General features: G+C 38.0%; 1 protein-coding gene across 1 annotated transcript; it reads left to right on the forward strand.

Annotated features, from left to right (window-relative positions):
- Positions 1-38,550: 38,550 nt before the first annotated feature.
- MANEA (mannosidase endo-alpha) lies at positions 38,551-100,989 on the forward strand. Its single transcript, XM_043439364.1, has 5 exons — positions 38,551-38,725; positions 46,753-47,334; positions 70,510-70,619; positions 94,668-94,744; positions 95,599-100,989. Exons 2-5 carry the CDS (start codon positions 46,791-46,793, stop codon positions 96,266-96,268), a joined length of 1,401 nt encoding a protein of 466 aa, XP_043295299.1. The 5' UTR covers positions 38,551-38,725; positions 46,753-46,790; the 3' UTR covers positions 96,269-100,989.
- Positions 100,990-144,179: the final 43,190 nt, after the last annotated feature.

Below are 144,179 nucleotides of genomic sequence, written 5' to 3' on the forward strand. Positions count from 1 at the left end.
ACTGCCTCAGTCACAGGGTACATTTAGCAGCCTGCGTCAACAACTTTTGTTATTGTTCCCTAACAGCATCACTGGATATAAATTCATCCAGGATGGGTTAAAGGGAGCATATCTAACGGGATTTACTAAGGAAAGCAGCTGCCCAGATATGGAGCAGATTTTCCTCTTTCCACTATTGTTAGTGAGCTAGTAAATCTTTTGAAAGAATACCTTAAATTTCTTCTTTTTTTATCCCCTGTCCTAACTGCCACCTAATAATGCTGCTAAGTCACTTCAGTCGTGTCCAACTCTGTGCAACCCCATAGATGGCAACCCACCAGGCTCCCCCGTCCCTGGGATTCTCCAGGCAAGAACACTGGAGTGGGTTGCCATTTCCTTCTCCAATGCATGAAAGTGAAAAGTGAAACCACCTAATAATAAATGTATCTAATTTACCCTTTCTTTAATTCTTTGGCTGCCTCTCTCCCAACCTGTCCCACTTTGCCTCTCTTTGTTTTTGTTTACCAGTAATCCAAGAGAGAAATCTATGTAATGCAGCTACCCTGGCATCCATTCTCAGCAGAATCCCTTCTCTTTCTTGCATCACTATATTGTGACTCAAGGATTTGAAAGCCAAACCTATTTCTAACACCATTCTCTAGCACCACAGTTGCGATTGTGGATATGAGTTGCTAAGCAGACTTAAGAGGCACAGAGAGGATTTAACATAGTACTGTATGCTTCAGTTCAGTTCGTTCAGTCGCTCAGTCGTGTCTGACTCTTTGAGACCCCATGAACCGCAGCACGCCAGGCCTCCCTGTCTATCACCAACTCCCGGAGTTTACTCAAACTCATGTCCGTCGAGTTGGTGATGCCATCCAGCCATCTCATCCTCTGTCATCCCCTTCTCCTCCTGCCCCCCATCCCTCCAAGCATCAGGGTCTTTTCCAATGAGTCAACTCTTCACATAAGTGAAAGTGTTGGAGTTTGGCCTTCACATAAGGCCAAAGTGTTGGAGTTTCAGCTTAAGCATCAGTCCTTCCAATGAACACCCAGGACTGATCTCCTTTAGGTTGGACTGGTTGAATTTCCTTGTAGTACAAGGGACTCTCAAGAGTCTTCTCCAGCACCACAGTTCAAAAGCATCAATTCCTCAGCACTCAGCTTTCTTCACAGCCCAGCTCTCACATCCATACATGATTATTGGAAAAACCATAGCCTTGACTAGATGAAACTTTGCTGGCAAAGTAATGTCCCTGCTTTTTAATATGCTGTCTAGGTTGGTCATAACTTTCCTTCCAAGGAGTAAGCGTCTTTTAATTTCATGGTTGTAATCACCATCTGCAGTGATTTTGGAGCCCCCCCCCCAAATAAGTCTGACACTGTTTCCACTGTTTCCCCATCTATTTCCCATGAAGTATGGGACCAGATGCCATGATTTTAGTTTTCTGAATGTTGAGCTTTAGGCCAACTTTTTCACTCTCCTCTTTCACTTTCATCAAGAGGCTTTTTAGTTCCTCTTCACTTTCAGCCATAAGGGTGGTGTCATCTGCATATCTGAGGTTATTGATATTTCTCCCGGCAATCTTGATTCCAGCTTGTGCTTTATCCAGTCCAGCATTTCTCATGATGTATTCTGCATATAAGTTAAATAAGCAGGGTGACAATATACAGCCTTGACCTACTCCTTTTCCTATTTGGAACCAGTCTGTTGTTCCATGTCCAGTTCTAACTGCTGCTTCCTGACCTACATACAGGTTTCTCAAGAGACAGGTCAGGTGGTCTGGTATTCCCATCTCTTTCAGAATTTTCCACAGTTTATTGTGATCCACACAGTCGAAGGTTTTGGCATAGTCAATAAAGCAGAAATAAATGTTTTTCTGAAACTCTCTTGCTTTTTCAATGATCCAGTGGATGTTGGCAATTTGATCTCTGGTTCTTCTGCCTTTTCTAAAACCAGCTTGAACATCTGGAACTTCTCAGTTCACGTATTGTTGAAGCCTGGCTTGGAGAATTTTGAGCATTACTTTACTAGCATGTGAGATGAGTGCAATTGTGCAGTAGTTTGAATATTCTTTGGCATTGCCCTTCCTTGGGATTGGAATTAAAATGGACCTTTTCCAGTCCTGTGGCCACTGCTGAGTTTTCTAAATTTGCTGGCATATTGAGTGCAGCACTTTCACAGCATCATCTTTCAGGATTTGAAATAGCTCAACTGGAATTCCATCACCTCCACTAGCTTTGTTTGTAGTGATGCTTTCTAAGGCCCACTTGACTCCACATTCCAGGATGTCTGGCTCTAGGTGAGTGATCACACCATTGTGATTATCTGGATCATGAAAATCTTTTTTGTATAGTTCTTCTGTGTATTCTTGCCACCTCTTCTTAACATCTTCTGCTTCTGTTAGGTCCAGACAATTTCTGTCCTTTACCAAACCCATCTTTGCATGAAATGTTCCCTTGGTATCTCTAATTTTCTGGAAGAGATCTCTAGTCTTTCCCATTCTGTTGTTTTCCTCTATTTCTTTGCACTGATCACTGAGGAAGGCTTTCTTCTCTCTCCTTGCTATTCTTTGGAACTCTGCATTCACATGAAAATATCTTTCCTTTCCTCCTTTGCTTTTTGCTTCTCTTCTTTTCACAGCTATTTGTAAGGCCTCCTCAGACAGCCATTTTGCTTTTTTGCATTTCTTTTCCTTGGGAATGGTCTTGATCCCTGTCTCCTGTATAATGTCACGAACCTCCATCCGTAGCTCACCAGGTACTCTGTCTATCAGATCTAGTCCCTTAAATCTATTTCTCACTTCCACTGTATAGTCATAAGGGATTTGCCTTAGGTCATACATGAATGGTCTAGTGGTTTTCCCTACTTTCTTCACTTGGCATTTTACATGGGCATAATGCCAAACATTCAGTAAGTGCAGCATCTCTATCTCATTTAAGCAGCTGCTCAGGTATACAAAAGAAGAGGTTTCATTCGCAGCCTTAGCCACATGGACAGGATGGCTGCCACAGATGAGAGCCAAGGTACGGTGGAGGGTGTACATGGATCCCTGACACACAGAGGTTTCTCAGCCTCTATTCCCACCAAGTGTTAGATCACAGTTATCACATAGGCTTTTTGTTAACTCACAGCTCTCCACCCCCCCGCCCCCCGCAACCCGAGGCAGATGTGTATAACCCAGACAATAAATGAGGCAGACAAAATATTCCTCATTTATCTCAACTCTACTGTTTCCAAGGAAACAGTACTATGAGAATTGAAGATTTTTCTGAAAAAGGCCTGATATTCAGAACTGATAGTAACCCTTTATTCACAACAGCGCTCGCTCTACATATATACAAAGTTGTTTAGGCAAGAAATCTGGGCTAGAAACATGAATCTGAAAGCTGTCTGTATATACATGCCCACAAATGCTTGGAAATGGATGAATTAATCCCTGAGGAATGAGTAGCTTGACCAGAGTTGTGGGCTTTCTATGAAACTCATGGAGTTTCTATGAAACTCATGTTAGAGCCATTAGGATGAGTGGGTGAGCCTTTATAGTCTTAGGGCAGTTGTTCTTAGCCAGAAAAAAAAAAATTTATCCTCTCCTGGCCCCCCACCTCTGGACATTGAGCAGTGTCTGGACATTTTTTGATCACTGTGACTGAAGAGGAGTACCCCTAGTGACTAGTGGGTAAAGAACAGGTATGCTGCTAAACATCCTGCAATGCATAGAACAGAACTCCACCATAAAGAATTGTCCTGTCCAAAATGTCAATAATACACATGTATTTGTTGCTCAGTCATGTCCCACTCTTTGCGACCCCATGGACTATAAGCCCACCAGGCTCCACTGTCCATGGAATTCTCCAAGCAAGAGTACTGAAGTGGGTAGCCATTTCCCTCTCGAGGGGCTCTTCCCAATCTATGGATTGAACCCAGGTCTCCTACATTGCAGGTGGATTCTTTACCATCTGAGCCATCAGGGAAGCCCAAGGTTAGAAAACCCTGTGCTACAGCACAGACTAGTCATTAGATGTAGGTCAGCCTCAAGAAAGAGTGATGCAGGTGAGGACACTCTTCAGCTGCAAGATGTCTCCTGGCAGCACTTCCAGCAGCTGGGTAAGTCATTTGTTTCTGAGTAGGAATGCAGTAGTGTATCACGGCATCTGCCATGGCTGTGGAAGCCTGCTTTTGACCACCTGTTGGGATCAGCAGTGTATTGATCATGCCTCTTTATTTTCTGTGAGTTCCAATGCTTTGGTATCTTGGAGTCTCGCTGACTCTGGAGAGATTGCCCTTTGCATATGCAAGCCAGTTCTTACGGATGGTAAAAGATCAGCTCAGGAGCACACTTTTGTATGCAAACCAACCAATCTCCAATCTCGGAGCTCTCACACTTCACCCCCTCCTCTCTCTCTCTCAGGGCCATTACCTCCCTTCCCTAATCATCCCAGACTGAGATACTGTCTCCTTTCCCTAATCACCCCAGAGCTAGAGACAGTTTGAGACAGCCCCAAAGCCTCTGACATTATTCAAACTAGCCAATCCTAAACCTGCTTACTCTGCCATGCCTATCCCTTCACACAGACATGGAAATAAAGGCTCTTGCCCAGGTTTCTTTCCTGTAACCTCTGCTTTCAGACCATCCTTGTGCTTCCTGACATGGCCCTGTATATCATGCTATGTGGCTCCTCTTGGGAAATGAGAGTAGTAAGCTATCTTTTTCATAGTAATCATCTCCTTTTCTTTTTGCCTAACCATAACTAAATAATGAAATCTACATTTTAAAACAAGTAGGTGACTTATTTAATATAGTAAATGATTAAATAATATATTAAATAATTAAAATATATTAGGAATGATTGATATATTTTTCTTCAGTTTTCTGGCTTATTTTCTTCCTTTTCTTATTTTTTTGTATTTAAAGCATTTTACAAATAACAGTTTGGCAGCAAAATGAGTATTAATTTTTTCTACTATGAAGTGAAAGTGTGTGACCCCAAAGACTGTAGCCGGCCAGGTTCCTCTATCCATGGGGATTCTTCAGGCAAGAATACTGGAGTAAGTTGCCATTCTCTTCTCCAGGGGATCTTCCTGACCCAGGGATTGAACCTGGGTCTCTTGCATTACAAACAGATTCTTTACTGTCTGAGTCTCCAGGGAGTTGTAACTGAGTATTAATTTTCTACTATACCCATGCATATTTTTCTCTCTTAAAATCTGTTTATTCTTCATGATAAAAGTATATTCACACCTGGTATTTGGCCATAAATATTGTAAGTGAGTTGCTCTGGAGTTATTGACTGTTTACATAGTTATTAGTACATCCCATCTTATGATTTTGAGCCAAAGAGTTTATGGACATAGGGCTTCCCTGGTGTCTCAGAGGTTAAAATGTCTGCCTCCAATGCGGGATACCTGGGATCGATCCCTCGGTTGGGAAGATCCCCTGGAGAAGGAAATGGCAACCCACTCCAGTATTCTTGCCTGGAGAAACCCATGGTAGGAGGAGCCTGGTAGGCTATAGTCCATGGGGTCACAAAAAGTCGGACACGACTGAGCAACTTCACATGGACATAGAGCTTCTATCAAATATTTAGTAACATATTCTCATTGATATTGCCTTGTAAACAATCAATAATCCCCCTTGATCCACGTAAATGAGCCATGCACTGTTTATTTCCACATAATTAATTTTCAGCATTTGGTATTAATGACTATTCTTGTTTTATGATCTAATATCATAACATGCACAATTTCAGCTTTTCTGTAATTTAACTGTTTTGTGGCCTGTTATTTGTCCAGTAAATGATCCATTAGCTTTTACTTGTTGGATGTTTTTAATCAGAGTTGCAGTTTCAGTATCTGTGATTGGTCTGTTCATATTTTCTATGACTTCTTAGTTCAGTCTTAGAAGGTTGAACCTTTCTAAGAATTTGTCCTTTTCTTCTGTGCTGTCCATTTTTATTGGCATATAATTGTTTGTAGTAGCCTCTTATCATCCTTCCTATTTCTGTGGTGTAAGTTGTAACTTCTCTGATTCATTAGCCTTTGGAAGACAATATACATACCACCTATTTAGAACATACTTGGTCTGTCATTTAAATAAATTATAAATGAAAGTATTATGTAACCTTTATATTTTTACCATGTTTGCTACATGGTTCTTTAAAACCTGAAAGATGTATCTCCAAAGCTGCATTATTATTTTCCAATTTTTCCTTGTAAAGTTTTATTGCACAGCTTTTACTTCAAATATTTTATATTTGTCATATGAAAGTTTATGCCTCTAATATCTTCGTGGTGAATGTATCATTTTCCAATATAAAATGACAGTCAATTTCTTCTATTCTGTGATGATTTATTTGCCTCAAATTCTAATATAGCTGATTTTAATATTATCCACTTTCTTTTGTTTGCCTTTATACAATATATATTTGGCAGGTTTTTCCCTTATCTTTTTATTACTATTTGGATGGGTCTTGGTGGAGACTTCTGACTAAATGTGGTCCACTGGAGAAGGGAATGGCAAACTACTTCAGTATTCTTGCCTTGAGAACCCCATGAACAGTATGAAAAGGCAAAAAGATAGGACACTGAAAGATGAATTCCCCAGGTAGGTAGGTGCCCAGTATGCTACTAGAGATCAGTGGAGAAATAACTCCAGAAAGAATGAAGAGACGGAGACAAAGCAAAAACAACACCCAGTTGTGAATGTGACTGGTGATGGAATCAAGGTCCAATGCTGTAAAGAACAATATTACATATGAACCTGGAATGTTAGGTCCATGAATCAAGTCAAATTGGAAGTGGTCAAACAGGAGATGGCAAGAGTAAATGTCGACATTTTAGGAATCAGCGAACTAAAATGGACTGGAATGGGTGGATTTAATTCAGATGACCATTATATCTACTATTGTGGGCAGAAATCCCTTAGAAGAAACGGAGTAGCCATTATAGTCCAAAAAAGAGTCCGAAATGCAGTACTTGGATGCAGTCTCAAAAATGAGATAATGATCTCTGTTCATTTCCAAGGCAAACCATTCAATATCATGGTAATCCGAGTCTATGCCCTGACCAGTAATGCTGAAGAAGATGAAGTTGAATGGTTCTATGAAAACCTACAAGACCTTCTAGAACTAACACCCAAAAAAGATGTCCTTTTCATTATTGGGGACTGGAATGCAAACTCCTCATTGCCAAATTCAGATTTAAATTGAAGAAACTAGGGAAAACCACTAGACCATTCAGGTATGACCTAAATCAAATCCCTAACGATTATACAGTGGAAGTGAGAAGTATATTTAAGGGACTAGATCTGATAGACAGAGTGCCTGATGAACTATGGACAGAGGTTCGTGACATTGTAGAGGAGACAGGGAGCAAGACCATCCCCAAGAAAAAGAAATTCAAAAAAGCAAAAAGGCTATCTGTCGATGTCTTACAACTACTTGTGAAAAGAAGATAAAAGCAAAGGAGAAAAGGAAAGATATACCCATTCGAATGAAGAGTTCCAAAGAATAGCAAGGCAAGATAAGAAAGCCTTCCTCAAAGATCTGTGAAAAGAAATAGAGGAAAACAATAGAATAGGAAAGACTAGAGATCTCTTCATGAAAATTAGAGATACCAAGGGAAAATTTCATGCAAAGATGGGCTCAATAAAGGAAAGAAATGGTATGAACCTAAGAGAAGCAGAAGATATTAAGAAAAAGTGGCGAGAATACACAGAAGAACTCTACAAAAAAGTTCTTCATGACCCAGATAATCACGATGGTGTGATCACTCACCTAGAGCCAGACATCCCGGAATGTGAAGTCAAGTGGGCCTTAGGAAGCATCACTACAAACAAAGCTAGTGGAGGTGATGGAATTCCAGTTGAGCTATTTCAAATCCTGAAAGATGATGCTGTGAAAGTGCTGCACTCAATATGCCAGCAAATTTAGAAAACTCAGCAGTGGCCACAGGACTGGAAAAGGTCAGTTTTCATTCCAATCCCAAGGAAGGGCAATGCCAAAGAATGCTCAAACTACTGCACAATTGCACTCATCTCACATGCTAGTAAAGTAATGCTAAAATTCCAAAATTCTCCAAGCCAGGCTTCAACAATACGTGAACTGTGAACTTCCAGATGTTCAAGCTGGATTTAGAAAAGGCAGAGGAACAAGAGATCAAATTGCCGACATCTGCTGGATCATCGAAAAAGCAAGAGAGTTCCAGAAAAACATCTATTTCTGCTTTATTGACTATGCCAAAGCCTTTGACTGTGTGATCTCAATAAACTGTGGAAAATTCTGAAAGAGATGGGATTACCTGACTGTCTGCCCAGCCTCCTGAGAAATCTGTATGCAGGTCAGGAAGCAACAGTTAGAACTGGACATGGAACAACAGACTGGTTCCAAATAGGAAAAGGAGTAGGTCAAGGTTGTGTATTGTCACCCTGCTTATTTAACTTATATGCAGAGTGCATCATGAGTAACGCTGGGCTGGAAGAAGCACAAGCTGGAATCAAGATTGCCGGGAGAAATATCAATAACCTCAGATATGCGGATGACACCACCCTTATGGCAGGAAGTGAAGAATTAAAGAGCCTCTTGATCAAAGTGAAAGAGGTGATTGGATGTTGGCTTAAAGCTCAACATTCAGAAAACTAAGATCATGGCATCTGATCCCATCACTTCATGGGAAATAGATGGGGAAACAGTGGAAACAGTGTCAGACTTTATTTTGGGGAGCTCCAAAATCACTGCCGATGGTGATTGCAGCCATGAAATTAAAAGACGCTTACTCCTTGGAAGGAAAGTTATGACCAACCTAGACAGCATATTAAAAAGCAGAGTCATTACTTTGTCCACAAAGGTCCATCTAGTCAAGGCTATGGTTTTTCCAGTGGTCATGTATGGATGTGCGAGTTGGACTGTGAAGAAAGCTGAGTGCAGAAGACTTGATGCTTTGAACTGTGGTGTTGGAGAAGACTCTTGAGAGTCCCTTGGACTGCAAGGAGATCCAGCCAGTCCATCCTAAAGGAGATCAGTCATGGGTGTTCACTGGAAGGACTGATGCTGAAGCTGAAACTCCAATACTTTGGCCACCTCATGCAAAGAGTTGAGTCATTGGAAAAGACCCTGATGCTGGTAGGGTTTGGGGCAGAAGGAGAAGGGGATGACAGAGGATGAGACGGTTGGATGGCATCACCAACTCGATAGACATGAGTTTGAGTAGACTCCAGGGGTTGTTGATGGACAGGGAGGCCTGGCATGCTGCGATTCATGGGGTCACAAAGAGTCGGACACGACTCAGCGACTGAACTGACTGACTGACCCAGTATTCTTTAGTCTTTCATTTGAATTCATCTCTTAGATGGATTCATGCATATCTTTGAGTAATTTTTTTTCGTGGAGAGTTTTTGTTACTGCATTTTTAAAACTTAATTTCTACCTTCCTCTCAATGTGTCCTTCCCCTTTCTCTTTTCCCAATAGAAAATTCAATCTGTTGAATTTTCACCTCACTTTTTTTGCACCAGATTCAATATTTTCTTAAATTGTACTAAGGATGCCAAGTGTATGCTTTAAAAAAAAAAAGTGCTTTAAGTTTCTGACAATAAATTTTTCCAAAAATATGTCTTTGCAGCTTAAATACTGTTTTGCTTTGTTTTGTTTTGTTTTTTTTTTTTTTGGTAACATTTGTCACAATATCTACATATCTTTTATATCTTCTTATCCTGATAAGAAAAATGAATCCAAACATGGTTGGGCTTCCCAGGGGGCACAATGGTAAAGAATCTGCCGGCCACTGCAGGAGATGCAAGAGACATGGTTCAATCCTTGGATCAGGAAGACCCCCTGAAATAGGAAATGGCAGCCCACTCTAATATTCTTGCCTGGATAATTCCATGGACAGAGGAGCCTGGCAGGCTACAGTCAATGGGGTCACAAAGTGTCGGACACGACTGAGCAACTGAGACTGCAGGCGTCCAAACATGGTATGTGTCCGTAAACACCGTGAGCCATTTGATTCTACTGCATTCTCCCCTCAGGTGGATTTGAGCCAGAAGGTTTATGGATGTGCAGAGCCTCTATGAAAATTTCTGCATCCAAAAGACATTTCTCTTTTGTGGCTATCTGGTTGTTTTTCAAAAAGGATCATTTGTGTGTTGATAATTGAAAATGTTCCTTCAATGTTCCCTGGCCAGATACAATGCAAGCAGCAGGAACATCACATAGTGTAAAACGCTCCACAGCATCTGATCGCCATCCCCCTACTGGTCCTTCGGCACCCCTGAAGGCCACCAGTGCCTTCCAGGTCTGCCACTGACAGAGAATAATGATAACGCTATTTCCAGAATGGACAGAGAGGAAGAAAAATGGGAAAAATTAGAGGATTGAGTGGTTTTGTATGTTCTAGAAAGCAGCTCTTTCCTTCATGTTACAGGAAAAGTAGTTTAGTGTTGTGGCTGGTGCAGACATTGGGCATTGAGACCTAGAAGCTAAGGCTAATGACATTTAGGTTTGCACATTAGTTATCTGTTGTGATAGTTGGTTATATGTGTCAATCTGCCTGGATCAGGAGATGCCAATTTATTTCTGGGTGTGTTTGGGAGGTTGCTTCCAGATGTGATTAGCATCTGAATCTGTGAACTCAGTAGAGTAGATGAACTTCCCCATAGTTGGCATCATCTGATACACAGAAGACCCGAATAGGACATAAAAGAGTGTCCTCACCAGGATTTTGCCCTTTCTTTTCTACCTTAGTGCTTGTGCGGGACATCTCATTTCATCTTCTCTTACTCTTGGAGTGGGACTTACATCGCCAACTTCCCTTGAGTCTCGGGTCTTCACATTTAGACTGAATTACACCACTTATTTTTCTGGATCTCTGCCTTGTAAGATGGCTGATTATGAGTTTTCTCAACCTTTATAATCTGATGAGACATTTCCCTACAATCAATCTATGTATCTATGTCTATCTAAGCTACTGGTTCTGTTTCTCTGGAGACTCCTTCCTTCCAAAGGCAAAGTATCACTCATTACTTATGCTTCCTTTTTAAGTTCAAAGAAAATTGCAATTTGTAAAGATAATACTGGTTGTCTTGATTTGGGGGTTATGAATATATTAATTTTTTATGGATATCATACTTGGAATTTGGGAAGACTTCATCAAGCATTGCTAACAGAATTGATTCTGAGGCTTATGCTCATTACTTTAAATTCACAGCACAAATCCTTACATTTTAGGTTTCTGTAGCATTTACTCCAATAATTTGTATGACACTATCATCACCCAGTGATTTAAAATGGAACTTTTTTTTTTAATCTATAGGTCCCTATCAGCTTGTTTCCCATTTTCCTACAACTGGTGTCTCCTAACCCCACCCACACACTGCAGTTTCCAGAACAAGCCTATTCTAATGACTTCTAGCCAAGCTTCTGACAGTAACCTTTGTCACCTGTGCCACCTGGCATGCTGTAGTTTTGAAAAATTTGCTTTGTTTCATTCTCACATATGAGTTACAACAACTAGGCACTGTGTTTTCCCCTGAGGCTTCAAATCCCTCTCTTGGTTACTTACCCAGCATTTCAAATCCTCTGGGTTTACTCATCTCCTGAAACTATGGGAGGGGCTGTAATCTTGCCCTCTTCAAGGTCTGCTGCCTGGTCTGAGGACATTCAGCTGCTGCCTGTCTGCCTCTCTGCCTTCTGGCTGGAATTTCTAAATCTGGTCCTCTCAGTAGGCTTCCTCTGACACCACAGCCTCTAAAGTTGCCATCTATTGTGATTTCTTTTTTTAACATTATAATCTACTTCCCCAAATGCACTCTTCCTGACTCCTGGAAACAAATTCTGTTTCAAAATTATCATTATACCTGGGTCAAGGTCAGGATTTCTCTAGGATTATCCAAACTCTATTTCCTGGGCCATACTTGGTCATATTAAAAAATGAGAATGTGCCACATAAACAACATATTCTTATCTCCAGGATATGCTTGATGTTTCCTTCCCGCTCCTTTCAGCCAAATCCATAGCTAGTCCATCCTGAAATATATTTCCAATTCCATTAGAAGACCCAGGATGAAGTCACCATTATCTTTTACCTAGAATAAAATAGCCTCTAAGGTGCTCCCCAAGTTCACTATTATCTCTTCTCCCATCTCTTCTGCATGGAGAGCAAAGAGGATACAATCGCCCCCTGTTTCAAAGCCTTCAGGGTCTTCCCCATTGTTTTCACTTAGGCCTTCTGAGCCTTTTCTTTGACTCACACCCTCAGCTTCAACTTCTTTTCCAGTTACTCTTTCTCTCTCATTCATTAAGTTCCAGCCACACTGGACAGCCTTCTGGATTGTGAAAGTGTGATTTACACCTCTGTGTGTTTGGAACCCTTTCACCTTCACTCTTGTGGACAAATCGTAGTAAATTTATCCTTTAGGCACCAGTATCTCTTCATATAGGACTGAACTTTCTGTTGGATTACTGTTACATTCTCTGAGAACACCCTGTATTTTTTGTTAGTAGCATTTCTAGCTTTTAGAAAAGTTCTTAGTTTCAACACTTGTCTGATATTTGGTTCTGCCATTATCCTGTAAACTTCATGATGTTATTTGGTTCGTCAGTTCCAGACTAGCCCTAGCAGTATCTTGTACGAGTACAGACTCAAAATATTTGGTCGATGAATGTGAAATGTAAATGAAATGTTAGCAATTTACCAATAACATTAACTATCTCTTATTAAAAAATTTTATACTTAGTGACGGGGCTTCCCTGGTGACTCAGATGGTGAAGAACCTGTCTGTAATGCAGGAGACCCGCATTTGATCCCTGAGTCGGGAAGACCCCCTCGAGAAGGGAGTGGCAACCCCCTCCGTATTCTTGCCTGGAGAATCTCAAGAGGAGCCTGGCAGGCTACAGTCCATGGAGTCAGAAAGAGTCAGACAGGACTGAATGACTAAGCATGAGCATGATGCTTGGTGACAATGCTAGGTATTGTGTTAAAAGGTTAGTCCACAGGAAGTCTATCAATATTTTCTTTGTATATAGGGGAGAAAAAAAAAGAGAAAGAGGGGCAAGTATTAGGGGTGGGATATAGTTTAGTGAAAGGAAAACAGTTGATTTAATAAGTAGTGGGCCTAGTTAAGTCAGCTCTGTAAACATAACCAAAGCTTCTTAAAATACTTAATTTTCATAAAAAATTTTCTCTGTAGTTGGAAGAATGTAAACATTTTTATTCTTTATGCATGATATTGAAATAGATATAAAAACATATCTTACCAAAATTCATATAGTGAATAAGATGAGTACATTTCTTAATTTTCATTCCTAAATATTGTCTGCAAACCTGCTGATAAAGCAGGTTCCTTCACCCTCCTCTCTCAACTTATTCTGAGACATCTAAATAAGTCTGAATCACTCTCTTGATATCTGTCTTTCTACTGCAATTTCCAAAGAATCTGCGGAGTCATGCATCACAGGTATGAGACGTGTGACGTCAGCTGCTCTCAGAGAAGCAGCTAGTGACCCGTGTTTAGCTCCCTCTGCTTTTCCCTTCCCCTACTATAGATTCTTGTCTCTCATCCTCTAAGTACTGGTTTTGAGATTTCTTGAAGGTGTTGGAAAGGTTTTGGCAAAGACGCAGATTCCTGGGTTTTACCTCAGAAATTTGAATTCGGTCATCCTGAACCAGGGCCTAAATATCTGAATGAACACTTCCACTTTCACTAGAAGGTCACAGCTGGTCCTCCTTATGCAGATGGTCCATGCCGACTAAAAAACCATCAGCTACTTCTGTTGTTTTTCATCTGATCATCTATTATTTGAAGTTAGCACAAGCATTCTTTGGCTTAAGGTCACCAAATTTTGTCACTGAAGCTAGTTGCTGCTGTACAGGGTCAGCCTTATTTAAAAGAAATACTGGTTTCTACAAATTAGCATTCATTAAATTAGTATTACTTTTGAGAACTCATAATATATGAATTTTTCAATTAACTTTTTAAAAAGCTTAAATTCTTTTATTCAATTATCAACTTAATGAATATAGACACTATGGATTCAATTTTTCAATTTGTATATAAATTTTTTATTCTACCACTTTGACAGTACAGGTTCAAATATTTTCAAAGAATGAAAGCATGATTGAATAAACTGTAAATGAATTTGGCAAGAAAAGTAAATGTCCATTAATTTTCTTTAACATTGTTTTAACAGCTCAAAACACATATACAGTTTTATATAGATAAAAGTGGCATTATGCTACAGTTTCATGGACATGTTGTGCTGGATAACCTGCAAGAATCCCCTTTCCAATCAAAAATGGTGATAGAAATACGACTTGAAGTCAAACACTTGACTAAAATATCTTTACTCATCAGGCTTCTAAGAGTCAACTGCAGGTGGTCCATAATTTACTTTAGATGTCTCTATTTTTCTCCATTTTAAACTTCTTTCAAGCAAAACAACTTAAAGGGCTATCAGGAAGCAATTTGTTGGAGATTTTATGTCTTTACTTTAATCAACATAGAGAATTAATTCAATGACTGTAATACATCATCTGGATCAGTTACACTCTATGTTTTCTTTCTAGATGAAATACCTAATATTCCTGCAGTTCATTAAGTATGATATAATTTCTTCTCTTTTAAATTAAATTTGAATCTAAGTCGATTATTATTTTTCACATTAAATACTATTCTTTACTCCAGGTCAAGACATATAACCTTATATTCTATCTCAAAATCATGTCAGTACATGATATCAGTACAATTTTTCATACTTCTAAAAATCCTTATAAATTCTACCTTTATGACTTGCAAAAACAAAATTTAATCTATATTTCTTTAATTATCTATGTCAAAACTAAGGCAGTGTGTATTTATTTCAAGATGAGGAAATCAGTATACGCTGGGCTTACCCTTCTAATTTTTAATTGTATAATCTACATGATTGAAAAAACTTACTATAATGTTTAAAACTTACTATAATTTTTAATTTTAAGTATTTTTTCTTTTAAAATGTTCTGTCATTTTCCTTTTTTATACCAAATTAGAATTATTTTTGCAATTATATATTTAAATATTTAGTGATGCCAGGCACAATTAAATGAGCTAAATCATATTAATTTAAAATAAAATGTTTTTTCTTGATTTTAATAGAACTATGAGCTCATTCGTCCCTGGTGGCTCAGACGGTAAAGCTTCTGCCTGCAATGCGGGAGACCCAGTTTCGATCCCTGAACTGGGAAGATTCTCTGGAGAAGGAATGGCAACCCACTCCAGCACTCTTACCTGGAAAAGCCCATGGACGGAGGAGACGTGGTACGCTACAGTCCATGGGGTCGCAAAGAGTCAGACGCGACTGAGTGATGAGCTCATTGTTAAAAAAATAAAATATGTAGCAACAAAATTAAAATTTTCTGTAATCCAGAGAAAAATATCTTTTTGGTTTCCCTTTATGACTCCATAACATATATGTAAAAAATATTCTATAAGTACTCATAGCATTTCACTCTGTTATTGAATAGCCTGTTTTTCACTTAGCAAAGACTCATGGTTATCTTTCCATATCATTTTGTATCTTTATATATGATATGGATATGTTTATATGTATACACAATATATCTAATATTTCAATTAAAATATAACATGCAATTATGTAAATATATCTTTCTATATATAAATAATAGTTTTATGGACATAAAGATTTACTGATGGTTTTTGCTATTATAAAGAGTACTATGATAATTATCCTTATTTTTACATATTGGTCCAGTTAACTTCTATAGATTTAATTCTGGAGGAAAAATTGGACCAAGGTAGTATTTTAAATTGTGGCATATACTTTAGAATGTTCACAAATGTATGAAAAAAATGTAGGAGAGTGCTGCTTTATCTATACTATGGATATTATAGTCTATAAAGTTATTTTATCTTTTTCAATCTGAAAACAATTTTTGAACTCTGGCATTTGAACTGTATTTTGTTGACTATATGTGAAGATTAATTGAAACGGTACATAATGTGCAGAACCTGATGCAAAATGAAAGTGCAAGGACTTTGTTGAAAAAAATGTTAAGAATTTCAAGCCCGTGACAGAAAAATATTATACCAAGCATGAGGCCTTTATAAGCTTGGACTCACTGAGACTCTGAAAGTTTCAGACTCAGGAATCTGGTTCTAGCCTGGGCTTTTTAATGCATGTTAGCCCTTTTAATTAGATTTCTGTTTCTGACTGCTATTTGACAATGGTTTTTCCAAGTTTTTAAAATTCTAGTGTATCTTTTTCAGTTCAGTTCAGTCACTCAGTGGTGTCCAACTCTTTGCAACCCCATGGACTGCAGCATGCCAGGCTTCCCTGTCCATCACCAACTCCTGGAGCTGGCTGAGACTCATGTCCATGGAGTCGGTGATGCCATCCAACCACTTCATCCTCTGTTGTCACCTTCTCCTCATGCTTTCAATTGTTGCCCAAATCAGGGTATTTTCTAACGAGTCAGTTCTTCATATCAGGTGGCCAAAGTGTTAAGAGTTTCAGCATCAGTCCTTCCAATGAATATTCAGGACATATTTCCTTTAGGAATGACTAGTTTGATCTCCTTGCAGTCCAAGGGACTCTCAAGAGTCTTCTCCAACACCATAGTTCAAAAGCATCAATTCTTTAGTGCTTAGCTTTCTTTATGGTCCAACTCTCACATCTATACATGACTACTGGAAAAACCATAGTTTGACTAGACGGGCCTTTGTTGGCAAAGTAATGTCTCTGCTTTTTAATATGCTGCCTATGTTGGTCATAGATTTTCTTTGAGGAGCAAGGGTCTTTTAATTTCATGGCTGCAGTCACTATCTGCAGTGATTTTGGAGCCCAAAAAGATAAAGTCTGTCACTGTTTCCATTTTTCCCCCACCTATTTGCTATGCAGTGATGGGACCGGATGCTATGATCTTAGTTTTTTTGAATGTTCAGTTTTAAGCCAACTTTTTCACTCTCCTATTTCACTTTCTTCAAGAGGCTCTTCAGTTCTTCACTTTCTGCCATAAGGGTGGTGTCATCTGCATATCTGAGGTTATTGATATTTCTCCCAGCAATCTCGATTCCAGCTTGTGCTTCATAAGCCTGTCATTTCTCATGATGTACTCTGCATATGTTAAATAAGCAGGGTGACAATATACAGCCTTGTCGAACTCTATTACCAATTTGGAACCAGGCTGTTATTCCATGTCTGCTTTTAACTGTTGTTTCTTGACCTGCATAGAGATTTCTCAGGAGGCAGATAAGGTGGTCTTGTATTTCCATGTCTTGAACAATTTTCCACAGTTTGTTGTGATCCACACAGTTGAAGGCTTTGACGTAGTCAATAAAGCAGAAGTAGATGTTTTTCTGGAACTCTCTTGCTTTTTCAATGATCCAAAGGATGTTAGCAATTTGATCTCTGGTTCCTCTACCTTTTCTAAATCCAGCTTGAACATCTGGAAGTTCATGGTTCAGGTACTGTTTAAGCCTGGCTTGGAGAATTTTGAGCATTACTTTACTAGCATGTGAGATGAGTGCAATTGTGCAGTAGTTTGAACATTGCTTGGTATTGCCTTTCTTTGGGATTGGAATGAAAACTGACCTTTTCCAGTCCTGTGGCCACTGCTGAGTTTTCCAAATTTGCTGGCATATGGAGTGCAGCACTTTCACAGCATCATCTTTCAGGATTTGAAATAGCTCAACTGGAATTCCATCACCTCCTCTAGCTTTGTTCGTAGGGATGCTTTCTAAGGCCCACTTGACTTCACATTCCAGGCTGTCTGGCTCTAGGTGAGTGATCACACCATTGTGGTTATCTGGGTCATGAAGATCTTTTTTGTATAGTTCTTCTGTGTATTCTTGCCACCTCTTTTTAATATCTTCTGCTTCTGTTAGGTCCCTACCATTTCTGTCATTTATTGTGCCCATCTTTGCATGAAATGTCCCCTGGGTATCTCAAATTTTCTTAAGAGGTCTGTAATCTTTCCCATTCTATTGTTTTCCTCTATTTCTTTGTATTGATCACTGAGGAAGGCTTTCTTATTTCTCCTTGCTATTCTTTGGAACTCTGCATTCACTTGGGTATATCTTTCCTTTTCTCCTTTGCCTTTTGCTTCTCTTCTTTTCTCAACTGTTTGCAAGGCCTCATCAGACAACCATTTTGCCTTTTGTATTTTTTTTTCCTTGGGGATGGTCTTGATCACTGCCTCCTGGACAATGTCACGACCCTCTGCCCATAGTTCTTCAGGCACTCTGTGTATCAGATCTAATCCCCTGAATCTATTTGTCACTTCCACTGTATAATCCTAAGGGATTTGATTTAGGTCATACCTGAATGGTCTAGTGGTTTTCCCTTCTTTCTTCAATTTAAGTTTGAATTTGGCAGTAAGAAGTTCATTATCTGAGCCACAGTCAGCTCCTGGTATGTTTTTGCTGACTTTATAGAGCTTCTCCATAGTTGGCTGCAAAGAATATATTCAACCTAATTTTGGTGTTGACCATCTGGTCATATCCATGTGTAGAGTCTTCTCTTGTGTTGTTGGAAGAGGGTGTTTTCTATGACCAGTGTATCTTTTCAGTGATTTGTAAAAAATTTAGAGTCATGCCTAAATTATGGAAACATTATCTAATTTTTCTTATATGTATATGATTTTTTCTTTATACTTAAATTGCATGTAAATATTTAATCTCGTTATATGTTTTTTTTTTTTTAACTTCAGGTCAGATTTTAGCTGTATTTTCTTTTCACCAAACTAGTTATTCAGTAGACCTGATATCATTTATCTTGTAATCTATATTTCCCCAATGATTAGACATGCTACATTTTTTTCACATGCCAATAAAAATATAAGAACATATTTCTAGATTTTCTATTCAGTTCCATTGATCTAACTTGCTTTACCCCTAAGCCATGCTATTTTAATTACTGTAGCTCTATGATTCCTTTTATTAATCTACTTTCAATAATTTTTGTTTATTTTCTCATTAATTTTCCAACCTGTATTTTTTGTTTCATCAAGTTGGTAATGGAACCCTTCAGATTTTGATTGCAAAAGCAGTGAATATGTTGATCCAATTGCATAAATCCATGCTTTTTTATTGTTTATTTTTAATTGGAGTATAATTACTTTACAATGTTGTATTACTTTCTTCTGTACAGCATTGTGAATCAGCTATATGTGTACATATATTCCCAGCCTCATGAACCTCCCTCCCACCCCGCATCCCAACCTTAGGTCATCAGGTTGGGCTGATGCTGATCTCCCTGGGCTTCCACTAGCTGTCTTCTTTACACATCAGTGTCTTCAAACAGTAACATTGCACATATGAAAACAAGATGTAAACCTCCATATTAGTGTTTATTCATGAACACATGTGTATATGTGTATTTCATTAACATATATTTTTTATTATGGGCCCCACATATTTTTAAGTCTATTCTTTTAGATTTGATCTTTTTGAAGGAAAAAAAAAACCCCATGCAGGCTGTTTTGCATGTTAATCATGTTAGTGGTCATCATGTCCTTTCTTCTAGAGGTCTGTTTTTCACCTTTTTGCATGCTGTTCCAAAAGGAAAGTCCACCATGGACTGTATCAGGTTCTTGTATTCTGGCTGCCAGTTGTATTAATAAGAAAAGGATAGCTTCAAGTACTTTGTCAGAATGTCATTTACAATTTGAAGATGAGTGACTTTTCTGCTAGAATAATTTGGTTGAATTCTCAAGTTTTCTATTCAGTGGGCCCCATTTGATCATTCACTTAGAACTTCAGTTTAACAAATTGGCAGGGTGTAAGATCTTATTACCTATTCACCTACTCATTTGTTTAGCTGCCTAAAGAGAGAGAATCGAGAACTATACTCTCAGACCACCAAAGTCTAGGGAATTTTATTTTTTAAATTACTTCATCCAGTACAGTATCAACTACCTATTACAAAAGGGTTTAATATAGATTACTCTTTCATTTTGTCGTGAACTTGCCACATTGGTTAAAATTTTAAAGAGATTGAAAAGAAAGAAACAAACAAAAACCTCCTTACCGGCTTTCTCTTTGCTGCATGCATGTATATTTTACCTGCACTTGAAGCTTTTTATCTGTAGGCCTTCATTTATGCACTCTGGTCTAAGCAATTTGGATGTACCTTTGTATTCAGACTTTACACATCCCTTTTCTATTGAAACTTGATAGCCTTGCTATCAGTCAACCGCCAGATTAGAGGCGTATGACAGAGAGTGTCCCTTAGGGTACTTTCCTGTCTCCTCTTAACTGTGTTGAGTCAGTAGTCTCTGGTTATTGACCTGTGGTAGGAGTAAGGCATCAATTATAGCACACATCTTCAGCCAAAATCCTTGAAACCTAGAGTACAGAGACTTTTATAGGATTTGAAATTAGTATTTTGATTATCATCTTGTCTTACTTTTTTTTTTGACATCTAAATTTTTGACAGTGTAAGACAGACACTTTTATATTTATCTCATTTGACTAATTAATAGGGCATACTATTTTAATTAATTCCCTAATGTCAAACTATTATTCCACTGTGAAGATGAATCTAAATGTGTTGTGGTGTGTTATTTTTTTAATGTACTAGTGGGTTCTGTTTTATTTTTAGCTCTCATCTTTTTTTCTATATTTCCTGTATATAATTTCACCCAGTTTCCCATCTCTACCTTATGGATAAATCCCAGATCTTGGCTTCCCAGGTAGCTCAGTGGTAAAGACTCTGCCTGTCAATGAAGGAGATTCAAGAGACTCTAGTTCAATCCCTGTGTTGGGAAGATCCCCTGGAGTAGGAAATGGCAACCCATTCCAGCATTCTTGCTTGGGAAATCACATGGACAGAGGAGCCTGGTGAGCTACAGTCCATGGGGTCACAAAGAACCCAACATGACTGAACACACGTGCACACATGTGTGAACACATGCGCCCACCCCTCCACCCACATACATCCAGTTCTCACTACCTACTTTTGCTTTTCCCGTAGACTCTGGTTCCGCCATTCAGACAAGTGTCGACTCCTGCTTTGGATATTATGATGATGCTTTTAAGTCAAAGCAACGTGTTCAAAACTCTTTCCATATCTTTCCATATCCATTGCCTTTCCATGTCTGTCTCCCTGTATGCTCACTCATCTGTTCATTTATACCTTTATTCATTGTTCTATTTATTGAATACTTCCTTTATATCAAGTCTTGTTGCTGCATGTATATTAGTGAAAAAAGCTGGCAAGTTCAGTCCTCGGAGGAGATTTTCAGAGAACAAGAGACATGCATGCAGCATACAAGTCAGCAGTATGGGATGGCATGAAAAGTGCCAAGTCATGATGATATTGGGATAGAATTAAAGAACAAAGGGAGCACCTAATTCTGACTTGGGTGTCAGGAAAAGCTTCTTAAAGGAAGTAACATCTAAGTTAAGTGCTAAAGCTCGAGTAATATTTTATCCATGTAAAAGAGAGAAAAGGTAAGGAAGACAGTGAGTATAAAAGTTAAAAAAAAGAAAAAGAAAAAGATCATGGCACACAAGCAAGCCTAGAAATAGAAAGAAAGTGAACTCACTGGGTCATGTCTGACTCTTTGCGACCCCACGGACTGTAGCCCACCAGGCTCCTCCGTCCATGGAATTTTCCAGGCAAGAGTACTGGAGTGGATTGCCATTTCCTTCTCCAGGGGATCTTCATTATATCTGGATGCTTCTTACGGGGTAGAAATAGTGAGTTTTCACACCAGAAAAGGAATCAGGAGCCAAATCCATAAGGGCTCTTTAATTCATGTTAAAGAATTTGTACTTTATTTAAAAGGACAGAGAAAACATTGGAGGATTAAAAGGAAGGATAATTTGATCAAATTTGAAGTTACAAATATCATTTTGACTGCACTGTGAAGGTTACATTCACAGTGAAAGGCCAAAGACAGAGGAAAGAACAATTAGAATGAAATGAGAGATGATGAAATCTTTGATTGAAGCAGTGACATTAGCAATGGAGAAAAACTAAGGTTATTAAAATATATTTTGAAGGTCATGGTGATTTCATTAATTGGGGCTTTAGAGCGAGAAAACAATGATTTCTATCTTGAGTAATGGGATGTATAAGGATATCTGTGTGTGTGTTTTCTTCTGACCAACTGGGTGTCCTACAATTCAATTAAATTCTGATACTAACTACCCTGGAGGTAGCAGCAGACTCCACAGACCTAAAGGCTCAGCCCTCAGGTTTGCCCTCACTGCAGATGCCAGTTGCAAGTGTTGAGTTACCATGTTATCTGCCCTCTGTCTCACTAAGCTAGAGAGTCAGGGTTTCCACAGTATGCATATCTGCCATTTTCTAGTCTCAATAATTTCCTAGAATAACTCATGAGGATCAGGAACACACTGTACTCACTACTACTGCTTTATCACAAAGGATAAAACTCAGGATTAGCCAATGAAAGAAATGCATAAGGCAAGGTGTATGGGAAGGGACACATAGCTTCTGTGCCCCCTCCAGGCGCACCAGCCTCTTAACACCTTGGCATGTTCACCAGCCCAGTAACTCTCTGAGCTCTGCTGTTGAGGGGGTTATATGGAGGTTTCATCAGAGTTACCTCATTAGAATAAAAGATGCTTCCATAACCCTTATCAGTCAGGAAATTTCAAGGATTTTAGGAGCTGGGTATCAGGAATGGGGAACAAAGACCAAATACTTATTTTTGTTATACTACAGCCTTCTACTGAGAAGTGGAACCGAAGAGCAGCAGGTTTAGAAAGGGAAAATTTGAGTTCAATTTTAAGCATGTTGCACTTGAGTTTCCTTAAGTATAAGCAAAAATAATCAGTAGAAAGTGAATGGTTCTGGAGCTTAAGAGAAAAATTTAAACTGGAAACTTTGCCTTAGTGAGCCTTAGGGCATGAATGGTTATTAAAAGCGTGAAACTTAATGAAGATTTCCAACAGTGACTACACCACACGAAAAGAGAGAGGCTCCAGATTCTTCAAGGGCTCAACCAAGAAACGGAAGCCTGCAAAGAAGATGGGGAAGGTGAGTCATCAAAAAATAACAGGAAGAATCAGGACTAAGCTAATATATTTTGATTGTGTATGTTCACTGAGCATAGAGTGCAAAATAAGCACTTTGCATGGATTGGTTTATGTAAAACCACAGAGTTAGAGTCAAGGAAGTCAAAGGAAGAAATTGTTCAATATAGATGAAACCAGCTATAGAGCTGAATACAACCAAGACATTAATTATGGTAGAGACTGATGTGTGTTTATTGTATTTAGTGCAAGGAAGCCTCTGGAAAACCTGAGAAAAGCAATTTCTGAAACGTATTAGAAGCCATAACCATCCGACGTTAGGTCTAAGGAAGTAATGAAGGGCAAGGAAATGTTTCTTATGACTACTGCTAGTTCAGTTCAGTTCAGTCGCTCAGTTTTGTCCAACTCTTTGCGACCCCATGAACTGCAGCACGCCAGGCTTCCCTGTCCGTAACCAACTCCCGGAGCTTGCTCAAACTCATGTCCATCTAGTCGGTGATGCCATCTGACCATCTCATCCTCTGTTGTCCCCTTCTCCTCCTGCCTTCAATCTTTCCCAGCATCAAGGTCTTTTCTAATGACTACTGCTAAAAGTGGAAAGTGAAAGTGAAGTCACTTAGTCGTGTCTGACTCTTTGTGACCCCATGGACTGTAGCCTATCAGACTTCTCCATCCATGGGATTTTCCAGGCAACAGTACTAGAGTGGGTTGCTTTTTCCTTCTCCAGGGGATCTTCCCAACTCAGGGATCAAACCCAGATGTCCCACATTGCAGGCAGACACTTTACCCTCTGAGCCACCAGGGAAGCCCACTATTCTACGTATCCAGAATTGAAAACTTGTCTTCATTTTTATCTATTTCTTTCATTTGTTTTCTGCTGTTAATTCTAATTGCACATGACTGTTGCTTCCCTCAGGCTTCTCCTTGCCGTTGACGCTAAGAGGGCCACTGTTGTTCAATCCTGGTCTCATACTCCCGCACCTCAAATTCAGCTCCTGTTTAGGTAAAATCATGCCATAGTTATTATTGAAAGCCTAGTTCAAATGCTGCTTATCTGACCAATAATTTCATACTCAAGCAATCTATTTTTCTCTAAACTCTTATAAGTCTTCATAGGTACCCTCTTTGTGATTTTCACAGCTTTCACCTTGAGTATGACCACCCACATACATGTCTTCTCTCCGTTTCTATGTGTTAACTAACTTTCATTAGAGCAGAAGTCATACTTATTTTTATACATAGTTCCTTAAACAGAACATTTAAGTACTTATTTTGTTTCTGTATAATTTTGGGCTTTTGGACCTTGGGCAACTCCTAAGTCTTCTGAATATTATTTCTTCCAAAAAGGGAGATAATACTATCTGCTCTGCCTATTAATATTTTAGAATGGTCGTGAGAATTTTAAAAAATGAACATTTTATAAAATGCTTTAAAAATGGTAGCATATAACCATTAAGGTATAAACAGTTTATTATTTATCCTGTTACTATCACTGTGGTGTAATAGTGTTATTAGAATTATTATTATAGTGATACTAATATGATTGTTCTATGCTAAAAATGGCTATTTAGTTATGCAGCAATCCAGCCAATTAGTAGTTTAAAGGTTAATTTCTTCAATTCATAGCATATAATACCTGTGGTAAAGTATCTGCCAATTGATTTTCATGAATAATTCAAGAAACATACATTTTATTCAGAGACCATTTCTTTCCCTGGATGTTTACATTAGGAGATAACTCCGGTGATTTTGATTAAGTGTCTTGAGCCTCATTCATCACTTTGCTATTCTTTTACTTTTTAAGTGCAAAATTAATGTGTGCTTATTGCAAAAATGCAAACCATTCTTAAGAGTAGACATAAAAACTAAAACTCCAATTCCCAGAAATGATTACTGTTAAAAAGTGCTTGGTATGTGTATTTCCAGAAAATTGTTCTATATGCACACATATTTATTTTTTATTATTATCAATATTGTTCTCTATTTTTCTCTTTCCTCACCCCTGTGGTTGTGTGTATATATATACACATATATATACATGTGTGACATGACTTAGTGACTAAACAACAAAAATGTACATACGCAGAAAGGTATTTATATGTATACATATATATATGTATGTGTTAGTCATTCAGTCATGCCCAATTCTTTGCCACCTCATGGACTACAGCCTGCTAGGTTCCTCTGTCTGTGGGATTTTCCAGGCAAGGATACTGGAGTTTGCAATTTCCTTCTCCAGGGGATCTTCCTGACCCAGGGATTGAACCCAGGTCTCCTGCACCGCAGGCAGATTCTTTACCAACTGAGCTACACACACACACACACACACACACACACACACACACATGTATATTAAGTGTAATATAGATATTGTGGTTGGAGAAGACTCTTGAGAGTCCCTAGGACTGCAAGGAGATCCAACCAGTCCATCCTAAAGGAGAGCAGTCCTGAGTGTTCATTGGAAGGACTGATGTTGAAAGTGAAACTCCAATACTTTGGCCACCTCATGCGAAGAACTGACTTATTGCAAAAGACCCTGATGCTGGGAAAGAGTGAAGGTGGGAGGAGAAGGGGATTAAAGAGGATGAGATGGCTGGATGGCATCACCGACTCAATGGACATGGGTTTGGGTGGACTCTGGGAGTTGGTGTTGGACAGGGAGGCCGGGCGTGCTGCAGTCCCTGGGGTCACAAAGAGTCAGACACGACTGAGCAACTGAACTGAACTGAACTAGTAAAGGGCCCCCAATGATGTCCACACTCTATTTATCAGAACCTGTGACTATGTTACCTTATATGACAAAAGGGACTTTGCACATGCAATTAAGTTTAAAGATCCTGAGATGTAGAGATTATCCTGAACTATTTATTGAGCCCAATGCAATCTCATGAGTCTTTAAAAGTCAAAGAGGAAAGCAGAAGAGTGGGTTATGTGGAATCTAAAAAATAACGCAAATTATTTTATATACAGAACAGAAAAAGACTTATAGAAAACAAACTTACGGTTATCAAAGGAGAAAGGAAGGAGGGATAAATTATAAGTGTATATTGACGGAACTATATTTGATATGTTGTAATAACCTATAATGGAAGAGAATATGGAATATATATATATGTATATATTATATAAAACTGAGTCATTTTGCTGTACATCTGAAATTAACACAGTATCTGAAATTAACACAGTATTATAACTATACTTAATTTTTTTTTTTAAGTGAGTTAAATGAATGTGACATGAGAGGGACTTGACCTGCCATTGTTGGTTTCAACAATAGAGGAATGGGTCACAAACCAAATAATTCCTTGACTTCTGGAAATTGGAAACTGCCCTCAGTTTATAACCATCAGGAGAATATAGATCTCGGTCATGCAACTGTGAGGCACTGAATTCTGCCAACAAGTTGAAGAATCAGAAAAGGAAATCTTCCCTAGTTTTTGTTGTACTGTCACTAAGTCATGTCCAACTTTTTGTGACCCCAGGGACTGTAGCCTGCCAGGCTGCTGTTGACCAATTCCCAGAGTTTGCTCAAAGTCACGTCCACTGAGTTGGTAATGCTCTCTAACAATCTCAGCCTCTGCTGCCCCCTGCTCCTTTTGTCTTCAATCTTACTCAGCATCAAGGTCTTTTCCAGTGAATTGGCTCTTCTCATTAGATAGCCAAAGTATTGGAGTTTCAGCCTCTGCATCAGTCCTTCCCATGACTATTCAGGGTTGATTACCTTTAGGATGGACTAGTTAGCCTCCAGTGAGAAAGGCAACCATACTGATACTCTGATGCTAGACTAAGAAGACTTAAGTATGACCTCTATTGATCTGTCAGATAATAGATTTGTGTTGCTCTAAATTCATGATAATTTGATAGGAAAGTGAGAGAAGACATAGATATAAATGTATCTCTATAACCATCTACATACTTTGGCCACTTAATTTTTCCTAAGAAAATATACATGGATACCTTTTCATGTCATTTACAAAGAGGACACACTTATGTGCACACTTCAGTTCAGTTGCTCAAAGGTGTCCGACTCTTTTTGACCCCATGGATTGCAGCACGTCAGGCCTCCCTGTCCATTGCCAACACCCGAGTTTACTCAAACTCATGTCCATTGAGTTGGTGATGCCATCCAGCCATCTCATCCTCTGTCATCCCCTTCTCCGTCCGCCTTCACTCTTTCCCAGCATCAGGGTCTCTTCAGATGAGTTGGTTCTTCGAATCAGGAGGCCAATGTATTGGAGTTTCAGCTTCAACATCAGTCCTTCCAATGAATATTCAGGACTGATTTCCTTTAGGATTGACTGGTTGGATCTCCTTACAGTCCAAAGGATTCTCAAGAGGCTTCTCCAACACCACAGCTCAAAAGCATCAAATTTTCAACGCTAAGCTTTCTTTGTGGTCCAACACTCACATCCATACATGAGCACTGGAAAAACCATATCCTTGACTAGATGGACAATTGTTGGCAAAGTAATGTCTCTGCTTTTTAATATGCTGTCTAGGTTGGTCATAACTTTTCTTCCAAGGAGCAAGAGTCTTTTAATTTCATGGCTGCAGTCACCATCTGCAGTGATTTTGGAGCCCAGAAAAATAAAGTCTCTCACTTTTTCTATTTTTCGCCCATCTATTTGCAATTAAGTGATGGGACCAGATGCCATGATCTTTGTTTACTGAATGTTGAGATTTAGACCACGTTTTCACTCTCCTCTTTCACTTTCATCACGAGGCTCTTTAGTTCTTCTTCACTTTCTGCCATAAGGGTGGTGTAATCTCCATATCTGAGGTTATTGATATTTCTCTCAGCAATATTAATTCCAGCTTGTGCTTCATCCAGCCCAGCATTTTTTATGATATAATCTGCATATAAGGTCAATAAGCAGGGTGACAATATACAAACTTGACGTACTCCTTTTCCTATTTAGAACCAGTCTGTTGCTCCATGTCCAGTTCTAATTATTGCTTCCTGACCTGCATACAGAATTCTCAAGAGGCAGGTCAGGTGGTCTGATATTGCCATCTCTTTCAGAATTTTCCAGAGTTTGTTGTGGTCTACACAGTCAAAGGGTTTGGCATAGTCAATAAAGCAGAAGTAGATGTTTTTCTGGAACTCTATCACTTTATCAATGATACAGCAGATGTTGGCAATTTGATCTCTGGTGTCTCTGCCTTTCTAAATCCAGCTTGAACATCTGGGAGCTCACAGTTCACATACTATTGAAGCCTGGCTTGGAGAATTTTGAGTATTACTTTGCTAGTATGTAGATGAGCGCAATTGTTCTACAGTTTGAGCATTCTTTGGCATTGCCTTTCTTAGGGATTGGAATGAAAACTGACATTTTCCAGTCCTGTGGCCACTGCTGAGTTTTGCACATTTGCTGGCATATTGAGTGCAGCACTTTCACAGCATCATCTTTTAGGATTTGAAATAACTCAACTCGAATTCCATCATCTCCACTAGCTTTGTTTGTAGTGATGCTTCCTAAGGCCCACTTGACTTCGCATTCCAGGATGTCTGGCTCTAGGTTGGTGATCACACCATCGTGATTATCTGGGTCATGAAGATCTTTTTTGTATAGTTGTTCTGTGTATTCTTGCCACCTCTTCTTAATATCTTCTGCTTCTGTTAGGTCCCTACCCTTTCTGTCCTTTATTTTGCCCGTATTTGCATGAAATGTTCCCTTGCTATCTCTAATTTGCTAAAGTAGATCTATATACTTCCCCATTCTATTGTTTTCCTCTATTTCTCTGCATTGATCACTGAGGAAGGCTTTCTTCTCTCTCCTTGATTTTCTTTGAAACTCTGCATTCACTTGGGCATTCACATCTTTCATTTTCTTCTTTGCCTTTTGCTTCCGTTTTTTTCTCAGCTATTTGTAAGGCCTCCTCAGACAACCATTTTGCCTTTTTGTATTTCTTTTTCTTGGGGATGGTCTTGATCACTGCCTCCTGTACAATGTCACGAACCTCCATCCATAGTTCACCAGGCACTCTGTCTATCAGATCTAATCCCTTGAAAATATTTGTCACTTCCACTAAGGGATTTGATTTAGGTCATATCTGAAAGGTCTAGTGGTTTTCCCTACTTTATTCAATATAAGTCTGAATTTGGCAATAAGGAGTTCATGATCCGAGCCACAGTCAGCTCCCGGTCTTCTTTCTGCTGATTGTACAGAGCTTCTCCATCATTGGCTGCAAAGAATATAATCAATCTGATTTTTTTTTATTGACCATTTGGTGATGTCCATGTGTAAAGTCTTCTCTGGTGTTGTTGAAATTGTGTGTTTGATATGACCAGTGTGTACTCTTGGCAAAATTCTGTTAACCTTTGTCCTGCTTCATTCTGTACTCCAAGGTGAAATTTGCCTGTTACTCCAGGTATTTCTTAACTCCATACTTTTGCATTCCAGTCCCCTATAATGAAAAGGATATCTATTTTGGGTGTTAGTTCTAGAAGGTCTTTTAGATCTTCATGAAACCATTCAATTTCAGCTTCTTCAGCGTTACTGGTTGGGGCATAGACTTGGATTACTGTGATATTGAATGGTTTGCCTTGGAAACGAACAGAGATCATTCTGTAGCTTTTGAGATTGCATCCAAGTACTGCATTTTGGACTGTTTTGTTGATTATGTTGGCTACTCCACTTCTTCTAAGGGATTCCTGCCCACAGTAGTAGGTATAATGGTCATCTGAGTTAAATTCACCCATTCCAGTCCATTTCAGTTCGCTGATTCCTAAAATGTTGACCTTCACTCTTGCCATTTTCTGTTTGACCACTTCCAATTTGACTTGATTCATGGACCTAACATTCCAGGTTCCTATGCATAATTGCTCTGTACAGCATGGGACCTTGATTCCATCACCAGTAACATTCACAACTGGTGTTGTTTTTGCTTTGGCTCCATCTCTTCATTCTTTCTGGAGTTACTTCTCCACTGATCTCCAGTCGCATATTGGGCATGTACCAGCCTGGGGAGTTCATCTTTAAATGTCTTATGTTTTTGCCTTTTCATACTGTTCATGGGGTTCTCATGGCAAGAATACTGAAGTGGTTTGCCATTCTGTTCTCCAGTGGACCATGTTTTGTCAGAACTCTCCACCATGACATGTCCTTCTTGAGTGGCCCTACACGGCATGGCTCATAGTTTCATTGAGTTAGACAAGGCTGTGGTCCATATGATCAGACAGGTTAGTTTCCTGTGACTGTGGTTTTCAGTCTGTCTGCCCTCTGATGGAGAAAGATAAGAGGCTTATGGAAGCTTCCTGATGGGAGAGGCTGAGGGGAAATTGTTCTAATTGTTCTTGTTCTAATGGGTGGGGCCATGTTCAGTAAATCTTTAATCCAATTTTCTGTTGATGGGAGGGGCTGTGTTCCATCCCTGTTTTTAACCTGGGGTCAAACTATGGTGGAGGTGATGAAGACAATGGAGACCTCCTTCAAAGGTCCCATGCATCAATGCTACACTCAGTGCCCCCAGCCCTGCAGCAGGCCACTGCCTACCTACACCTCCACCGGAGACTCCTGGACATGCACGGGCAAGTCTGGGTCAGTCTCTTGTGGGGATCACTGCTCCTTTCATCTGGGTCCTGGTGTGCCCGCCAAGAGTTTGTTTCCCAGTCCTGTGTAAGTTTTGGTGGCTCTATAGTGAGGTTAGTCGCGACCTCGTCCAAGAGGGCTTATGCCATACCCAGGTCTGTTGCACCCAGAGCCCCTGCCCCTGTCACAATCCACTGCTGACCCCACGTCAAAGAACAAATAAGAAGCCCCAGCAAGGTGGTAGGATGGGCGAAATCGTGTTTAGAATCATACCCTATACCTGCCAGAAATGCTCAGAGGGCTCAATCAAACCTTGTGTGCATCAGGACCCAGAGACCCCACAGAGACTAAGACAGAGCTGTGTGTGAGCATCTCCTGTGGAGGTCCTGGTCAGCAGTGGGCCTATGCGCACAGTTTTGCACATTATGGGTGTAACTGTGGAGAAGAAATTGCTAACAATAGAATAGCTCATACAAAGAATAGATATAACACTATATCAGAGGCAGCCAATCTGCCCTTCAAAAAGAGTCTTTTAACTAATATTTCCACCGATGATAGAATGTCTATATTCCACATCTCAGCCCAAAGGGACATTATGAGTTCTTTTAATGCCATGACTTTTAACTTTTTCCCGGAATCAAAGTTGATTTTATGACAATTGAGTGGGCTGGAGGAAGCACAAGCTGGAATCAAGATTGCTGGGAGAAATATCAATAACCTCAGATATGCAGATGGCACCACCCTTATGGCAGAAAGTGAAGAAGAACTAAAGAGCCTCTTGATGAAAGTGAAAGAGGAGAGTGAAAAAGTTGGCTTAAAGCTCAACATTCAGAAAACTGAGATCATGGCATCCGCTCCCATCACTTCATGGCAAATAGATGGGGAAACAGTGGAAACAGTGGCAGACTTTATTTTTCTGGGCTCCAAAATCACTGCAGATGGTGATTGCAGCCATGAAATTAAAAGATGCTTACTCCTTGGAAGGAAAGTTATGACCAACCTAGATAGCATATTAAAAAGCAGAGGCATTACTTTGCCAACAAAGGTCTGTCTAGTCAAGGCTATGGTTTTTCCAGTCGTCATGTATGGATGTGAGTTGGAGTATAAAGAAAGCTGAGTGCTGAAGAATTGATGCTTTTGAACCGTGGTGTTGGAAAAGACTCTTGAGAGTCCCATGAACTGCAAGGGGATCCAATCAGTCTATCCTAAAGGAGATCAGTCCTGGGTGTTCATTGGAAGGACTGATGTTCTAGCTGAAGTTTCAATACTTTGGCCACCTGATGTGGAGAGCTGACTCATTTGAAAAGACCCTGATGCTGGGAAAGATTGAGGGCAGGAGGAGAAGGGGATGACAGAGGATGAGATGGTTGGATGGCATCACTGACTCAATGGACATGGGTTTGGGTGGACTCCTGGAGTTGGTGATAGACAGGGAGGCCTGGCGTGCTGTGGTTCATGGGGTCGCAAAGAGTCAGACACAACTGAGTGATTGAACTTAACTGAACTGATGCATTCCTTGATTCTCCCATGTATTCTAATGTGATACATTAGAGGGCCACACTTGATGTAGTAGATTTTCTTGAGCTACCCTGGTGGCTCAATAGTAAAGAATCTGCCTACAATGCAAGAGACTTGCAGGAAATGTGGATTGGATTCCTGGGTTGGGAAGATCCCTGCTGGAGAAGGAAATGGTAACCCATTCCAGTATTCCTGTTGGGATAATCACATGGACAGAGGAACCTGGCAGGCTATAGTCCATGGGTTGCAAAGAGCTGGAGACAACTGAGCGACTAACCAACCAACCAACCATCAATTCATCTTCCAAAAAGCGCTTACTATATGTTGGATGTAGGAGTCTCTGCTGTGAGTCAGACATCTCTGCACCTGCAGAGATGGAGCTTGATACAGTGGGAGGTAGACAAGATGTATTATACAAGGCACAGACCTTCTTTTTAATTGAGCTCTCTAACAGAAAAATGTTTTATCAGAGAGTAAATGCAAGTTGTTTCTTTTTCTCTTTTAACAAGAGAAATTGCCAGGTACTTCCTAGAATAAGCAGGCAGAGAAAAATCACCTTGCAGCAGATACTATTGAGAAGAATTACTTGCAGACTCTCATCTATAAATAGAGAATGAGTGGGCTCATCTGTCTTAGGAAATGGCAAGCCTTCCCCCCTCCACCCTGCCCCTTTCAGTGACTTTATAAACCGCTCCTGCTTTATGTCAGGAGAGGGTAGTGTTATGGAAGAAGACAAGTTGGGTCAATTTGGTTAAGGAACCTAAGGCATCCTAAAAAGGAAGAAGCCCAAACACTAATGCCTTAGGAAATGACTCTGTAAAATCTAGATTTCAGTGGTGTAACATTGGGAGTTTGGCTGATTAGGATATGAAGCTAATATACTATCACAATACGTGAAACTTCCTCCCCTCAAAACACCAAAAGGTTCTGGATCAACCTATAGAGTATTTTCATTCAGGAAGTGCTGTATCTCCAGGCTGGCCCAACTTTCAACTAAAGGCATGTATCTGTCTCAACTGCCACCATTTCTGTGTAAGGGACAGGGTCTCCCTCAGGAGCGCTGGTCCATACCCAGGCATTGGTGCATTCACATCTAGCATCACCAGGTAACCAGAGGTGAGCAGTCTGCCCCCTCTATGTGGGAAGTTACGACACTGGAACTCTCTCCCATCTCTATCAGTCAGGACTACCAGGACCCAGGAAAGTGCTTGAATCAGAGGATGAAAAATGCTTTTGTCACGGGATTTAACCTGTTTAGTTAGTCTTAATTTGCTCAGGGATGCTATAACCAAATACTGTAGACAAGATGGCATATAAATATCATTTATTTCTCATAGTTCTGGAGGCAGCTGGAAATCCAAGATTAGGGTGCCAGTGTGGTCAGGTGGTGATTCTCTTCTGGGTTGTAAAATTCTCATTTTATCCTCCTACGGCAGAAAGGGGCAAGGGATCTCTCTGAAGCCTCTTTTATAAGGGCACTAATCCCATTCATGAGGGCACTGCTCTCCTGACCTCATAACTTCCCAAAGGCCCCACCTTCTAATACCATCACATAGGGAAGCTAAGGAGATACACATATATAACCTAGGCTTAGCTAAGCAGATTATTCCAGTCCCAAATTTAAATCTTGAAGAAATGAGAGAAATAATACAGGCAGATTTAAGAAATTATTCACAGCAGTATCAACGACTTTGAGGGTTCAGTACATGCTGAAATTATCAGTGCCTTCATCTGTACTGTGGTATGAGGCTGTGCTCCCAACGCCCAGCCCCTCCGGGTTCCTGTCTATTGCCATTGCCTAAGTACTGATACTAGCTAGCCTTTACCTTCATGCAGTACTATAGAGCTTTTCATATAAAGTCTATTTGTGTTTTAGCTGACAGATTCAGTTTCTTTTCTCTGCAAAAAGTAACTATGCCTAATGGGAGTGGCATGCATGCATGCTCAGTTGTATCTGACTCTTTGTAACCCCATGGACTATAGACCACCAGGCCCCTCTGTCCATGGAATTTCCCAGGTAATAATACTGGAATGGGTTGCCATTTCCTACTGCAGAGGATCTTCCTGTCCCAGGGGTTGAACGTGGGTCTCTTGTATCTCCTGCATTGACTGGAGGATTCTTTAACACTGATCCAACAGGAAAGTCCAGTGGGAATGGAGAGGATGTGAAAAGGAACCAAAAAGACATCTCAGGTGAATGGCAATAAAATGGCATGATTTAATCTAGGAGATTCTAATAAAACTTCCAAGACTGGAGGGGGAAAACAGACTTGAAGTATAACTGGTCTTCTCTACCCACAGGTTCCACATTTAAAAAAAATTAAAATTACTGACAGTTCCAAAAGACAAAACTTGAATATGCCACACTCTGGCAACTATTTACAGAGCACTTAAATTGCATTTACAACTATTTACATAGCGTTTACATTGAATTAGGTATTATAAACAAACTAGGTGTGATTTAAAGAATAAGGGAGGATGTTCCTGGGTTATATGCAAATACTACACCATTTTATATGAAGTTCTTGAGCATACGGGTGGTTCTGGAACTAATCAATCCCGTGCAGATACTGAAGAACAACAACTGTATTCAGGAGACAGGTAATAAGGACAGTGTGGGGACTAGAACAAATAGTACATATCAGGAAGTAGGGTTAAATAATAATGACGTGTGTGTGTGTGTGTGTGTGTGTGTGTGTGTAGGTGTGTGCGCATGTGCACACACATGCACACGCACTTCATCTTGTCTGACTCTTTGTTGGCTATGGACTGTAGCCCACCAGGCTCCTCTGTCCATGGGATTTCCCAGGCAAGAATACTGGAGTGGGTTGCCATTTCCTACTCCAGGGGATCTTCCCAATCCCATGTCTTGAACCCATGTCTCCTGCTTGGTAGGTGGATTATTTACAACTAGCACCACCTGGGGAGCCCAATAATGACTAAGTGACCTCCTAATTGTTCACTCTTTCATCATTCCCAAAAGTTGTTTCTTGAATTCTTGTTATATGGCAACAATTTTGTTGGCTCTGGACACTTAAAGATAAAATGGCAAAATCTATGTAGTCAAGGAGACACTAGTCTTTTTCTAGTGCAGTAGTGAATTTCAAGGCACAAATTTCTTTCATTTAAAAAAAGTTTTATTTATTTTTGTGTTTGGCTGTGCTAGGCCTTCATTGCTGTGTGCAGTCTTCCTCTGGTTGCAGCAAGTGGGGACTAGTCTCTAGGTGCAGTGCGCAGGCTTCTCACTGCGGCGGCTCCTCTTGCAGAGCATGGGCTACAAGAGTGTAGGGCACACGGGCTTCAGTCGTTGTGGCATGTGGGATCTTCCCAGACCAGGGATTGAACCTGCATCCTCTACATTAACTATTGAACCACCAGGGACGTCTTCCTTTCAGTTTTTAATTTGACCATTTAGATAACTCTCTCTCTCTCTCTCAGGCAAATTATTGTCATCCATTTATTACTTTTAGAAATTGACAGAAATAGAAATTAAGTAATATTTCCTGTATCAAATAATACTAGAAGAATGAAAGTAAAAAAAAAAAAAAAAGAAAAAAAACCATCCTAAGGGACTACATTCTCTCTTTTATGAATACATACCTATTTGCTAGTTATGGTTAATCATAAATTTAAAAGTTTATGTAAAATAATACAGTACAGAAAATAAGGAAGTGAGATTCCACATATGACAGTAGAAAGGCTGGTGCCATCAACTCTGCCCAGCTAGTTACCACCTGACCCAGCTGCCCCGAGGCATGTATCAACTTGGCCTCTCAGAAAGTCCTTCTTCCTGAGATACCCAGGCTTGGATTAAAATTCAATTGCTACAATTCAAATAGTCCTCTTGAAACTGTAATTGAACAGAATAGGGAGTTTAAAGCATGAAATGGTATAAACTCACTAGCCAATCAGAAAAGGAAGAAGACAAAATGTATCTCTCATGACCAAAATGATACTGATGTCTCACCACTTTCCAAGTGCCCCATTACTTCAGGAGAAAATAAAGGCCTGCACTAAATTATAAAACAAAATTACATGATGCAGAGCTGGGGAATAACACTAGTGCATGGAAGACTCACAGGGGTTTGCTTACATAGCAACTGATAAGGAGACTGTGCAGACCTAGTCCTCCCTCATAGATGGGTGTTACTGATGGGTGGTTTCCCAGTCCATCCACAAGCCACAGGGGCATACACCGTGTTCTTCTGCCAGCATAACCACTGGAGTCCCAGTTTCCTGAGACTCTTTATCTAGTGGTGTCTTTTGGTGAAGTGAAATTAATTAGTTATGGAAGAGCTTCTCGTCTAGGGTGCCATAAATGTGTATGCCAAAATATCAGTCTCCTCAACTCTAGGATTTACCCTGAGTCTGGGATATTCAGAGCCACAGATCCAACATGTTCACTGCAAGCAGGCCGTTTGCCTCAAAGTTTTATGAAAATATTCTTTTTATCTGTTTGGCAAAATGTGAAGAAGGATGGGAAACACCAGGCAGAACCAATACTCACTAGTCTCTCTAGGAACTCTGGGAGTCTGGTGGCAAAATCCAGTCATTATCTACATAGACCTCAGTAGGCCTCTGCCAATTCCATTCCAATTAAATTCAAGCAGAATTTTTGGGTCTTGGCTGATTCATCTTAATCTTTACATGAAAAAGCAAAGAGCCAAGAATAGCCAAGGCAATTTTAGAGAAGAATCATATGGAAGCAGGACTTGCAAAATGTTTGGATAAGGGTGCATGGGAATTCATTATATTATCTGTATTTTTCTGCATCTGTCTAAAATATTTCACAATTAACTTAAATTTAGAAGAAAATAAAAGAGTGTAGCTATAGTCTCTGATTGTTAAGGCTCTTGTAAACAAGAAAGTAGAGAGCACAAAATATAACCTAAAAAGTTGTTGAATTCAGCTAGCAGTACCTTAAAATATATAGCATTTAGTCATCAAAAGACACCATAAAAAATTAAAAGACAAAAAAAAAATTAAAAGACAACAAGAGAGTCTCTGCAAAGTAAGAGACACTATTTGTAACACAATTATCTGAAAAAAGAGGTGTATTTACACTTTAAAAATATATAAAGATTATCTGCAAATTAATTTTAAAAAACAAGTCAACCAAAAAATGAACCAAAATCAGAACAGGCATTTCACAGAAACCCAAATAGTCACTAAACATATAAAGATGCACAACCACATTAGCAAGACAGAAAATACAAATTAAAAGATCAATCAGATGCTACCACCATCTGATTATAACAATCAGTGTGGGTTGATTACAATAGTAATCAACAATAGTGTGGGTGTTACAAATAATGATGTGATAGTCCAATTCATGTGAAATGGATTTATGTGTAGATGAACCTCAAAAACTGAATGTGCAGTGAAAAAAAGGAAAAAAATGTAGTGTAAATTTATTAGATCAAGATACAATACCAGGATAGCTATATTTTTAGGGAATTACACACATAAATATTTTCAAAAAGAGCAAGCAAATGAATAATATAAAATTTAGAGTAATAATTATTTTTGGCTGGAATGGAAAAAGTTTTAAAGAGGCCTCTTAGAAGGCTTCAAAAATGCTGGCACTTGTCTGGATCTTCAGGTCTGTAGTGAGTACCTGGGTATTCTTTTTTATTATTACCCTTTAAAATGTGCACATATGGGATACATTCACATATATATATATATATATATATTTCACAATTAACATTTGTTTAGAAAATCCAGTGAGATTTAAGGAAGAGCTCTTACAAAATTGTTTGTATCAGCAACTTCTAGACTGTCAGTGAGGATTTCCTTGCTACTAGGTAACCAAACAAAAGAGAGAATTCTCTTGGCTTCTGAGGCTGATGTAAGGTGAAAACTTTCAGCTGTAACCCCTATTTCAAAAGTTCTTTTTCTTCACAGCTGCCTCATTGTTCTCAATTATTTCTAAAAGTATTTCAACACGTGATTTTGCATAATGTTTGCAAATAAAAAGTGTCATTTCTGCCTTATAGCTTCCAAGTAAAGTTTCATATATATATATATATATATTTTTTTTTTTTTGGAGGGCAACATGTTCTCTAATTTACAATGTTTGAAAACTGCCAGCCAGTTAAAAGGAACTCTTGGATACCTCTGCTTCCCTTGTGGCTCAGCTGGTAAAGAATCCGCCTGCAATGTGGGAGCCCTGGGTTCAAGCCCTGGGTTGGGAAGATCCCCTGGTTAAGGGGAAAGCTACCCACTCCAGTATTCTGGCCTGGAGAATTCACAAAGAGACGGACACCACTGAGCGACTTTCACTTTCACTTTACACTTTCAAAGCTTTCCAGCAGAACCTTAGAACACCAGTTTCTAAGAGAGGAACGGGTTTTCTCTAGTTGGGGAAAGGGGGCGGGGGGTGGAGTCCAGCTTAACTCAACTCTGCTCCTCTGCTCCTTTAGTAGGAGACGCCCAGAAAAATCTCTCCCGGCGTGCATCTACACCCCTTTCCGCCCCTCACAGACCCCAGGGACCTGTGCCGGGAAACCAGAGCCCCGCCCACTCAGCGAGCCCCACCCCGAGCTGGCCCCGCCCCCAGGCGCTCCCAGCACCCGGTGCGCGCGCCCTTCGGGAGGCGGGGCTGCTCAGGCTCACTGCCGGGCCTCGGCGGCTGCCTGCGCTCTCCGCTTCTAGGTCTGCGCCGGCTGGTCCTCTCCTGGTGTCTGGATTCCCGGGCCCTGGTGAGTAGCTGGAGATTTCCGGGCCCAGCTGGCTCAGTTGTGGCCAGCACTGGGGCCCTCAGCGCCTGCGCTCTTACCCGCCAGCCAATCTGCTCGCCTGCAGATGGCCTTTGACCCTGCGCCCCAACGCCCTGCGGCGGCCGCGGCGGGCTGCGTATCGCTGCGAGTCTCGGGAACCCCACTCCGTCGCTATTATACCTAATTTTGCTAGAGTTAGTTTTGTTGTCTTCTATCCTACTTTATCCCGAGCCTGTCGGCCTTGTCTCCGTCACTTTTTTGCAGCGGAACCTCTTGTCGCCTCGGTATTTTTCCCTCCCCAGGAAGTTGGGAATTTTAGGAGTGATGGAAAAGCCTTTCAGCGCCTTATCCTTTTGTCCCCAAACTCGGCCTTGTGCCTCGGGGGCCAGTGGGAAGGTGAGGCCTACCTGGCTTGGGCTGCAGCAGGAAGGTGGCAGGCTCCGGTCTCCGGACTCCGAGCCGTGGGGAGAGGAGGGCGAGGGTGGGGAGGCCGACGCAGAGAGGCGTTTTCATTCACCTGTTCCACGTTTGACACTATCATTTTAGACTGTTAGCGTTTGCTGAATCGAAGGATGCAACTCTGCTGGAATAGTATCTTTTCCTATTTTCCAGAGGAACCAGTGAAAACTTAGGCAGTTAGGACTGTTGGTTTCTGTTTCAGCAGCTAGAGACCCTGCAGATATGAGTTAAGGAAAAGTGTGGAAGTACGTTAAAAAAATAAAACAAGGGAAGATAATGTTAATTATATGAATTCAGAAAAAGGCAAGTAAGACTGGAATGAGTTGGTTATGTTAAAGTATTAAGACGGGAGCTTCCTGGGTGTCTCAGTGGTAAAGAATCCACCTGCAGTGCAAGAGATCCTGGTTTGATCCCTGGGTTGGGAAGATCCCGTGGAGAAGGAAATGGCAGCTCACTCCAGGATTCTTGCCTGGGAAATCCCATGGACAGAGGAGCGGGCTACATACAGTTCATGGAGTCGCGAAGACTCGGATGTGTTCAGCAACTAAATAACAACCACCAAATTTAGACAATAGTTGAAAGAAAAATACAAAATAAAATCTAGGTATTGGTAATATTAAGTCACACAATTGCACATCATTTTCATGACAGTATGTTACTCCATTCATATTGAACTGTATGTAAACCTTGAAAAAATAGTGTTGTGTAGGGAATCTTGCGGATTTGCAGTTTTATGCGTTTTTCTATGCATAAAACATTACCAGAGCTGTTGCTGTCAGTCACACAGTGAGTACTGAGTATGTAAGAAAATAAACTTTCTTCAGATTAAATTTGGACTACAGTTTATGAGTAGGTGATAACAGATAATCATTTTTAAGCAAAAACATAATCACATCTCAGCAGTTTTCATCTGTCACAAAATATATGGTGGTGTATTCTCTAAACTTGCATTCCCGAAAATGTAGGAAGCTGTGAAAACATGAGGAGCTTGAGTTCTAGAACTGTATTTCTCTGCTCTTTGCGCATTGCTTAACCTCAGGTTACTCAGCCATTTGTTAGCGCAGGTACTGGGAAAAAGCTGGCAACTGCTCTGTTGCCAGTTTAGTTCAGCTCAGTTCAGTCGCTCAGTCGTGTCTGACTCTTTGCGACCCCATGGACTGCAGCATGCCAGGCCTTCCTGTCCATCACCAACTCCCGGAACCTACTCAAACTCATGTCCATTGAGTTGGTGATGCCGTCCCACCATCTCATCCTATGTCGTCCCCTTCTCCTCCCGCCTTCAGTCTTTCCCAGCATCCCGGGTCTTTTCAAATGAGTCAGTTCTTTGCATCAGGTGGCCAAAGTATTGGAGTTTCAGCTTAAGCATCAGTCCTTCCGATGAATAGTCAGGACTGATTTCCTTTAGGATGGACTGGTTGGATCTCCTTGCAGTCCAAGGGACTCTCAAGAGTCTTCTCCAACACCACAGTTCAAAAGCATCAAGTCTTCTGCACTCAGCTTTCTTTGTAGTTCAGCTCACATCCATACGTGACTACTGGAAAAACCATAGCTTTGACTAGATGGACCTTTGTTGGTAAAGTAATATCTCTGCTTTTTAATACTCTGTCTAGGTTGGTCATAACGTTTCTTCCAAGGAGCAAATGTTTTTTTAATTTCATGACTGCAATCACCATCTGCAGTGATTTTGGATCCCACCGAAAAAAAGTCTCTCACTGTTTCCACTGTTTCCTCATCTATTTGCCATGACATGATGGGCCCAGATACCATGATCTTAAGTTTTCTGAATGTTGTGTTTTAAGCCAACTTTTTCACTCTCTTTCACTTTCATCAAGAGGCTCTTTAGTTCTTCTTCACTTCTGCCACAAGGGTGGTGTCATCTGCATATCTGAGGTTATTGATATTTCTCCCAGCAATCTTGATTCCAGCTTGTGCTTCATCCAGTCCAGCATTTCTCATGATGTACTCTGCATATAAGTTAAATAAGCAGGGTGACAATATACAGCCTGACGTACTCCTTTCCCGGATCGGAACCAGTCTGTTATTCCATGTCCATTTCTAACTCTTGCTTCTTGAAACTGCATACAGATTTCTCAGGAGGCAGGTCAGGTGGTCTGGTATTCCCATCTCTTTCAGAGTTTTCCACTGTTTGTTGTTATCCACACAGTGAAAGGCTTTGGCATAGTCAATAAAGCAGAAGTAGATATTTTTCTGGAACTCTCTTGCTTTTTCAATGATCCAATGGATGTTGGCAATTTGATCTCTGGTTCCTCTGCCTTTTCTAAATCCAGCTTGAATATCTGGAAGTTCATGGTTCACGTAGTGTTGAAGCCTGGCTTGGAGAATTTTGAGCATTACTTTGCTAGCGTGTGAGATGAGCGCAATTGTGTGGTAGGTTGAGCATTCTTTGGCAGTGCCTTTTTTTGGTAATTTAGTTCAGTCGTGTGTAAAAAGAAGTTCTACTTCATAGGTTGTTTTGAACATTAAAATGGGGAGATGAGATTATGCTTTACTGAATTTCTGTTAACAAAAGGATACAGGTGTTTACATTAAAACTGACTTGGGCAAAGAACTTGTGGTACAGAAGCTGATTTTGAAAGTTCCAGATGTGTTTTCAATTCAGTTCAGTTGCTCAGTTATGTCCAACACTTTGTGACCCCATGGACTGCAGCATGCCAGGCATCCCTGTCCATCACCATCCCCCTGAGCTTGCTCAAGCTCATGTCCATCGAGTCGGTGATGCCATCCAACCATTTCATCCTCTGTCGTCCCCTTCTCCTCCTGTCTTCAATCTGTCCCAGCATCAGGGTCTTTTCCAGTGAGTCAGGTCTTCGCATCATGTGGCCAAAGTATTGGAGCTTCAGCATCAGTCCTTCCAATTAATATTCAGGACTGATTTCCTTTAGAATTGACTGCTTTGATCTCCTTGCAGTCTAAGGGACTCTCAAGAGTCTTCTCCAACACCACAGTCTAAAGCTAGAATTAGTTATATTTCTCTTCAATGGTTTCCTAGAAAATAATGTTAGGAAAACAGCTAGAAAAAGAAAGCAATCAGAAATCTGTATAACATAATAAAAATTAAACTGAAATTTTGGGGTCTTTCTGCATAGCAGGATGAGCTAATCCATTTTGAAATCATAGTATCACACTGATTCGGGATCTCATATATCTCGCTAGACCTACAAATTAAAGTCAGTCATTTCAAAGATTGAAAGACCTGCAAATCACAAAAATCAAAAGTAGAGGCCATAGAGTTTCAAAAGAACAAATGTATTACTTCTGTGTGTCGTTTTATCATGTGCCCTTTGAAGATGCTAGATTTTCCTTTATCTGATACCCTGAGTATTGAGTAGGTTTCTCCTTTGGAAACCTATACATCTGTAATTAACTTGGAACTTTTTTCCTCTGAGATGACTTCTGGAACTTTTTTGTGTTGAAACCAATTAAGTAGTTCTACCACACTTTTTCTACTAAAGATCATTAGACCTGTTAGGCATCTCAAATTTCATTGTTTTGCTAAGTTGGACACAATAATTTTTATTAAAATGGATTTAAAAAATTATTGGATCTGTCTATTTAGCTATGATTCTTCCTGTATAATATGTTCAGTATAAGTATAGACTGGGCATGTCAGCTGTATGCATAGTCTGTAGAACCTGTTTGTACACATACTGCCCCAGTAGATACCAATGTCAAAAACAAAAGGGCCAGAAGTTAAATTTTTTAAGTTGAACATTTAATATTCATTGACTAAATATAAGGTATATTGGGTTCTACTATAGTGTAAAGGTAAGGACTCCATTTCTGGATCTTATGGAACAATCTAGTAGGATGTATAATACATTAAATAGCATGGTGCAATAGATAAAGAAATGCCAGTTTAAAAAGTAGGTAACAGTGTCATAATGGACTATATGGGAAAGGGAGTATTTTTCAGTCTGGAATCATTGGGAGAAGTATCAAGAAGAGGCAACAGTCTAGCTTTGTCTTGATGGATTAGTGTAATAGTCCAGAAATTAGCCATATAGAGAATAGGTACTTAGAGTAAACTGTGTGTTAACTGATTGCTTGCCAGGCATCTATCTTTAATAACAATCATCATCAAAATAAATAGTTGTTTGTATTCATTCAGTATTACACTAAGCCAGAAATGATTCCAGGGGTTTTGTAATACTAACTTCTTTCATCCTCATAAAAATCCTTTGAGTGAGGTAATAACTCATTGTAGAGATGAGAAAAGCAGGGAAAACTTCAAGTCACTTATATAGGTGAAAAGGCTAAAAAAAGCCCTGCTAGAATTTGGACTGCAGAATCCAAATTTTAAGCACAGGAGACCTGTGTTTGTTTAGGTAGATTAGACTTACTGGAAGTAATAATATGAAAGGAAAAGAGAAATAGAGTAAAGGAGGGAGCAGCAGCTTTTATAAATAGATATTTTGTGTTTTGTGTTCATCTAGTGCTCTGAGAAGTGGGTCTAACAAATATATAAAGGTCTCAGAACTGTTTCATATATTTCTTCACTTTTCTTTTTCTTTTTTAAATTAATTGGTATCATTTGATTAAAACATTACCCTTTTTATTTTGCATATATTATCTTGCATTATTTACAGAACAAATTTGTCAGAAGACAGAACAGTTAATTTTTTTTTAGACAAGTTTTAAAAAAATCTCAGACTCACACAGGTCAACATAGGTGATTTAAACGTAGATCTTCAAATTCCCAAACCAATATTCTTTCCATTATGTATCCTGACTCTTCCTTGAATTTCGCCCTGTTCAGCTGATCAGTGTTTCAAAAATACGTCTTATAATTTCTAAATTGAGTAGTTATTGTTCCCATTCTCTATGATTTGTCAATATTCATTACCATTGATTATTTCCTTATAAAATACCTACTGCATTTTAATTTTTCCTCCTTATGAAATATTATGTTCTAATTTTAGAAGACAGCGTAAGAAAGTATCACTAAGTAATTGATTACCCACAGGTAATCATTATACTTGTTTAAGTGCACTTCCTCTCTGTCTCCTTAATATAGTTGAGCTCCTGTTACATGCATGTTTTTTTCCCTACTTAATGACTTGTCAAAAATTCTCTGTTTCTTTAAGTAAAGGGAAAGTGTTTTTATCTTGTCAACTTTGAAATTTTAGGACAACAAATCGTAGAGGCGGGTCAGAATGGTAGTATCATCCCTTTATTCATGTACACAAGAGTGCCACCTTCCCTGCAAAGGAATGTTACCCTCTGTAGATAATCATCCTTATTAGATTCTTATTTTTCTGTTTCTTCTGCTCACTTGGGAAAATCTATTTTTTTCTTATTGTCATTTTGCTTTTTTCACTTAGCAGTATATCCACAGAATCACTTTCTTTCATCTCAGAGCTCTTCCTCATTTTTTCTGAATACTCAGTATTTTACAAACAGTGCTGCATATTAACTTATGTACTTACTATTGGTTGTGTAAATTCTGTGAAGTAGGATTCTTGAATCAAAGGAAAATGGATGTGTAATTTTTTTATTTATTGCCCAGTTCCCAAAAAGGTTGTATAGATTTCATTCATTATCAATGTATAAGAGTGCTTATTTTCTCAGTGTTCTTGCCAGTAGGTTGTAGTTTCATGCTTTTTATTTTTTGCCAATCTCATAGATAAGAAATGATACATTTGTGTGGTTTTAATTTACATTTTTCTAATATTGAATGATACAGAAGATCTTTCAAATAATTTCATTCAGATTGTCAGTTGTCCTTTCACTTTATTTTGTAGTGTTTTTTGATATATATATTTAAAAATCTACGTAGTTAATCTTTTTTTTTAAAATTTATTGCATCTGAATTTTGAGTCTTAGATATAGAAAGTCTTTTATTACACTAAGGATATAAGCCAATTCAGGTGGGATTATGTGAATATTTGAATGATTCTAACCCCTACAGCTTACATTATTCTTTGAGAGATTAAGGTGGGAAATAGGGGCATTATTTAAAACCTCTGCTTCAAAAGTAGCATCAGAGAAGCTGAGAATATAAGGAAAAAATGGCAGCTGAGAAAATGAACAGAGCTTTCGGTAGTTTCATGGCTCTTTGGGGAGCAAAATTGGAATTCAGGGTCCTTCTAAAGCCCACCCTAGAGGAGGAATCTTGGTAAAGACTTGTGACTTTGATTTCAGAACTTGTACTTACAAGTTATACTTATAAAGGAGTAAAGATGAATCAGAAATACACCATATATTTGCAAGGACTTAAACCCAGTTTTGAAGATTTCCATCTGTGATTGTTGCTGTTCAGTCACTAAGTTGCATTCGACTTTTTGCAACCCCGTGAACTGTAGCTCACTAGGCTTCCCTGTTCTCCACTGTTTCAATTTGCTCAGACTCATGTCTGTTTGAGTCAGTGGTGCCATCCAGCCATCTCATCCTCTGTCGCCTTCTTCTCCTCCTCTTGACCTCAATCTTTGCCGCATCAGTCTTTTCCAATGAGTTAGCTGTTTGCATCACATCCAAAGAATTCGAGCTTCAGCTTCAGCACCAGCCCTTCCAGTGTGATTATACTAAGGTAATCTTTCTCTACCCTAAAAGTCTTCAAGAAATAAAAATACGCTTTCTTTGAAGGAAATGACGTGTCGAGCCTCACATTATCTCTGAAACTTTTTATATTCTATGTATAGCATTTAGTAAAAACAATAATTTAGCCTATAAAAAAAATAGTTACTGTCTGGATATTAAGAGGAAAAAACCAAACAGGCAATAGAAACAGAATCCTAAGATTCAAATTCAGGTTATTAAAGGTAGGCTTTAAATAAATGGGATTACAAAACTCAAGGAATAGGGAATTTTAACAGAAAACTGATATCTTTGAGAAGAATCAAATGAAAATTTTAAGACTAAATTTATAACTGAAAGTAGTTGCCACTGAAGAGTCAGGAAATTGAAGATAGTTCAGAAGAAAATATTCAGACTGAACCATGGAGAGACAAAAAGAGGAAAATTTTAAAAATGTTTAAGGAACACATGGGACATAGAATTCTGATGTGTGTAATGTATTCCATAATGCGAGATGAGAGACAGGATCAAATTGAGTCTAACACTTGAGTTGGTGAAATGGGGTGGGGAAAAAGGTGATTATAATTGAGGCAGTCACATAAGAAGTTTTTTGAATGACTAGGCTTTTTATATATTCATAAATATTTCCTTTTTAAATCTGAAGTTTTGATTTTATATTTAGAAAATTTTAGTCTCTCTGGATGGAATGTTTATTTTCTATATCAGTATATGTAAAATATGTCCAAAGGATGAAGAATATATTCACTTTCTTAAATAACATGCTTAAAATCTTTATCTAACAAAAATGTAATTGTGATATTTCCAAATAAATACTGCTATCAGTCTAATTGTGTATAGATTCTGTAGCTATTAATATTTGATTATATAATTAACATCATAATACTCTTTAAAATGTTTCAGTTTAACAAACTTTATGGATTTTAGTTTTCCTTTTGAATATATTGGAAAATATTATTAATACCATTTACTAATAGTTGTTTTTCAATACGTTACAGCTAAACATTTACCGTTTTGGAGTTTAAAGGATGACATCATGGCAAAATTTCGAAGAAAGACTTGCTTCATTTTGTCACTTTTTATTCTACTTTTTTTCTCTCTGATGATGGGTTTAAAAATGCTGAGACCAAATCAAGCAGCTTTTGGAGATCCTTTTGGACTTGACCTTCTTCCAGAAATTCGGCAACAAACTCCTCATTTGACGAAAGTTTTTGATTCCCAAAAGAGTGACAAAATCAACAGTGAAACCAACATCAAGAACTTAAAAACTGAGGAAATCACTGTGAAAGCTTCCGTAGCCTCTGAACCTCGTCCAGAAGAACTGCCACCTCTGAATTATTATTTACATGTATTTTATTACAGTTGGTATGGAAATCCACAATTTGATGGTAAATACATACATTGGAACCATCCAGTTCTCTCACACTGGGACCCTGGGATAACCAAGAAATACCCCAAAGGGAAGCACAACCCCCCTGATGACATTGGCTCCAGGTTTTATCCTGAGTTGGGAAGTTACAGCTCTCGGGATCCTTCTGTCATTGAAACTCACATGAAACAAATGCACTCAGCTTCAATTGGTAAGTATTTTAGATATGTATGTGAAGGTATAAGTAAATTTTTGTGGAACATTAATTACTAATTAACCTTCCCTGCTGGCTCAGTGGCACGTTTCGCCTGCGATGCAGGAGACAGGGGTTCGATCCCTGGGTTGGAAAGATTCCCTGGAGAAGGAAATGGCAACCCACACCAGTATTCTTGCTAGGAAAATCCCACGGACAGAGGAGCCCGGCAGACTACAGTCCATGGGGTCAGAAATTATTAATTAGTCTCACATTATAAGTTTATAATTTTAAACTTACAAACTCTAGATTAAACTGTTGTTATAACATGTTAACACTAACATTTCTGGGTGTATTCTTTTTATTGATTTCTAATTTAATACTCTGAATTTTATTAAATTATGATTGACATAAGATACAATGAATTCTCTCATTTTATGTTATACATCTGTTTAAATATCGCCCCAATTATGAAGTAAAATATTCTATAACCCCCGAATTTTTGTCTGCTATTTAGCTCTCCCTACATTCAAGGAAACTGTGTATCATATAGAGTAGTTGTTGTAAATATTTTACTATTAAATAAAAATAGAATCATTAAATATTTGTGTGTATGTATGTGTGTGGGGGGGAGTATTTTACTCAGCGTGCTATTGTGAAATTTAGTCATTATTGCTTAGTCCTATTCCATTGTATAATTATCGTGATTTGTTTCTGCATTCATCTTGGTGCACATTTGTACTGTTTCAAATTTTAGGCATGTAGCATATAATTTGGTCTTTTTAAAAAAAAAAATAATCTTTTCTAACACCTGTTTATTTCATTTGTTTTAATATTGATATAGTTGATTTTACATGTTTCATTTTGCTACTTGTTTTCCATTTATTTTCATCTATTCTAGTCCTTTACCCCAATTTTTTCTGCCTCTACTTGTATTGAAAATGTTTAGTCCATTTTATATTCTTTTCTGACTTGTTAGATATATTCCTTCATTTTATGATTGGTCTGACATTTGCAATATGCACCTTTAACTGATGGGAAGTCACAAAGTATTCCTACTGTTTTCCCCTCTTCCCTTCAACTTTTTCTTCCCTCTAATTTCTGGCACTTCAATCCATTACATAGAATCATATCCCACAGGTAAATAATATAGAAAAATATGTAACTGAGTGTATGAAAATTCAACTCATAAATATCCCCTTTATAAAACTCTTCCTGTTTTGATTCCGTCGTCTTTGTGTCTCTACCAGTAGGGCCAAAAGGAGAAATTGAGTGTTCTTAAATTTTTCTGACTCTTCAAAAGGTGCCAACTCACTGTTAAGCTGATATGGGTAGAGAGACATGCAAGATTTTTTCATGAACAAAATACTACAGAGACCTGTGAATCTATTATATATCAGCTTTGTGCAAGATGACTTGTTTTTTTTAACTGGAGTATAGTTGCTTTCTAGTGTTTCTGTTGTACAGCAAAGTGAATCAGCCATACCTATGCATAGCTTCCCCCGTTTTTGGATTTCCTTCCCGTGATCACCGCAGAGCATTGAATAGAGTCCCCTGTGCTATAGAGTAGGTCTCAGCAGTTACCTGTTTTACACACAGTGTGTGAATGTCAATCCCAACTCCCAGTCCATTCCACTCCCTCTTCACCTCTTGGTATCCATGCGTTTGTTCTCTGCATCTGTGTCTCTATTTCTACTTTGCAAATAGTTGATCTGTACCATTTTTCTAGATTGCACATACATGCGTTAATATACGATATTAGTTGTTCTGACTTCCTTTGCTCTCTGCAACATTCTCTAGTCCATCCGTGTCTCCACAATTGGCACAGTTTTGTTTCTTTTTATGGCTGAGTAATATTCCATTGTGTTCATGTACCACTTCTTTATCCATTCCTCTGTTGAGGAAAATTTAGGTTGCTTCCATGTTCTGGCTATTGTAACTAGCGCTGCAATGAACACTGGGTGTGTGTATCTTTTTGAATTGTCATTTTTTCCAGGTGTATGCCCAGGAGTTGGATTACTGAGTCATCTAGTATTTCTAGTTTTAGTTTTCTTAAGGAACCTCCGTACTGTTCTTCATAATGACCGTGTCAGTTTACATTGATTAAAGTATAAGAGGATTCTCTTTTCTCTGTATCTTCAATAACACTTGTTATCTCTTGTTTTTTTGATGATAGCTATTGATACAGGTACAAAAGGATATCTCACTGTGGTTTTGACTTGTAAATATTTTCCAGGTGATTAGTAATTTTTTTCATGTGCCTGTTGGCCATTTGTAACTCTTCTTTGAAAAAAGGCCTGGTTTTTGTTACTGAGTTATATGAATTTTTGTAAATGATGGATATTAACCCCTTAATTCATTACATGATATGCAAAATAATTTCTCCTAATCAGTAATATGTCTTTTAGTTGTGTTATTTTGCTTTTGCTCCGCAGAAGCTTTTAAGATTGACATAGTCCTACTTTAAGATTTTTTCTTTTGTTATTTGTGCTTTTGCTGTCATATGCAAAGTATCAGTGCCAAGACCAGTTTCAGAGATCTTTCCTGTGTTTACTTCAGGGAGTTTTATATCAGGTCTGCCTTATATTTTAAGTCTTTGATCTCTTTCAAGGTGCTTTTTGTGAGTAGTATAGGATAGACCCAACTTTCTTTTCTGTGTGTGGCTATCCAATTTTCCCAGCACCAAAGACTGTTCTTGGTACTCTTGTCATGTATTAGCTCCTCGAGGTGTAGAGCCAGATTGTTTCTTTGTAAGTTTCCCCATTTCTTAACATCTTCGTTTTATGACTACAAATATCCCTTTCAGAATGCCTTTTGGAGCATCCTGTAAGAAAGTGAAAGAGGAGAGTGAAAAAGTTGGCTTAAAACTCAGCATTCAGAAAACTAAGATCATGGCATCTGGTCCCATCACTTCATGGCAAATAGATGGGGAAACAATGGAAGCAGTGAGAGACTTTATTTTTAGGGGCTCCAAAATCACTGCCGATGGTGACTGCTGCTATGAAATTAAAAGACGCTTGCTTCTTGGAAAAGTTATGACCAACCTAGACAGCATATTAAAAAGCAGAGATATTATTTTGCCAACACAGATCCGTCTAGTCAAAGCTGTGATTTTTCCAGTGGTCATGTATGGGTGTAAGAGTTGGGCCATAAAGAAATCTGGGCGCTGAAGAATTGATGCTTTTGAACTGTGGCGATGGAGAAGACTCTTGGACTGCAAGGAGATCCAACCAGTCCATCCTAAAGGAAATCAGTCCTGAATACTCATTGGAAGGACTGATGCTGAAGCTGAAACTCCAATACCTTGGCCACCTGATGTGAAGAACTGACTCATTGGAAAAGACCCTGATGCTGGGAAAGATTGAAGGCAGGAGGAGAAGGGGACGACAGAGGATGAGATGGTTGGATGGCATCGCCAACACGATGGATGAATTTGAGGTGGCTCCTGGGGTTGGTGATGAACAGGGAGGCCTGGCATGCTGCAGTCCATGGGATTACAAAGAGTCGGACATAACTGAGCGACTGAACTGATAGTTTTAATAAAAAGTGATTTATTTTCATTTATTTTAAGATAATCTTTGGTTCCTATTTTGATTTCTTCTTTCACCCATTGGTTGTTCAGGAGTTTCTTGTTTATTTTTCACGTATCTGTAGATTTTCCAACTCTTTTGGTTGTTAGAAGTATAGCTGCCATGGCTTCCTTTTGGTTCCCACCTGAATGGAATGCCTTTTCATCCTTTCACTTTGAGTTTATCAAAATCCTTAAATCCTGATTCCAGGTTGTGGTCATTCAGCCTGGCATTTTGCATGATGTATTCTGCATATAAGTTAAATAAGCAGGGTGACAACGTACAACCTTGAAGTACTCCTTTCCCAATTTGTAACCAGTCTGTTGTTCCATGTCCGGTTTTAATTGTTGCTTCATGACCTGCATACAGATAGCTCAGGAGACAAGTTGGTCTGGTATTCCTATCTCTTTAAGAATTTTCCACAGTTTGCTGTAATCCACACAGTCAGATGCTTTGATGTAGTCAATAAAGCAGAAGTAGATGTTTTTCTGGAACTCTCTTGATTTTTCGATGATCCAGTGGATGTTGGCAATTTGATCTATGGTTCCTGTGTGTTTTCCAAATCCAGCTTGAACATCTGGAAGTTTACAGTTCACGAATTGTTGAAGACTACTTGGAGAATTTTGAGCATTGCTTTGCTAGCCTGTGAGATGAGTGCAATTGTGTGGTAGTTTGAACATTGTTTGGCACTGCCTTTCTCTGGGATTGGAATGAAAACTGACCTTTTCCAGTCCTGTGGCGACTGCTGAGTTTTCCACATTTGCTGGCATATTGAGTGTAGCACTTTCACAGCATCATCTTTTAGGATTTGAAATAGCTCAACTGGAATTCCATCACCTCCACTAGCTTTGTTTGTAGTGATACTTCCTAAGGCCCAGTTGACTTTGCATTCCAGGATGTCTGGCTCTAGGTGAGTGATCACACTGGTCGTGGTTATCTGGGTCATTAAGATGTTTTTTTGTACAGTTCTTGTGTGTATTCTTGCCACCTCTTTTTAATGTCTTCGGCTTCTGTTAGGTCCATACTATTTCTGTTGTTTATTGTGCCCATCTTTGCATGAAATGTTCCCTTGGTATCTCTGATTTTCCTGAAGATATCTCCAGTCTTTCCCATTCTGTTTTCCTCTATTTCTTTGCACTGATCACTGAGGAAGGCTTTCTTATCTCTCCTGCTATTCTTTGGAACTCTGCATTCAGATGGGTATATCTTTCCTTTTCTCCTTTGCCTTTAGCTTCTCTTCTTATGAATGGCATTCAATTAAAAGCATTTGTTAATGCTACCTTATTGTGTGATGGTTTTGTATTTCCAGTATTGTCTTTTCTACCTGCATTTGTAAAGGTTGTTTTCCATGATGGTATGCTCTTTCTCCTCCTTTTTTGTCTTTTATTGATCTGCTCTTGATTTTTGTTTTATTGTTACCAAAGGGTTAGTTAAAACATCTTACAGATAAAACAGCCCAGTTTAGGCTAATAGCAATTTCTTTTTAACTTGTAAAACTTTTCCTTAGTGTGCAGAGGATGAAATGGTGAGGTAGCATCAGCGACTCAATGGACATGAATTTTAGCAAACTCCAGGAGATGGTGGAAGACAGAGGAACCTCATGTGCTGCATTCCATGGGGTCACAGAGAGACAGACACAGCTTAGCGACTGAACAACAATAAAGTGTCTACCATTTTGCTCCTCCCTTCATATTATTGATGTCACAGTTTACCTCTTTTTGTTGCATATTTGTGAATAACTTACAGTAGCTATGCTTTCCCCACTCTCTCACTTAGACTTTGTTGTCTTGTTGAGTGGTTAACACACCATCCTACTACATAGTTACAGTTTTCTAAACCTACCTGTATGTTTCTCTTCTTTCCCAGTGCATTGTGTAATTTTGTGTGCTTTCATGTGACTGATGAGCTTGTTTTCATTTTAGCTTGAACTCCTTTTAGCATTAAGTACAAGGCTGATGTAGTGGTGGTGAACTCCCATAGATATTGTTTGTCTGGAAGTCTTTACTTCTTTGTATGTGAGGGATAACTTTGCTAGATAAACCATTCTTGGCTGGGAACTTTTATCTTTCACCTCTTCAAATATGTCACTCCATCGTCCCCCTGGTCTGAAGAGTTTCTGTAGAGAAATTAGTCGTTCAGTTGTGTTTGACTCTTTGCGACCCCATGGACTGTAGCCCACCAGGCTCCTCTGCCCAAGGAATTCTCCAGGAGCAGGTAGCCATTCCCTTCTCCAGAAAAATCTTTCTGACCCACAGATCAAACCCAAGTCTCCCGCATTGCAGGCAGATTCTTTACCATCTGAGCCACCAGGGAAGCCCAACTTTGCTAGATAAACCATTCTTTGCTGGGCATTTTTATCTTTGAACTCTTCAAACATGTCTTTCCACTGTCCCCTGGCCTGAAGGGTGTCTGCAGAGAAATCTGCTGATAGCCTAATGGTAGTCCATTGTAGCTTCCATTCCTTTCTTTTTTTTTCCTGCCTGCCTTTAAAGTCTTAGAGGGTGTCTTTTTGCTTTGAGATAGCAGGATGATCTATTAGCTTTGTAAACTTATATATCCAACCAAGTCTTTCCTCAGATTTTGGAAAATTTCACCTATCATTTCTTTAACTCCCTGCCTTCTCCCTTTTCTGCCTGGAATCCTGATTATCCTGATATTTGTCTCTTTGATGGATTTCCATTGATCACGTAGAGTTTCTTTGTTCTCTTTTGTTTAAATTCCCTCTTTTCTTCTATCATTTTAAAATTCCTACCCTCTAAGTTACATTTTTTCTTTCTGTGTGGCGGCCTTGTTGCACTGCATACTTCAGGTCACTCATTGAATTTTGTTTGGTTCTTTTTAACAATTTTAATAATTTCCTTCTCTTTAATAAAGAATCATTTGCTCATCTTTTTATTCTTGAGTTCATTGAAATGTCTTTCTAAATTCTCTTGTCATTTGTTGAGTTCCTTTAGAACAGCTAATTTGAGTTCTTTATTGGATTGTATGTTCTGCACGTTCTAGCTTGGTTGCTGGAAAGTATCAATACTAGTTTCTTTTTGTGCTGCTGTATTTCCTTGATTTGTTTATTGTTCTCGTGGGCACATGTTGAAGCTGTCGCGTTTGAAGCAGCTGATGCCTCCTTAACTCTGCTTGTGCCCTCCTCATATCCATTGTATCTTTATATTATATTTGAGTTTTTTTCCCGTGTAAGGCTGTATCTGCTCCAGTATACTTCTTGCCCTTTGGGGCAAATTTTTAAGCATAAATGCCTACATGGCTTTTAACATTTTCCCAGGCTGGCTTTTGGCAACCTCTTGTTATCCAGAAAGTGGCCACTACAGATCAGGGGTTTTGTGGTTTCTACTCCTGCGTCCACTGTGGTGGTTTGCTTTCTTAGTGGACTCCTGTTGCCAGAATACATTTCTGGAGGCTTACTCAGGAGCAAGCGCAAGGAGCCCGTGGCAGCGCGGGAGGAGGGGGCTGTGGTGTTGGGGTGCAGTGAGGGAGGAGGGGGGCTGTAGGGTTGGGGTGCAGTGAGTGAGGGAGGAGGGGGCTGTGGGGCTGGGGTGCAGTGATGGGGGGGCTGTGGGGCTGGGGGCAGTGATGGGGGGGCTGTGGGGTTGGGGTGCAGTGAGGGAGGAGGGGGGCTGTGGGGGGGTCAGTGAGGGTGTGGGGCTGGGGTGGCGTGAGGAGGGGGCTGTGGGGCTGGGGTGCAGTGATGGGGGCTGTGGGCTTGGGGTGGGGCAGGCAGTGGGTGGGGCGGCATGGGGAGGGGGGATGTGGGCTGGGGGGGGTGTGGGGTGGGGTGCAGTGAGGAGCATTGGGGGCTAGAGGTGCACTGAGGGAGGAGGGGGGCTGTAGCACTGAGGTGCACCGAGGGTGCCGAAAGGCCAGTCAGCCACATCAGTGGGTGGTTTCCAGCAGGCTCATGGGTGGCCTTCCTGCTCAGCAGTGTCCCTTTCCTCCTCTTTGCCATTATCCCCCTTTCCTGAGGTGTGACGCTCCCACCTCAGTACTCCAGGTGAAGAGAAATGGATTTCTCCAGCCATATCCTGCCCAGATGCTTTCTTCATCCCGTGAGGGAGGAGTTGCCTCCCCTGGATAAATCAGCCTTGTTCAGTGTTTGCAGCACCAGTAAAGTTTTTCATACTTCCTGCTCTCTGACCAAATTCAGGTCCTTTGGTGAAAGCTGGACTTAGCAAGTTTTCGTCCATGCCTAAGTGCCTGCCAGGGACAGCAGATACTCACTTTTTGCCTGAGAGCAGCCAGTGGAGGTCTGGGCAGATTGACTGGCCTCGTAAAGAATCCGCCTGCCATGCAGGAGATTCGGGTTCAATCCCTGGGTTGGAAAGATGCCCTGGAGGAGGAAATAGCAACCCACTCCAGTATTCGTGCCTGGAAAATCCCATGAACGGAGGAGTCTAGTGGGCTACAGTCCATGGAGTTGCAAAGAGTTGGCCATGACTGTGTGCCTGAGCACACGCTGGTTTGGTAGCCCTCTTTGTCTGTTTCTTACTTGCCACGTTATTGGAAGAGATTCCTCACAGGGCCCTTGGAGTAAGGTACTAGATCCCAAAATAACCACAGAAGTAATAAAAGGATGTCTCATTCACTGACCATCTTACGCCACCATGTTACTGATATCACTTCCTATTATACTGATCATTATTAGACAAAGAATAACTGGACTTATTGTAAAAATTGTGAGTATAGAACACTAGTTTGGTCCATGGACTTTTCCTGCTGACACTGGCGTCTTTTGAATTGAAGAAGATAGTGAAGACTATTTAAATTGCTATATGAATGTGCTTTAACTTGTTTAAAATTCATATTTTTCCTTTGATATAAATGCCCTTGTTTTTCCTTTTATTGAAATTGCTGTGTGAAATAATTATACTTTTGTATCACCCAGTGCAAGCTGGTTAATTATTTGTTTTACAATTAAAGTGTTATGTGTTTTAAATATTAGTGGTCTAACCTTTTTTTTCCCCGAGAAAAGAATGATGAAATTAGAATGAAGTATTAATGTAGTATTTAAACTCTAACCATTATAATAATGTATCAGATAGAAGTAGCCACTGATAGATATATATCCTTTTCAAGTCTTTAAAGTACCATAGACAAGTACTTTCCATTTTTTAATTTTCTGTAAAATGCTCAAAAAAACATAGTCAGATATTCAGAATAATGGTCCCCAAGATGTACACAGTCTAATCTCTGGAATCTCTGAGTATGTTGCCTTACAAGTTAAAAGGAATTAAGGTTGCAGATGTATAATTAGGGTTGCTAATTGGTTGACCTTGAAATAGGACTGATATAATCACTGGAGTCCCTAAAAGTAGGAGAGGGAAAAGAGAGATAAGTGATCTAAATAAGAGATAAGTGATCTAAGTTGGAGATAAGTCATCTAAAAAGGGCTTAGTAAAAAAAAATAAAAAGGGCTTAGTTTACGGGGCCTGCCTTTGAAAATCAAGAGCCAAGACAAGAGTCAAGAGCCGAACAATGTGATGTCTTCTGTAAGCTGAGAACAGCAAGGAAACAGCTTCTTTCTTGAAACCTCTAGGAAGGGATGTAGTTCAGTGAACCCTCTTGATGTTAGCCTAGTAGACCCAGGTCAAATTCTGACCTATAAAACTGTAAGGTTATAAATTTTCATTGTTTTAAGCCATTAAATTTGTGTTAATTCATTATGGCAATAATAGAAAACTAATACACTTCAGCAAAACATAATTTACTCTGTATCTTTAAAATTATCTTCCCTTTCCTTCAGGTTAGCACTATTTATTTATTAAGTTTCTACCATGTCCTAGCCTTTTGCTACATTCAAGATGAGTAAGTTACATCTCCTGGGTTTCTCTTTGTTTTCTTTATTGGTACTTGAAAAGTGCTAGATGGAAACAAAGCTGAGTATTAGCAGTTTTAATAAGGCAACAGTTTGTATTTCTGAAACTCCTGCCTTTAAAATTTGTACATAAAAGTAGAAGAAACAGAACTTGTAGTAAGACAGTTCAGTCACACAGTCATAACCAACTCTTTGTGACCCCATGGACTGCAGCAGGCCTGGCTTCACTGTCCATCACCAATTCCCACAGCATGCTCAAGCTCATGTCCATCGAGTCAGTGATGCCATCCAACCATCTCATCATCTATCGTCCCCTTCTCCTCCCATCTTCAATCTTTCCCAGCATCAGGGTCTTTTCAAAGGAGTCAGTTCTTCACATCAGGTGGCCAAAGTATTGGAGTTTCAGCTTTAGCATCAGTCCTTCCAATGAATATTCAGGACTGATTTCCTTTAGGATTGACTGGTTTTATCTCCTTGCAATCCAAGAGACTCTCAAGAGTCTTCTCCAACACCACAGTTCAAAAGCATCAATTCTTCCATGCTCAGCTTTCTCTATAGTCCAACTTTCACATCCATATATGACTACTGGAAAACCATAGCTTTGACTATATGGACCTTTGTCTGCAAAGTAATGTCTCTGCTTTTTAATATGTTGTCTTGGTTGGTCATAGATTTTCAAGCTTCTTTTAATTTCATGACTGCAGTCACCATCTGCAGTGATTTTGGAGTCCAAGAAAATAAAGGCTGTCACTCTTTCCACTGTCTCCCCATTTATTTGCCATGAAGTGATGGGACCAGATGCCATGACCTTCGTTTTCTGAATGCTGAGTTTTGAGCCAACTTTTTCACTCTCCTCTTTCACTTTCATCAAGAGGCTCTTTAGTTCTTTGCTTTCTGCCATAAGGGTGGCGTCATCTCCATATCGGAGGTTACTGATATTTCTCCCGGCAATCTTTTATTTTTTATTTTTTTAATTCTCCCAGCAATCTTGATTCCAGGTTGTGGTTTATTCAGCCCACATTTTGCATGATGTATTCTGCATATAAGTTAAATAAGCAGGGTGACAACGTACAACCTTGAAGTACTCCTTTCCCGATTTGTAACCAGTCTGTTGTTCCATGTCTAGTTCTAATTGTTGCTTCATGACCTGTATACAGATAGCTCAGGAGACAGGTTGAGTGGTCTGATATTCCCATCTCTTTTAAGAATTTTCCACAGTTTGTTGTGACCCACACAGTCAAAGGCTTTGGCATAGTCAATAAAGCAGAAGTAGATGTTTTTCTGGAACTCTCTTGCTTTTTCGATGATCCAGTGGATATTGGCAATTTGATCTCTGGTTCCTCTGTCTTTTCTAAATCCAGCTTGAATATCTGGAAGTTCACGGTTCATGAATTGTTGAAGCCTTCTTGGAGAATTTTGAGCATTGCTTTGCTAGCCTGTGAGATGAGTGCAATAGTTGGTAGTTGGAACATTGTTTGGCATTGCCCTTCTTTGAGATTGGAATGAAAACTGACCTTTTCCAGTCCTGTGGCCACTGCTGAGTTTTCCAAATTTGCTGGCATATTGAGTGCAGCACTTTCACAGCATCATCTTTTAGGATTTGAAATAGCTCAACTGGAATTCCATCACCTCCACTAGCTTTGTTTGTAGTGATGCTTCCTAAGGCCCACCTGACTTCGCATTGCAGGATGTCTGGCTCTAGGTGAGTGAGCACACCACCGTGATTATCTGGGTCACTAAGATCTTTTTTGTACAGGTCTTCTGTGTATTGTTGCCACCTCTTCCTAATATCTTCTGCTTCCGTTAGGCCCCTACCATTTCTGTCCTTTATTGAGCCCATCTTTGCGTGAAATGTTCCCTTGGTATCTCTGATTTTCTTGAAGTGATCTAGTCTTTCCCATTCTATTGTTCTTCTCTGTTTCTTTGCACTGATTGATCACTGAGGAAGGCTTTCTTATCTCTCCATGCTATTCTTTGAAACTCTGCATTCAAATGGGTATATTTTTTTCTTTGCTCTTTAGATTTTTGCTTCTCTTCTTTTTGTAGCTATTTGTAAGGCCTCCTCACACAACCATTTTGCCTTTTTACATTTCTTTTTGTTGGGGATGGTCTTGATCACTGCCTCCTGTACAATGTCACGAACCTCTGTCCATTATTCTAATATTTGTTTTTTGTGTGTGGAATCTTTAGAGTTTTCTACATATAAGATCATATCATCTGTAAACAGAGATAATTTTGCTTTCTTTCCTGTTTGAATGCCTTTTACTTCTTTTTGTTTCCTAATTGCTGTCTAGAACTTCTAGTATTGTGTTAAATTGAAGTGGTGAATGTAGACCTCCTTGGCTTGTTCTTAATCTTTGAGGAAAAGCTTTTAGTCTTTTGCTATTGAGTATGCTGGCCATTGTGGCTACTTTATATAAAATTTCTGTTATGTTATGGTAGTTTTGTTTTATTTTTTCTATGCCTAGTATTTGAGTGTTTTCATGAAAAAGTGTTGAGTTTTGCCAGTTGCTTTTTTTGCATCATTTGAGATGACTGTTTATTTTTCCCTTCATTCTATTAAGGCAGCATATTACATTGATCAATTTCCATGTGTTGCATCATCCCAGCACTCCGGGGATAAACCATACCTAGTCATGTTGTGTAATCCTTTAGTGTGCTGCTAAATTGAACTTGCTAACGTCCTGTTGGAGAGTTGCATCAGTGCTCATAAGGGATAGTCGTTTATAGTTTTCTTGTGTTTTGCTCTTGCTTTGCTATTAAGGTAATGCAGATATCATAGAATGAGTTAGAAAATGTTTTCTCCTCTGGTTTTTGAACAGTTTGACAATGATTGTTTCATTTCTTCTTTAAATATTTAGTAGAATTCACCCATGTGAAGCCATCTTGTCTAGGGCTTTTTCTTCCTTTGTCAGGAGATGTTTGTTTATAGATTCAGTTTCCTGAATAGTGATGCTGCTAAGTCGCTTCAGTTGTGTCCGACTCTGTGCGACCCCATCGACGGCAGCCCACCAGGCTCCCCCGTCCCTGGCCTTCTCCAGGCAAGAATGGAGTGGGTTGCCATTTCCTTCTCCAATCTGAATAGTGGTAGTCTATTCAAATTGTTTATTTCTTCATAATTCAGTCTGGATAGGTTTTGAGCTTCTAGGAATTTGCCCATTTTATCTAGGCTATCAAATTTGCTCGTATAAAATTTGTCCTGGTACTTTATAATAATCATTTTGCTCCTGTAGAATCAGTAGTAACATTCTGTCATCTTTGATTTTAGTAATTTCCACCGTCTCTCTTTTCCTCTTAGTTCATCCAGCTAAGGTTTGTTCATTTTATGACCTCTTCTGAAAACCAAAGTTTGGTTTCATTGATTTTCTCCATTGTTTTTCTATTTTCTGTTTCATATATATCTTATCTAAGCTTTATTATCTTATTCCTCTTCTAGCTTTAGAATTATTTTGTTGTTCTTTTTCTAATTCCTTAAATTTGTAAAGTTAAATTGTTTGAGATTTTCCTTGTTTTTTAGATGTAAGCATTTACAGCTATTAGTTTACCCTTTAGTATCACTTTGGCCACATATCATAAATATTGGTGTATCATATTTTTGTTTTGTTCATCTCTAAAGTGTTTTCCGGTTTCCCCTATGATTTTTTTTTTTTCTTTAATCCTTTGGCAGTTTAATCTTTACTCTTAACATAGTTACTTGTATGGATTAATTTTCAAATGTTGAATCTCATCCTTTATTCTTAAAATAAACTCTATTTGGTGATGATTTGTTATCCTGTTTGTATATTGCTAAATCCTATTTGCTCATCTTTTTAAAGGATTTTGCATCTTTTTTCATATGAAATATTGGCGATATTGGTCTGTGATATTCCTTTTTTGATGTGTTTTGTTTTTTGTTGTTAGATTAGTTTATGACCTCATGGAAGTCTTCCTTCTTTCATATTCTGGAAGAGATTGCATAGAACTGATTTTTTTTTTTCTTTCTTACTTGATAGAATTCACCTGTGAAATCCATTCTCTTCGGCTAGTAGGTTCATTATTTTTTTTTAACTACAAAATGAATTTCATTAATAGACATAGGACTGTTCACATTATTTATTCTACAGTGACTTTAGATACTTTCATTTTTTAAAGAACTGGCCTATTTCATTGAATTTTTTAGTTCTTGGACATGGAGTTGTATGTATTATTTCTTTCTAATGCTTTTAAAGCCTCTTACACATCTGCTTTTGAGAATCTGTTTCTGTTCTCCTTTTCTGGTCAGTGTTCATAGAGTATGACTGCTATTGTTGACTCAGTGACCCAACTTTTGGTTTCATTGATTCCTTGGTAAAACAGTGTGTGTTCTGCTGCCGTTGAATGGACTGTCTTATAAATGCCAGTTAGCTCATGTTCTTGGTGGTGTTGTTGAGATCTTCTTTAGCCTTGTCTATGTTCTGTTTGTTTTATCAGTTACTGACAAAGCACTTTTCAAGTCCCCAGAAAACAATTGTGGATTCATCTATTCCTCCTTTCAGATTTGTCAGATTTTGCTTCATATATTTTGAGGTCTTTTTTAAGTACATAATCATTTAGGACTGTTATATCTTTGGGGATAATTGAGACCTATATTATTATAAAACAATCCCTCTTTATGCTGGCAATATTCTTTGTTTTGAAGTCTGCATTGATTCACATTGTTATAACAACTGCTCCTCTCTCTGATTAACTTCTGTCTCCTGTATCTTTTATCATTCTTTAGCTTTTAACTTATCTTTGTCTTTATACTTAAAGTGGCTTTCCTGAACACAGCCTATGGTTCAGTTCTGTTCAGTCACCCAGTCAAGTCTGATTCTTTGCAGCCCCATGGACTGCAGTATGCCAGACCTCCCTGTCCTTCACTAACTCCTGGAGCCTGCTCAAACTCATATCCATTGAGCTGGTGATGCCATCCAACCATCTCAACTTCTGTCATCGCCTTCTCCTGCCTTCAGTTTTTTCCTGCAACAGGGTCTATTCTGATGAGTCAGCTCTTCACATCAGGTGGCCAAAGTATTGGAGCTTCAGCTTCAGCATCAGTCCTTCCAATGAATATTCAGGACTGATTTCCTTTAGGATGGACTGGTTGGATTTCCTTGCGGTAGAAGGGACTCTCAAGAGTCTTTGCAACATCACAATTCAAAAGCATCAATTCTTCAGCATTCAGCCTTCTTTATGGTCCAACTCTCACATCCATGCATGAGTACTGGGAAAACCATAGCTTTGACTGTATGAACTTTTGTTGCAAAGTAATGACTCTGCCTTTTATACGCTTTCTAGGTTGGTAATAGCTTTTCTTCCAGGGAGCAAGTGTCTTTTAATTTCATGGCTGCAGTCACCATTTGCAGTGATTTTGGAGCCCAAGAAAATAAAGTCTGTTATTGTTTCTCCATTTATTTGCTATGAAGTGATGGGACCGGATGCCATGATCTTCACTTTCTGAAAGTTGAGTTTAAAGCCAGCTTCTTTACTCTCCTCTTTTCATCTTCATCACGATGTTCTTTAGTTCTTCTTCGGTTTCTGCCATAAGGGTGGTGTCATCTGCATATCTGAGTTATTGCTATTTCTCCTGGCAGTCATGATTCCAGCTTGTACTTCATCCACCTGGTATTTCTCATGATGTACTCTGCATGTAAGTTAAATAAGCAGGGTGACGATATACAGCCTTGACACACTCCTTTCCCAATTTTGAACTAGTTTGTTATTCTCACTCTTGTTGTTTGGTTCTCACTCTTGCTTCTTGACCTGCATACAGATTTCTCAGGAAGCAAGGAAGGTGGTCTGGTATTCCCATCTCTCTAAGAATTTTCCACAGTTTGTTGTGATCCATACAGTCAGAGGCTTTATTGTAATCAGTGAAGCAGAAGTGGATGTTTTTCTGGAATTCTCTTGCTTTTTCTATGATCCAGCGGATGTTGGCAATTTATTCTCTGTTTCCTCTGCCTTTTCTAAATCTAGCTTGAATATCTAGAAGTTCTCGGTTCACATACTGTTGAAGCCTCTCTTGGAGAATTTTGAGCATTGCTTTGCTAGCCTGTGAGATGAGTGCAATTGTGCGTTAGTTTGAAATAACTCAGCTGTAATCCCATCACCTCCGCTAGCTTTGTTCGTAGTGATGCTTCCTAAGGCCCACCTGACTTCACATTCCAGGATGTCTGTCTCTAGGTGAGTGATCACACCATCCTGGTTATCTGTGTCATAAAGATCTTTTTTGTATAGTTCTTCTGTGTATTCTTGCCACCTCATCTTACTATCTTCTGCTTCTGTTAGGTCCATACCATTTCTATCCTTTATTTTGCCCATCTTTGCATCAATGTTCCCTTGGTATCTCTCATTTTCTCGAAGAGGTCTCTAGTCTTTCACACTCTATTGTTTTCCTCTTTTTCTTTGCATTGATCACTGAGGAGGGCTTTCTTATCTCTCCTTGTAATTCTTCAAAACTCTGCATTTAGGTGGATATAGCTTTCCTTTTCTCCTTTGCCTTTCGCTTCTCTTCTTTTCTCATAATATGGTTTATTTATGTGGTTGGACTGATTGAAATCGGCTGTCTTTTCAGTCTTGGTATTTCTCCCGTTCTTTATTTCTCTTATTCTGTATTCCTTTGGGTTGGTTAAACTTTTTATGGTTACATTTAGTACCTGCTGTTTGCTTTGTTGTTACTCAGTCACTAAGGCATGTCGATTCTTTGTAAGCACATGAACTAGAGCACGCCAATCTTCCCTGTCCTTTGCTATCTCCCAGAACTTGCTCAAACTCATGTCCATTGAGTTGACAATGGCATCCAAGCATTTCATCTTCTGTTGTCCCCTTTTCCTCTTACCCTCAATCTTTCCCAGCATCAGAGTCTCCCAGTTCGACAGCTCTTCGCATCAGGTAGCCAAAGTATTAGAGCTTCAGCATCAGCCCTTCCAATGAATATTCAGTGTAAATTTCATTTAGGATTGACTGCTTTGATTTCCTTGTGTCCGAAGGACTCTCAGGAGTCTTCTCCAGCACCACATTGAAAGCATCAATTCTTCGGTGCTCAGCCTTCTTTATGGTCCAACTATCACACCTGTGCATTACTGCTGGAATAAAAAATAGCTTTGACCATACAGACCTTTGTTGTCAAAGTGATGTCTCTGCTTTTTAATATGCTCTCTAGGTTTGTCATATCATAGGCTTTCTTCCAAGGAGGAGGCATCTTTTAATTTCGTGGCTGCCGTCACCATCCACAGTGATTTTGCAGCCCAAGAAAATAAAATGTTACGCTTTCCCCATCTATTTGCCGTGACATGATGGGACTGGATGCTGTGATCTTTGTGTTTTGAATGTTGAGTTTTAAGCCAGCTTTTTCACCCTCTTTTTTTACCCTCATCAAGAGGCCCTTTAGTGCCTCTTCACTTTCTGCCATTAGAGTGGTATCATCTGTATCCCTGAGGTTATTGGTGTTTCTCCTCTCAATCTTGATTCCAACTTTACAGTCATCCAGCCCAGCGTTTCACATGATATAAGTTGAATAAGCAGGGTGACAGTATTCAGCCTTAATGTATGTCTCTCCCAATTTTAAACCAGTCCATTATTCCATGTCCAGTTCTTACTGTTGCTTCTTGTCCTGAATACAGGTTTCTTAGGAGGCTGGTAAAGTGCTCTGGTATTCCTCTCTCTTTTTTAAGAATTTTCCAGTTTGTTGTGATCCACACAGTTAAAGTGTTTAATGTAGTCAATGAACCTGAAGTAGATTTTTTTTTTTTTTAATTGCTTGCTTTTTTCTATGATCCAGCAAGTGTTGACCATTTGATCTCTGGTTCCTCTGCCTTTTCTAAATCCAGCTTTTATATCTGGAAGTTCTTGGTTCATGTACTGTTGAAGCCTAGCTTGAAGGATTTTGAGCAGTACCTTGCTAGCATGTGAAATGAGGGCAATCGTTTGGTAGTTTGAACATTCTTTGGCATTAGAATTGGGATTAGAATGAAAAATCACCTTTTCCAGTCCTGTGACCACTGCTGAGTCTTCCATATTTGCTGGCATATTGAGTAAAGCACATCAACTGTGTTATTTTTTAGGATTTTAAATAGTTGAAGCTTTAATTCCGTCACCTCCACTAGCTATGTTCCTACTAGTATATTCTAAGGCCCACATGGTTCATATTCCAGGATCTCTGACTTTACATGAGTGATTACACCATCGTGGTTATCCAGGTCATTAAGAGCTTTTTTGTAGAGTTCTGTGTATTCTTGCCACTTCATCTTAGTCTCTTCTGCTTCTGTTAGGTCCTTGCCATTTCTCTTGTTTATCAGTCCTGTGTTTCCATGAAATGTTCTCCTGGTATCTCTGATTTTCTTGAAGAGGTCTCTAGTCTTTCCCATTCTACTCTCTCCTCTTATTTCTTTGCATTGTTCACTTAACAAGGCTTTCTTATCTCTCCTTGCCGTTCTCTGGAACTCTGCATTCATTTGTGTATATCTGTACCCTTCTTCTTTGCCTTTCGCTTCTCTTCTTTTCTCAGCTCTTTGTGAGGCCTCCTCAGACACCATTTTGCCTTTTTGCCTTTCTTTTCTCGGGGATGGTTTTGGTCAGCGCCTCCTGTACAATGTCACGACCCTCTGTCCACAGTCCTTCAGGCACTCTGTCTCTCAGATCCAATCCCTTGAATCTGTTTGTCACTTACACTGTATAATCATAAGGGATTTGATTTAGATCATATCCAAATAGCCTAGTGGTTTTCTGTACTTTCTTCAATTTAAGTCTGAATTTTTCAATTTGTAGCTCATAATCTGAGCCACAGTCAGCTCCAGGTCTTTTTTTCCTGACTGTATAAAGCTTCTCTGTCTTTGGCTGCAAAGGTTATAATCAGTCTGATTCCATTGTTGACCATCCAGTGATGTCTACGTGTAGAATCATTCTGTTGTTGGAAGAGGGTGTTTGCTATGACCAGTGTGTTCTCTTGGCAAAACTCTTGTTAGCTTTTGCCCTCCTTCATTTTGTACTCCAAAGCCAACTTACCTGTTATTCCAAGCATCTCTTGATATCCTACTTTTGCATTCCAGTCCCTAGTATGAAAGGGACATCTTTTTTGGTGTTAATTCTAGATGGTCTTGTAGGTCTTCTTAGAACCATGTGACTTCAGCTTCTTCAGCATCAGTGGTTGTGGCATGGACTTGGATTACTGTGATGTTGAATGGTTTGCCTTGGAAATGAGCCGAGATCGTCCTAAGATGTCAGTGTTCACTCTTCACATCTCCTGCTCAACAACATCCAGTTTACCTTGATTCATGGACCTAACAGTCTGGGTTTCTGTGCAATATTGTTATTAAGAGCATCGGACTCTACTTTCACCACCAGACTCATCCACAGCTTGGCATCTTTTCCACTTCAACCCAGACTCTTCATTCTTCCAGAGCTATTTCTCTGCTCTTCTGAAGTAGCATATTGGACACCTACGGACTTGGGGGGCTTATCTTATCTTATATTTTTGCCTTTTCACACTGTTCACGGAATTCTCAAGGCAAGAATACTGAAGTGGTTTGTCTGTCATTCCCTTCTCCAGTCTCAGATGGTAAGGTTAAAAATATGTATATTAGAGCTTTGAAATTTACCCCAGAGGTACTGGATGCATTTGTATTTGTTTTGTATTTTTTGCCCCAATCATTTTTTTTGGTAATTTCTTATGACTTGCCTAATTACATGACCCTTTCCTCAGCTCTGATGTTCATGAAGCTTTTGAAGGCATTTTTTATTATTACCTTTAGTGATTTTTTTTTTTGCTTGTTTTTTTTTTTTCTCCAGCATTTCTATTTAATTCTTTTAGTTTTCATCTCTCTGCTAGTATTTCCCACCTGACCTTATATGTTGACTATCTTTCCTATTAGATCTTTTAACATTAAATCATAATAATAATTTTAAATTCCTTGTTTAATGATGTAAGCATCTATTTCAGATCTGAGCCAGTCTTTCTCTATTGAATGCTTTGACTGTGCATTATTTTTCTTGCTTTGTATAATGTCTTATTTTTTTTTTTTGAAATTGTCATCCTGTGTAGTAGCAATAGTGTTTATGTGTGGAAATGGCATTTCCATTTTGCCTTTCTTTCTATTAACTCTTTAGTTTGAAAGAATGTTTGAGATGTTTGAAAGAAGCACCAAGTGTGTTCCCCATATGTAAGAGAAACTATCATGAGCTCTGTTGAGGTAAACAAAAGCAAATTTACTTACCATTTTACTGTCTTAAATATTTTATTTAATAATTCTTTTTATTAATTTTTTAAATTACTTTTTGGAAGAAGTCCCACTCTGCATAATGCATTCTCTCATGTATGATTTTTAAAACAGACTTTTAGGTTATGAACTAAATTTATTCCCATTTTACAAACATGAAGACTTAAGTAGGCTAACTTACCTAAAGATAAACATCTATCAGATGACAAAATTGGACTGGATTTTCTGGGTCTATCTGTTTCCTACCTGTATTCTTAAGTATTCCCCTCTTTATAATCACTTAGCTTAACAAAAATATTATTGTTGGGTATCACTTATATTGAAGGTCTTGTGATAAGTGCTGTGGAGGGAGGACGTTATCATTATGAAGTGATCTGCATTTAATATACTAATGTTCCAAGAATGGACTTTAAGAGTATCCTTTTTCACTTAGCAGTTGGAATGGTAGAAATATGCTGTAATAGATTTTATGTATAAATTATACTTGGTCAACATATTTTAGAGAAACCTCTCAGGTTACTCTGAAGGATTCATTATCATTTTAAATGGACCAGTTCCCCTCAGAAGTAGGAGCATCATTGGCTTGGTTCCTAGGCCATTACTTATTCAAAGTTCATGAGTAACACAGCCCAAAATACACTTTACAAAGATAAATTGGATTATGGAGCACAATGTGGGGATATAATTCAACATGTAGAAGTGATAATCGATACAGTAAAACAGCTGAAATACAATAATAGGATAAGGAAGAACAAGGAACACTTTCCCTAAGCCTTAGAGTATTATCTTCAGCAAGGATAAAGAGGAAGAAAAAATCACTGGACAAGAAGCAGTTGGTAAGTTGTTTGGAGAATCAGTGTATTAGCAATGCTATACAATAGAAATTTCTATGATATTGAAAATACTCTATATCTGTGTTTGCCAATACAGTAGGAAATACTAGCTACTTTACATTCTCTGTGGAGTTAGAGGACCTCCCGTGCGTTGTCCACCTGGGATTTCATCTGCTGATTTTGGGGGCGGGCTTACCTCTGCCAGTTATGCTTAGGGCAGACTGACTTCCTTGCTCAGTTACCTCTCTGACTTCACATTTTCACTTCATTCTAGACAGGTAGTTAGTTCTTTACTTTCTTCAGCTCTTTGACCTTTGGAAGTTTTTGTTCCCATTTTTATTTAATAGTTTGTTTTTGTTGGGAATTTTGGTCTGAGTATCCTAATCTACTGTTAGAAACAGGAATCTTGTTTTGCTTTTAATTTCATGGAAACATGCCATGTTCATAATTTTCTGAACTCTGTGGCATAAACTTTCTTTTGTATGTTTCTCCTTTATATTATTTTCTCATGTTCTCTCTCCTTTCTTTTTTTTTTTTGCAGGGTTTTTCGGTAGGTCCCATGTTGAGAAAATGTGTAATGTCGCTTTTCATTGGTGACACTTTACAATCAATTTATATGAAGTTTACAATCACATTACGTAAAACTGATGTACTTCTTACAAGCTGGGAACATTGGCAGATTAAATGTTTGATCAATTGTCTCCAGAGTTTCCTCGTCAGTTTTTTTTTTTTTTTTTTTAACGACTGCTTTCATGGCTCCCTAAAAGCTCCCCTGAAGCCCCATGTATTATAATTTTTTTTCTGCCTCAGTGTTTTTGTTGCTGTTTTTATATTTTTCATAAAACAAAATTGTATAGGGGACAGATACCTTTTTTCCTGTTCACCTCGAAGTTCTGTTTTGTTTCTGTAGGTGGGACTACTCTGTACTGGTTTTCTTGTATTTGCTTTGTTTGTTGGATCCAACTAGGTTGTATCCAGCTCTTATTGTGACCCTATGAACTATAGCCTGCCAGGCTCCTTGTCCAGAGGATTTCCCAGGCGAGAATGCTGGAGTGGGTTCCCCTTTACTTCACCAGGGGATGTTCTGACCGAGGGACTGAACCCATGTCTCCTGCATTGGCAGGCAGATTCTTCATCCATGAGCCACTGGGGACATGGCATAGATAACACAAAGTTTAAGTCTTAAATTTCATTCTCTGACAGTTTCTAACTTTGCCTTTTTTGCTTGCTATTTTCATTTCCACATGCTTGTCTTTTGATAACATTGTATTTTTCCCCTTGTCTTAAAGAGTCTGTTGAATGATTCAGAGGTGGCTCAGACTGAAGAATCTACCCACAATGTGGGAGACCTGGGTCAATCCCTGGGTCAGGAACATCCCCTGGAAAAAAGGATGGCTACACGCTCCAGTATTTTTGCTGGAAAATTCCATGGACAGAGGAGCCTGGTGGGCTATACTCCATGTGTTGGCAAAGAGTCAGACCTGACTGAGCTACTAACCTTTCACTTTCTTTCACTTTCACCATATTTGGTGGCTTCTTGCTTTATGTATGTAATGAGGGTTTGAATTCGTTGATTTCAAAGGTTTCTTCCCCTAGTTAGTAATTTCTTTGCAAGCTTATTGTTTTTAAAACTTTCTTTTTGTAGTTTATTAGTTCAAAAGCAAGTAGGTATCATAGGGATAAACTGTAATTTTAAAATTCCTTGAGTCTAATGTTAAGTGATACTGATCCACACAAAAATTTGCACTTACATGTTTATAGCAGCTTTATTGTTATAATTGCCAAAAATTGTAAGAAACATAGATGTCTTCAACAGGTAAATGGATAAACTACGGCACATTGATACAGTGAAGTGTTATTTAGCAATAAAAAGAGTGAGCTGTCAAGTCGTAAAAAGATATGAATGAAACTTCAATGCACATTTCACAGTATAAGAAGCCTGTCTGAAAATGTTACTTTATGATTCTATCTATATAACATTCTGAAAAAGGCAAAATATATAGAGACAGTAAAAAGATCAGTGATTTTCTGGGGGATTGAAAAGAAGAAAGAGGAATTATTAAGTGGAGTGCAATGGGTTTTGAAGACAGTAAAACTATCCTTGTGTAATAATGTAATAAATAGTGGGTTCATGACACTATACATTTGTCAAAAGCCTTAGAACTGTGCAATACACAGAGGGAACCCTAATGTAAACTGTGGATTTTAGTTAATAGTGATGTATCTACATTGGTTCATCACAGTTGTAACAAATTTACCACACTAATGTAAGATGTTAATATTAATGGAAAAACTGTGGCATGGAGGATGGTAAGTAGGAGAGGAGAATACAGAAACTCTTATTTTCTGTATAGCTTTTCAATAAATCTAAAACTTATTTTTAAAACTAAAATCTGTTAATTAAAAGATAATAATGCCTGAGAAAAGGTTAAAGTATTGAGCATACAAAGTAATGGAATAACTATGCTAAGTCACGTCAGTCGTGTCCGACTCTGCGACCCCGTGGACAGCAGCCCACCAGGCTCCCCTGCCCACGGGATTCTCCAGGCAAGAACACTGGGGTGGGTTGCCATTTCCTTCTCCACGAATAACTATAAGTGGTATCTAAGTAAAGTAACAAAATAACATTATTTGAGAATATGTTTCTTTTTATTGTTAATACAGTCCTTATCTGTCTTATTATTTTTTTTAACAATACCTATAGTCTTTTCTGTTCCTGTGTTCATTTTTATTTTCTTTTTGGTTGTTTCTATTAGGTGTACTAGCCCTATCTTGGTACCCACCTGATTTGAATGATGAGAATGGAGAACCTACTGATAACTTGGTACCAACTATTTTGGATAAAGCTCATAAATATAATCTGAAGGTATTTAATTTACTTTATTGAGATATAATATTAGATTAGTTTAAGGTGTTCAAGCATAATGATTTGATATATGTATATATTGTGAAATAATTGTCACAGTCTAGTTAATTTTTATCACCACACATAGTTCCTTTTTTTTTTTCCTATGATGAGGATTTTTAAATTGTATTCTTTTAGCAACTTTTAAATATACCATGCAGTATTATTAACTATAGTTATGAAGCTGTACTTTACATCCCGGAAGCTTACTTATTTTATAACTGGAAGTTTATGCTTTTTAGCTATCTTCACACACTTTACCCACCCCCTGTCTCAAGCAGTCACAAACCTGTTCTCTGGATCTGTGAGTTGGTTGTTTTATGTTTTGTGGGTGTGTGTGTGGTTGCTGTTTTGTTTTTGATTCTGTATATAAGCAAGATCATATGGTATTTGTCTTTCTCTGACAGACTTATTTCACTTAGCATAACACCCTCAAGGTTAATTGATGTTGTCACTGGCGGCAACATTTCCTGGTTTGTTGTTGTTTTTTTTTTTGACTGAATAATATAGTATTTTTGTGTGTGTGTGTATACAGAAACCATTTTTCATTACTCATTCATTCATCATTATGGATGCTTCCAGCATAAATATTTCCATTTCCTGGGTATTGTAAATAATGATGCAGGTATATTTTCAAGTTAGTGCTTTTGCTTCCTTTGGATAAGTACCCAGTAGGAGAGTTGCAGGATAATATGTTTCTATTTTAAATTATTTCAAGAAGCTCCATACTATGTTCATAGTGGCTGCATCAGTTTATATTCCCACCAAAGTGAACAAGTGTTCCCTCTTCTTCGCATGGTCACTTATTTCTTGTTTCCTATTTCTTTTTTTTTTTTTTTGATAATAGCCATTCAAACAGTTATAAGACAACATCTCAATGTGGTTTTGTTTGTTTTTCTGCTAATGTGTTAGTAGGACTCGTTTGTATATTTTGGATGTTAACACCTTTTCAGATACATGGCTTGCAGGTATGTTCTCCCGTTTATTAGTTACCTTTTCGTTTGTTAGTGGTTCCCTTTGCTGTGCGGAAGCTTTGTAGTTTGATATAGTGCCACTTGTTTATTTCCAGTTTTGTTGTTTTTGGTTTGATGTCAAATCCAAAGAAATCACAGCTAACACCAGTTTCAGGGAGCTTACCACTTTTGTTTTCTTCTAAGAGTTTTATGGTTTCAGATCTTATGCTTCAGATCTTAGTCCATTTTTGGATATTTTTTTGTGCATAGTGTAAGGTGGTTCAGTTTTTCCAGTGCTACTTATTGAAGAGACTGTCTTTTCCCTATTGTATATTCTTAGCTCCTTTGTTGCAGATTAATTGACCACAGGTGCCTGGGTTTATTTCTGGGCGCTGTATTCTATTCTGCTGATCTATGTGTTTTTATGACAATACCAAACTCTTCTGATTACTATAGTTCTGTAATATAGTTTGAAATGAAGTATGGTGCCTCCAACATCATTCCTTTTTCTCAAGATTGCTTTGGCTTTAGGGTCTTTTGTGGTTGCATACAAATTTTAGAATTGTTTGTTCTATTTCTGTGAAAAATGCCTTTAGTATTACATTGACTCTATAAGTTGCTTTTGGTAATATGGATATTTTAATAATATTAACTCTTCCAACCCATGAGTGTGTGATATCTTAACATCTACTTGTTTTTTTTTTAATATCTGTCATTAACGAATAGTTTTCAGGGTACAGATCATTCACCTCCTCAGTTAAGCTTATTTCTAGGTAGCTTATTCTTTCTGATGCAGTGATCAATGGAATTGTTCCATTAATTTATCTTTCTTCATTCATTCTTAGTGAAATGTAAGAGATTTTTGTATACTGATTTTTATATCCTGTGAGTTTACTGAATTTGTTCATTTTAAGTTTTTTGATGAAGTCTTAAGAGTTTTCAGGATGCCACATTTTGTTGTCCGTGAATAGAGACTGAGTTGCTCCTTCTTTTCTGAATGTGATGCCTTTCATTTGTTGTTGTTACATTATTGCTCTGGCTGTGAATTCCAGTGCTGTATTGAATAAAACTGGTGAGAGTAGGTATCCCCGAGTTGTTGTTGATCATGGAGAAAAAACGTTCGGCTTTTCTCCCTTGAGTCTGATTTTAGCTGCAGTATTGTGATATGTGGCCATTATTTTGTTGAAGTATTTTTTCTCTATACTCACTTTGTTAAGAGTTTGTATCATGAATGGCTGTTGAATTTTGTTAAATGCTTTTTTTTTCTGCTTTTTTTGAGATGATCATATGAATTATATGGTTAATTTTGTGAATGTGTATCACATTGATCTGATGGTGTCAGTTCATCCTTGCATCCCTGTAATAAATCCCACTTGATCACAGTGTATGCTGCTTTTCTTGTATGTTCTATTCAGCTTGTTAATATTTTTGTTGAGAATTTTTGCATCTCTGTTCATCAGGGATATTGGCCTTTAATTATCTTTTATTGTGGTGTCCTGACTGGTTTTAGTATCAGCATATTGCTTGTCCCATTTGAGTTTGGAGGTATTCCCTTCTTTTCAAATTTTTGGAAGAATTTGATAGGATTGGTATTAATTCTTCTTTGACTATTTGGTAGAATTCACCAGTGAAGTTTTCTGATGCTGGGTTTTGTTTGTTGGAGACTTTTGATTACTGATTGTTTCCATTCAAGTTACCTACCAGTCTGTTCAGATTTTTCTGTTTCTTAATGATTCAGTCTTGGAAGGTTGTATATTTCTAGAAATACATCTATTTGTGGTGTCTGTGGAGTGTTAAAATCTGTTATTATTGTATGGCTGTTTTACTCTTTAGGTCTGTTAATATTTGTATTTATATTTAGATGCTCCTATGTTAGGTGCTAACATATTTACAAATGTCCTATCCCCTTATTATATTGATCCCTTTATCACTGTGTAATGACCTTCTTTCTCCTCTCTTCTTGCAGTCTTTGTTTTATGTTCTACTTTGTCTCATATAAGCATTGCCACCCCAGCTTTCTCTTGGTTTCCAAGAGCGTGGGATATATTTTTCCATCCCTTTGCTTTCGGTCTTTGTGTGTTTGTACATCTAAGTGAGAATCTTGTGGGTAAGATAAAGATGACTTTTTAAAAATCCATTTAGTCACTCTCTGGGTTTTCGCTTTTTTTCTCCCTCCAGAATTTTGTCCATTTTCACTTAATTATTGATAGGTATGGAGTTCTTGCCATTTTGTTAATTCTTTTATAGCTGTTTTATAATTTCTTTTTTTTTTTTTTCTTTCTACTTTTCTTGCTACTCTTTGTGATTTGATGATTTTCTGTAGTGGCATTCTTAAATTCTCTATTCTTTATCTTTTGTGTCCCTACTCTAGGTTTTGCTCCATAGTTACCATAAGGCCTATGTAAAACAATTTATATTTATAATAGTCTATTTTAAGTTGACAACAAATGAACTTTGATAACAGCCTAAAGCTCTGTGTTTTTACTTACTCTTATTTTGCATTTTTGAAGTCTTCACTTACATCATCTTACCTTGTTTATTCACTGCAGTTACTGTGCTTATAATATTTTTTACTGTTTGTCTTTTAACCTTCATACTAGCACTTTATATAAGTGATTAATCTTGTTTAAACATTAGCTTTTTCTAATTTTTCTATATGTTAATTTTTACCAGTGAGGTTTATATGCTTATATTTTTTCCTTTTGTTTCGTCTTCAAAAGTCCCTTCAACATTTCTTATAGGACTGGGCTATTGGTCATTACTCTTCTGTTTTATTTTTTCTGGATAACTCTTTAAATCTCTTTCAACTCTGAGTGATAACTTTGCCATGCAGAGTATTCTTGATTGACTGTTTAATTCTTTTCAGAGCTTTAAATGTATCATGCCACGCCCTTCTGTATTTTTTCAGCTAGAAAATATGCTAATAATCTTATAGGGGTTCCCTTGTAGATAAGAGGTTGTTTTTCTCTTGCTTCTTCAAAGAGTCTGTCCTTTAACTTTTGACAATTTATTTATGTTACATGTTGGTGTGGGTTTTCTCAAATTCATCTTGGTTGGAACTTTCAGGGCTTCCTGGATGTGGCTGCCCATTTCCTTCTCCAGATGAGGGAAGTGTTGAGTCATTATGTCTTCATACAAATTTTCTTCCCCTTTTCTCTCCTCATTTTGGGACTCGTAAATAATTGTGTTCTTGATGTTTTCTCATAAATTCCTTAAACTACCTTTGCTCTTTCTTGTTCCTTTTTCTTTTTGCTGCTCCAGTCGGAAGAATTCAACCGCCCTGTCTTTGAATTCATTGGTCTTTTCTTTTGCTTCTAATCTGCTTTTGACCCCTCTTGTTTGTCAGTACAGTTGTATTCTTTAACCTCATCATTTCTGTAGAGTACTTCGCTATATTTTCTATTTGTTGAAATTCTCACTTTTTTCATGTTTTTTCTCCTGACATTGGTGAGCATCTTTATTAGTTATTTTGAACTTTTTGTCATGTAAATAATTTACATTACGATAATCTCATTTTCATTAAGTATATTCCTGAAGTTTTTATCTTGTCCTTTTCTTTGGAACTTGTCCTTTGTTTTTCAGTTTCCCTGACATTCTCTGTTGGTTTCTGTGTATTAGATCAGGGGTTCCCAGTCTCTAGGATCTAATGCCTAATGATCTGAGGTGGAGCTTACATAATAATAATAAAGTGCCCAGTAAAAGTAATGTGACTGAATCATCCTGAAACCCCCAGGCCATGGAAAGATTGCCTTCCACAAAACCAGAACCTGGTGCCAAAAAGGTTGGGGACTGCTGTATTAGATAAAACGACCTCTTCTCCCAGTTGTGAAGGTGTTACTTCATATAGAAGATAACCCTTAATGTTTAACCCTGTCCTGTTCCTTGGTTGTCTCTCTATCCTTGTGATTGTCCAAACCGCCTATTTGGGTCTTAGGCTCCCAGCAAGACCTGCCCGTATCCTAAAAGGGAGGATCTCAGTCAGCGCCTAAATTTGGGCTTATTGGAAGCCAGACTTGGGGCAGCGGCTTTTAGGTTGTACATGGATACCTCTCTCCATGGGCGTCTGTGAGCGGGACCTTTCACTCTGCTCTCTCTGTATTGAGTCCTGCCTGATAGTTAAGGACCATTTCTTCCTTTGTGTCATCCAGTTAGATCCATGAACTCAAGACCCACTCGCCACTAGAGCCAGGCATCAAGGGTTGTTTCTTCTGGACAGCAACCACAGAAGTTGGTGCACCAAAGATGGGCAGAAGCTCCTTTCTCAGAGATAACCAGTGACCTGGGGCTGGGCGGAGGGTCTTTGTGAAGTTGATGTCCAGTTAGTTCCCACGATTGCAGCTGGCCCTAGACTTGTGTTTAATTTGATGCCCTCCCCTCAGGCCTAATCTATGAAAATAGGGCCATAGTCCTCTCTCACAGGAAGATTGGGTGCCTGTCAGTTGCCTCTGCTTTGTCCATTGAGCTGTTGCTGCTTGTGCTCTCTTTCTCCGTTTGTTTCAGTCCTGTGGGCTCACAAGTGCTAACCACGGTGACAGCCAGAGCCAGATGGTCAAGGTCGTACCCCCTTAGCTTCAGCGGCAAAACCAGGTCACCAGACGTGTGCACAAGTTTCTTTCTGGGAGATAGCAGTGACCTGGAGTGAGATGGAGGAGGACATCAAGGTGGCTCTTGCCGGCCTTCTTGGTCTTTGGAAAGTATTCAGTAAGCTTCTCCGTATGCCCTAAATTACATGCGTGCCACTTAAGCTGAAGCTTTAAGATAAGTGTCTAAGTCTCTTTTACAGAAAGACTAGGCAATTTTAACTGTCTATCTTTTTGCTGGGCCCTGGGTGTTGGCGTAGTGAATCCTCATGAACTTTCCTATGTAATGTTTCTGAGTTCAATATAGCCTTGTGTGTATCATGGACACAAGCCCTATTAACTTTCACAGTTAAATGTTTTGGGTATTTGTTGCTTAGGTGCAGGTCTTAAACGTTGGGGTACCAGATATAGAGTTCAAATTGTTTGCTCCTCAAAAAGAAGCTCAAGAGTTGTGTGTTTTCCTCCTATTTGTGGGTCTGCATACCAGGAGTGGAGTTTATGATTACATTGTGACTCAGCCGCTCCTACCCATTTCAATATCAGTCTTTTATTTTTTTTTTTTTCACCAGATGTAGGACTCACTCAGCTAGTTTTTGGATTTCTTTCAGAGAAAATTATTCCTTGTATAGTTGTAGATTTGGTATGTCCCTGGTAGGAGGTAAGTTATGGATCCCCCTACATTGCCATCAAGAACTAGAACCTCTAAAGGTATTTTATTATCAAATTACACAATTTGATAATAAAATACTCATGGATTATTCTTTGGGATATGAGGAGAGTAATTGCAATTTTTGGAGTAGTCATTTTACTTAAAACTTGATGTGAAAATAATGACCTAGAATCTTTTATAATAATATATTTTCTCTTGAAAAATTTCTGAGTTCCAAGCCTCATCTAGAGTATAATTTACTAATGGCTCCATTCTATTAATATTTTTCTGTATATGTTCTATTTTCATTATAGCAGAAAAGAGGGAATTGCAGTGTTCTTTTATAAAGCTAATGATTAGTGAGATTTACATATATAAGTATCTTGGGTGTCAAAGATTTACTAAAAATAAATTTTGTTAACCATATGAGTTCAAATATTTCTAAAATAGTTAGAAAACAAACTACTGTCTAAAAATCTGTCAAAATTGGATTTTAATTTAAACCTTGTATAGCACATACATACATGTACATACACACACACACACACACACACACACACACACACACACGTACCTAAAAAATGCAGGTGAAAGTCTGAAGGCAGTTATATTCTACCCATATAGTAAGGTGTGTTACGACTGTGGGAAAATTTCATTTATTTCAGAAATTAATGAATCATGGAAACAAATAGAAGTAATGATTAAAAGTGTTTTGAATAGCACTACAAAGGAAATTTTTATAATGAATAAATAGCAAGCAAGAGAATAGAAATTATTTTTAAAATCCAAGGATGCTTTTCAAAAATTGGTTATGTAGTAGTTGGCAACATTAATCTTAATAAAGTCACAAAAGAACATAACTATACAGGCTGCATTCTCTGTCTATATTCAGTTCAACCAAACATTAAAAGTAACGCCAAATAAACGTTTCATTAATCATTCAGTTGCTACGTTGTATCAGACTTTTTGATCCCATGGACTGTAGCCTGCAGGGCTCCTCTGTCTGGGATTTCCCAGGCAAGAATATACTGGAGTGGGTTGCCATTTCCTTCTCCAGGGGATCTTCCTGATGCAGGGATAGAACTGGGGTCTCCTGCATTGCAGGAGATTCTTTACTGTCTGAGCCACTAGGGAAGCCCTCAACCCTTTTTTTTTTTCAACTTTTTAGTATAAAATTGTCTAGAATTTTGATTATAACGTTATAACTAAAAATAACACTTCTTTTAAAGTAAAGATCAAAAGTGAAAATTTAGGATAATATAAAAATAAATAGCACTAAGATTATCAATACCAGTGGGACATGGATGATGAAATAAATGAAAATTACAAGGAGGGATTAATAAGAATGACATAAGCAATTAATTAAATAAATACAAGACCTTCAAAATCAATAGCCTTGATAAATTATTTTTCCACTCTGGGGAAGAATAAAATAAACCACTGGCAAGATTAAAAAAAAGGAAAAATAGCCAAAGCATAATATCAAAAATTGAAAGGGCATACTAGACCTATAGAGATAGAAGCCCATTTAAGGTTGTATATTGCCATATTAAAATACGGGCTCCCCGGTGGCTCATATCCCAGGTTCGATCCCTGGGTCGGGACGATCACCCGGAGAAGGAAACAGCAACCCATTCCAGTATTCTTGTCTGGACAATTCCATGGACAAAGCAGCCTGGTGGGTTACAGTCCCTGGGGTGTAAAAGAGTTGGACATGACTGAGTGACTAATGCTTCCATATTTAAAATATATAAAAAATGAATAGTATTCTTGTAAAACACAAAGTTGATTTTTGTGCAGAGAGAAGTTTAAAAAATCTAAATTGACTTATATCCTAGAAATTTTTATTGAATGTACATCTTCCTCAAATACCAGGTCTTACCTAGCAATTCTGTTCAACCTTTCAGAATGAGTTGATGCTTGTGGTAGTGAAATACAGTGGAAGGTTTTCTCATTATCTATTGCTTTATGACAAATTACCCTAAAACTCAGCGGTTTAAAATAACAAAGACTTTGTATCTCGCACAGTTTCTAAAGGTCAAAAATCCAGAAGTGGTTTAGCCTGGTGAGTCTGGTTCAGGATTTCTTAGAAGGTTGTAATCAAGCTGTTGGCTGGTACTATAGGCACCTGAAGCTAGAGGATCTACTTCCAAGTTTTCTTATGTGGTAGCTGACATACCTTAGTTTCTTTTAGCTGTTGGAATGAGACTCAGTGCTCTTTTTTTTTTTTTTTTTTTTAATTAAAGTGTAGTTGATTATAGTGTTTCAGATATATGAGACTTAGTTTGTGGACAGCCTCTCCACAAGACTGCCTATGTCTCCTTATGGCTGCTGGCTTCTCCCATAATGATAGTTTGAGAGAGTTCAGTATAGAAGGTGCAGTGTTTTGTGATCTAATTGAGGAAGTGATTATCATGTATGCCCTGTTTTATTGTTTTTTCTGCTGATAAACCTATCCAGTGTGCAAGGCAAATGCACAGGTTTTGAAATATCGGGAGATGGGGATCATTGGTGGCCATGTTGGAGACTGGTTACCAAGGAAGACTTGCAAATTTATTCTATAATGATAACACAATATTGATTCGAAAAATAAGGATAGCACAAGAAATTTAGAGAGTGACCTCATTAATGAAAATATATTCAAAATTTCCAAAGAAAACTTATATGAGAAGTGTTTATTAACAAGAGTCTAAGAGTGGATTCAGGAGTATGAAATCTTAATCCAGATTGCCTGCATTCAATCCTAGTTCAACCATTTACTAGCTATGCCTCAGTTTCCTCCTTTCTCAATGGAAAAAGTAACAAAATCTATTAATACCTTACATAGGGTAATACATGTGAAGCACTTAGTTACTGGCATATGTTAAGTGAATCAAGTTTTACTGATTATTTAAAGGAGCTAAAACATGATTATCTTGATATTAAACTTTTGAGGGAATAAAAACTCATTACTGATAGAATTCTTAATAACCAAAGTTCTTTAACTTGATAAAGGATACTCTTCAGTAACCTATATCAAACACCATACTTAATGGATAAACATTAATGTTTAATGCTCAGTAAACCACAATCAGTCAAGAATGCCCTCAATAGTCAATGTCACTTAATACTGTAATAGAAAGTCTGAACAAAGTGGTTTAACTTAAGTATAAAAATGTATTCTAAGTAAAATTTTCATTTTTGTACATGGAAAATGTTTACAAAACCTGTGAATATAGTAGATATAATGAGTCCAGTAAGGTAACTAGAACCAAAGAAATATGCAAGTCAATAGGATTCATATATGACAAGAGAAAATATGGGAAAAACTACATTGAGAATAACATTAGCAGTAGATGTACAAAGATATTCTTGGCATTTTATTGAAGGAAATGAAAGATTTACATAAATGAGAAAACATGAATTGTATGGAAAGATTCAAAATTTCAAAAGTAACCATTCTAACATTCGTATTTCATTTTCAATATAATTTATAAATTGAATGCAGTCCCAGATAAAAGTTTCAGTGAGATTTTAAATGAAGAATTTGACAGGCTATTCCAAATTTATAAATGTTAGGAAAATGTTAGACTTTTTAAAAATGTGTATTAAATATTTAAAACTTGTCTTCCCAGATAACAAAGTGTGTTTTAAAATGACAGAAATTAAGAGTATGGCATTAGCATCAATATATACACAGAGATCAGTGAAAATAATAGAGGGTCTAGAAACAAGTCATTTTATATGAGAATCTAATGTAATTCAAGAATCATTGAGAGTGAGGTGTAAAAGGAATGTTTATTAATGATCTTAATATGATATTGGTTTAATTTTTTGAATTATCTATCCTGTGTCCTTGGGCATTAATTTACATGTCTAATAATTCTGCTTGTCAAATTGTTCTTTCTTCAAATTTCTTTTTTTTCAATGCAGTGTTTGCAAATCTTACTGAAAACATGAATTAGAGTATCTTTTAACTAGAGACTGTGCCCTGAGGCTGCTCTCACTCTTAAAAACTTCTTGCAGTTTATAGAGCTAAATGGGACACAGGCTGATTTGTCCAATACAGATAATTGAGTAAGTTCTTTTAAGAGAGAATATGGATCCGAGTTGAAATATTAATGTCCAAATAAAAATGTGAAAATTTAGTCTGAATATTCCTTTTGCAGCTTAAAGACTCGGTAGCTACTGGAGAATACAAATGGAACTCTAGAGAAATAGCTAAATAGGCAAGAATTTTCTTATTCCTGTCAATGAAGCCTCCTCCTTTATAATCCTGAAGGTAAGGAAGCGTCTCTCAAGTTAGCTGACTGGCGAGAGCTGTCACGGGCCACGTCCTCGGTTTCTTTCGGTGAGCCCTCATTGGTGCTTGAAATCTGTGAGTAGACAGACCTGTAGGTTCTGGCATCCAGTCTGATTCTGCGTAGTCAGTAGTGTAGTGTTGGTCGCTCAGTCGTGTCCAGCTCTCTGCGATCCCGTGGACTGGAGTCCGCCAGGCTCCTCTGTCCATGGGAGTCTTCAGGCAAGAATACTGGAGTGGATTGCCATTCCCTTCTCCAGAGGATCTTCCCAACCCAGGGGTCGAACCTGGGTCTCCTGCATGCAGGCAGATTCTTTACCGTTTGAGCCACAGGGAAGTCCGTTGATTCTGGACAAACATGATTTATTTTCCATAAAGCAGATCCAAAGGCCACTTTTTTTGTCCAGGCTCTACTATAATCCTGGGAGGTGGGAAGTAAGAGGCCTCCACAATTCAAGAGAGCTGGCAATCTTAGTACTTTCAGGACATTCTTAAAGGTAAAGTGAAATCTTCTGATGCATGATGATAGCTGGCAGGTTCTAATTAAAGCCTCTGCAGGAGAACGTGGCCAAGAGGTGTGGTCACCAGCATACCTAATCTCTCTGTGCTTCAGATTGTATATATCATGATCAGAAAAATGTGGAACCAGTCAGGGTAATAGTTTCCAAAAAAATTTAGAAACATTTCTTGGTCTTGTGTCTGGTAGTGAACTCGATCCAGTGCCAAAAAATAAACCAGGAACCACGAGACTGGAGTTCTTGTCCCAGCTGAGTACTCTGGGATCTTCAGTTACTTACTTCAATCTTCAGTTACTTACTTCATCTTTTTGACTTACCTGCTTCATTTCGAGAATGACAGGATGAAGTGATAAGATGGTTTTATTTATTATATTTTTGTGTAATTTCTGTTGTGTTGGCGTTCAGCATCAATATTTTTATAATTAGATTAAAATTTTGTTTTTGTAGAGTGAAAAACTTTGCTTCCAAATATCAGGAAAAGTTAGTGTTTAATTAATGATAATAACTTACTAGAATAACTGAAACTTCTAAGGCAATATGATACTAATAGAAGAATAATAGTATTGTAAGTTCTGTGCTGATAAACTTGGGTCTAAATTCACAAAACTGTTCACACCTGAAACCTTAAATATAAAATAAATGGGTTCATTATTAACACTTTTTGCCTGCTAATCTTGAAGGAAATAACCTGCCCTTTCCCCCAGTTTGATTAGTATAGATTTACTTTGCCTTTTCCCCCACAAAATGGCCCTTCAACTTATCAATGATTTTACTTTTAAAATATTCTAATGATTATAATATATCTACTTCATTCTTGATTAATGTGCTTCTCATTCTTTGCTTGAGTTTGTTTTACTGTTTCTATTTTTTGAGATGAAAATGTTTTTATTTTCATTCTTTGCTTAGGAATAGAGAGTTTTTAAGGAATTAGCCTCACAGTTAAGCTTTTGTCATAGCTCATTAGTTTTGATTACATAATGCTTTAACCAATATTCATCTCTAAATACACTGTGATTGCAATGTTGATTTATTTATTATTATTAACTTCAACTGAAAGTCATTTAGTGAGTGCCTTTTAAGTCATAAGCAAGCAAAAAAAATTTTGACAATAATAAAAATGTTATTCTACATTATATTTTACAAATGTACACTAATTACTTTTGGAAGAGTAATTGAGTAAAAGTGAAAGTCGCTCAGTACTAAAATGTAAATCATGATTTTTCAAAAAGATTTAGATATCGGCTCTTTTATATACTTGTCTGCATATTCACTAGAACAAGTACTATAGCAGTTTTAACTGTCATTGAGTAGTCTGGTTTTGTAGAGACTAAAAATTTCACAGCTGGAATTCTCCAGGCCAGAATACTGGAGTGGGTAGCCTTTCCCTTCTCCAGGGGAATCTTCCCAACCCAGGGATTGAACCCAGGTCTCCTGCATTGCAGGCAGATCCTTTATACCAGCTGAGCCACAAGGGAAGCCCAAGAATACTGGAGTGGGTAGCCTATCCCTTCTCCAGCGGATCTTCCCAACCCAGGAATTGAACCAGGGTCCCCTGCATTGCAGGCGAATTCTTTACCAACTGAGCTATCAGGGAAGCCCAAATATATTCTTAAACACCGTCTATTTCATTCCCCCACCTCCCAGCCTCTGGTAACCACCATTCCTTTTTGTGTTTTCAAGTTCATTTTATTTTGGATTCCACTATGAGAGAAACATAAAATACTTGTCTTTCATTGTTGGGTCTGTCTCATATCATGATATTAATGTTCATCCACGTTGTTAACAAATGGCAGCGTTTCCTTTTTGCTCATGACTGAATATATTTTCATGGTGTGTGTGCACACGTTTTATTTATTCATTTATTCATTGATAGCTTTTAAATTTTCACTGGAGTAGAGTTGATTTATTACTGCTGTGTTAGTTTCAGGTGTGCACATGTCCACTTTCCTTAGGTTCTTTTCCCATGTAGGTCATTCCAGAGTATTGAATGAGAGTTCCCTGTGCTAAACAGTAGGTTCTTACTAGCTTTCCGTTTTATATATAGTAGTTTATGTCAATCCTTGTCTCCCAGTTTATCCCTCCCCCTCATAGCCCATGTAACCATAAGTTAGCTTTCTACATCTGTGATTCTGTTTTGTAAGTAAGTTCTTCTGTGCTTTTTTTTAGATTCCACGTATAAATGACATCATATATTTGTCTTTCTATTAATATGTATGACTTGCTACACTCAGTGTGACAGTTTCTTGGTCCATCCATGTTGCTGCACATGGCATTGTTTTGTTTTATTTTGTTTTATGGTTGAGTAGTATACCACTGTATATATTAATATGCACCACATCTTTATCCATGCCTCTGTCAATGAACATTTAGGTTGCTTGCATATCCTGACTTTTGTAAGCAGAGCTGCAGTGAACAGTGGGGTGTAGATATCTTTTCAAGTGATGATTTTCCTACAGTGTACGTCTAAGAGTGGGATTACTGGGTCATATGGTAGGTCTATTTTTCACTTTTTCGGGAACCTCCATGCTGTGCTCTGTAGTGGCCGTACCAATTTACTTTCCCCTGGACAGTGTAGGAGGGTTCTTTTTCCCCTCCACCCTCTCCAGAATTTATTTTGTATACATTTTTTGATGATGGCCTTTCTAAGCAATGTGATGTGATACTTTGTTGTAGTTTTGGCTTGCATTTCTCTCACGTGTTAGCTGTGTTGAACATCTTTTCATGTGTGTTTTGGCCATCTGTATGCCTTCTTGGAGAAATATCTGTTTAAATCTTCTGCCCATTATTTCAATTGTTTTTTTTTTTTTAATATTGAGTTGCATGAGCTGTTTGTGTATTTTGGAGATTAATCCCTTTTTGACTTTGTTCTTTTGTCTCAAGATTGACTTTGGCTATTCAGGGTCTTTTGTAGTTCTATACAAGTCTGAGGATTATTTTTTCTATTTTTGTGAAAAATGACATTGTATTCTGATGCAGTTTGTGTTGAATCTGTAATTAGGTTTGAGCAGTATTTTTAACAGTATTAACTCTTCCAGTTCATGAACTTAGTCTCCTTAAATGTTATGGTGATTTCCTGGTTCAGTCTTGGAATGATTCTAGGAAAGTGTACACTTCTTCTAGGTTATCTGATTTTTTTGGCTTATAAGTATTCCTGGTAGTCTCTTATCACATGTATCTCTATACTCTCAGTTATAATTTATTCTCTTTCATTTCTGATTTTTTTTGTCTTTTTTGTTTTCTTAGTTGTGTTTGATCTAGTTTCATTCTTGTGTATTCTGTCCAGCCCTTTGAAAAGCACCCAGATTTTACGTAAAAGAAACCCATCTGCTAATTTTAAAAGCATTGGTCTGAGAGGCAAAGGCCTGCTGGGATGTTCTGTGGGGAAAGAGGCGGGAGGTCTCTGTTCACGCTCCGCTTACTAGAGCCAGCAGGGCAGGCCGCTTGGCTCCGCACCTCCTCACTCCCGGTGGGGGGCGGCATCACTGGGGGTCCCCTCTGTCATGCTCCAGCGCACAGCATTTCTAACACTGTTTTCTAATGCCGTTTATTGAAGACTCCTTTACCCATTGTATGTTGTTGGCGCCTTTGTTATAGATTACATGACTGTATATGTGTGGGTTCTTGACCTTTTAATTGTAATATGTCCTGGTGTGGTTTTCTTTGGGCTCATTTTATTTGGCATTCTCGGGCTTCTTTGACCTGGATGTATTTTCTTCCTTGGGTTAGGGGACTTTTCAGTGACTCCTTCTCCCAGTGAGTTTTCTGCCCCTTTCTGTCTTCCGCTCTTTATAGGGTAGCGTCACATGGTAAGTGTCCCCGAAGTCCCTTCATTTGTCTTCACTGTCTGTCATGCTTTGTCCTGCTCAGATTGGGTAGGGGCCTCGTGCCCTCTCTTTCTGCTTCCGATCTGCTGTTGAACCTCTCTAGTATACTTATCAGAACAGCTATTACATTCTTCAGCTCTGTGATCTCTTATATTTTCTCTTTGTTGCATTTTCACGGTGTTCAGCCTTTCTTCCCCCTTTGAATTTGCTTAGCATTTTTATTACCACTACTTTCAGCTCTTACCAGGTTACTTACTTATCTCTGACCCTTTAAAGTTTGTTTTGTTTTTCTGAGGTTTTATCTTACATTCTCTCATTTGTATTCCTCCCAATAGGTGCCTTCATTTTGCTTAACTCTGTCTTAGTTTCTGTGCATTTAATGACACACTCACCTTTCTCTGTCTTGAAGCACTGACCTTGTATATAAGATGAATCTTATCAGTTAATACCTCCCTAACTGTCTCAAACCCTTGTGGTTGTTTAAGCAGCCTATTTTGTTTTTAATAGCCTCTAATCGTTGAAGGTATGCCAAGACCAGTGTCCTTTAGGTGCTGCCTGAAAGCCTCGTGTTGATTGTGGCTGATTGAAAGTCAGACCCTCAGGCAGCAGGTTTTAACAAGTATGAATATATTCAGCCTTACAGGACCATAATGTAAGCTCCCCTGGCCTCCAGATCCAGGTGATCAACAGGTGTTCCTTCATGGCACCTGCTAAATCCAGGTCACAGGGCATGTAGACGCTCCTCCCTGGGAAATATGTGCTCTGGAGCGTGGCAGAGGAGGCCCAGTGATGCCGCCCACTGCCTGGAGGAGGCAGGTGTGGAGCGCGAGGGCGGCCCCTGCTGGCTCTAGTAAGCGGAGCGTGAACAGAGACCTCCCGCCTCTTTCCCCATAGAATATCCCAGCAGGCCTTTGCCTCTCAGACCAATGCTTTTAAAATTAGCAGAGGGTTTCTTTTACATAAAATCTGGGGACTTTTCAATAGGGCTGCTTTTGCACTGGTCCCTGGACTGAGTGAGTCTGCACGCAAGCCCTTTAAGAGCTACATCCCTTTGGATATTCAAAGCCAGATATCTTGGGGACTCATCTTTCATGTGCTGGTCTTAGAAATTGGTATGCCAGATGTGGGATGTAAACTATTTATTCCTCCGGGAGAAGCTCTGGGTTTTGAGTTCCCTCTGGGTTGTATGTCACTCCTGGGGATGGGGTTTATGACGAGATCCTGTCTCAGCCTTTCCTACCTGCTTCGGTTTGATTTCCCTCTCATATACCAGATGAGATGAGGTCACTCCAGCAGGTTCTTTCTGGAGGGAGCTCTAGATTTGGTTTGCCTGTGGAGGGAGGTAAGTCAGAATCGTCCTACAGCACCCTCTTGAAGCAGAACCATTTTATTTTTCCTAATAGAACAGAGATATAGTTATTTCAATAAAATTATACAGTAAAACTACAAAGAAACAAAAATATTTGATCACTGAGATTATCTGAATTTTGTAAACAAGAAAGTTAACTGTAATCGTAAGTACAGTGAATTATAGATATGTTGACATGAAGGAAAATAACCAGAAGAAACACAAAAAATAATTTTAAAATACACCATCCCAGTTGTCACAGCACATGGAAACTTTTCCATAAACAACTTCTACTTGGTCACTTTTCAGTCCTGTGTTTAAATCTGCATTCTGAAATTAGTGTTCCCCCATAGTTTCCACCTGCTTGTACTGTCTTTTTCATCCCTCCACTTTGAGTCTCTGTGCATCCTTAAAGCTTAAGTGGGTCTCTTGATAACACACCACACAGTTTGGTCTTATTTCTTTATCCATCCAGTCACTATGTGCCTTTTGACTAGTGAATTCAATATATTTACATTCAGAGTAATTATTATATTTAGTCTTATTGATTGCATTCTGGTTTTGTATTGTCATTATTTCTTTTTTTCTTATCTCTTTCTGCCTGCATTTGTAAATTGGTTATTTTTCATGGTGATATGCTCTTCTACCCCCTTCTTATGGATCTGCTCTAAATTTTTGCTTTGTGGTTATCAAGGGAGGTTATATAAAACATCTCCTAGATATAACAGTCCATTTTAGGTTTATAGAAACTTATCTATAACTCCGTAGTTCAGTTCAGTCACTCAGTCGTGTCCGACTCTCTGTGACCCCATGAACTGCAGCACGCCAGGCCTCCCTGTCCATCACCAACTCCTGGAGTTTACTCAAACTCATGTCCATTGAGTCAGTGATGCCATCCAGCCATTTCATCCTCTGTTGTCCCCTTCTCCTCCTGCCCCCAGTCCCTCCCAGCATCAGGGTCTTTTCCAATGAGTCAGCTCTTCGCATCAGGTGGCCAAAGTATTGGAGTTTCAGCTTCAGCGTCAGTCCTTCCAATGAACACCCAGGACTGATCTCCTTTAGGATGGACTGGTTGGATCTCCTTGCTCTCCAAGGGACTCTCAAGAGTCTTCTCCAACACCAAGTTATCCACTATTTTGCTCCTTCCTTTTATATATTGATGTTTTGATGTTACAATTTACCTTTTTTATTGTATATTTATTAACTTATAGTAGTTATTTTTCCTACTTTCATTTAACCTTTAGACTATAGTTGAGTGTATGTGTGGCAGCTCAGTCATGTCCGACTCTCTGCAACCCCATGGACTGTAGGCCGCCAGGCTCCTCTGTTCATGGGGTTTCCCAGGCAAGAATACTGGAATGGGTTGCCATTTCCTTCTCCAGAGGATCTTCCCAACCCAGGGATTGAACTTGCATCTCTTGCATCTCCAGCATTGGCAGGTGGGTTCTTAACCACTGGAGCCACGTGGGAAAGAGTTAACACATTACTGACTGGGGGATTTTACAGAAACTAACGCCTATGGCTTTAATACATTTCCAGACAATAATGTATTAACACACCATCCTACTACAGAGGTACAGTGTTTTAAGTCCAATTCTATATTTCTCATCTTTACCAGAGTACTGTGTAATTTTTTATGTTTTTATTTCAGCTTGAAGAACTTTCACCATTTCTTGCAAGGCAGATATAGTGGTGAACTCCCTCAGATTTTGTTTATTCTGGAAGGGCCTTTACTTATCTTTTCTAGCTGAAGGATAACTTTGCTCAATAAAGTATTCTTGGCTGACCATTTTTATCTTTCAGTTCTTCAAATATGTCATTCCACTGCCCTGAGGCCTAGAGTTTCTACAGATAAATCTTCTGATAGACTAATGGCAGTCCATTGTAGGGTTCATTCTTTTTTTTTCCCCCTGCTTACCTTTAATATCTTGGAGAATGTCTTTTTGCTTTGAGAAAATAGGATAATCTACTAGCTTTAGTGGACTTGTATGTCCAAGTCTTTCCTCAGATTTTGGAAGTTCGCATCTATTATTTCTTTAACTCCCTGACCCTGCCTTCTGTGTCTGGAATCCCATTTATCCTGACATTTTTCAGGATATATGGATCAATATCTGTAGATCATGTAGGCTTTCTTTGATCTTTTTCTCTTTTTTCTCTTTCAGTTCTCTCTTCTCCTTTGTGTGAGTTCAAAATTTCTCTCCTCCAAGTCAGTCATTCTATCTTCATGTTCTCTTTCCTGCTAAATATTCTCTGTGCTGCATGCTATCTAGTTCTAGAAGTTTTGGTTCTTTTGAAAACTTCATTCTCTTTAATAAAGAATTGTTTATTCACATATTTTATTCATGATTTTATTGAATTGTCTTGAGTTTTCTTGTAACCTGTTGAGTTTTTCATAACATCTGTTTTCAACTCTATCAGATAGTTTGCAATATTCTGTGCCTCTGAGTTTGGCCGCTAGAAATAGATAATTTTTCTGTGATGCCATGTTTCCTTGATTTTTCATATTTGTTTTAGATTTGCACTTTTGTTCTTGCATATGAATTAGTAGGTACCTTCTTAACTCTTTTCTTGTTGCCTTCAGCAGATGGTATGTTACTGTAGTGTTGATATTAGAGTTTTTACTTTGTTTGTGAGTTTGTATCTGCTCTAGTCTTCTTTGTTTCCTCTTTTGAGTGAATTTTTAAACTCTTCTGCCCTGTCTTTTGCTTTTTAAAAGGTTGCTATACCTCCAGTTTGTAGTTTCTGAGCACTCCCTCCCTCTTCCGGAGCTTCCTCTTGGCAGTGGCACTTGGGAACCCACACATGGAGCCAGTGTAGAGGGGCAGTGACGTGTGAGTTTAGCTCGGGGCACATTGGGGGTGCCTGCAGACCCAGTAGGGCGATCCCGGGGCTCCTAGGTGGACTGCTGCTGAGAACAATCCCTTTCCCACCAACTGAAGTTCTTCTTTGCATCTTTCCTAATATCCTCCCTTCCCTAGTTGTAAATGTCATATCTTAGTCCTCTAGGTGAAAGGTTGTTGCTGAACGATAAGACGTGGGATTCTTGGCCTCCGGAGGAGACGGATTCAATCCGGGGCCAGAGACGAGGCTGGATCGCTCAGAGCTTTTGTGTAATAAAGTTTTATTAAAGTATAGAGAAAGCTTCTGACATAGGCATCAGAAGGGGGCAAAAGAGTACCCCCCTCCTAGTCTTTTGCTGTATGTTATATAGTCACTCACAGTCTGTTAATGAAATGAAAGGAATGTCATAAAATTTAGAATGGCACCAGATAATTCATCCCAGGCCATAAAACGATTGACTTGAATCTTGTAGAAGGGCAGAATACCAACAAATAGTTCCGTTTACATAGATTAGGGGAACAATACCTGAGTAAGTAAGTTAGGCCGTTTGGCGGAACCAACTTGAAGATAGAGTCTGGGGTTCATTAACATAGCTTAAGACAACATTTCCATACGAAAAAGGAATGTATTGGTTAACTCAAAGTTTGAGAGTAGTTAGCTTTAGGTGAGACCAAGTGTCATGGCAACACAGAATGTTAAGAGAAACCTCCTTTTAAATTTGTATAGAGAAGGAAAAACAGATCGCTGGTTTGTTTCTTCCTGCCGTTTAAGAGAGAGAAAAATGTCTGGCACTTAACAGCCTCTTTTCTCCATTTGGAGACCCCTGGCCTTCCTGCCTGTTACCCTCTCATAGGTACTGGTGGAGAGAATGGGTTTTTCCAGCGACTTCTAGTCCAGCTGGCTTAGCCAGGCACTTCCTTACCAATCTGCTTTTCCCTCTCGGTGTTTCCTTGGGCAGCACTTGATGCTAAGAAAGTCTGTCCACTGCCACCAAGCTAGCATGTCTCTGTTGACTTCTTTACTTACCTTTGGTCTCCAGTTATGTGCTGAAGTCTCTCTCTGGAGGATTAGACTTCGGCAGGTTCTGTCTCATATGTGAGTGCCTGCCTGGGTCTTCATTGACCGGGTTTTTGCATGACAGGAACAAAGTCTAGGCAGTTTGGCTGACTCCTCTGTTTCCCAGCTCAAATAGAAGTTTGTCTCTTATCTTCATGGTGGGTGAGACAACTCCTGGGTTCCTTGGCGTAAGACACTAGGTCCTAAAACACCACGGAGGCACTTTTGCTCATGTATGAATAATCTCATGTTGATTTAAAAGGGAATAAATAATAGGAACATTTTATGCCATCATGTTTCTAATCCCACTCTCCAGGATCATCAGGTTTTCACTTAAAGAGGTTCACTTTGGGTGCATGGTTAAAATTAGAAGCATGAAATGAGGAAACATCTATACACTATACTCTATATCTATATATAGAGGAAACATCTATATGACTCTTACTTCCCCTTCTAAAGATATTGCAAACATCTGATTTTATATATATATATATATATATGATTCTGTCATTTTTAAAGTGGTAGTATTGGTCTAATAATTCTGTTTTTTTCCCAAACAGAATAGTGAAATGGTGATACATCACTTTATTAATTAAACCTACAAAGAAATATCATTACCATTAATGAGTTAGAAATATGAAGGATAATATTAAATGTTGGATATCAATAATAGCTTTTTGGATTATATAAATGTATTGATTTCCATTTTATAGAAAGAAAGCCATTTATAGTTTGCAGCTTTACAAGCAAATTCATTTTAATGTAGGATATTTGTTTAAATATGGCATCCTTTATATATAAAATGAAACTTACTTAGAAAATGTTGCATCTAAAGGGAGATTATCCAAGGTTACATTATGTAAGAGTATGAAAATACAAGCATCCTTGTCAATTTTCTTTTGGTTGAAGTTAAAATGCAAATACTAGAGCTACAGCAAAGTCTGCCCTAGCAGTACTTAGAGTATACTGCAGAAATGAGTATATTTTGTTACTACTAAAACCTTTCTTTGTATAATATTACTGAAATTTTATTAAAAGTGGGAAATGAGTTACACTGAATGTTGTCTGACTTTAAAATTAATTCTATGAAAACTAGTAGCACTGATTAATGCAAAATACATTTCACTTTAATTAAGGTAGCTGAAAACAAAGACATTTTATATTGCAGTAGCACATAAGTCTCTAATTCCATATATGCTTCATAGGAACCACTCTAAAATTAAAATATTATCAATAAGTTTATTAGATTTCCATAAAGATTTATAATGGTAAGTCAGTAAAATTAGTAATAAAAATGAAAGTGCTCATAGTTGTTTTGCAGATCTTAAGTAGATAGTACACATGATCTTTTCTTTAAATGACAGTCTATTCCACTAGTAGTAAATGACCTACACAATGGTTTTGGTAGCCAAAATTAGTTTTTCTTGATTTATATATAATCTTTTTTGGTTAGAAAAATTGAATTTTCTGTGCACAGTATTTTAAAAGTATTTTTGGTTTCTGCTTTCTACTCTCTTGGTAGTGATGTATAAACCACATCAGTAATGAGTGTTCTGAAAATTATTGTTCAGTATAGTATGTTTTTGATTTTTAAGTAATTTTGTTATAAATTATCTGAATAGTACATATTAAATGTAGATTCTTTTGTAAAATGCTATTTTAATTGTATAGGAGAATCTGTCATTTAAAGACATTTGCTATTGATTGCATTTAAATGTAAACTTAATGTTCACACATGGAAAAAGAATCTAGGTTTTTCTAGATCATACTTTGTTTTTCCTTTTTTTAAGGAAAGATACATCTGAATATAGAATATATTCCTATTTATCCTTTAAAAGGAATATGCATACAGGATGGACAAACATTTGAGCTTTGAATTCAGGTTGCTTATGTTGCCTCCAGCTGGCAGGGTGACAACTCATTGAACCTGCCTTACCTTTGATTGCTTCATATGGAGATACTGCTCGTAACTACCTTATAGAGGTGTGAGAATTAACTGAGGTTAAAAAGTATAAAATATTTAGAGCATTATTTAAACGAGAAAGCACTTAGGAAACATTATTACTGTTTGTTAGAATTCTCTGGCAACTTTTGTGTTCAGTAAGTGTTCATCTTACCTTGCCAAGAAAGACTTATACTCTGAGAACTGTAAAACATTAATAAAGGAAACTGAAGATAATTCAAAGAAATGGGAAGATATACCATACTTGAGGATTAGAAGAAGTAATATTGTTAAAAGATCTATACTACCCAAAGCAATCTACAGATTTATTGTGATCCTTATCAAATTATCTATGACATTTTTCACAGAAGCAGGACAAATAATCCTAAAATTCATATGGAACCATAAAAGACCCAGAACTGCCAAAGCAATCCTGAAGAAAAAGAACAAAGCATGAGGCATAACCCTCCCTTCAGGCAATACTATAAAGCCACAGTTATCAAGACAGCATGGTTTTGGCACAAAAATAAACATATGGATCAATGGAACACAATAGAGCCCAGCAGTAAACCCACATACCTACAATCAATCTGTGACAAAGGAGGCAAGTATATACAGTGGGAAAAGAATCTCTTCAGCAAGTGTTGCTGGTAAAGTTGGAAAACTGCATGTAAATCAATGAAGTTAGAATACACCCTCACACCATACACAAAAATAAACTCAAAACGGCTGAAAGACTTAAGACATGATGCCATAAAACTCCTAGAAGCGAACATAGGCAGAACATTCTCTGATGTAAATTTTACCAGTATTTTCTTGGGTCAGTCTCGCAAGGCAATAGAATTGAAAACAAACAATAGGACCTAATCAGATTATAAGCTTTTGCATAGCAAAGGAAACCTAAAAAATGGAAGAACGAATGTGTTTGCAAATGAAGCAACCAATAAGGGCCTAATTTCCAAAATACATAAACAGCTCATACAATTCAGTAACAGAAAAACAAGCAACCCAATCCAAAAATGGGCAGAAGACCTAAATTAGACATTTCTCCAAAGAAGAAATACAGATGGCAGTAGCCAAATGAAAACTCAACCTACTAATTATTAGAGAAATATAAATGAAAACTATAATGAAGTGCCGCCTCACACAAGTCAGGATGGCCAACAGTAAAAAGTCTACAAATAACAAATGCTAGAGAAGGTGTGGAGAAAAGGGAACCCTCCTACACTCTTGGTGGGGATGTAACTTGGTGCAACCACTGTGGAAAGCGTGATGGAGGTTCCTCAGGAAACTGAAAATATAATTATATTACCTAGCAATTCCACTCCTGGGTTTATATCCAGACAAAACTATAATTCAAAAAGAGACTTGCACCCCTGTGTTCATAGCAGCACTGTTCCCAAGAGCCAAGACATGGAAGCAGCCTAAATGTCTTATCAATAGATGAATGGATAAAGAAGATGTGGTACATAGACACAGCAGGATATTCTCAGCCATTAAAAAGGAATGAAATGATGCCATTTGCAGCCACATGGATGGACCTAGAGATTATCATACAGAATGAAGTAAGAAAGAGACACCACCACATGCTGTCACTTGTATGTGGAATCTAAAACGTGACACAAATGAGTCTGTCTATGAAGCAGAATCACAGACGTGGAGAACAGTGCTGGGTCCTTCAGGGTGGGGAGGGATGGAGTGGGAGGTTGGGGGTTAGTATATGTAAGCTTTTATATAGAGGATGAATAATCAACAAGCTCCTACTGTATAGCACAAACAACCATTTTCAGTATCCCATGATACACCATGGAAAAGAATACAAATATAAAAAAGAATGTATACATGTATAACTGAGTCACTTTTCTGTACAGTAGTAATGAACACATTGTTACTCAGCTATCTAAGTCAGCTTCAATAAGGTATTCATCTTAAGGTTGTCAGTTTATTAAAAATGCGGGATATGATTTCATCTTTATTTTTATATCATAATTCTTTCTCTATCAATATTTTTTGTTTTAGGTCACTTTTCATATTGAACCATATAAGAATCGAGATGATAAAAGCATGTACCAAAATGTCAAGTACATTATAGACAAGTGAGTTTCTTCTCTCCTATAATTGCTGTTATAAGTACATTTAAATGATATTTGAGAGATTTGAATGGCATAGTATGACATTAATATCAGTTTAATTTTGTAATGAATATTGCAATCATTTTGAGGAACTTTTCTGTATTTCCTTATAATTCAGTTTCTCTATGAATAATTACGGGTTGCTGTTTTTACTCTTATGTGTATATTAGACCATGATGTTTGTCATCTAACATTTTAAATTGTTACAAAGTTGTTTGTAACATATTTGTAAAAATAATTTACACAATTATTCTGTAAATTTTATGAATGTAAAGTTGTCTTTTTTTTTTTAAAAAAGTTCAGAATATGAAATGTGAATTGCTATTAGGTATGGTAGATTCACATCTAATATTTTCATTTATGTTTCAGTACGTTTACAAGGAAAGAATTTATTAATACAGTTTCATTTTGTTTAAGGGTTTACTGATAATAGTCTGTGACAGATGCCATACTCTTATATAAAAGAAACATGTCAGCAACAGTTGGGACATGTATCAGTTAGAATACACACACACAGAAAAGCAGTATTTTCATATAGAAAAATGGATTTTTTATTGTGTTAGTCATCATTTTTAAACCTCAATATAAGTAATTACTTTCTTGTTTGTTAATGTCTTAATGTATCCAGTATCTCATTTCCCAATGTGTAAAATTAAAAATGCATTTTTAATGATTACACTTACATAGCTAATTCCACAAAGAAGATGAACAATACACTTAAACTGTACTGATTACCTTCATTTTCAGTACATAAATAATTGGCTGTGGTAAATAAGTCATGAATTTTCATTTTATTTTCATATATGTTTATATTCTAGATATGGAAATCATCCTGCCTTTTACAGGTACAAGACTAAGAACGGCAATGCTCTTCCAATGTTTTATATCTATGATTCCTATATCACAGCATCTCAAAAATGGGCCAATCTGTTAACCAGCTCAGGGTCTCAGAGCATTCGCAACTCTCCTTATGATGCATTGTTTATTGCACTTCTAGTAGATAAAAAGCATAGATATGGAATTCTTCGAGGTGGTTTTGATGGAATTTACACATACTTTGCCACAAATGGCTTTACGTATGGCTCATCCTTTGAAAACTGGGCTAACATAAAATATTTTTGTGATCAGTTCGACCTAATGTTCATCCCAAGTGTGGGTCCAGGATACATAGATACCAGCATCCGACCGTGGAACTCTCAGAACACTCGTAACCGAGTCAACGGGAAATATTATGAGACTGCTCTGAGAGCTGCACTCCAAGCCCATCCCAGTATAATTTCCATCACCTCTTTTAATGAGTGGCATGAAGGAACTCAGATTGAAAGAGCTGTTCCCAAAAGAACCAGTAATATCGTGTACCTGGATTACCGGCCTCATAAACCAAGTCTTTATCTAGAGCTAACTCGCAAGTGGTCTGAAAAATACAGAAAGGAAAGAGCAATTTATGCATTAGGTCACCAGGAACTTAGCACACAACCTGTTTCTTAATGGATTGATTTAAGTTTAATAATTATAGAAATTACCTAATTTCAGTACATTCATTTTGTTTTGAGTTATGGGAAGAAAACTGTAAAAATCAATATGTACTGTTACCATTATCTCTAATAAAAATAATTTGTACATTGTTAAGGATAGTAATATCATTGCCACCTTTCACAGTGTTACACTGAGAGAAAAGTTGTGCAAATAATATTCCTTATGGCATAAATTTGCTGAATCTGTGACTGGAATTGAAATCTTGCTTTGATAGCTGTTTTTATTTCACAATAGGCAGTTGCTTGTGTTTCAAAGAGTAGTTAGCACACAGTTAATCCTACTAGTATTCTGCACCCAAAGAAACAGAACTATGTATATATTTGATATGTCTGTTCAAGAACAAAGATGTAAAAGATACATGGTTCATTTTTTAATGATCTAATCAACTTTGTCCTATTAGCATTCAGACTCTGGAAAACATTCCAATAATTCTTCAGAAGAAAATATGCCTTAAGCCTTACTGAGATAAGGCCTGCTTTCTGTAACATAATATATATCATCATAGGCAGATTTCTGGTTTCCTAAACCTTGCTAGGTATTTTGCATGTCTAATGTTTCTACTTTGTAATGATGAATTCCAGACTTCAGAAGGAAAATCTTTTCATAAAGGCTTTTCATAAAAGTTAAAAATTGCTTCTCAGTTATTGAAAAAACATAGCTGATTTACAAGTATTATGGAAATACAATGCCTAAAATACTATTTTTAGGCTATCTTGTCAGTCTTTAACTTGTTGTTTTATTATTCATGTTTTTAAATTTAATGTTAATTAGAATGAATTGTTAAGAAAAGTTGATACTAACATTGGATTGCCACCTTTTAAGTTTTTAAGCTATTTTTACTAAAGCTAACAGAGAAAATTTACTTAGCGTTTCAGATTTTAAAGATATGGAAATAAAATTTCATTCCTAAGTTTGACTTTTTATTAGATATAACATTTAAGAATGGAAATATTTTATTTAAGAGACTTTAAATTACTGTATATAATAATATCCCCATCTAAAAACATTATGCTTTTATGTTACCTAATAGGTTAAAGACTTGTGGTCTGCTGTCATATTGTGACAAATTGACCATCTGTAAAAAATGAATCTCTTTAAAAGCTAGAGAATAAAAGACACTCTGTTATTTTAGTTAATATTTTTAACTAGAACTATAGAAAAAAAAAACTAATATATATGCTCTTACATGAATATTTTTTAGATATTTATTCAATGTTAGCAATACAGAATACACATAGTCAGAATATAAGGACGTTCATTCAGAAACAAATAGTGGAATTTGTTATAAATGTCATTGTCTAATGAGTTATTTTTAAGCAGTGCTTTCAAAGCCAACTAGCATGTCTTTGAAAAGAGGCATGATTAATGTTACACTGATTTATAACTTGAGAATTTGCCATATCTCAGAATATTCAGACCATGGGAAATTAGTACATTAGTAATTAGTAAATTCACTTTCTAGAGGAAATTACAAGAATAACTCGCTATAATATTATAACCATCTTCATAGGAACACTCATGCTGATATAACCTGTGGATTTTTTTTTTGTTTTTATTACACTCAGTTTGCCACTGTATGTTTTCTTAGGGATAAACTCTAAATATGTCATACCTAATAATTTTTATAACTTACTATATTTTATTAAAGTTTAGTTAGATATCTACCACACAGGAATTTTTGTCTTTGCTTATGTTATATGCTTGAACCCATAGTAACAGACAGTTTTATGAAACAGTTCTGAGGTTAAGAGAAAGTATGTAAAACAAAGTCAGCGAGTCCTCAGCACAGACACCACTTTCCTCTCCTGCTCTCATTATAGATCTCGATCATCTAGGATCGCAGACGCACCTCTGAGCTTTGCTGTGGTTCCCAACACACTACCCCAACCAGCCACTAACAGTCAGATTTCAAATTAAGATAAGATAGATTCTGTCTTCATTGCAGAAAATTAATTCTCAAGGGAAGAATGTTTGGAATCAGCTCTAAAGATAGTTTACTAGTTTATAATTCTTTGAATATGTTTATTTTCTTTTTTAAAAAAAGTTATTTGAAAGAATTATCTCTAATGATTTTGTTATCCTTAGGGAAGAACGCTTTCAAAATCTTCCTCAGGTATTCATTACCATTTAACTCACAACAAGTTTAGATTGTATAATCACAAAAATTATTTGCTTTTATTTAATTCAATAAACTAAAGGAACTATTAAAAGGGAGAAGTAGTGTAATATATATAATGCTTGGATCAAAATGAATTATTATTATTTTAAGGTTTAATCAGGCTAATTTTTTTGACTGTATAAAAACCAAATCTTTCTTTTATTGCTCCCTTTTTAAGGACTGATATTGTAAAAAACTGCTGTTATTAATGTTGATCTCAGTTCTATATTAATTTTTTTGTTTTAAAAGTACAATTTAAAAATGACTATTTTGTTGTGTAAAATAGTTGACTTTCATCTGATAAGAGCATGCACAGAATAAATTGTATCTAAGATATAAAACTATTTATTTATGAAATGTTTAATTTCTGATTAACAGTTAAAAAGTAGTATTCAGTCAGCACTCTATAGCATTTAAAAAGAAGACATCTTTTTACTGTACATACTTTTAAAATCTGTGAACTTGTGTTATACACAGAAAAATAAAAAAACCATTTCTCAAATTTAAAAATTTCCTATTTTTTATTCTTTGGGCATAATCGTATTGCTCTGACATCCTTTAGGAAACTGATCTTTCCTGAACCAGCTCAGTTGGTAAAAAGTCTGCCTGTAATGCAGGAGACACAGGTTTCATCCCTGGATTGGGAAGGTCCCCTGGAGGAGGAAACCCATTCCAGTGTTCCAGTCCCATTCCAGTGTTCTTGTCTGGAGAATTGCAGGGACAGAGGAGCCTGAGTGACGAACACTTTCAGTTTCACTTTAAAACATCAAAGCACCAAACCACTCCTCAGTCGCTGTGCTGGGCGGAGTCGCTCAGTCGTGTTGGACTCTGCAACCCTGTGGCCTGCAGCCCGCCAGGCTCCTCGGTCCATGGGATTCTCCAGGCAAGAACACTGGAGCGGGCTGCCATGCCCTCCTCCAAGGGAACTTCCCAACCCAGGTCTCCCACATTGCAGGTGGATTCTTTACTGCCTGAGCCATAACCAAACCTTTTTTGAAACTGACCAGACTTATGAAATTTAAACACCATGGCTGCTCATAAACTCTACAGTGCTTACATGTGGAAGCAGTCCTTAAAAGTTTTTACCTAAATTTTGAATTAAGGGTGGACAGTTATGTCCCCTAGTGTAGAAGCAATATTTTTTTTTTTTTTACTACCAGCAAAATTTCAGTTATTTTTACAAATATTTACAATTTCAAAATGAAAAATTGAACCAAAAAGAATTTTTTGGCTCAGCTATTTCTTTTTTTAAAAAATGTACTTTAAATTGTATACTGATTGTTATATATCCACATAAAGGCTAAATATTACTGTATGCTTAATATAAGATTACTGTCCTGGAGAATTCAGGTACTACTTTGGCTTACTTACAGAGACACATTCATCCTTAGTCAAATCAAAGAACTCAGACATAGTGCTGTTATGTTCCAACTATCAGTGACGGGAAGAACAGTTTTCAATGTGACTAGATTTTGCTGTTGTTACAATTACTATTTATGAATCAAAAGACAGAATAATTTAAGACCTAATAAGCAAGTAGTCACAGATCTAAAATTTATTAAGCTCAAAACTTGTAGCACCTTTTATATTGTATGTTCTAAACTTCATCTAAGGTAGCCTATATATTGAATTTATATAACCATAAATGTAACCATAAAGTTAAAATGCCTTTTAGAGTCTATCCCATTGAAATAATTATTTCACTATACAAAAGAATGATGTACCACGGTAACAATAATTCTATATACAATTCATTTATAGTTTATGATTGTATCATCATGCTTTTGTGTTTTTGACTTTTTAAAAGAATAGGTTAAAAATCTGAACAACAGTCAAACCACACAAAGTGGCAGTCTTCAGCTACTTAACAGCATTTAAAATAAATATGTTAATTAAAGAATTATGTTCATGGATAAAAGTATTTTTGAGTCAGTTTTACAAAAGCCATTTGAAAACACTATATATCACCATGTTAATTTGATTATAGTATCTAAAGTGACCTTTATCCTGATCTTGAAAAATATCAAATTCAAAAAAGAAAATACTTTAAAGGAAATTCAGTTGTAATACATGCAATACATTTTAGAAACTTATGTTTGAACAGAGTCACCTAAGAGTAGCTGCCATACTTTTTCAGTGTATGCACACTAAATTTATATTTATTGACCACCATTCTATATAACGTTTTTTTAATCACCCATATTATCCATATGACAGACTCTTAAGCTATTACTATTATGATAGAGAAGTCCAATCTGACATCATGTAAAAAGTCAACTGCAAATCTGATTGCTGAATTCTTCCTTGATAATTTGCTGTTGTTATATTTATTTAAAGTACATTCTTGAAAATTATGTTCTTGGTTTTTCAGGTATCGTGTAAGAACAATATGTAGTGACAGTCATTCTATGAACAGTAGTTGAAGTCAAATTTTATTTTTCTTCATATGAGTATTATGTGTTTGTAGCTTAAGGCTTAATTTAATTTGCAAATAAAATATTCCATTAACACAGTATTTTGTCATTTCATTTTTTTACTTGAGTCATCCTCTACTAAAATTTAATGTTTCCTCTTATAAGAATATGTACACACTGACTCTGCAGAAAGGATTTGACATATTTTTTCTAAGAAATCGTTACAAAATTAATATATAATCAATGATGCAATTTTAAAAGGAATAGATATATGATACTAGTGTATATGGTTGATTACACACTTGGTAGTGAGAGAGCTTCTGAGCAGTGAATGCAAGATGTTATGTGGCTCTTGTTGCCGGAAAAGAAGCACTCCCTCCCCTATGAAGACAGACTTTGCCTCGTCAATACATTTTAAAATACATGTCTCAAACAGGCATTATACCTAGGACCAAAACTGCAGAAACCTACTGGTAACTACCAGGTATTGTAAGTAAATGCATGAGATTTATACCCTGTAAGTACTAGCAACTGTGGACAATTGTAACCTAATAGGAGTAGATGCTAACAGCTCCTATCTGTGTTGCCCCCTAAAATGTAGCTCTGCATCCCTAAAATGAGGATGTATGTCTGTGTATGTGGGGATTTTTCTAATTATACCTGTTGGCAAATATTGCAAAATATTTTAAAAATATTTTCTGGTTGGACCAGTTCATTGGTCACTAATTTCTGACTTCTGATGTAAAGAAAGTAAAATTGTATCATGAAAAATGTCCTCAACATTTTATAACACTCAAGGGAATTCCATAAGATTAGTTATTGTGATGATTATTACACAATAGATTCCAAGTATATAACAGCAAAACACAAGTCAGTGAAACTGAATCCTTGTGGCTCTGATTATGCGATCGCTTTCCCTAGGTCTTATCAAAAATTAAAGCATCAAAAAGTGAGTTAGGTACATATCTCTCAGCCAGTCATCTCTATTATTCCTCCTAATTTGACTTCTGAATAGCTGATTTGAATTAGTATTCACTGAGAGAGACTTGGAAGGCTTTTATTCTGTTGCTATTTAGATATGGATCCATTGTGGATGCCTGGCAAGTAGGTAGGGAAAAAAAAACAAAACTATAGGTAATTGTGTTTAATTCTAGTCTCCACTTCTCAGGTGACTCAACAGTAAAGAATCTCCCTGCTAAGGCAGGAGACACAGGTTGGATCCTTGGGTCGGGAAGATCCCCCTGGAGGAGGGCATGGCAACCCACCCCAGTATTCTTGCCTGGAGAAACCCACGGACAGAGGAGCCTGGCGGGCCACAGTCCACGGGTTGCAAAGAGTCAGACACGACCGAGCGACTACACCACCAGCAGCACCACCACCACTTGGGAAGCCCATTTTCTGTCCTTTTGCTGCCGTCTGCCTCTGCCTACCTGCCTGCCTTTCAACCTTCCTATCTTAGTCTCAGCTCATCTGCCTGCCTTATCTGCTTTGTTTCCAAAAGGATATTAGTGATCTGCTGGAATATTTAACATGTAGCAATATATTCCCAAAAAGAGAGCAAGAATAAAAAATATTGAACCCAGCATTAAGTGAAAACTAAATAATGTAAATACACTGCTATACTGGTGGTCACAAATTTAAGCTTTCAAGTGGCCAGTATGTAAAAGGACATGTAGTCATCTACACATTGTGCAATGTCTATAATTTAAGACAGAAATTAATTTCTCAAGAGAAAAGTACAGGTGCTTTGCTCTTAGAGGAATTTCTCCTGAGGACTCTCATAAAGAGGATACTATTACTATATGATGTATTTATCAGCACTTTCCCTAAAATGCATGCAGATCAAGTTTCCTAAGACTTTTTTGACAAATATCTTTATGGTATGTGATTACAGTATCATGCCATGCACCATTTACTGATAGCAGTTATGTCTCCATCCATCTGTATCCATCCCAAGGAGTGGATGGGCCTCAAGCAGTGCTTCATGTAATTTATTTTTGAGTATTCATTAATTAAATATTTCTTGACTTTCTGTCAGAGATTATAGTGGTGCTAGCTTTCTTTCATGATAAGTTTTTAACTTATAAAGCATTATATTTTAAGTGATGCAGTTTACATTTTCTGATTCCTTATGTCTGATCAGCTATGACAGAACTTTTCTCATAATCAAAATGAGAGGAACTGAGTCAAATATACATTAGTTCCAGAAGGGAAAGTGAAATTATATAGCTAAGAATTTTATATAGAAAAAGATTTCCATCTGCTGAATCAGTAGTATATTAACCATGGCTCATCATTCTTTAACAAAAAATAAACCAAAATGTTTACTAAAAACTGATCTGCCCAGTTTTCATATCTTTATAATGAAAGGATTGGTTTAGATGATGACTAAGATTGCTAATCGGCACTAAAATTATTCTTATGTTAATGTTATCAACAGCATCGAGAAAAAAAAGTCTTCACTTCTATTATAATCAAGAAATAAAATCTGGCATGGGGGGAAGAATTCTATAAAATTATACCAACCTTAAAATTAATTTTTGTCTTCCACCCTATATGTTATTACTCTTTTTCTTTCAGTTACCATTGTGAATATTAAATATGTTAATATAAATAAATTGCCTTAAACAGTCCTGAAACATGGCAATGTTCAACAAGTGTTGGCCATTACTGTCATTTTTATACTCAAAATAGGAACAACCCAAATGTCTTTCAGTGGGTCAAAGGAAAAGTGAACTCTGGTATATTCATACAGTACTGCTTGGCAATAATAAATAACAGTGCACTGATACATACAACCACATGGATGAATCCCAAATGCATTATGTTAAGTAGAAGAAGTCAGCCTCCAAGGATTATATATTTTATGATTCTATTTATATGATATTCTGGAAAAGACAAATCTACCCACAGATTAGATTAGTGGTCACCAAGGTTTAGGATTGGGAACTACTCTGTATCCTAATTGGACAGTGATTACCTGAGTCTGTACATCTGCCAAAATTCATAGCTATACATCTCCAGCAACATACACAAAAACAGATAAACTATCTGATATATTAAAATTTTAAAAAATCCAAAATGTGGTATTACTACACACTGACACAATGGCTAAAAATGACTGACATTGCTAAAGTTCTCATAATTTTCTGGTAGTAGTATAAAACATTTCACCTACTTTAAAAATCATTTGGCAATTTCTTATTAAGTTAATCACATCTTTACCATATAACCAACAATCCCACTTCCACTAGTAGTGGAATTTCTCAACTTACCTTCTCATTCTCTGGATTTATCACACTGTCATCCATGCCACACCACCAGAAACCTGGGGTCAGTCTTGTGCCTTAAGTCCCATCAAACATTAAGTACTACTTCCTTTTTTTCTGTGCATACCTCATAAGTATTTATGCTATTCTCCATGTGTACTGTTTCTTATCATACCCAGGACATCATCATTTTTCACCTGGCCTATTATATCTTCTCAACTAGTGTATAAAGCTGCAGTATGGTCTAATTGAAATCAACCTCCAGAGTCAGAGTCTAGGCCATTCTCTTGCTTCAAATTACTTAGTGATTCCCAATTTCCTGTCTACACAACAAAGCACAAATTTTTCACAAGGTATACAAGATGTCCCATTACTGTTCCATGCCTATATCAACAGTCTTTATCTTCTGGTTCTTTTTTTTCCCTCAGAATTTCTGCTACAATAATATTATCCTTCAGAGGGATAGCCAAACAAAACTTGTTATGTTATAACCACATGAAGAAGGGGGGCTTTTTTTTTTTTTTTTAAGTGATATCTTTCCTATTGTTCCTCATTTAGTTTACTGCTACGGGAAGTTCAACTCAGTTCAGTCCCTCAGTCGTGTCTGACTCTTCACAACCCCATGGACTGCAGCACACCAGCCTTCCCTGTCCTTCACCAACTCCCAGAGCTTGCTGAAACTCCTATCCATTGAGTCAGTGATGCCATCCAACCATCTCATCCTCTGTCATCCCCTTCTCCTCCTGCCTTTAACCTTCCCCAGGTTCAGGGTCTTTTCCAAGGAGTCAGTTCTTTACATCAGGTGGCCAAAGTATTGGACTTTCAGTTTCAGCATCAGTCCTTCCAATGAATATTCAGGACTGTTTTCCTTTAGGATGGACTGGTTGGATTTCCTTGTGGTAGAAGGGACTCTCAAGAGTCTTCACCACACCACAGTTCAAAAGCATCAATTCTTTGGCGCTCAGCTTTCTTTACAGTCCAACTCTCACATCCATACATGACTACTGGAAAAACCATAGCTTTGACTAGACGGACCTTTGTTGGCAAAGTAATGTCTCTGCTTTTTAATATGTTGTCTAGATTGGTCATAGCTTTTCTTCCAAGGAGCAAGTGTCTTAATTTCATGGATGAAGTCACCATCTGCAGTGATTTTGGAGCCCAAAATAGTAAAGTCTGTCACTATTTCCATTGTTTCCCCATCTATTTGCCATAAAGTGATAGGACCGGATGCCATGATCTTAGTTTTCTGAATGTTGAGTTTTAGCCAACTTTTTCACTCTCCTCTCTCACTTTCATAAGCAGGCTCTTTAATAATTCTTCTATTTCTGCCATAAGGGTGGTGTCATCTGCGTATCAGAGGTTATTGATATTTCTCCCGGCAATCTTGACTCCAGTTTGCGCTTCATCCAGCCTGGTATTTTGCATGATGTACTCTTCATTTAAGTTAAATGAGCAGTGTGATAATAAACAGCCTTGACATACTCCTTTCCCCAATTGTGAACCAGTCTGTTGTTCCATGACCAGTTCTAACTTGCTTCTAACCTGCATACAGATTTCTCAGGAGGCAGGTCAGGTGGTCTGGTATTCACTTCTCTTGAAGAATTTTCCACAGTTTGTTCTGATCCACACAGTCAAAGGCTTGGCATAGTCAATAAAGCAGACGTAGATGTTTTTCTGGAACTTTCTTGCTTTCTCTAATATCCAATGGATGTTGGCAATTTCATCTCTGGTTCCTCTGCCTTTTCTAAATCCAGCTTGAATATCTAGAAGTTAACGGTTCACATACTGTTGAAGCCTGGCTTGGAGAATTTTGAGTATTACTTTGCTAGCATGTGAAATGAGTGCAATTGTGTGGTAGATTGAACATTCTTTGGCACTGCCTTTCTTTGGGATTGGAATGAAAACTGACCTTTTCCAGTCCTGCGGCCACTGCTGATTTTTCCAAATTTGCTGGCATATTGACTGCAGCACTTTCACAGCATCATCTTTCAGGATTTGAAATAGCTCAACTGGAATTCCATCTCCTCTGCTAGCTTTGTTCGTAGTGATGCTTCCTAAGGCCCACTTGACATGACATTCCAGAATATCTGGCTCTAGGTGAGTGAGCACACCATCGTGGTTATCTGAGTCATGAAGAACTTTTTCGTATAGTTCTGTGTATTTTTGCCACCTCTTCTTAATATCTTCTGCTTCTGTTAGGTCCATACCATTTCTGTCCTTTATTCTGCCCATCTTTGCATGAAGTGTTCCCTTAGTATCTCTAATTTTCTTGAAAAGATCTCTAGTCTTTCAAATTATTCTATTGTTTTCCTCTATTTCTTTGCATTGATCACTGAGGAAGGCTTTCTTATCTCTCCTTGCTTTTCTTTGGAACTCTGCATTCAAATGGGTATATCTTTCCTTTTCTCCTTTGCCTTAGCTTCTCTTCTTTTCTCAGCTATTTGTAAGGCCTCCTCAGACAATCATTTTGCCTTTTTGCATTTCTTTTTCTTGTGGATTATCTTGATCACTGCCTCCTGTACAAGGTCACAAACCATCCATAGTTCTTCAGGCACTCTATCAGATCTAATCCCTTGAATCTATTTGTCACTTCCACTGTATAATCCTAAGGGATTTGATTTACATCATACCTTAATGGTCTACTGGTTTTCCCTACTTCCTTCAATTTAACTCAGAGTTTGGTAGTAAGGAGTTCATGGTCTGAGCCACAGTCAGCTCCTGGTCTTATTTTTGCTGACTGTGTAGAGCTTCTCCATCATTGGCTGCAAAGACTAATCAATCTGATCTTAGTATTGACCATCTGGTGATGCCCATGTGTAGAGCCTTCTCTTGTTTTGTTGGAAGAGGGTATTTGCTATGACCAGTGCATTCTCTTGGCAAAACTCTGTTAGCCTTTGCCATACTTCATTTTGTACTCCAAGGCCAAATTTGCCTGTTACTCCAGGTATCTCTCGAATGGAGATATTGACTCTCTTGACTTCTACTGGAAAGAGGATGAGAATGGAACAGAAAAACAAAGGAAGAAAGGAAATAAATATTCCTAACAAATATCTAATGTGTATCAACGACTGTGTTAAGTGCTGTCCATGTTATTCCAGCGACACTGAAAGACATGACACTACAAGATGAACTCCCAGGTCGGTAGGGGCCCAATATGCTACTGGAGAAGGATGAAGAAATAACTCCAGAAGGAGTGAAGAGGCTGGTTTAAAGTGGAAACAGTGCCCTGTTGTGGATGTGTGTGGTGGTGAAAGTAAACTCTGAGGATGTACAGAACAATATTGCAGAGGAACCTGGAATGTTAGGTCCATGAATCAAGGCAAATTGGAAGTGGTCAAAAAGGAGATGGCAAGATTGACATTTTAGGAATCGGTGAACTGAAATGAACCAGAATGGGTGAATTTAATTCAGTTGACCATTATATCTACTACTGTGGGCAAGAATCCCTTAGAAGAAATGGAGTAACCCTCATAGTCAACAAAGGAGTCCAAAATGCAGTACTTGGGTGCAATCTCAAAAATGACAGACTGATCTCTGTTCATTTTCAAGGGAAACCATTCAGTATCACAGTAATCCTAGTGTATGCCCCAGCCACTAACACTTAAGAAGCTAAAGTTGACCAGTTCAGCAAAGACCTATAAGACCTTCTAGAACTAACACCCAAAAAAGAAGTCCTTTTCATTATAGGGGACTGGAATGCAAAAGTAGGAAGTCAAGAAATACATGGAGTAACAGGCAAGTTTGGCCTTAGAGTACAAAATGAGGCAGGACAAAAGCTAACATAGTTTTGCCAAGAGAAACTTGGTCATACCAAACACCCTCTACCGACAGCACAAGAGACTACTCTATAATGGAAATCACAAGATGGCCAATACAGAAATCAGATTGAATATATTCTTTGCAGCTGAAGATGGAGAAGGTCTATACAGTCAGCAAAAACAAGACTGTGGCTCAGATCCTAAACTCCTTATTGCCAAATTCAGACTTAAATTGAAGAAAGTAGGAAAAAACCCCACTAGAACATTGAGGCATGACCTAATCAAATCCCTTACAATTATACAGTAGAAGTGACAAATAGATTCAAGGGGTTAGACCTGATAGAATGCCTGAAAACTATGGACGGAGGTTCATGACATCGTACAGGAGGCAGTGATCAAAACCATCCCTAAGATAAAGAAATGTAAAAAGGCAAAATGGTTGTCTGAGGAGGCCTTACAAATGGCTGAGAAAAGAGAAGCAAAAGGCAAGGGAGAAAAGGACAGATACACCCATCTGAATGCAGAGTTCCAAAGCATAGAAAGGACATAAGAAAGCCTTCCTCAGTGAACAATGCAAAGAAATAGAGGGAAATAATAGAATGGGAAAGACTAGAGATCTCTTCAAGAAAATTAGAGATACCAAGGGAACATTGCATGCAAAGATGGGCAAAATAAAGGACAGAAATGGTATGGACATAACAGAAGCAGAAGATATTTAGAAGATGTGGCAAGAATACACAGAGAACTGTACAAAAAAGATCTTCATGACCCAGATAATCACAATGGAGTGATCACTCACCTAGAGCCAGACATCCTGGAATGCAAAGTCAAGTGGACCTTTGGAAGCATCACTACAAAGCTAGTGGAGGTGATTGAATTCCAGATGAGCTATTTCAAATCCTACATGATGATGCTGTGAAAGTGCTGCACTCAATATGCCAACAAATTTGGAAAACTCAGCAGTAGCTACAAAACTGGAAAAGGTCAGTTTTCATTTCAATCGCAAATGAAGGGCAATGCCAAAGAATGTTCAGACTACTACACAGTTGCACTCATCTCACACGCTAGCAAAGTAATACTCAAACTTCTCCAAGCCAGGCTTCAACAGTACATGAACTATGAACTTCCAGATATTCAAGCTGGATTTAGAAAAGGCAGAGGAACCAGAGATCAAATTGCCAACATCTGTTGGATCATTGAAAAAGCAAGAGAATTCCAGAAAAAACACTTGCTTCATTGACAATGCTAAAGCCTTTGACTGTGTGGATCAGAACAAACTGTGGAACACTCTTCAAGAGAAAGGAATACCAGACCACCTGACCTGCCTCCTGAGAAATCTGTATGCAGGTCACAAAGCAGCCATTAGAAAGGGACATGGAACAACAGACTGGTTCAAAATTGGGAAAGGAGTACATCAAGGCTGTGTATTGTCACCTTTATTTAACTTATATGCAGAGTACACCATGTGAAATTCCAGGCTGGATGAAGCACAAACTGGAAGCAAGATTACTGGGAGAAATATTAATAACCTCAGATATGTAGATACCACCACCCTTATGGCAGAAAGGGAAGAGCAACTAAGGAGGCTTGTGATGAAAGTGAAAGAGGAGAATGAAAAAGCTGGTTTAAAACATTAAAAAACTAAGATCGTGGCAGCCGGTCCTATCATTTCATGGCAGATAGATGGGGGAAAATGGGAACAATGACAGACTCTATTTTCCTGGTCTCCAAAATCACTGTGGACAGTGACTACAGCCATGAAATTAAAAGAGGCTTGCTCCTTGGAAGAAAAGCTATGACAAATTTGGAGAGCATATTAAAAAGCAGAGAGATTACTTTGCCAACAAAAGTGTGTTTAGTCAAAGCTATGGTTTTTCCTCTAGTCATGTATGGATGTGAGAGTTCGACCATAAAGAAGTCTGAGCACCAAAGAATTGATGCTTTCGAATTGTGGTGTTGGAGAAGACCCTTGAGAGTCCCTTGGACTACAAGGAGATCAAACCAGTCAATCCTAAAAGAAATCAATCCTAATAGTCATTGGAAGGAACGATGCTGAAGTTCCAATACTTTGGCCACCTGCTGTGAAGAGCTGATTCTTTAGAAAAGACCCTGCTGCTGGGAAAGATTAAAGGCAGGAGGAGAAGGGGCTGACAGGACAAGATGGTTGGATGGCATCACTGACTCAATGGACATGAGTTGGAGGAAACTCCAGGAGATGGTGAAGGACAGGAAAGCCTTATGTGCTGCCGTCCATGGGGTTGCAAAGAGTCGGACACGACTGAGTGACTGAACAATAATTCATCCAACATTCTCAGTTGGCTCTTATTTCATAATTAAGAAAACATAGGTACCGAAGTTGCCCTTGTCCCACAGTTGAGTAGAGACAGAGCTGAACAAACTCTGTCATTCAATTTTAGTGGTATTATTTCCCTACACCCAGCCTTTCTCCTACATGCACCAGGCTCCGCACTCAGAGTACACTTCTCTAACTTCTGCTACTGTGTTTTGAAAGAAGTTTCATACCTGTGTGTCTCTTACCATAAGCACCTTGAGGGTAGAAAATATCTTTGGTTTCAATTCTGCGGCAAAAACCACTAAATATTGTAAAGTAATTAGCCTCCAACTAATAACAATAATTGGGGGAAAAATAGAATAAATCTCTAAAAAATATATAATGTAGAAAACAGAACATAATAAAATAGAAGTTAAAAAATACAGTCATTGATTCAATGCTAAGTTTAATAAAATGCAGCATTTCCTGGAGCTTTGAAAACTGGCCTTAATTAGTATCTTTTCCACCATTACAGTCCCAGTGCTTGACATAGAGTAGGCGTGAATTAGATGTCTGTTGAACTGAAGATAGATTCGTATGAAGCTCTGCATATACAAAACATGGTATTCACACAAGGTTTGTGTTGATAAACATTTCCTATGTTTTTCTATTCCTCTTGGGCTTCTTGTAAGAAGATTGTAAATGCATTCCATATTTGATTGTTTTAGGCAAATAATATTGGCATATGTAATTTCATTTTATTCATTAACTAAGATATTAAAAATAAAACTGTAGCTCTATTCCATATGTTACTTTTAATGAACTTTTTATACAAAGTCAATTTTAGGGAAGTTCTATAAAGCAAACAGAAGCAATACACAAAAACTCCACTCCTTCCATAAAAGTAAGGCTATTGTATTGATTTAACATATTAGTGGGAGAGATTCTAGAAGTGTCCTAGTTAAACAGACTTTTAATCCGTCATTTACTTTAACAGTATAATGCTTGAGAGAGTGATAGTTTCTGGGTTATTTGCATAATCCCTGTGCTCCTTCCACCAAACATTTTGCTAAATTTAACACAGCTATTAAAATAGCATGGACCACAAATTTTTTAAAAGTAAATATTGACATGCATATCAATCAGTATTAAGATTTAGAAGACCATGAGTTGACTATTAACCTCATTTCTCCATTAATCATAATCCCTCCTAGATCACTAAACCTTAGGGACAGTAAAATTAATTCTTACTATTTATGACAAAGCCCCACAAATATCTTTTTGAATATTTAGTAGCTGGCTACAGTATGAGGATTGGGTTGGATAAGCAGTTACACTAGAAAACTACATGCTGGAGAAGCCCTACAAATCTTGAAGAGATTGTTTAGAGTCAGAGTACATACATTCTTAGATGTATTTCATCCTTTTTCCATTTCCTCAAACCTCCACTACTTTCTCCTCCATCCAAAAGATGTGTGATCTTGCTCCTTGCTTAACTAAAAGTAGAAGCTTTTGAAGATGATTCCGGTGAGCCATGCCCTTATAGAATCACCTTTCCTTTGATATGGGTAAGATCTATAATTTACCTCTAAAAGAAGGCAAAGTTAATGGATTATCATTCCTGTGATTATTAAATGGCAAAGGTGAAGAGCTTTTGAGGAGGATAATTTGAGATCGCTAATCAGTTGAGTTTAAGTTAATCGAACAGTAGATAATCCTTGGTGGACCTACCTAATCACTTGAGACCTTTAAAATAAAGTCCAGAGGTTAAAGACAGAAGACAGAGAGATTCTCTTGCTGGCCTAAAGAAGCAAACCACCATGAGTGTAGAGCTTCAAGGAAATGAAATTCCCCAATGACCACAGGAGCTGGGAAGAGGGCTCTGAACTTTACATGAGTCTTCAGCACCAGTTGACACCTCAATTACAGCAAGTGAGACCCTGAGCAGAGAAGCAGATTAAGCCATGTCAGGTATCCTAACTCATGGAAACCGAGATAATAAAATGTATGTTGTCTTAAACTGCTAAATTTGTGATAATTTGTTACAAGGCAATAGAAAATTAATACCTGATCAAAGGAAAATAAGCCCAGTCTTCCAACACCACACTCTTACTTGTATCATATGCTCAGAAGTTCTGTCAACCCTTCTTTTAACTATGAGTAATCTTCTAAAATCTATTTCCTCTTGTTTGCTCAAAGGCATTCCTCTGACAATGTTCCCCTTTCACTTCTACGTCATTAAATCTACCCTCTCCTAGTGAATGATTCCCATCACCAAACAGGATCCATTTTCTTCCAACTTCCAAAAGCATGCTCCCTCTGTATTATTCTTTCCAAATATATAATCCCAGTCTAGCCATGAGAAACCATAACAGACTCACTCTAAATGAGGAGCATTCTGAAAAATAACCAGAACTCCACAAAACGATCAAGGTCATGAAACAAAGGAAGATTGAGAAACTGTCATAGACCAGGGAAGACTAAGACAACATAGATATGAAATGAAAATGGTATCTAGTGCCCATCAGCAGACGAATGGATAAGGAAGCTGTGGTACATGTACACCATGGAATATTACTCAGCCATTAAAAAGAATTCATTTGAATCAGTTCTAATGAGATGGATGAAACTGGAGCCCATTATACAGAGTGAAGTAGGCCAGAAAGATAAAGACCAATACAGTATACTAACGCATATATATGGAATTTAGAAAGATAATGATAACCCTATATGCAAAACAGAAGAAGAGACACAGATGTACAGAACAGACTTTTGGACTCTGTGGGAGAAGGCGAGGGTGGGATGTTTCGAGAGAACAGCATCGAAACATGTATATTATCAAGGGTGAAACAGATCACCAGCCCAGGCTGGATGCATGAGACAAGTGCTCGGGCCTGGTGCACTGGGAAGACCCAGAGGGATCGGGTGGAGAGGGAGGTGGGAGGGGGGATCGGGATGGGGAATACATGTAAATCCATGGCTGATTCATGTCAATGTATGGCAAAAACCACTACAATATTGTAAAGTAATTAGCCTCCAACTAATAAAAATAAATGGAAAAAAAAAAGAAAATGGTATCTAGGGTGGATCCTGGAACAGTAGAAGACATTAAGGAAACAACTGCTGAAATCTGAATAAAGTCAGAAGCAACCCACGTTAGTTCCTGGCTTTGATGCATATACCATGGTGATTCCTCACCTTCTTGACATCTTTGCTCAAATATTATCTTCCCAATGAAGCCTCTTTTGACCATTTTACTGTAGATTATGTCCCCCCCCCCCATTTCCATTTAACATACATAGAGTGTGCTTACTTCTGGATGATGAGGAATGAAATTAATGTGATATGTCCATGTCGAAGGAGTTCACAAACTTGAAAGAATCATTTCTTCACAAGTTATCAGCTGTTCCTGATTGCCCAGTGTCCCTTAACCCCACTGATAACAATTCTGCCCTTTATATTTGAAGAACCACTCTGTGTCCCTCATAGGATTATTAATCTATTTTGGAGTTGGACATGGGGTATCAACTGGCAAATGAGTCTCCTCCCTTTGCTAAGTGATAGCTCCAGGGCTAGGCATGTGAACCAAGCTCAGCTGAGCTCTAGTAATACAGGCGGGGAACATTTCATAGATGTATTTTGTCTGACATGGAAAGTTTCTGTCTGAGCATAAAGGTAACACATGGAAGAAAACAGAAGCAACAGGTAAAGAAATGAAGCCTTGAGAGTGTGTTTTGAACCCTCAAGTTCTACCCTGAACCTTGCCTGCCTTTTGGCTCCACTCCATTAGCCAGTAAATCTTTTTTATCAAGTTAATTTTAGTTAGGTTTATTTCTTGGAACAGAAAGAGTCCTGATTAATATAACTGCATATAGTCACATAAGTCTCAAAATAGAGGTTGATATGAAGAAGGCCTGGGCTTCCCAGGTGCCACTGGTGGTAAAGAACCCACCTGCCATTGCGGGAGACTTAAGAGGCCCGGGTTTGATCCCTGATTTGGGAAGATCCCCTGGAGGCGGACATGGCAACCCATTCAGTACTCTTCCCTGGAGAATCCTATGGACAGAGGAGCCTGACTGACTACAGTCCATCGGGTAGCAAAGAGTCGGACAGGACTAAAGTGACTTAGCACTCATGTACGCATGAAGAAGGCATTAGGAAGAGGAAGTTCAGTCCCTTCTGAAGGGTCACAGAAACATTCACAGAGGAGTCACTGAAGTTTCAAAGTCTCAGGGCTCAACATACAGGCAAACAGAGTTCTCACTATGTGCCAAGCACTATTTTAAGTACATTGCATATATTATGAAACAGATTCTAGTATTTTCACCAGTTTTGAGATAGAAAGCAATACCTTGCCCAAGTTTACATCAGCTGTAAATTCCACAGTATGCTTTTTTTTTTTTCATTCCAGGAAAACAAGTTTAATGATACATAGGTCTTGAAATTTTTGCCATGTGTTCTGAGAACTCAAACTAATACACAGTTTATTCATTGTGGATTGGATTTCTTTATGTGTGTGTCCTAAGTCGCTTCAGTTGTTTCTAACTCCTTGAGACTATAGCCCGCCAGGCTCCTCCGTCCATGAGATTCTCCAGGCAGGAACACGAGTAGGTTTCCATTTCCTTCTCCAGGAGATCTTCCCGACCCAGAGATTGAATCCCTGTCTCTTGTGTCTCCTGGCTTGGCAGGCGGGTTCTTTACTAGCACCTCCTGGGAAGCCCGGGTTTCCTTATAAAGGGGTACAATTTGGGGCCTGAAATCATCTAACTTTGGTGTAATTAAGATGAACAATATACCAGAGAGCAATGGGTAAAATAGAAATGTGGCTTGAGAAAATTAACTATAAACTTTTATAAGACTGTAAGTCTACTATCTATGGGCTGCTAATGCCTGAGTGGAACTATTATTGCTGAGTACATACAATAACCTCAGATATGCAGATGACACCACTCTCTGGCAGAAAGTAAAGAGGAACTAAAAAGCCTTTTTTTGAAGGTGAAAGAGAGGAGAGTGAAAAAGCTGGCTTAAAACTCAACATTCAAAAAACTAAGATCTTGGCATCCCATCCCATCACTTCATGGCATATAGATGGAGAAACGATGGAAACAGTGACAGACTCCATTTTCTTGAGCTCCAAAATCACTGTGGGTGGTGACTGCAGCCATGAAATTAAAAGACCTTTACTCCTTGGAAGAAAAGCTATGACAAACCTAGACAGCATATTGAAAAGCAGAGACATTACTCTGCTGACAGAGGTCCCTGTAGTCAAAGCTATGTTTTTCCAGTAGTCATGTATGGATATGAGAGTTGGACCATAAAGAAGGCTGAGCACCAAAGAACTGATGCTCGAACTATAGTTGTGGAGAAGACTCTTGAGAGCCCCTTGGATTGCAAGGAGATTAAACTAGTCAATCCTAAAGGAGATCAATCCTGAATATTCATTGGAAGGACTGATGCTGAAGCTGAAGCTCCAATTCTTTGGCCACCTGATGTGAAGAGCCGATTCATTGGAAAAGACCCTGATGCTGGGAAATATAGAAGACTGGAGAAGGGGATGACAGAAGATGAGATGGTTGAATGGCATCACCGACTCAAAGGACAGGAGCTTGAGCATGCTCCGGGAGATGGTGAAGGACAGGCAAGCCTAACGTGCTGCAGTCTATGGAATCACAAAGAGTCAGACATGACTGAGCAACTGCACAACAAAACATACAATTTTGTACAGTTTCTTATGAGAATCAAGGATTTCCCCTACTGTGGCTGAACCATGGAATCAGATTGTACTCATGACAACTGCTTGGATTGCAGGCTTTCTATCCATGAATGCAATTTAGTCAAGCAAAGGAAAATAAACTGAGACACAGTAGTGTGATATTTTCAAATGCCTTATGTCTGACTAGTAGTAGGGTATTTTACAACTTTAATTTCTATGGAGAAAAGTGAGTATTTCTGCAGATGTCTTTTGGTCTTATAAAAGCTGACAGTTTTGAGAGAGCTTCAGATTTATTTGCTCACAGAATCTAGTAAAATCTAATACCGATTGATATAGTTTTTTTTTTTTTCCCTATGTGCTACAGCTTCTTAAACTTTTTCTCTCCTAAATAGCCCTTATAAAATATTCATTTTATTTAAATAATATCTGCTTTTCTGCAGACGTGATTATAATGCCATGTAGACTGATTTCAGTCATCTCTATCATTAATGAAACTCCCAAAACTTTTCTCTAATTAAGATATCTCTCTTTAATTGACAGTGTTCTTTTGTTTCTTAGCATTATGGCATCATATATTATTATAAAAGCTGAGAAAATACTGATTTTCTTTAATGATACCCCGCAACACTTCAGTCTTTTTGAATTTTTAACTTTTGTAGGCATAAATCCAAGAATTCATAAGCTGAAATAATTCTTCTTTATTGTGCACAGATTTCCAAGAACTCCAGAAAATGTGTTTTTATTCACCATTTAGAAGCCTCATGCCTTCTTAATGATAATTACTGTGCTCTAGGAAATAAAATATTTTCTACTCTGAATATGAGAAATGTATTTTACCTAACTAGCTTCAAGTGAGCTAACAATTCATTAGTGGCACTAACACTTTAAAAAAAAATAGTAAGCACTTTGGAAATAAGCTTAAATGTATTTTCAAACTTTAAAAATTTTATCTTTTTATACTTTACTTTCTTTCTCTATCTCTTCCTTGCTTTATGCTTTTTCCCCTTCTTTTCCCTCCCTCTCTTCCTAGTTTCCCTCTTTTCCTTTCTTTTAAAAAAAAAAAAAGCTTAGTGTGCAAACGACATTTCTACAGATCAGATTTTTTTTTTTTTTTTTTTTTTTTTAGATCAGATTTTTTTATAGGCAGAACTATCAGAATCCAAAGTGGACATCATCAGAACTACAATGAGGTACTACCTCCTACTGGTCAGAATGGCCATCATTAAGATGTCTACAAATAAAAATCCTGGGGAGAGTATACATAAAAGGGAACCCTCCTACACTGATGCTGGGAATGTAAGTTGGTACAGGCACTATGGAAAGCAGTATGGAGGTTCCTCAAAAGACTAAAACTAGAGTTGCCATATGATCCAGCAGTACCACTCCTGCACATATATCTGGACAAAACTATAATTTAAAAAAAAATGAAATAGGGTTCATAGTGGCACTATTCACAATAGCCAAGACACAAGCAACATTAATGTCCCCTGACAGATGAATGGATAGAGAGGATGTGGTGCATACATGCAATGACAGATTACTCAGTCATAAAAAGAATACAATAGTGCCGTTTACAGCAACATGCATGGACCAAGAGGTTATCAAACCAACTGAAGTCAGAAAGAGGAAGACAAATATTATATCACTCATATGTGGAATCTAAAAAAAATTATACAAGTGAATCTGCCTACAAAACAGAAACAGACCCACAGACATGTAAAACGGAGCTGTGGTTCCTGGAGAAGGAGGCAGAGGAAGGATGGATTGAGGGTTTGGGGTGAACAGATACAAACTGTTACATACAGAACAGATAAACAACAAGGTCTTACATTTAGCACAGGGGACTATATTTGATATCCTGTGATAAATCATAATAAAAAATATAAAAAAGAACACTTATGTATATTTATGTATGTATGTATACCTGAATCACTTTGGTGTACAGCAGAAATTAATACAACATTGTAAATCAACTATGCTTCAATTTAAAAAAAGCAGGATGACATATCTTTTTTAACACTCCATAACACCATGCACAAAAATAAAATCAAAGTGGATTAAGCCTGGGGGCACTCTCCACCCGCCTTCTGATGTCTATGTCAGAAGCTTTCTCTGTCCCTTTTCATACTTTAATAAAATTCTGCTACACACACACACACACAAAAGGATTAAGCCTGAATGTAAGGCCAGATACTATAAAACTCTTAGAGGAAAATATAGGCAGAACACTCTTTGACATAAATTTTAGCAAGATCTTTCTTGACCCATCTCCTAGTGTAATGAAAATAAAAACAAATGGGACCTACTTAAAAGCTTTAGCACAACAGAGAAAACCATAGATAACACAAAAAGACAACCATTGGAATGGGAGAAAATATCTGCAAACAAAGCAACTGACAAGGGATTAATATCCAAAATATACAAGGAGCTCATGCAGCTCAATATCAAAATAACAAACCCAATCAAAAACAAAAAAATAAATAAATAAGTGAAAACAGTGGAAGACCTAAATAGACATTTCTCCAAAGACATACAGATGGTCAGCGAACACATGAAATGGTACTCAACATCACTAGTTATTAGAGAAGTGCAAATCAGAACTACAGTGAGGTATTACCTCATACCAGTCAGAATGGCCAACATCAAAAAATCTACAAACACTAAATGCTGGAGAGGGTGTGGAGAAAGGGGAAGCCTCACGCACTGTTGTTGGGAATGCAAACTGACCCATCCAGAATGGGCAACAGTATGGAAGCTCCTTAAAAAACTAAAAATAGAACCACCCTATGACCCAGAAGTTCCACTACTGGGCGTATGCCTGGAGAAAACCATAATTCAAAAAGATACATGCACCCCAATGTTCACTGCAGCACTATTTACAGTAATCGGGACTTGGAAGCAACCTAAATGTCCATCAACAGAGGAATGTATAAAGAAGATTTAGTGCATATATACAATGGAGTATTATTCAGCCATTAAAAGGAACAAAACTGAGTCATCAGCAGAGATGTGGATGGATTTAAAGAGTGTCATACAGAATGAAGAAAGAGAAAGACAAATATTGTGTGTGTGTGTATCATATGTTAACGCAGTTGTGGAATCTAGGAAAAAAATGGTATAGATGATCTTACTTGCAAAGTACAAATACAGACAGATGTAGAGAACAAAGGCATGGATACCAAAAGGGAAAGGGGGAATAACTGGGAGACTGGCATTGATGCATATACAGTGTTGGTACTAAGTATAAAATGGATAACTAACGAGAACATATACTGCCTAGCACAGGGAACGCGTCTCAGTGCACAGTGGTGACCTGCGGGGAGGAAGCCCAAGAGGGAGGGGACGTGTGTATGCACACGCCTGGGGGATTCATTCTGCTCTACAGAAGAAACTAACAAAGCATGGTAAAGCAACAAGAATCCAATAAAAATTAATTTAAAAAGAAATTAATAGAAGAATTAAAAGTAGAAGAGAAATAAAAGTCTCTTTTCAAATCTTAAATCTAAACACCACAATAATTTTCATATTTTGCATTTTATAATATGCTTTCAACTTTATGGACTATGAATAGTCCACTACATATTTTCATGAATTACAAGCTCTAAATAAGAATAGTTGAAATTGCATCACTCCCTAAATATATTTTTGATTAGAGAATGCTAATTCATCATAGATGAGGATGATATTTCTGGCTAATATTTTCTGAGTGTCTATGGTTTTGCTTTAACTTCATTGTTTCATAAACCTTCAGAACATCCTTGTAGGGTAAAGGAGCTAATTTTAACTCCACCTTTAGTTTCCTCATCTATAAAATGCAAATAATTATAGCACTTACTTCCTGGAATTATGTGCTATTAAAGTACATGATATTAATAGTAACCTAATTAGGGTTGCAAATCTCACGAGGGATAGGACCAGGATTTAAACCCAGACTTATAAAACTCTAGAGCTTGTATACTTAATTGTGCTGTAATGACATACTGTAAGCTAACTGCGGCTGGAAAGAGCACCTTCCACTAGCTCCGTTACTCTCCCTCTCAACTGAATTGTGAGGAGGGTGACAGAGCTTGGCTTACATTCACTATGACCATGACTTTCTAAGCTCTAATCACCCCCGCCTTATCTTAAACCAGATCCAAGAAGGGTTTACATTTCAATTTAATCATCCATCTCTCCATAAGACACTAGCATTACGAGAGACATTGTGTGCTATATTCTTGTGTATGTGAGTCCTTCTGATAGTAAGTCCAAACCCCATTAACCTTTCTCAATTCATATGGCACTCACTCTTCTTATTCAAGCTCCCATTCTTTCCTGTAGTTGACAGACTCTAAGACAACTTCAGTTTTCCCAACCTCTTGGTACTCAAGTTGTCCTATAATTTGTTCCCCCTGAGCATGGATGGGGCCTGTGACTTGATTCTACATAGTGACTAAATATCACATCTACAAGAGTGACTAAATATTACATCTGTGAATTTGATATACAAGATTGTATTGTCTGTTTTGCTAGAAGACTCTCTCCCTTGCTTGTTATTCTGTCTGTTAAAATTTTATCCCATTCTGTGATTTTACTTATTTATATATTTTTGGCTTTGCTGGGTCTTTGTTGTTACACGTGGGCTTTCTTCAGTTGCAAGGAGCAGGGGCTACTCTTTAGTTTCAGTGTGTGGGCTTTTCATTGCAGTGACTTCCCTTGTTGCAGAGCACAGGCTCTAGATCTCAGGCTCAGAAGTTGTGGCACATGGGCTTCTTCGCCCCACTAAGCATGTAGAATCTTCCTGGACCAGGTATCAGACCAGTGCCCCCCGCACTGCCAGGTGAATTCTTAATCACTGAACTGCCAGGGAAGTCCCCTTGCTGGTTTTGATAAAGCAAGCTGCTTCATTTGGAATATATGGCAAAGAGCTGAGGGTGACCTCAGGTTACCAGGCAGCAAGAAACGAAGGCTCTGAATCCATTGGTCTCTAAGTCTGAATTCTGCCAACAATCACAGGAGTTTGGAAAAGAATCCTTCCCCTGTCAAGTCATAAGAATAGAACATAGTTTTGGCTGCCACCTTGATTGCAGCCTTTCAGAGAATCATATTAACCATGCTTAGACTCCTGACCCACAGAAATTGGAAGATGATAAATATTCATTGTTTAAAGCTGCTAAATTATGATGATGTTTCCCAGCATTAAGCAACTAGTCAAAGCGAAAAGTTGCTCAATCATGTCCAACTCTTTGAAACCCCATGGACCACACAGTCCATGGAATTCTCCAGGCCAGAATACTGGAGTGGGTAGCCTTTCCCTTCTCCAGAGGCTCTTCCCAACCCAGGGATCGAACCCACGTTTCCCACATTGTAGGCGGATTCTTTGCCAGCTGAGCCACAAATTGACACTTAAAACCCCAGTTCCTTGTCTGTGCCTTCAGGAGATCACTGGGGAAAGAGGGGTCATCAGAAGAGAATTCCTACCTCCATCATCAAGTATTCCAATCTACCTACATTTTTTTCTTGATAATTCAACTTTCTCTTCTGTTAAAATGAATGAACTTTCCATACTCCTAAAACCATCTTCTGAATTGTGCATTTGATTCAATTACCTTTCTCCATCTCAAAGACTCTGCTCCTGTAATTATTTTTCCCTTGCCATCATTTTTCCTTTCTATTGGATAGTTCTTATGTTCATAGAAGCATGTACAATATCTCCATCATAAAATGATAACAAAAATTTCCCTGGAATTCATCTCTCACCAGTTACAGACCCTCATTCCCTGATATACCAAATATTTCAGAAGAGTTGTTTATATTTTCTTATCTACTTCTCCTATTCTCCTTGATTCAATTCATCTTTCTTTCCTACCAGCCAACTACAAAGTGCCCTATTTGGGTCCCTAATAACCTCCAAATTGACAATTGAAAAGGTAATTCCCAGTCTCCATCTTATTCAAATTCTCAGCAGTGACACAGTTGATTACTTCCTAGTCCTTGAAGCACCCTTTTAGTTTTGGTGACGTCCTCCACTTCCGGTTTTCCTTCAAACACTGACTGCTTCTTTTCACTACCTTGCTGTATCCTTCTGCCTTTCTTAACCACTAAAAGTCACTGTGCCCTGGGCTTTGTTCTTGCATATCTTCTCTGCTCTATTCACATTCCCTTCCTAGGCAGTCTTTTCTAGTTTTATGGCTTTAATAAGTCTCATGGATATGCATATCACTTCCCAAAATACATCTATAGCCCTGACTTTTCATGTGAACTCTAAGCTCATATATCTAATCTGCATTTGGATTTCTAACAGGTAACTTTTAGAACTTAACTTTTTAAAAGCTGAACTCTAAAATTTCTTGCATCCTGTAAATATTTACTTTACAGAAAGTGACACCAGCATATTTTCTCTTTCTCATGCCACAATCCTTGGAATCAATCTTGATTCTTCTCTTTATTTCCCACCCCACACCCATTCCTTTGCTGATAATCTGTCAATTCTATCGTCAAAAATTGTTCTCAATATGAACCTTTCTCATTCCATTACCTAAGTCATTTTGGTTCAAGCCACCACATTTTCTTCCCTGGCTGTACATTCCCATGGAGTTTTTATTTTCGGAAACTTACAGTTTATCCACCCTTTTGTAGCTGAATGTCCCTTTATAATATGTTAAATTATATTATGATATTTTATTTCTTAAAACCATCTGGTGACTCCTTTCAGCACTGGGAATAAAATCCCAAGTATATACAGTAGGCATGTAAGCCTGCATGATCTAGCCCTGCTTCTGGCCTGACCATTCTTCCTTCACCCTTCCCTTGTTCCCTCCACCCCAGTTACACGGACCTCTGGCTCTCTCTGGAGTACTCTGTGCAGGTACATGCCTCTTCTTCCCTTGCCCTTATTGTTTCCCCATCCCAGAATGATGCTCCCCAAGATATCTGCAAGGCTCACTGCTACCCACAGTTTATATAACATCTCTGTCCACAAAGTTTCAAAATCCTTTCCCCAGGTATTAGGTATACTATGTAAACTAGCAGCCATATCACCTTCTTCTCCCTTCACTACCTTATTCATCTTCAAGGCCCTTTTACTAAAAGACAATGTTCTACAGCTAAATTTAGAGTCTGGCCTTTCTGGAATGTAAGCTCCCTGTCCTAGTGGATGTTTAACTAATTGCTATTTCACGACACAGACAAGTTCCTGGGGGTAGGTGAAACATGAGCGCAGCAGCAAATCATGAAAATGAAAGTATCAAGATATCACCATTTGCTGAGTTATAGAAAAGGCAGGTTTCCATCAAAATGTTTGCTGTTATGCAATAGATCCATCACCTATGTGCTCCAATTTATTTGTAGCTATTTAGTGTAGAGATGGTCTTATCACATTTCTGATAGGTTTATTTTTTCTTCTGGGAAAATAAGGAGTTTTGTCTCCATTCTCCTTGTTCCTGACCATCATGATTCATTTAAAGTAACATAGCAGCATTTACCCAAGCTTTTAAGAAATTCTCATCAATTGATCCTTTTCTGCTCCAAAAGTTTCACTAAGGAAAAATAATTGGTTAGAGCATTTTGTAAGATTCATTACCTAATCAGTAATCCTCTAGTTAGCTTTGATCTTTAGCAGATGGAGAAAACATCAAAAAGATTTTTCAAAACTTTTTAAAGACCTTTTCTTTGTCCTGGCTGGCAATGCTTCTTACTTCCTTCCAACTTATTCTTTGTATGTGCCAACATACCCATGAATGTTTTTGAAATTGTCACAAAGCTTTTCCCTTTTTTCCCCATTTCTTTTTCATTATGCTAAATCGCTTCAGTCGTGTCCAACTCTGTGCGACCCTATGGACAGCAGCCCACCAGGCTCCTCTGCCCACGGGATTCTCTAGGCAAGACTGGAGTGGGTTGCCATTTCCTTCTCCATTTTTTCATTATAAATATTACAAAAGAGTTCTACTCACTTATTCTGAGACTTCATTTGTTGAACACACTTCTCACACTCCTGCCCATCCTTATAAGTTTAACACACAACCAATTTGTCATTTAGTGCCTAAGAATAGTGTTATGCTTCCACAGAGATGAGTGAATGCAAAGTTCCATAACCCCATTGTACATAATCACAAAATTGTCCCTTCATTATATTTTTCCTCTCAAATGGCATTCTAAAATTCCCCCTAAAAATGAAGATGACAGTCTCTTACTAAAAGTGCTTCACTTACAATGTGCCTGGACTGCTGACAAAATCAAATCTAGACACAGTATTGGTAAACTGTATACATACAACAAATATAACTTTTGTATAAAGTTTTAAATTTGCAGAAAACACTTTGTGCCTTCAGATTAGCATTTCTCCCATTCCTCTTCTTCATTTAGAATGTATAGTTCTGTGCTTCTTGCATTTGAGATTAAAACCTGAATTTTTCTTAAAACTGCAAGCCGTTTCCATGGAAACACAGCATGACTTCTCAAATGTCAGCTTTCTCAAACCGGCACTTTCAGCTTATGAAGGATCCTCCACTGAAGTGTAACAGTCTCTTCCACCTCTGTGGAGTAAGTAGACAATACTGGAACAAGAAGAGATACTAGGGATGACTATACAATTAAATAGTATTTCCATACATAAAAGTTACAAGGTAAAATCCCATCGATTAAAAATTGGTGTCTGGTGAAAGAATAATTACCCTCCTGCCTATGCATCAAAAGTTAGCACCCGAGGAACAAACACAGGAAGCATATTGATTTCCTTTTCCACAAAATATATCAGAAGAGCGATGTTCTGCCTCCTTGACTGGCTCTCCAATCTACTTCACAAAGTACAGGTTCCTCCTCGAGGTGGGAGCTCCTGAGTCTGGACAAGCACTGTGTTAAAATAAGGAAACTGGGTACTGCAAGGCCAACAGAAAAGTGGGCAGTTGGGCCTGAGGATGTCACACACTGGGCAGGCTCTGGTTTCTTTCTGCTGGATGGTAATGCCCCAAGGAAGAAGGTCAAACGCATGGATATGTGTACACCTGTATTTCCTTTCCGGAGCACCACCAGAAGCTCCTCACTGGGGTCCCGGACCACAGAGTGGTTCTGTTCTCTCCATCTGTTGACTCTGCTGTTGCCTCAGACAGATTTGCCATGATCCTTCCGCTTTACACATCCAACATGCCCTGCACCACAGAACCCTAGGAAGGCCAATGGGCAAACCAGTGTTTTTCCCAATATAGGTGTAACTCTGGCCTTTATAATTATCCCTGCAGGTCCCCTAGAAGACCTCTAGGTATATGAAAGGATTGTTTGGGGCTTTCTTCTGGATCAGTTCCAAAATAGACAATAAAAAAAAACAAAACAAAACAGAATTTAGCATGTTCGTTTCACTGTAGCCAGAATTCTGTTAACAAATTGAGGCCATAAAGCCAAATAACCATGAGCAAAACAAGTGTTTACATAAAAGTTCATTATCAATTCTTACTTTTGAAGTTTCTTTGAATATTCCTTGAACCTAAAATTTACCTGCTTTTTTATCTTGTTTGTTTGATTTCTTCATATTGAAGAAAAAAAAAAATGAACTGCTCAATTAGCACAGAAAGTTTTCTTTCTGGGCACTGGCTGATTGAAATTTGGTTCAGTTCACTACATCCATCACCCAGAGAGTGGCTCCTATTCCTCTCCTTTCTCCTTCACATTCTCCCATCCCTATACTTCCTCCTCACGTTTCCAAATCTTTTTGTTCACTCTTTGCTAACTTGTTTTTTTTTTTTTTAACTTGGCTTTTTTTATAATATTTAATATTTTTAGAAGTTGAGCATGAAAAAGTATTTTGAAGTTGTTTTTTTTTTTTCCCATTCATGTCTAGCCTCTGTGTCCTCCAAGATATGTTTTCACCCAGTTTTTTGTTCAGTTTTGGCCATGTCTTTCATATTAAATGCATTCCTCAAATGTTAGATTACCTTTGGCTGTCCACTTATATTTCAGAGTGAATGATAAAGACCAGATCAGAACATCTGGGTAGGATTTATTGAGTGCCATTTTAATGTGAAATATTCATCTGAACCATTTATTGAGAAACTTCCCGTCAGCATCATTATTTTTCCTATGATCCAGGCTACTTGGAGAAGACTCTTTCAATCACCGGCCTGGCTGCTAGCATTCTAGGGGCCAAGTGTGAAAAAGTTCAAGGACTCAACAATCAGTACATACACTTGCACTTCCTCTCTGTTTTCTGTATGGATCCCCACTTTCATCTTGGTCTGCTGCCCCCTAGTCCAGAAACCGTCAGTTAGACCCAATCCTAAAACTTGGAGCTTCAGTCGCTGGATAGAGGAAGAGCCATTGCCTGTTTGCAGAGTAGTGAGGTATGTGGCTGCTCAGGTGGCCAAGAATCCACCGGCAGTGCAGGAGACCCTGGTTCAATTCCTGGGTCAGGAAGATCTGCTGGAGAAGGCATAGGCTATCCGCTCCAGTATTCTGGCCTGGTCACAGAGTCGGACACAACTGAGCAACTTTCACAACCCCAACTGGTATGTGGAGGTCTGTACCAGTACCTTAAAGGGATTTTCAGTCAGCCTTGTATAGCCCTATTTTCACTCCATTTCTAGAGTCAACTATGAAATTCTGGAGCCCTTTGAAGCTTCCATGATATAAATACAGTTGTCCCTCTGCTTTTCCCACTGTTGACTTTAGGTTCAGTTTTCTCAGGCACATGGAGTCAATCAATTCCTCTATATGCCTCTGCTTTCCAGCTTCCAAATCTTGTTGCCCATTCTCATTGTTTTCCCATTTTCTACCTTATGAACATTATTTTGGTGTCATGTAGTGGGATTTTAGGAAGGAGCAGAACTTAATGTGTGTGTTCAACATATCATGAAGTTTTATTATTTATTTTGCTGCTAGTACACATGAATCTAGTAACCTATGTTAGATTTATACCAAGGAAAATGTTATACCAAGGAAAGCCTATGGAGATCAGATACTCTCTTTTGTTTCACAGATGAAAAGCCTAACTTGAGGGAGGTTAATAGCCAATTGATAGTTTGTGAGAGTAGATTTGGGATATGGACATGGGTCTTTTGGCATTGAAATTTGAGTTCTTAGAACCTCAGAATTTTAAGAGAAGTCCCTATGAATGATCTCATCAAAACCCTTATGCTATGAACCAAATACCAAAAAATCTAAGAGACTTCTACCTGTCAAACTGCCAGGTAGAACTTGGGTCTCTTGACAACCAATCCATATTGTCACAATTGCGTTTTTAGAATATTTTCTTCAAAGTTAGTAAAGTTGAATTTTGAAGAGAAACTAGACATGTTTTATGTCTTGGAAAGTAAGTGATGTCAGAGCTTTGATGTTCTCCTTCAGTTCTTAAATTTAGTAAAACTGGTTGAGTCTATACTGGTGGTAGCCCTGAGCATAGTTCTGGTAAGGTCAATTTGGATTGCAAGAAATCCACTCAGAAATAGTTGCATTATTCAGAACTCACAGAAATCACAAGATGGTAGAGATGATTTAACATGAAAGGTTTTGATGTAGAAAATGTAGCTTTGGATATACATAACACAAACTACCGCTAGCGATGATAAAACAAGTGTTAATGAAGTTTCATTAACCTCAGTCATTGTAAAACTTAAGTAAACTTCAAATTGAGACTAAGACATGAAAACAAAACCAAAATATAAAACTTCCTGAACTTTTTACCATTTCCAAACTTAGGAAACACACACACACACAGACAAATACAGAGTCACATACACAAGTATATATCTATATATAAAAAGGAAATATAAATAATTGAGGTTAGTATTAGCTTCAGGGAATATTTACTGATATGCTATAAAACCTAAAATATAGGATTTGATAATGAAGTGCCAACATTATAGCAAAGAGAACAGCACCATAACGCAGAGCATCTGCAAATAGACAATTATGTTAAAAATCAAGCTAAGGTTCAGTGAAAAATCTGATTGTTTAGTGAAAACAAATAAAAATTATGTTACTGTAGTCTCAGAGTAGCTTCAGAAAATATCCTAGAAGTTCAAATAAATAGAAGGAAAAGGAGTGGACTTGCTGACTTATTTTAATAAAAGTAGTAACTTCTGGATATAATATATAAAACGGACAAGTATGGCTTAAAAATAGTGATTTCTCAAATTGATTAAATCCTTAGGTTGGAATCAATATCTTAACTACATTATTGTTCTGGTTAATAAATGTGAGAGTTTCCTGCCTATTTGTTAAGTTTGTTTTCTGCTGAACAGAAAAGGAAATAAGTTAGAAGTCACCTAGCCTGGTTCCTGCAGTAGCGCTTGTCCTGGGCCCTTCTGGAGCCCTGATGTTCTGAAGAGACCAACACCCAGAGTCACGATTGATGCAAGAGAGGTGTGTGTTACCTAATCATGCTGTTCATTAAGCAACTTTCTGTTGGAACTTGCCAAAAATATATGGGTTTCTGAGCAGGACTGATTTTGTCTTTCCTGAATCTGAGGTCAAGTGCTGCTATCGAGAATGAAATATGAGCCAAAGAAAGCATTCAGGAAAATTGTGATTCCTTTTCTTTATCCCTTGGTTCCCTCTTCCTTTTGGTCTCTATTATAATTTGTTGCTTTTTCAAGTGGTCAGAGTGGCTTTCCCTTTTATTTTTTTCTTGTCTCTCTAGTCAGAAATTTTTATTTGTAATCTTACCCAAACTCCAAATAAGGGAAAATTTCTGGGTCACTTAAAAGGTCTGAATGTTTGTGTTCCCCCTACCCCACAAATTGTTGAAAACCTAGTGCCCAAAAATGAGGGCATTAGGAAGTGGGGTTCTTGGGAAGTGCTTGGGCAATGCAGGTGGAGTCCTTCTGAAGGACACAGTGTTTTCATAAGTTTCCAGAGAGCTCCTTGACACTCTGCCACATGAGGACACATGACAAGTCTGTGACCTAAAAGAGAGCCCTCACCCAACAATGGAGGTACTTTCATCTCCAACTTCCAGTTCAGAACTATAGAAATAAATTTCTGTTATTTATAAGCTACTCTGTCATTGGCATTTTGTTACAGAAGCTTGAACTAAGTCATTCATCATAATAGTGGTGATTAATTTTGGACAGTAACCAGTCTGTTTCCATACTAATGGACCTATGGTATTACATGTATCAAGGAATTATATCCTGAAGTATGAATTAATCCAGGTAATTCTTCAATTTTCTATCCTCTATCTCACATTTGTAATCCAGGGGCTGTTTCCCTTCCATCCACTTTACACTAAAGAAAAAAGAAATATTGAAAGAAAGAGCCAACGTATGGGGGAAAATGATTTTTTTTTCAGAGATAAGCTTTATTAAAATTTGTATGGAAACACAAAAGACAAAACAATCCTGAAAAAGAAGAATGGAATTGGAGGAATCAGGCTCCCTCACTTCAGACCGCACTACCAAGTACTGTAGCCAAAATAGTATACTATTGGCACAAAAACAGAAATATAGATGAATGAATAGGATAGAAAGCCCAGAAATTAGCTCAAACACCTATGATCAATTACTCTGTGCAAAGAGGCAAGAATATACAATGGAGAAAAGAGTCTCTTCAATAAGTGGTGCTGGGAAAACGACAGCTACAGGTAGAAGAATGAAATTAGAACATTCTCTAAAACCATATACAGAATAAACTAAAAATGGATTACAGACATAAATGTAAGGCCAGATACTATAAAATTCTTAGAGGAAACCATAGGCAGAACACTCTTTGGCATAAATCACAGCAATATCTTTTTGGATTCACCTCCTAGAATAATGAAAATAAAAACAGAAACAAACAAATGAGATCTAATAAACTTAAAAGCTTTTGCACAGCAAAGGAAACCATAAACAAAACAAAAAGACAATCCACAGAATGGGAGAAAATATTTGGAAATAAAACTGACAAGGGCTTAAGCTCCAAAATATACAAACAGCTCATGCAATTCATTGTCAAAAACAAACTCAATCAAAAAATGGGCAGAAGATCTAAATAGACATTTCTACAAAGACATACAGATGGTCAAAAAGCACATGAAAAGATGATCAACACTACTAATTACTAGAGAAGTGAAAATCAAAACTACAGTGAGATACCCTTTCATACCAGTCAGAATGGCCACCATCAAAAAATCTATGATGAATGCTGGAGAGAGTGTGGAGAAGAGAACTCTCCTACCCTATTGGTGGGAATGTTAATTGATGCATGGTACTATGGAGAATAGTATGAAGATTCCTTAAAAACCTAAAACTAGAATTACTAAATGATCCAACAGTTCTACTACTGGGCATGTATCTGGAGAAAACCGTAATTTGAAAATATACATGACCTCAGCGTTCACTGCAGCACTACTTACTGTGGCCAAGACACGGAAGCAACTTAAACGTCCATCAACAGCAAAGACTGGATAAAGAAGATATGGTACATATATACAGTGGAATAATACTCAGCAACAAAAACTAATGAAATAATGTCAATTGCAACAAAATGGATGGACTTCGAGATGATCATACTAAGTGAAGTAAGTCATACAGACGGAGAAAGACAAATGTCATGATATTGCTTTATTTTTACATGTGGCATCTAAAAATATGATACCAATGAACTTATTTACAAAACAGAAACAGACTCCCAGACTTCAAAAACAAGCTTATGGTGCCCAAAACAGAAATGTGATAGAGGGGAGGGAAAATTAGGAGTTTGGGATTAACATGTACACACTACTATATATAAAATATATAGTCAATAAGAGCGTGCTGTATAGTACCAGGAACTCTTTTCAATATTCTGTAATAACCCTGTATGGGGAAAGAATCTGAAAGAGAATGTATGTATATATGTGTATAACTGAATTACTTTGCTACACACCTGAAACTAATACAACATTGTAAATCAGCTACAGTCTAATATAAAATAAAAATGAAATGAGAGGAAGAAATGATATAATATCTAAAACCTAAAGAAAAGACTGGATAGTTTGGAGAGATCTCCAAGATGGAACTGCAATGGGTCATGAATTCCTCACCAACCTAGCCTTCCACTGTTCTGACATTCATAAGCCACCCGTCCCCCCCTTAAAGAGATGGTAGGAAATCTAAGCATCCTGCTAGACATAGGGCCAAAGCAGCTAGACTTCTGGCCAAAGCAGCACTGGATTAAACCAGCTGGGTATTTCCCTGTAAGCATAGTTAACATTAGGCCCCCACTATGATTACATATAGATTAAGAAACTGAGATTAAATAACTTGTGCAAGATCACTATCCCATTAGCTTTGGAGCTGGGATACAAGCCCATGTATTCTGGGAGCTTTCATTTATCACAGTATTTTACAGTTTCCAAATATCTACTGCAAAATAATTTACGATAAGGAATTACCAATACAGTGACATTTCATTGCTTCTAAAAAGTACTCTCATGCTCAGACATCAATGGTGGGCTTTATTTTTCACTCTGTTATATACTATTTTCTTCATAGAGAGATCTGGATCAAGGGCATTTCTGACAATGAAAAATAACACCAATTCCTATGCAGCCTGGGTTTTAGAATGTCAATATCACTTGCAGGTGTTCACATTTTGTGTTTAAGGGAAACCTAATACAATGTAGATAGATGGGTTTTTAACTAACAAAAACTGCATTCCAACCCAAAGGAGAGTACCTCGACCTTAGAGTTAGCTGTATAATGAATCTAGTTTTTAAAACGTCCGCCACGCCCACCTGCCTGCCTTTTTGATAACTGTGCTATGGTTTTCAAGGAGTTGTCTATCAGTCTGGCCTCCTAGTAACAATTGTTGAAGACTTACACAGGAACAAAGTAATTTTATATAAGCAAGTCATGTTGTCTTTCCTTTAGCATAAAACCCAGTTGCAGGATTGAGCCTCAAACACCATGACTTAAGGGTTAGAGAGTGCGCATGCACCATCTACCCCCATCTTCTGCCTTTCATCTCCATGCTATCTTCTCACAAAAAATCAACCATAAAACAAAACAATTGGTGACTTCTGGAAAAAAAAAAAACTGTTAAGAAAATGATAGGGAAGACACAGGCTGCAAGAAAACATTTGCAAAACACATATATGATAAAGGATATATCCAAAACACACAGAGAACTGTTAAAACCCAAAAATAAGTTAAATCAGTAAATAATGGGCACAGAGCTGAGAACCTCATCAAGGAAGATACAGTGATAGCAAATAAGCATGTGAAGAGATGCTCAATATCATATGTCGTTGTTCAGTCATTCAGTCCTGTCTGACTCTTTGTGACCCCATGGCCTGCAGGACACCAGGCTTCCCTGTCCTTCATCATCTCCCAGAGCTTGCTCAAACTCAGGTCCATTGAGTCGGTGATGCCTTCCAACCATCTCATCCTCTGTCATCCCCTTCCCCTCCTGCCTTCAGTCTTGCCCAGCATCAGGGTCTTTTCAAATGAGTCTGCTCTTTGCATCAGGTAGTCAAAGTATTGGAGCTTTAGCTTCAGCATCAGTCCTTGCAATGAACACCCAGGACTGATCTCCTTTAGGATGGACTGCTTGGATCTCCTTGCAGTCCAAGGGACTCTCAAGAGTCTTCTCCAACACCACAGTTCAAAAGCATCAATTCTTCGGCGCTCAGCTTTCTTTATAGTCCAACTCCCACATCCATACATGACTACTGGAAAAAGCACATGGATCTTTGCGGGCAAAGTAATGTCTCTGCTTTTTAATATGTCATTAGGGAAATGAAAATTAAAACTACAATGAGATACCACTATACACACATTAAAATCAATAAAATAGAAACAGTGACATTTATAAAAGCTAGTGAGGACATAAAGCAATAAGAACACCTATTCATCACTGGAGGGAGTGCAAATGATACAGCTACTTTGGAAAACAGTTTGCCAGTTTCTTACAAAGTTGAACATAATCTTAACATATGATTCATCCATCAAGTTCTTAGATTTCACCCAAATGACTTAAAGACATGTCCGTAAAAGAAAAAAAAAAGCCACACACAAATTTTTTTAGCAGATTTATTCATAATTACCAAATACTAGAAGTAACCAAGATGGCCTTCAATAGGTAAAAGGATAGATAATGTGGTAAAGAATCTGCTTGCAATGCAGGAGACCTGGGCTCGATCCCTGGGTTGGGAAGATTCCCTGGGAGGGGGAAGTGGCAACGCACTCCAGTATTCTTGCCTGAAGAATCCCATGGACAGAGGAGCCTGGTGGGCTACAGTCTTGTGTGTGTGTGCGTGATTAACATATACAGACACACACACACAAAGATGTTTTACATCCGTAAGATGGAATTTTATTCAGCAATTTAGAATGAAATGAAGGATCTTGTCACACAAACACATGAATGTATCGCAAATGCCAGTCTGAAAATTCTACATATATATTTCCTTTCTTTCTATATGTGTGTGTGTGTGTGTATATATACGTGTGTGTGTGTGTGTATGTGCACCTCCCATTATATGGCACTCTGGAAAGGGCAAAACTATAGAGACAATAAGCAGATCAGTGGCTTGGAGGGGGGTGATTCAGTGGAGGCAGGGGAAGGATGAATCTTTGATATAGAGAGAATGGGAATATTGAGAAGGTAAAACTTTTCAGTATCATACTATAATTGGGGACAGGTGAAAACAGGTATTTGTCAGAACCCACAGAACTTAACAGCAGAGATTAAACCTTCATGTATGCAATTTAAAAAAAATCATTTAAAAGATTTAAAAAGATACCTCAGGATAGAATGCCGAGTGTGGCCAAAATGATCTAAATGTACAAAACAACCTCACTGATGGGGATGGAGTGATAGGTTCTGAATGCAATAATTCTGGAAATGGGGGAATCTGTATGACTAAGGCAAAAGGAATTGCATATAAGCACTATCCCCTAGTTGATAAAATTGTTTTACATAGAAGAATTGGCTATCCTCATAATGCTTTACATGTACATTTGTCCCTCTGTATCCATGGGGGTATTGATTCCAAGATCCCCTATGGATACCAAAATCTGTGAATGCTGAAGTTCCTTACATAAAATGGCATAGTATTTGCATATAACCTATGCATATTTTCCCATATGTTTTTTTTTTTTTTTTTTCCCATATGTTTTAAATCACCTCTAGATTACTTGTAAAATCTAATACAGTGTAACTCTATGTACAGGATTGGCCAAAAAGTTCGTTCTGACCGACTTTTTGGCCAGCCCAATAAATAGTACAAAATACAATGTAAATGCTATGCAAATAGTCACTGGCACATGGCAATTTCAAGTTTTGTTGTTTTTATTTTTAAGCTTTCTGGAGTAATTTTTTCAAATGTTTTTGTGTGAGAAATATTTTGAATTCATGGATATGGAGGATCAACTACGTACTGGAATTGAACAATTAAATTAATGAATGGCATACAGTGAGAACCAGATTTCTCATTGTTGGAGTGGGAAGTTACAGATAAGCAAGGGGAAGACACTAGAAGAATCCATGGAGTGATGGATTTGAGTTTGAAACATCTGTGTTAATTTTTATTCAGTTTAAAATAGATATAGGTGTTGACATACGGAAGTATTTATAGATACATGCACATACATGGTGTTAGTATACACATACATATATTTTCTTGCTCTGTCAGCTAAGAGGGCTTCAAGTCAGCAACAACCCAGTAGTCATAATCACATTGCTCAGACCTTGGTTTTACCACCATCCCATACAAAGAACCAGCTGCCGCTTACCAGGATGTCTGATTCTAGGCCAAGGGCAGAAAATATATAAGATGGGGCTAGAGCATGTTGTAGTGTCAGAAAGGAAGGAAATTTTTTTCCAAAACAAGCAAGCAAATAAACAAATGCAGCAAAAACAAAATAAGACATAATGTGAGAGTTTGTCAAAAGACACGGAAGCCAACTGAAATGGCTCCCAGTGGCCAAAGTTAGAACAATTTGAGCAACACGATCCATAAAGTAACACTGGGTCTATTTCAAAGCATGACATAAACATTTATGAGTTCTTACTGATAGAACTAAATGATCGAATAAACAGAGGAACATGGACAAATCTCCTGTGTAGAAGAATTCCAAATAATTTAGGCAGGTATTTCAACCTCAAATAGGTAGTGACTATCTTCCCACTCACTAAGTGTGGGCTGTACGCAGTAACTTTCTTTCATACGGTACAGTATAGAAAGGGAGAGAAAGCAAGAGGACTTAACAAGGAGAAATCTGACCATCACTGTCTTAGGCAGGTGATAAAGGTCAAAATCTAGTGACAAATCATGTTGGTGGTATGTACTCTTGATGTGATGTGATGATGGCATTTCCTCCCCAAAACCCATGACCCAGTCTAATCGTGAGAAAATATCAGACAAATTCTAACTGATGGACATTCTGCAAAATACGTGACCTGTGTTCTTTAAAATTGTCAAGGTTATCAAATCTAAGAAAACTCTGAGAAACTGTTACAGCTAAGGAGACATGACCTCTAAATGCAATGTGGAATCCTGGATGGACTCTTGGAACAGAAAAAGGGCAATAAGGAAAATATAAGAAAAATCTGAATAAACCATGGCAAATGTAAAAGGTTAATAACAGGGGAAACTGGGTGTGAAGTATGTGAAAAATCTCTGTATGATCTTAACAATCTTTCTGTAAATCTAAAACTATTCTAAAATCTTAAATAGTCGTTTTAAAAAGTGCACATCCTAAGTATATAGCTCAATGTATTTAAACTTTTGTACATCCAGCTCCCAGATCACTATCAGTACCACCAAAGCCCCCTCATCCTCCTCAGACCCCCGTCCTCATGTAATACGGCCCCTCCCCAAAGGGCAAGTACAATCCTGAGCTCTAAGACATAGATTAGTTGTGCTTGGAACTGAACTTAACACTGATGGAGTCTCAGAATGGAAGATTTTTTTTTTTTTAAGTCAAATTGGCTCAAGTCACTAAAGGCTCCTATAGGAACATATTTCCCTTGATTATGTGCATTTATAGGTATAAAATTAAGGTTCTTGTCAGCAGCTGGCACAGCCTGGTATTTGACTTCAGATATAATTTAAGCTATTTAGAAATAAATTAATTAGGGGGAATGGAAGAACAAAATATATGAAATGTTGTCTTATTCATAAGATTGCTTTTCCCTAAACTTTTTAACTATACAGAGTTTGCATTCTCTAAAACATTTCAACTTTTCTGATTAATAATACAACAAATGTTGCTTATTAGGTTTTCAATATATTTTCAACTATTCACTACCATCTTTCCATATAGTGTAAAATCTAGGCATCTTAGACTCTCCTATAGAATGGCCCAGTGAAAGCTCCTTTTTGATTTGTTATAACCATCGGTTTGACAAATCTTTAGGACACTTTTATTTAAATTTAGTCCTCATACAGCTTGTTATATAATTAGTCATCCAACAAGATTTTAAACAGCAGATTTTTTTCCAGGCCCAATCAACCCTACTGAATCAGACTCTTTGGCTTTAAAGACTCCATACCTATAATTGTGTAATACAACCATGTGATCCTTTTGCCCACTCAAGTTTGAGGACCACATCCTTGGTGCCAGACATGGCATAACTTGGTGAATTTCTTCACAGTATTTTTTTAAAGGCTATTCAAATCCATTCTAAATGAGTATGTATGTGTGTGTCTGGAATTTCAAAATGTATGCACTATAACTCAGATTCATATAAACTGTCATTTCTAGTACTGATTTCATCTTGCTGTCCAACCCAAATTTGGAAAGACTGGAGGGGAAAAAAAAAAAAAACCTTTAAATTTAGCTTATCCACTGCTTCTGGTTTAAAATTGTTTTTTTCATCTGTAAAAATCTCTTTTGAAAAGCTACCCGATCTTTTTATAAGTTAATCTTAGGCAGTTCTAGCATTTAAAATTGTTCTTTCTTTCCAAGAATCTTTCACATCATTACTGTACCTTGTTCCATGAAGGTTAATCACTGCTTCCTAGACTTAGCCTTTGCTAAGCCACCACATGAACATGGTCTGTTTTTTCAGGGACTAAACTGAGGGAGAAGTATTAAAATTCCTCTTTTTGCATATGAGAGCAAAGAATACCATGACTCTTTTCTCCTCCCCTCTCCTTTCCAAATACTAGAGTCCCTAACTTTAAAATGAGCGGTAGAGATTCAGACAGCTCTCATCTCATTAAATAAAACTATGTTGTTCTTTTTCCAGTTTAAAAAATCATTCTGCCTGATAATGAGTCAATTCCCAGGTAGGTTGATAAGAAGTCCAGGGTTCCCAAGGAGAAGAAAGGGGTCTGGGGCTTTCAAGGAGAAAAAAACATTTTCTACATTGCTTTTTTTTTAGTCAATGTAACAAAGTATCTTGCTCCAGGACATGTTTCTCCTTAACAAGAAGGTTTTCTGACTAATCCTGCTATTTTAAGATGTTGTGGGAGTGGGTCTGGTAAGACCTTTCTATTGCTGATTCTAATCTTGTTAATTAAGATGTATGTTGTGGGAGCGATTCTGGTAAAAGTATATAAGGCCTTAATAAGACTAGTGAGTGGGGGCACTCCCCATCCCCTTCCGATGTCTGTGTCAGAAGCTTTTTCTTACTCTGATAAAACTCTGCTACACAAAAGCTCCTGAATGATCAAGCCTGGTCCCTGGTCCCGAAGCTAAATCTTTGGAGATCATGAATACAACATCATTCACCATAAGCTATCAATAATAGCTAATGCTTATTGAGTGTTTGTTATGTTGGACTGTGTTCTAAGCATTTAATCTTTACAACAATGTTATGAGGTTGGTCCTTTTATCATTTGCATTTTATTGAGGCACAGTGAGGTCAAGTAAGTTGCCCAAGGCAGATAGGCAGTGGGCAGTCAGGCTGATTTTCAAAACCAGTCTGTCTCCAAAGCCCCATGTTTTTTCTACCATGCTAGACTGTTTCTCATTCATTTATTCAACAGAGCTTTATTGAATATCACCTATTATGGGCAGATCACTAGAGATATAACAATGCATGCAAAAGACAAGGCCCCAGCTCTCATGGACCTGTTGGGGGCAGAGACAGACAAGGAAAACTGATAATAAACAAATGAGTATATAATTTGATATCAGCATGTAAAAGGTGCTGTGAAAAAAGTGGTCAAGTCTGGCTTCTTTGTTTGTGGTTGTCAGGGAAGAATTATCTTAAGGCGGTAACACTGAGCTAAAATGGAAGGATGATAAAGACTCAGACAAGCAAAAGGATAGAAGAGCACTCCGGATAGAAGGGGAGAACCCCAAATGAGAAATAGTGGGAATGTTAGAGAATAGAGGACTTGTGACTGGCACAGTACCCAACAATGAGCATGGTATAAAGCGGGGCAGGCAACACAGGCCTGTATAGTTCACGGTAAGGAGGTGGGTTTGTTCTAATATTCTTTGCTTTAAGCTGGGTGATAGCACGTTTTGATGTACATTTGGAAACATTTTAGTTGCTATGTGTGGGAAATAAGTTTTAAGAAAGTCAAATGGGAACATGGAAAATAGTTGTGCCTTATGACTCATTAAAATGAAAACTGTTAACTTTGTGGTTCTGGGAAATGATCAACCAATACAAGTAAGATGTCTTGCAAGCAAGTCTCCCTCAGTAGTGCAGAATATCATAAAGTCAAGGGGAAATATGGGACTGGTTTCTATGTTAACATAGTATTTTTCACTTTTATATCAATTGATTATTTGCTAATTTATTTTTTCCTGATGTCATGTAGGCACAGCCTCAGTTGACACTCGTAAGGTGCTTTGGGCTTAAGTCCATAATTCCTGAAAGTTCTCCATAAATCTATGGCTGTAATCTTCCAGAAGAGATGCCTCTAAAAACTGAGATTGGCAGAGTCTTTGAGAGTTTAATTTTAAATAATCTGAATTTGATTTGAATCACTGACCAAATGTTTATGGTGCACATTTCACAAAGAAGATACTCAGCTGGTTTTGCAGACAACATGCATATGTATTCTGCTATGTCAGCTACTTTTAAGGAATTTAAAAGTTATGTCTTTGTTCAAGAAATGATTGAAAACATATGATGTGGAAAACCCTGGGGTAAGCATCATGACTATGAAGATGAATTGCACATAGTTTCCAATTTAAAGAATCTTACAGATGAGTACAAGGAGGCATAATAAGAGCAACATAAAAGACCGCCTCTGATAAAGAGGAAAGAAGTGATTGTTTTCCATCAATTGTCAGGGAGAATGTTGTACTCAAGGTATCCTCTTGAAACAGAGGCTGAAACCGTTTCAAGTAGGCAGGCAGTTTATTTTCAGAAATATTTCCAGGGAAGTGGAGTGGCAGATAAGGCAGACTGAAATGGTTAAGGAGGAAAAGCCAACTCCAGAGTACATTCTTGAATTAGTCACCACTGCAGAAGAGTTGGCTAAAGTCTACCTGGACCATTTGTAGAGCCATGAAGGTTATGTTCCAGAACTACCTGTTTGAGGGACAAAAAAAGATCAGAACTTAGTAACAGCTATTTTCTCTACGTTGATCCATAGCTGCCCACTGGGACATTAACTCCCTAATACTTCCCGGTTGCACATGAGTAAGTGGCCAGATTGGTTCCCATAGATATCTTGTTTCAGAGACGCTTGGGACAGAAAGTAAAAGATAACTGTTACAGCTAACGGAAGATGCTATCAGGTTGTACTGGTGTGAAGCTGGTGGTTGTGAAGGAAATGTCTGCATTAAAAGGTATGCTAAGAGATTATAAGAGGGTAGGAAAATTGAGCAAGATATTCTTAATACAGAAAACTTTAACCTGAGGTAGGTTTTGAGCTTCCCTTGTGGCTCATATGGTAAAGAATCTGCCTGCAATGCAGGAGGCCCAGGTTTGAACCCTGGGTCAGTAAGATCCCCTGGAGAAGAGGATGGCTACCCAATCCTGTATTCTTACCTGGAGAATTTCATGGACAGAGGAGCCTGGTGGGACAAAGGAGTCCATGGGGTCATGAAGAGTCAGACACAACTGAGCAACTTAACACTTTCACTTTTTTCAGGCTTTGAGCTAGAACTCAAAGATGTACTAGGAGTTTATACACAAAGATTAAGAGGATGTGGTAAGATGGGGAAATTATTTAGACATATGTTTCAGGCAGAGAAATCTGGTGAACAAACACAGATTCAGGAGAGCACAGACTGTACCTATAAGGGGATTATGACAGATACAAGTGAATATCTCTCTTGGGTGGAAGGGTAAGAGATCTTCAGCAGTTGACTCTGGAATTGACCACCACTCTCTGGTGGATGAAAGTCATGGGCTTGGTTTGATCACACACCACCCTCTGGGTTCAGGACAGCACTGTGGAAGTCAGGCGCATTATTATGGGGAAAGAGTTGTTCCCTGTAGGAAAGTGCTGTATCCACAAACTACATGATATTCTTCCTGTCAAGAGGCAGAGCTTCCTCTCCCCCCCACTTAACTGTGGGGTGGACTTAATAACCTTCTGACAAATAGCATATGGTAAAGTGATAAAGTTGTTGATAACTAATACAGAAATGATACTGAAAGACTGAAAAACATGCATGACCAATATAGGTTATAAAGGCCAAGTTTAGGGTGAAGGTGATGGATAAAGAAAATATAGACACATGAGAGACTAATGGAGACTAGATTTCTGTAAGAACAGAATCAAATAAAGGTAGATAATTCATTGACTGGTGTTAACAGAATCCCACGGCACATTAAAAAACTGAGTATTAACATTTTGCTTTTTCATTGTACTGTTAGTGTATCATCCATCTTGTTCTCAGGAATAACTCATGTTACACAGAGACTCAATTCTAGATTTAGCCTGAGCAATGCATAGATAATAGGAAGTGACAAGAGGTGAACCTTGCTTGCTTGGTTTTCTTAATTCAAAAGAAGTTAGTGAAAAGTCCAAAAGAAATTGGTAAATAACAGATTCCAAGTTCAAATCAACTCCACGATAATTCTACAATTTCCTTATTCAGTAATGAAACTAATATTTTGAAATGTTTTAAGGCACCCCTTTTTTTTTCTTTTTCTGTAATGAATTCACGATTATCTTGCTAGTCTGTTAGAAGTAACCCTTTGAGTTTGTGTGTGGAGACCAGCAGTCAATACAGCAGGAATGCGAAGAGAATCAAAGTGTTAACAGCTGTGCTCAGTTTATGATGTTTACAATAGTATTTTGATGAAAAACAATTATCTAGATATCTAAGCTTTTTTAGACAGACACCAGTTTTCTTAATTTTTTTAGTACGTGAAGAAATAAATCTGAGAGACTCCAGCTGCAGATTTCCTTTCATATGGTAGAGAAGACATTCCATCTGCCTGTGATGACTAGGTCATATGTCTTAGTTCCCTAAGGTAGGTAAGATAAAGTAGTTTCAGGGTTAAAGTGCCTATCTTCTCTTCCCACTCAGCACCAAAACTTTAAGAGTTTGAGAAGCATTCATACTTGTAGGTTAGAGTTTGGAAACAGTGTGGCAAGTGGCATCATTCCATGGGAATTGTGTCATGGAGGCCACAAACCCCTGGGAAAATTCTCTGGGTCCAGTGTGGTATAAACGTGGCTCAGAGGTGATGGCCAGAGGCAGGGAGATTGATAGACTTGAATACGTAAACACGTTTCTGTAGGCCATTGCTTGTCTGAGGCTCTGGGAGTCTCTGAATCCCCTGTGAGTGGAGGCAGATGTGATCAGAGGAACAGCAGATGATCTATAAAATCTGCAGGTTCATGGTAGAGCTATTGGAACTATATACTTGAAGACCCAGCCCAAATATCTGTAGCCAGTCTCCCACAGTAGTTCCCAGTGCCTGACACAGTGAAATGTGGTCACATCTCACCAGACCACAGAGCTGACCTGTCCAAGGCCCTCCACAGGCAAGATCCTGGGGACCCAAAGGACTCCACGTGGGTCCCAGCCTGAGTGTCTGACAAGAGATTGCATAAGTCATGCTGCCCTCTCTCAGAAGGGAAGAGATAGAAATCTGAAAGGAAATATTTGTATTCCAAAGAGATGAATTACTTAAAGAGTGGTTTAACATGATGAACTCAGGCTAAGCTTACTGGATTAGTTAAATTTAGTTTTTCTTTCAGCTGCCTAATGGGAGTAGTCTCTGAGGGAAAACAGATCAGAGAGAGAGAAAACGGGGTTGACACTTTCTTTATGTTTCTGAACCCCACTGGAAGTGAATATGTGTTTCTGTTGAATTTATCTCTTTGTGAGTGTGATTATGTATCAAATTTTTCTAATTCCAGGTAACTGCAGATAAAAATCTGTTTATCTGTTTTAGTTACATTATTTTATAATAGAATGAGAATAGGCAACATGGGCACAATATAATTTTTGAACCTAGATCCTATTACTAACATAATGTAGACATGACCTCATGAGCTTTTAGACTTTCTGACTGTGTTGTGATTTTCTGTCATTTAGCCTGTCTATATTATAGTAACAAAGAGGCTATCTCTCTTAATGGGAGATGTGTATAATTTTTTTCCAGTTTAAAATGTGTTATGAGTGAATAGCATTATTTACAACTCTCTGAATGCATACCCACTGAGATAACTCACTTTTATGACAACAATTTCCATGCATTGAGGCATTTTGTATTTTCGGTTAGCTTGCATTTTCTGAGACATAGATAAATCAGCTTTAATCTTTTTTTAGATCTGTTTTTTCTTAGTTTTTGTAATAGCTATTAAAGAATTTCTTAGAAACAAATTAACTTTCCTAAGGCTGTGTATGTTCAGCCTGTTAAAATTTACATCAAAAGTTTATAAGGAAAACCACTCAGATCATTCAAAGATGAGGCATTGGTATAGAATTACCCTTAGCTCCTAATATGGTTTATTATGTGAGCAGGGCCACTAGAGAGACAGGAAAAAAAACAGGTGATTACTTCTATGAATGTCAGTTGCATAATATTAGTTTCTCTTTCCCTAACTTTTCAGTAAAATTAATCTACTTTCCTTTATTAAAACCAAATCTTTGAAATTCATAATGTTATTAACATTGTTTCTTCTGAGGCACGAGAACATTATATCCTTATTATTTCTTGAGCATTCCAGCAAACACAGCTCTGAATACATTTTCGTGTTTTCAAACTCTAAATCATTCCCTCCTATTAAACCTTCTCCACATCAGCGTTACTTTTAACTTCCTTTCTGTTCTTCCCATTACTCCTCTTCTCATTCATTTGCTTACCACTAAGTTTCCCAGGTGGGGTAGTGGTAAAGAATCTGCCTGCCAATGCAGGAGATGCAAGAGATGTGGGTTTGATCCCTGGGTCAGGAAGATCCCCTGGAAGAAGGAAATAGCAACCCTCTCCAGTATTCTTGCCTGGAAAATCCCATGGACAGAGGAGCCTGGTGGGCTACAGTCCATGGGGTTGTAAACAGTCAGACGTGACTGAGCCCACACACACACACACAAGAGGTGCACCACCTATTTTTTTGTGTAAGAACATTTAACACCAGAACTACCCTCTTAACAAATTTTTAAGTGTATAGTACACTGTTATAACTAATGGCTCAGTGTTGTATAGCAGATTTCTAGAACATAATTATCTCACAAAGCTGAAACTCCATTTCCCTCTCTCCCCAGGCACTGACTATACCATTCTACTGGTTTCTCTGTGTTTGACCATTTTAGATGCCTTGTACAAGTTGATAAGTGAAAGAAACCAGTCACAGAAGAGCAAACACTTTCCAGTTTTTGAAAATGACCTAGTAGCCTACTTTGCTATGAGCACTGAGACCGCCATTTTGTTGTTCAGGTTTTGTTGTTGTTATTGTTCAGTTTTTAAGTCATGTCCATATCTTTGCGCCCCAGTGACTGCAGCACGCCACGCTGCCCTGTCCTTCGTTATCTCCCTGAGTTTGCTCAAATTCATGTGCACTAAATCAGTGATGCCATCCAACCATCTCATCCTCTGTTGCCCCCTTCTCCTCCTGCCTTCAATCTTTCCCAGCATCAGGGTCTTTTCCATTGAGTCCACTCTTTGCATCAGGTGGCCAAAGTATTGGAGCTTAAGCATCAGTCCTTCCAATGACTATTCAAGGTTGATTTCCTTTAGGATTGACTAGTGTGAACTCCTTGCTGTACAAGGGACTCTCAAGTGTCTTCTCCAGCACTACAGTTCGAAAGCATCAACTCTTCGACATTCAGCCTTCTTTGTGGTCCAGCTCTCACATCTATATGTGACTATTGGAAAAACCATAGCTTTGACTAAACCAACCTTTGTTGGCAAAATGATGCCTCTGCTCTTTAATACGCTGTCTAGGTTTGTCATAGCTTTTCTTCCAAGGAGTGTCTTTTAATTTTGTGGCTGCAGTCACTGTCCACAGTAATTTTGGAACCCAAGAAAA

This window comes from Cervus canadensis, chromosome 20 (genome assembly GCF_019320065.1).
Source record: "Cervus canadensis isolate Bull #8, Minnesota chromosome 20, ASM1932006v1, whole genome shotgun sequence".
NCBI lineage: Eukaryota > Metazoa > Chordata > Mammalia > Artiodactyla > Cervidae > Cervus > Cervus canadensis.

What these genes read in the sequence shown, in the direction of transcription:
- MANEA (XM_043439364.1), top strand. Translation starts at nt 46,791, where the DNA reads ATGGCAAAATTTCGAAGAAAGACTTGCTTCATTTTGTCACTTTTTATT. An exon ending in AATGCACTCAGCTTCAATTG is followed by an intron (nt 47,335 to 70,509) that starts GTAAGTATTTTA and finishes TGTTTCTATTAG; the next exon opens with GTGTACTAGCCCTATCTTGG. An exon ending in CTCATAAATATAATCTGAAG is followed by an intron (nt 70,620 to 94,667) that starts GTATTTAATTTA and finishes TTTTTGTTTTAG; the next exon opens with GTCACTTTTCATATTGAACC.